The following is a 144,179-nucleotide window of genomic DNA, read 5'->3' on the forward strand; positions in this document are numbered from 1 at the left end:
TAGTATGTGCGTCGTCTTTCACACAAGTCATCGGAGAGTGAAAGCCTTTAAAACACTGAAATGTTCTTGGTATTGCTTTCCGATGAACGTGATAAAATAGACAAATAATCCATATTTACCAAGACTAAAAACACTTCCACCACGTATGGAAAATCTCTCCAAAAACACAAAATCTAATTCAAACATTATAAATAAAAAGAGAAATGTAAAAACAATTGCATACACAAACTTTGAAATGCCTATGGGTTGACATTACTGAAGCCATTACTCAAAAGAAACCTCTGTAAAATCGAGAGCGCACAATCAAAGCAATAAGATGCTGGAGAAAGCCAAACCAGAGGGGCCGCGCAGTCCCGCACTGCAAATTTCAACACATTCATTCCTAGACGAATACATCCAAGGTCACTCACTAAGAAGAAGAAAAGTGCGTGGCTCCATAGAGCACTCAAGTTTCGCCCCGTGCATCGGGAAGGGGGCTGCGCCGGCGCGAGGACTGGCCGGTGGGCGTTCCGGCAACCTACAGCTTGCAAGGACCACGGCCATCCCCCGGGCCTAGGAACGGTGGCCCGAGGGCAGGCCCGAGTCCCCGGGGTGACCCTACCCGCCCCTACCCCCGCCCCGGGATTCTGCAACGCTCCCCCTCCCCGCGCCCGACTGCACAGCGCCGCCGCCCCCCGCCCGCGGGCCTCCCAGCTCTGCTTCAAACAAAGCGCGCGCTAAGGGGCCGGCAGCGGCCAGGGAAGTGGGGACAGGAGGGTGGCGGCCATGTTGGCGGGGGGCGGCGGAGATCGGGAGATGGAGGAGTACGGGCCGGCGAAAAAGGAGCGCGCGCCCGCCCCGAGGCCCAGGCCCGCCCCGACCGGGTCCCCGCCACGGCCCGGCCGGCAGTGGGCGCGGTGCGGGCGCCGCCAGAAAAATAATGCTCCGCTGGGCCCCGCGCAAGCCGCACTCACCTGCGCCCCCGGCCAGGCCGACGCACCCCTGGCCCGCTCACAACCCGCACCCCCTCACGGGCCTGCACGACCCACGCTCGCCCCGCTCGGACCTTACCTGCTGGCCGCTGAGGCCGCCGTCCACAGGCCCGCGGTCGCCGCCGTCGCACGTTCGCGCTTCCGCCGGCCCCAGCCCTAGCCAAAAGGCGCCTCCTCGACCCCGCTCCCTCGCCGCGGACGCCGCCGGCTCCTCAGCCGGCGGCGTACCCGCGCACTGCGCCCAACCGACTGCAACGGCAGCCCCCGCGCCCGCTACACCGGGGCAGCGGAGCGGGGCGCAGGCGCAGTGGAGCGGGGCGGGGTGGTGGAGCAAGGCGCAGGCGCGTTGGAGTGGGGCGGGGCGGTGGAGCGAAGCGCAGGCGCAGTGGAGCGGGGCGGGGCGGTGGAGCGGGGCGCAGGCGCGGTGAAGCGGGGCGGGGCGATGGACGGGGCGGCTAAGGCGGGGCCTGAACCCCCGACTTCCAGGTGCGCGGCGGCAGGCGGCCGGAGCCCTGGAGCCTGAGGGGGCGCAGCTTCTCCCGGAGGGCAGGTAGCCAGAGAACGGCTTCGTTTTCGTTTTCAAACAGTAGGACTTTCTTTCTTTTTTTCTTTTTTTTTTTTTTTTTGGTATTAAGACGTGGTTTCACCATGTTGGTCAGGCTGGTCTTGAACTCCCGACCTCAGGTGATCCACCCGCCTTGGCCTCCAAAGTGCTTGGATTACAGGCGTGAGCCACCGCGCCCGGCCAAGACTTTCAAGAAACGACATGCCCCCTTTGTCCTGGGACGTAAGCCGCAAGTCATCCTGAGTGGTGCACACCGCGAATACTGAGGAAGCTGGATCACGGGGCTGGGCTGCGAGCCTTCCCCTGTGAGGAGGGCTCAGAGGCTGGCCCAAGCCCCACTGTGCGAGGGGCGCACCCAGAGACGGCCCTGCACAGCCAGGTCCTGAAGGTCACCCCCCAGGACGAGGCCAATAGCGATGTGGGTGAGGACCCTGACCCTGAGACCACACCCCAGAAGGCTGATGAGGACACCAGCCTGGCCCAGGTAGGCCTCCCCTTCTCTGTCCCAGCTGTGGGCCACAGGCCTTTCCTCGGGAGGGGTTTGGGGTTTTCAGTGGGCATCACCCCACACCTTGTTTCCGGGAATGTGGCACACTGGCTGGCTCCCTCCCCACCCACCATTGTCTCTCCCCTACACCCCCAACTGTCCCCTGTGTGTGATGCTCATCTCCCTGAGTCCACGTGTTCTCATTGTTCAACACCCACCTATGAGTGAGAACATACGGTGCTTGGCTTTCTGTTCTTGGGTCAGTTTGCTGAGAATGATGGTTTCCAGATTCATCCAAGTCCCTACAAAGGACACGAACTCATCGTTTTTTATGGCTGCTTAGTATTCCATGGTGTACATGTGCCACATTTTCTTTGTCCAGTCTATCATTGGTGGGCATTTGGGTTGGTTCCAGGTCTTTGCTATTGTATACAGGGCTGCAATGAACATACGTGTGCATGTGTCTTTATAGTAGAACGATTTGTAGTTCTTTAGGGTATATTCCCAATAGTGGGATTGTTGGGTCAGATGGAATTTCTATTTCTATATCCTTAAGAAATTGCCACACTGTCTTCCACAATGGTTGAACTAATTTACACTCCCACCAACGGTGTAAAAGTGTTCCTATTTCTCCACATCCTCTCCAGCATCTGTCTCCAGATTTTTTAATGATCGCCATTGTAACTGGCGTGAGATGGTATCTCAATGTAGTTTTGATTTGCATTTGTCTAATGACCAGTGATGAGCATTTTTTCATGTGTTTGTTGGCCTCATGTATGTCTTCTTTTGTAAAGTATCTGTTCATATCCTTCGCCCACTTTTGAATGGCTTGTTTGTTTTTTTTCTTGTAAATCTGTTTTAGTTTTTTGTAAATTCTGGCTATCAGCCCTTCGTCAGATGGGTAAGCTGCAAAAATTTTTTCCCATTCCGTTGGTTGCCGATTCACTCTAATGACTGTTTCTTTTGCCGTGAAGAAGCTGTGGAGTTTGACTAGGTCCCATTTGTCTATTTTGGCTTTTGTTGCCAATGCTTTTGGTGTTTTGGTCATGAAGTCCTTGCCCACGCCTATGTCCTGAATGGATTTGCCTAGCTTTTCTTCTAGGGTTTTTATGGTGTTTGGTCTTATGTTTAAGTCTTTAATCCATCTGGAGTTAATTTTAGTGTAAGGTGTCAGGAAGGGATCCAGTTTCTGCTTTCTGCATGTGGCTAGCCAGTTTTCCCAACACCACTTACTAAACGGGGAATCCTTTCCCCATTGCTTGTTTTTGTCAGGTTTGTCAAAGATCGGATGGTTGTAGATATGTTGTGTTGCCTCCGAGGCCTCTGTTCTGTTCCATTGGTCTATATCTCTGTTTTGGTACCAGTACCATGCTGTTTTGATTACTGTAGCCTTGTAGTACAATTTGATGTCCGATAGTGTGATGCCTCCCGCTTTGTTCTTTTTGCTTAGAATTGACTTGGCTATGTGGGCTCTCTTTTGATTCCATATGAAGTTTAAGGTGCTTTTTTCCAGTTCTGTGAAGAAGGTCTTTGGTAACTTGATGGGGATAGCGTTGAATCTGTAAATTACATTGGGCAGTATGGCCATTTTCACGATATTGATTCTTCCTAAGCATGAATATGGTATGTTTCTCCATCTGTTTGTGTCCTCTCTTATTTCGTTGAGCAGTGGTTTGTAGTTCTCCTTGAAGAGGTCCTTTGCGTTCGTTGTTAGTTGTATTCCTAGGTATCTTACTCTCTTTGTAGTAATTGTGAATGGCAGTTTGTTCTTGATTTGGCTCTCTTTAAGTCTGTTATTGGTGTGTAGCAATGCTTGTGATTTTTGCACATTGATTTTGTATCCTGAGACTTTGCTGAAGTTGCTTATCAGTTTCAGGAGATTTTGCGCTGAGACGAGGGGGTCTTCTAGATATACAATCACGTGATCTGCAAATAGAGACAATTTGACTTCCTCCTTTCCTATTTGAATACCCTTTATTTCTTTTTCTTGCCTGATTGCTCTGGCTAGAACTTCCGGTACTATATTGAATAGGAGTGGTGAGAGAGGGCATCCTTGTCTAGTGCCAGATTTCGAAGGGAATGCTTCCAGTTTTTGCCCATTCAGAATGATATTGGCTGTTGGTTTGTCCTAAATACCTTTTATTATTATGAGATATGTACCGTCAGTACCTAGTTTATTAAGGGTTTTTAGCATAAAGGGCTGTTGAATTTTGTCGAAGGCCTTCTCTGCATCAATTGAGATAAGCACGTGGCTTTTGTCTTTGGTTCTGTTTATGTGGTGAATTACATTTACAGACTTGCGTATGTTGAACGAGCCTTGCATCCCTGGGATGAATCCTACTTGATCATGGTGGATGAGCTTTTTGATGTGCTGTTGTAATCGGCTTGCCAGTATTTTACTGAAGATTTTTGCATCTATGTTCATCATGGATATTGGCCTGTAGTTCTCTTTTCTTGTTGAGTCTCTACCGGGTTTTGGTATCAGGATGATGTTGATCTCATAAAATGATTTGGGAAGGAGCCTTGGACACGGGGCTTGTCCTCCCTCTGTATCCTGGTGTGACGTGGACCCCTGGACATGGGGCCTGTCCTCCCTCTGTGTCCTGGTGTGATGTGGACATGTGGACACGGGGACCAGCCTACCTCCCTCTATGTCCTGGTGTGATGTGGACCCATGAACACCTGCCCTGTCCTCCGTCTGTGTCCTGGTGTGATGTGGACCCCTGGGCATGGGGCCTGTCCTCCCCCTGTGTCCTGGTGTGACGTGGACCCCTGGACATGGGGCCTGTCCTCCCTCTGTGTCGTGGTGTGATGTGGACCCCTGGACACGGAGCCTGTCCTCCCTCTATGTCCTGGTGTGACATGGACACCTGGACATCGGGCCTGTCCTCCCTCTGTGTCCTGGTGTGATGTGGACCCCTGGACACGGGGCCTGTCCTCCCTCTATGTCCTGGTGTGACATGGATCCCTGGACACATGGCCTGTCCTCCCTCTCTGTCCTTTTGTGACATGGACATGTGGATACATGGCCCAGCCTTCCTCCCTCTGTGTCTTGGTGTTACGTGCACCCTTGGACATGGGGCTTGGCCTCCCTCTGTGTCCTGGTGTGACGTGGACCCCTGGACGTGGGGCCTCTCCTCGCTCTGTGCCCTGGTGTGATGTGGACATGTGGACAGAGGGCCCACCCTTCCTCCCTCTATGTCCTGGTGTGACGTGGACTGCTGGACATGGGGCTTGTCCTCCCTCTGTGTCCTGGTGTGATGTGGACGTGTAGACACTGGACCCAGCCTTCCTCCCTCTATATCATGGTGTGACGTGGACCCCTGGACACGGGGCCTGTCATTCCTCTGTGTCCTGGTGTGACATAGATACCTGGACACATGGCCTGTCCTCCCTCTGTGTCCTGGTGTGATGTGGAAGTGTGAACACACGGCCCAGCCTTCTTCCCTTTCTGTCCTGCTGTGACCTGGATCCCTGGACACGAGGCTTCTCCTCCCTGTGTGTCCTAGTGTGATGTGGACCCATGGGCATGAGGCCTGTGCTACCTTTGTAACATGGTGTGATGTGGACGTGTGGACACACGGCTCAGCCTTCCTCCCTCTGTATCCTGGTGTGACATGGAGTCCTGGACACCTGGCCTCTCCTCCGTCTGTATCCTGGTGTGATGTGGACCCCTGGACACGGGGCCCGTCCTTCCTTTGTGTCCTGGTGTGATGTGGACCCCCGGACACGGGGCCTGTCCTTCCTCTGTCTCCTGGTGTAACAATCACCCCTGGACACAGGGCCTGTCCTCCCTCTGTGTCCTGGTGTGATGTGGACGTGTGGACACAGGGCCCAGCCTTCCTCCCTCTATGTCCTGGTGTGTCGTGAAAGCCTGGACATGGGGCGTGTCCTCCCTCTGTGTCCTGGTGTGATGTAGACCCCTGGAAACGGGGCCTGTTCTCCCTCTGTGTCCTGGTGTGATGTGGAACCCTGGACACCGGGTCTGTCCTCCCTCTATATCCTGGTGTGACGTGGACGCCTGGGCATTGGGCGTGTCGTCACTCTGTGTCCTGGTGTGATGTAGACATGTGAAAACTGGGCCCAGCCTTCCTCCCTCTATGTCCTGGTGTGACAAGGACTCCTGGACATGGGGCCTGTCCTCCCTCTGTGTCTTGGTTGATGTGGACCCCTACACATGGGGTATGTCCTCCCTCTATATCCTGGTGTGACGTGGACCCCTGGACATGGGGCCTGTCCTCCCTCTGTGTCCTGGTGTGATGTGGACGTGTGGACACAGGGCCCAGCCTTCCTCTGTCTATGTCATGGTGTGACGTGGACCTCTGGACATGGGGCCTGTCCTCCCTCTGTGTCCTGGTGTGATTTGGAAACCTGGACACGGGGCCTGTCCTCCCTCGGTGTCCCGGTGTGATGTGGAACCCTGGACACGGGGCCTGTCCTCCCGCTATGTCCTGGTGTGATTTGGACCCCTGGACACAGGGCCTGTTCTCCCTCTTTGTCCTGGTGTGATGTGGACCCCTGGACACGGGGCCTGTCCTCCCACTGTGTCCTGGTGTGATATGGACGTGTGTACACAGGGCCCAGCCTTCCTCCCCCTATTTTATGGTGTGATGAGGACCCCTGGACACCGGGCCTGTCCTCTCTCTATGTCCTGGTGTGACGTGGACACCTGAACACGGGGCCTGTCCTCTCTCTGTCTCCTGGTGTGACGTGGACGCCTGGACATGGGGCCTGTCCTCCCTCTGTGTCCTGATCTGATATGGACGTGTGGACACAGGGCCCAGCCTTCCTCCCTCTATGTCATGGTGTGACATGGACGCCTGAACATGGGGCCTGTCCTCCCTCTGTGTCCTGGTGTGATGTGGACGTGTGGACACAGGGCTCAGCCTTCCTCCCTCTATGTCCTGGTGTGACGAGGACCCCTGGGCATGAGGCTTGTCCTTCTTCTGTGTCCTGGTGCGATGTGGACCCCTGGACATGGGGCCTGTCCTCCCTCTGTATCCTGATGTGATGTGGACGTGTGGAGACAGGGCCCAGCCTCGCTCCCTCTATGTCCTGGAGTGACATGGACTCCTGGACACCTGGCCTGTCCTCCGTCTGTGTCTTGGTGTTATGTGGACCCCTGGACACGGGGCCAGTCCTCCCTGTGTGTCCTCGTGTGATGTGGACCCCTGGACATGGGGCCTGTCCTCACTCTGTGTCCTGGTGTGATGTCGACGTGTGGACACAGGGCCCAGCCTTCCTCCCTCTAAGTCCTGGTGTGACGTGGACCCCTGGACATGGGGCCAGTCCTCCCTCTGTGTCCTGGTGGGATGTGGACCCCTAGACACGGGGCCTGTTCTCCCTCTGTGTCCTGGTGTCATGCGAACCCCTGGACCCGGGGCCTGTCCTCTGACTGTGTCCTGGTATGATGTGGACGAGTGGACACAGGGACCACTTTCCTCCCACTATGTCCTGGTGTGACAAAGACCCTTGAACACGGGGCCTGTCCTCCCTCTGTGTCCTGGTGTGATGTGGACCCGAGGACACGGGGCCTGTCCTCCCTCTATTTCCCGGTGTCACGTGGGCCCCTTGACACGGGGCCTGTCCTCCCTCTGTGTCCTGGCCTGGTGTGGACATGTGGACACAGGGCCCTGCCTTCCTCCATCTCTGTCCTGGTGTGACATGGACTCCTGGACATGGGGCCTGTCCTCCCTCTGAGTCCTGGTGTGATATGGACGTTTGGACACAGGACCCGGCTTCCTCCCTTTATGTCATGGTGTGACGTGGACCCCTGGACACGGGGCGTGTCCTTCCTCTGTGTCCCGGTGTGACATGGATCCCTGGACAAATGGCCTGTCCTCCCTCAGTGTCCTGGTGTGATGTGGAACCCTGGACACGGGGCCTGTCCTCCCTCTGTGTCCTCGTGTGACGTGGACCCCTGGACATGGGGCCTGTCCTCCCTCTGTGTCCCAGTGTGATATGGACTTGTGGACAAAGAGCCCAGCCTTCCTCCCTCTATGTCCTGGTGTGACGTGGACCCCTGGACATGGGGCCTATCCTCCCTCTGTGTCCTGTTGTGATGTGGACTCCTGGACACGGGGCCTGTACTCCCTCTATATCCTGGTGTGACGTGGACCCTTGGACATGGGACCTGTCCTCCCTCTGTGTCCTGTTCTGATGTGGAGGTGTGGACACAGGGCGCAGCCTTCGTCCATCTCTGTCCTCGTGTGATGTGAACCACCGGACATGGAGCCTGTCCTCCCTCTGTGTCCTGGTGTGATGTGGAACCCTGGACACCGGGCCTGTCCTTCCTCATTGTACTGGTGTGATGGGGAACCCTGGACACAGGTCCTGTCCTTTCTCCGTATCCTGGCGTGACATTCCCACCTGGACACAGGGCCTGTCCTCCCTCTGTGTCCCGGTGTGATGTGGACGTGTGGACAGAGGGCCCAGCGTTCCTCCCTCTATGTCCTGGTGTGATGTGTACCCGTGGACATGGGGCCTCTCCTCCCTCTGTGTCCTGGTCTGATGTGGACATGTGGACACAGGGCCCCGCCTTCCTCCCTCTTTGTCCTGGTGTGACGAGGACCCCTGGACATGGGGCCTGTCCTCCCTCTGTGTCCTCGTGTGATGTGGACCCCTGGACATGGGGACTGTACTCCCTCTGTGTCCTGGTCTGATGTGGATGTGTGGACAAAAGGCCCAGCCTTCCTGCATCTCTGTTCTGGTGTGACGTGGACCACTGGACATGGGGCCTGTCCTCCCTCTGTGTCCTGGTGTGATGTGGACGTGTGGACACAGGACCCAGCCTTCCTCCCTCTATGTCCTGGTGTGACGTGGACCCCTAAACACGGGGCCTGTCCTTCCTCTGTGTCCTGTTGTGACATGGAACCCTGGACACACGGCTTGTCCTCCCTCTTGTCCTGGTGTAATGTGGCAGTGTGCACACACGACCCAGCCTTCCTCCCACTGTTTCCTGGTGTGATGTGGACCCCTGGTCACAGGGCTTGTCCTCCCTCTGAGCCCGGGTGTGATGTGGACCCCTGAACATGGGGCCTGTCCTCCCTCTGTGTCCTGGTGTGATGTGAACGTGTGGACACAGGGCCCAGCCTTCCTCCCTCTATGTCCTGGTGTGACGTGGACTCCGGGACACCTTACCTGTCCTCCGTCTGTGTCCTGTTGTGATGTGGAGCCCTGGACTCACGGCCTGTCCTCCCTCTGTGTCCTGGTGTGATGTCGACATGAGGACACATGGCCTGTCCTGGTGTGATGTGGAAGTGTGAACACACAGCCCAGCCTTCCTCCCTCTATGTCCTCGTGTGACGTGGACCCCTGGACAGGGGGCTTGTCCTCCCTCTGTATCTTGGTGTGATGTGGACGTGTGGACACAGGGCCCAGCCTTCCTCCTTCTATTTCCTGGTGTGACGTGGACTCCTGGACACCTGGCCTGTCCACCGTCTGTTTCCTGGTGTGATGTGGAACCCTGGACATGGGGCCAGTCCTCCCTCTGTGTCCTGGTGTGATGTGGACGTTTGAACACAGGGCCCAGACTTCCTCCCTCTATGTCCTGGTGTGACGTGAACCCATGGACATGGGACCTGTCCTCCCTCTGTGTCCCGGTGTGATGTGGACCCCTGGACACAGGGCCTGTCCTACTACTATGTCCTGGTGTGATGTGGACCCCTGGACATGGGGCCTGTTCTCCCTCTGTGTCCTGGTTTAATATGTACCCCTGGAAACGGGGCCTGTCCTCCTTCTATGTCCTGGTGTGACATCGACACCTTGACATGGGACTTGTCCCTCCTCTGTGTCCTGGTGTGATGTGGACCCCTGGACACGGGGCCTGTCCTCCTTCTAAGTACTGGTGTGATGTGGACCCCTGGACATGGGGCCTGTACTCCCTCTGTGTCCTGGTGTGATGTGGACATGTGGACACAGGGCCCACCCTTCCTCCCTCTATGTCCTGGTGTGATGTGCACCCCTGAACACTTTGCCTGTCCTCCGTCTGTGTCCTGGTGTGATATGGACCGCTGGACACGGGGCCTGTCCTCCCTCTGTGTCCTGGTGTGACATTCACCCCTGGACACAGGGCCTGTACTCCCTCTGTGTCCCAGTGTGATGTGCACATGTGGACACAGGTCCCAGCCTTCCTCCCCCTATGTTCTGGTATGACGTGTACCCATCGACATGCGGCCTGTCCTCCCTCTGTGTCCTGTTGTGATGTGGACCCCTGGACACCCGGGCACTCCTACATCTGTGTCCTGGTGTGATGTGGTCCCCTGGACACGGGGCCTGTTCTCCCTCCATGTCCTGGTGTGATATGTACCCATGGACACGAGGCCTGTCCTCCCTCTATGTCCTGGTGTGATGTGACCCCTGTACATGGGGCCTGTCCTACCTCTATGTCCTGGTGTGATGTGGACCCCTGGACATGTGGCCTGTCCTCCCTCTGTGTCCTGATGTGATGTGAACGTGTGGGCACAGGGTCCAGCCTTCCTCCCTCTATGTCCTGGTTTGACATGGACACCTGGACATGGGGCCTGTCCTCCCTCTGTGGCCTGGTGTATTGTGGACCTCTGGACACGGTGCCTGTCCTCCCTCTAAGTCCTGGTGTGACATGGAACCCTGGACATGGGGCCTGTCCTCCCTCTGTGTTCTGGTGTGATGTGGACCCCTGGACATGGGGCCTGTCCTCCCTCTATGTCCTGGTGTGATGTGGACCCCTGGACATGGAGCCTGTCCTCCCTCTGTGCCCTGGTGTGATGTGGACGTGTGGACACAGGGCCCTGCCTTCCTCCATCTGTGTCCTGGTGTGACGGGGACCCCTGGACCTGGGGCTTGTCCTCCCTCTGTGTTGTGGTGTGATGTGGACTTGTGGACACAGGACCTGGACTTCCTCCCTCTATGTCAGGGTGTGATGTGGACCCCTGGACACAGTGCCGGTCCTTCCTCTGTGTCCTGGTGTGACATGGACCCCTGGACACATGGCCTGTCCTACCTCTGTGTCCTGGTGTGATGTGGACCCCTGGACATGGGGCTTGTCCTCCCGCAGTGTCCTGGTGTGATGTAGACGTGTAGACACAGGGCCCAGCCTTCCTCCGTCTATGTCCTGGTGTGACGTGGACGCCTGGTCACCTGGCCTGTCTTTCATCTCTGTCCTGCTGTAACGTGGACACCTGGACATGGAGCCAGTCCTCCCTCTGTGTCCTCGTGTGATGTGGACCTTTGGACATGGGGCCTGTCCTGCCTATGTGTCCTGATGTGATGTGGACCCCTGGACATGGGGTCTGTCCTCACTCTGTGTCCTGATGTGATGTGAACGTGTGGAGACATGTCCCAGCCTTCTTCCCTCTATGTCATGGTGTGATGAGGATCCCTGGACATTGGGCCTATCCTCCCTCTGTGTCCTGGTGTGATGTGGACCCCTGGACACGGGGCCCGTCCTCCCTCTATTTCCTGATGTGACGTGGACCCCTGGACATGAGGCCTGTCCTCACTGTTTGTCCTGCTGTGATGTGGACGTGTGGACACAGGGCGCAGCCTTCCTCCCTCTATTTCCTGCTGTCACGTGGACCCCAGGCCATGTGGCCTGTCCTCCGTCTGTGTCCTGATGTGACATGGAACCCTGGACACGGGGCCTGTCCTTCCTCTGTGTCCTGGTGTGATGTGGACCCCTGGATATGGGGTCTGTCCTCCCTCTGTATCCTTGTGTGAGGTGGACCCCTGGACACGGGGCCAGTCCTCCCTCTGCCTCCCCATGTGATATGCACCCCCGGACTTGGGGCCTGTCCTTCCTCTGTCTCCTGGTGTAACAATCACCCCTGGACACACGGCATGTCCTCCCTCTGTGTCCTGGTGTGATGTTGACATGTGGACGCAGGACCCAGCCTTCCTCCCTCTATATCCTGGTGTGTCGTGAAACCCTGGACATGGGACCTGTCCTCCCTCTGTGTCCTGGTGTGATGTGGACCCCTGGACATGGGGCATGTTCTCCCTCTGTGTCCTGATGTGATGTGGACCCGTGGACACGGGGCCTGTCCTCTCTCTGTTTCCTGGTGTGATATGGTTTTGTGGACACAGGGCCCAGCCTACTTCCCTCTATGTCATGGTATGACGAGGACCCCTGGACATGGTGCCTGTCCTCTCTCTGTGTCCTGTTGTGATGTGGACCCCTGGACACGGGGCCTGTCCTCCCTCTAAGTCCTGGTTTGACGTTGATCCCTGGACATGAGGCCTGTCCTGCCTCTGTGTCCTGCTCAGATGTGGACGTGTGGGGACACGGCCGAGCCTTCCTCACTCTATGTCGTGGTGTGAGGTGCACCTCTGGACATTGGGCCTGTCCTCCCTCTGTGTCCTGGTGTCACGTGGACCCCTGTCCATGAGGCCTGTCGTCCCTCTGTGTCCTGGTGTGACGTGGTCCACTCGACATAGGGCCTCTCTGGTCTCTGTGTCTTGGTGTGATGTGGACCTGTGGACACGGGGCCCAGCCTTCCTATCTCTATGTCCTGCTGTGACATTGACCCCTGGACATGGGTCCTGCACTCCCTCTGTGGCCTGGTGTGACGTGAACCCCTAGACACGGGGCCTGTCCTCCGTCTGTGTCCTGGTGTGATGTGTACCGCTGGACACAGGGCCTTTACTCCCTCTGTGTCCTGATATGATGGGAACCCCTGGACACAGGGCCTGTCTTCTTACTGTGTCCTGGTGTGATGTGAACGAGTAGAAAGAAGGCCCAGCCTTCCTCCCTCTATGTCCTGGTGTCACGAGGACCCCTGGGCGTGGGTCCTATCCACCCTATGTGTCCTGGTGTGATGTGGACCCCTGGACCCGCGGCCTGTACTCCGTCTATGTCCTGGTGTCACGTGGACTCCTGGACACGGGGCCTGTCCTCCCTCTGTGCCCTGGTGTAATGTGGACCCCTGGACACGGGGTGTGTCCTTCCTCTGTGTCTTCGTGCGACATGGACCCCTGCACACGGGGCCTGTCCTCCGTCTGTGTCCTGGTGTGATGTGGACGTGTGGAGACAATGCCCAGCCTTCGTCCCTCTATGTCCTCTTGTGACATGGACCGTTGGACACTGGGCCTGTCCTCCCTCTGTGTCCTGGTGTGATGTGGACCCCTGGATACGGGGCCTGTCCTCCGTCTATGTCCTGGTGTTACGTGGAACCCTGGACATGGGGCCTGTCCTCCATCTGTGTCCTGGTGTGATGTGGACCTGTGGTCACGGTGCCCAGCCCCTACTCCCCCTCTGTGTCCTGGGCTGCCAGGTGTGGGCCGGACAGTGGGTGGGGACCTCCAGCGGGCTGAGGTATGTCTCGTCCATGCCTTGGGGCTGCCTCTCTTGTGTGAGCTGAGGGTTGTGAAAGGTGCTTGAGTTAAGTGGGCTGAGTGTGGTGCCCTGGAAATGCTGGGACTTCCCGGTTTACAGTGCCCTTGTGTGCTGCAAGGTGCGTTTGCCAACCCCTCCCGAAGCCTGGCATGGAAGCTCTTGGTCGGGGCGCTACCTGTGATGCAAAGCCTTCTTCTCCACTGGAACATTCCATCAGCCCATGATTGAGTTTCAAATACTGAGGACGGGGAGCAACCCCTCCAATAGCAAGGAGGGACACCAGGTGGAGATAAATGTTTATTTTATTTATTTATTTATTTATTTATTCATTTATTTATTTATTTTGATATGGAGTCTTGCTCTGTCACCCAGGCTGGAGGGCAGTGGTGTGATTTCGGCTCACTGCAGACTTTGCCTCCCAAGCTCAAGAGATTCTCCTGCCTCAGGCTCCCAAGTATCTGGGATCACAACACCCGCCACCACTCCTGTCTAAGTTTTTGTATTTTTAGTAGAGATGGGGTTTCACCATGTATTCCAGGCTGGTCTCAAACTCCTGTCCTCATGTGATCTGCCTGCCTCAGCCTCCCAAAGTGCTGGGATTGCAGGTATCAGCCACTGTGCCCGGCCTGAGCTGGCTTCTTTTAAACTATCACCAATTCCATTCCCCCTCTCCTTCCTGAGAAGCAAAAAGGACCTAGAAATAGAAATTCCATTTAACCCAGCAATCCCATTACTGGGTATATATCCAAAGGATTATAAATCGTTCTACTATAAGGACACATGCACACGAATGTTCATTGCAGCACAGTTTACAATAGCAAAGACCTGGAACCAACCCAAATGCCCATTGATGATAGAATGGACAGGAAAAATGTGGCACATATACACCATGGAATATTATGCAGCCATCAAAAACGATGAGTTCGTGTCCTTTGTAGGGACATGGATAAACCTGGAAACCGTCATTCTCAGTTAACTGACACAAGAACACAAAATCAAACATCGCATGTTCTCACTCATAGACAGGTGTTGAACAAAGGGAACACATGGACACAGGGAGGGGAGCACTATACACTGTGGTCTGTTGAGGGGGAGTCAGGGGGACAGTGGGGAGTGGGGAGTTGGGGAGAGATAGCATGGGGAGAAATGCCACACATAGGTGAAGGGGAGGAAGGCAGCAAATCACACTGCCATGTATGCACCTATGCAACAATCTTGCATGTTTTTCACATGTACCCCAAAACCTAAAATGCAATTAAAAAAAAAAGGAAAGGAAAAAAGGCCAAGCATGGTGGCTCACACCTGTAATTCCAGCACTTTGGGAGGCCGAGGTAGGCGGATCACATGAGGTCAGGAGTTCGAAACCAGCCTGACCAACATGGTGAAACCCCATCTCTACTGAAAACACAAAAATTAGCCGGGCGTGGTGGCGGGCACCTGTAATCCCAGCTTCTCGGGAGGCTGAGGCAGGAGAGTCGCTTGAACCCGGGAGGCGGAGGCTGCAGTGAGGTGAGGTCGCACCACTGCACTCCAGCCTGGGCAACGGAGCAAGATCCCATCTCAAAAAGAAAAAAACAAGAAACTTCTATCTCCAATATTTACGGTTCCTGAAATTGCCTCCTGACATATTTTCAGTTCGGCCTAAAGGTTTCTCTGTACACAGTGAACTGTGAGGTAACAGAAAGTGTAAACAGACCAGAACCTACTCTTCTGCCGACCGCTGAGTTTCAGCCAAAGGCAGCCAAATGTTGAAACCGGGTTCAAATAAGGTAAACGCCAAGCTGCCAACAATGCGGCTGTTTCTGTGCCTGGCTTCTGCCTCCCCTCCCTCCCTCCCTTTTTTCCTTTCTCCCTTCTTCCTTCTTCCATTTTCCTTTCCCTTCCCTTCCCTTCTTCCCTTCCCTCCCCTCCCATCCCCTCCCTTTCCCTCTCCCCCTTCCCTTCCCTTCTTCCCTTCCCTCCCCTCCCCTCCCCTCTTCTCTCTCCTCCCCTTCCTTCTCCCCTTTCCTCACCTCCCCTCTCCTCCACTCCCCTTCCCTCCACTTCCTTCCCCTTCCCTCCCCTCCCCTCCCCTCTCCTTCCCCCTTCCCTCCCCTCCCCTCTCCTTCCCCTTCCCTCCCATTCCCTCCCCTTCCCCCTTCCCTCCCCTTCCCCATTCCCTCCCCTTCCCCATTCCCTCCCCTTCCCCCTTCCCTCCGCTTCTCCCCTTCCCTCCCCTCCCCTTCCTTCCCCTTCCCCTTTCCCTCCCCTTCCCCTTCCCTTCCCTCTTCTTCTCCCATTCCCTCCCCTCCCCTTCCCTCCATTTCCCCCTTCCCACCCCTTCTCTCCCCTCCCCTTCCCTCCCCTCCCCTCCCTTCCCCGCTTCCACCTTCCCCTCCCATTTCCTTCCCCCTCCCTTTCCCTCCCCTCCCCCCTTCCCTCCCCTCCCCTCTACTCACCTTTCCTTTCACCCTTCCCTCCCCTGTTCCCTTCTTTCCTTCGCTTCTTTCCTTCCCTTCTTCCCCTCCCTTCCCTTCCCCCTTCCATTTCTCCCTTCCCCTCTTCCCTCCCCCCTCCCCTTCCCTTATCCCCTCATCTTCCTTTCCTTTCCTGAGATGGAGATTCTCTCTTGTCACCCAGGCTGGATTGCAGTGGCACAATGTCAGCTCACGGCCACCTCCACCTCACGGGTTCAAGGAATTCTCCTGCCTCAGCCTCCCGAGTAGCTGGGATCACAGGCACGTGCCACCACACCCGGCTAATTTTTGTATTTTTAGTTGAGACGCGGTTTCATGATATTGGTCAGTCTGGTCTCGCAGTCCTGACCTCAGGTGATCTGCCTACCTCGGCCTCCCAAAGTGCTGGGATGACAAGTGTGAGTCAGACCTTGCCCAGCCTCAGAGCAAGGTTTTATCCAGGTAGCCGGCTTCAGAGAGGATAGATGGGAAAAATTTCTTATCAGACTTCAGGTCTGTGTTGATGTGAGTGCTGTGTTTTTCATATAATGTGCTTGCTGGACCTACAGAATGACGCTCGGCCCCTACCCCACTTCCCACCATGGCGGGAACCAGTCTTTCAGGCTGTAGAGTGCCCTCTTCAAGGAGGCAGTCCATTCAGATGGTTGAGGAGCCTTTCAATTTTAATTTTGGTTTACAGGTTCTGTAGATTATGCAAAAGGTAGATTAAGGAGAGCAAAACAGGCCAGGTGTGGTGGCTCACGCCTGTAATCCCAGCACTTTGGGAGGCTGAGGCAGGCGGATCACCTGAGGTCAGCAGCTCAAGACCCATCTGACCAACATGGTGAAACCCCGTGTCTACTAAAAAATACAAAAATTGGGCCAGACGTGGTGGCTCACACCTGTAATCCAAGCACTTTGCAGGCCAAAGCGGGTGGATCACCTGAGGTTGTGAGTTCAAGATCAGCCTGACTGACATGGTGAAACCCTGTCTTCAAAAACAAAAAAAAAAATACAAAAATTGGCTGGGCGCGGTGGCTCACTCCTGTAATCCCATCACTTTGGGAGGTTGAGACAGGTGGATCACCTGAGGTCAGGAGTTTGAGACCAGCCTGGCCAAGATGACGAAACCCCGTCTCTATTGAAAACACAAAAATCAGCCGGGCATGGTGGCAGGCACCTGTAGTCCCAGCTACTCAGGAGGCTGAGGCAGGAGAATTGCTTGAACCTGGGAGGCAGAGGCTTTGGTGAGCCGAGACTGCGCCACTGCACTCCAGCCTGGGCGACAAGAGCGAAAGTCTGTCTCAAAAACAAAAAAAGAAAAAAAATGAGCAAGGTTTGGCACGGTGACTCACGCCTGTAATCCTAGCAATCTGGGAGGCCAAAGCGGGTGGATCACTTGAGGTCAGGAGTTTGAGACCAGCCTGGCCAATATGGCAAAACCCCGTCTCTATTAAAAATACAAAATAAGCCAGGCGTGGTGCTGGGCCCCTGTAGTCCCAGCTACTCAGGAGGCTGAGGCAGGAGAATCACTTGGACCCAGGAGCCGGAGGATGCAGTGAGCCAAGATCATGCCAATGCACTCCACCCTGGGCTACAGAGTAAAACTCTGTCTTAAAAAAACAAGAAACAAAAAACCCCAGCTCACAAGTTGGGCAAAGGAGCAGGCTTTTGTCAACCTGGTCTCTTGCCCTTACCCAGGAATAAGGTTACACAGTTTAGAAATGCGGTTTCTTTTTTTTTTTTTTGAGATGGAGTTTCAGTCTTGTCGCCCAGGCTGGAGTGCAATGCCGCAATCTCAGCTCACTGCATCCTCTGCCTCCCAGGTTTAAGCAATTCAGTTCTCCTGCCTCAGCCTCCCGAGTAGCTGGGATTACAGCCATGTGCCACCACACCCAACTAATTTTTTGTATTTTTGCCAGAGACGGGGTTTCACCATGTTGGTCAGGCTGGTCTCAAACTCCTGACCTCAGATGGTCTGCCTGCCTCAGCCTCCCAAGGTGCTGGGATGACAGGCATGAGCCACTGTGCCCGGCCTAGAAATAAGTCTTAAAAGCCACTGAGAGTACTTGGCCTTAACCTTCTGCTGACTTTGCTGTCTTCTGGTCTTGGAGTGAGCTCAACTGGCCAACACAGGGGCACAGGAACCTACCTACCCCTGGGGGAGCTCCTTCAAGCACAGCCTGCAGCCCCCTTCACCCTGCCCCCACAGAGATTCTGGCTCAGCATATCTACATGGACCCTCAAAGTTTGCATTTCTAATTATGCAGCAACCCCATTTTCACAATCACTGGTCAGTGTCAACACTCTCTATAAGCCTCATAACAAATGGCACAGACTTGTGCCGAACACAACAGCGTTCTTCTCTGTCTCCCACATGGGGATTCGGACATGGACATCTTTGGGGCCATTATTCTGTCTCCCACATGGGGATTAGGATGAGGACATCTTGGGGGCCATTATTCTCTCTCCTTCATGGGGATTAGGATGTGGACATCTTTGGGGACATTATTCTGTCTCCCACCTGGGGATTAGGACGTGGACATCTTTGGGGTCATTATTCTGTCTCCCACATGGGATTAGGACGTGGACATCTTTGGGGACATTATTCTGTCTCCCACATGGGATTAGGATGTGGACATCTTTGGGGACATTATTCTGTCTCCCACATGGGATTAGGACGTGGACATCTTTGGGGTCATTATTCTCTCTCCCACATGGGGATTAGGAGTTGGGCATCTTTGTGCCATTATTCTGTCTCCCACATGGGGATCAGGATGTGGACATCTTTGGGGCAATTATTCTGTCTCCCACATGGGGATTAGGACTTGGACATCTCTGGGGCCATTATTCTGTCCCCACATGGGGATTAGGATGTGGCTATCTTTGGGGCCATTATTCTGTCTTTCACTTGGGGATTAGGATGTGGACATCTTTGGGGCCATTATTCCTGAGATCTGAACCTCTAACCATGTGAATAAGAGGGGTAAATGGGCGGGTGGAGGCAGGTGGTTGTGTGACGTCTCCACCTACTCACTGTTCCAGGAGGGCTGTTTGTGGGCGGAATCAACCTCACCGAGAACCTGCAGTACATCCTGGTGCACCCATCGGAGTCTGGAGAAGATGATGATGCCCAACCTGCTGCACCTGCGGTTGTGGGTCCGGGAACAGTGCCTGAGGCCGGGGTCCTGCTGCACCAACCTCATCACGGGAGACTTCATCAGCAAGGACAGCTTTGTCAGCGATGTCATCACACTCAACCAGAAGCTGCTGTGGTGCTGACAGGGACCGTCTCTAAGTCTGGGACACAGCGGCTGCAGGTTCACCCCCCGACGTCCCAAGTATTGTGCCTTATGTGCAGGCCAGATATTGGTGATCAGGGGACTCATCCTATGCCTTGTTTTTCTTTTTGTTAAGAAATAGAGATGGGATCTTGCTGTGCTGGCCAGGCTGGTCTCTATGGGGTCTTGACCTCCTAGCCTAAAGTAATCCTCTCAGCTCAGCCTCCCAAAGTGATGGGATGACTTTTTTCTGTATTCTTCCTGCTGTGGTGACTGCAGCCCTCACAGACCCCGAGAAAGACGGCCCTCCCACAAGTCACTAATTGCTAAACCCAATAACAATGCCCTTGGGAGCTGGCCTCCCTCGTGCAAGCCAGCATCCCCCTAGGCTAGCTCCCACACACCAAGCCAGTATTTCCTTTTTTGAGAGAGAATCTCACTCTGTCGCCCACGCTGGAGTGCGGTGGCACGATCTCAGCTCACTGAAACCTCCGCCTCCTGGGTTCAAGCGATTCTCCTCCCTCAGCCTCCCAAGTAGCTGGGATTACAGGCACCTTCCACGACCACACCTGGCTAATTTTTGTATTTTTCACCACGTTGGCCAGGCTGGTTTTGAACTCCTCACGTCAGGTGATCTGCTCGCCTCAGCCTCCCAAATGTTAGGATTAGAGGCGTGAGCGACCGTGCCCAGCTTGATATTTCTGGCAATTATTTTTAGGGACAGGGTCTTGCTCTGTTGCCCAGGCTGGAGTGCAGTGGTGCAGTGATAGCTCACTTTGCCTCAACCTCCTGGGGTCAAGTGATCCTCTCCCCTCAGCCTCCCGAGTAGCTGGGACTACAGGTGCACACCCCCACACCCAGCAGATGTTTGTAATTTTGGTAGAGATGAGGTTTCACCATGTTGCAGAGTCTGGTTTCAAATTCCTGGGCTCCAGGGATCCTGCCGTCTTACCTTTCAGAGTTGCTAGGACCACAGGTGTGCACCACCACGCCCAGCTTATTTTATTTTTCTGTAGAGACATGGTCTGGCTATGTTGTCCAGGTTTGTCTCAAACTCCTAGGCTCAGGTAATCCTCCCACCTCAACCTCCCATGTAAGCTAGGACCTCAGGTGTCAGCCAGCAAGCCCAGCTAATTATATATTTTTTTGTAGAGACGGGGTCTGGCTCTGTTGCTCAGCCTGGAGTGCAGTGACACAATCACAGCTCCGTGTAACCTTCAACTCCTGAGCTAGCAATCCCCCAACCTCAGCTTCCCAAGTAGCTGGGACTGTAGGTGTAAACCACCATGCCCAGGTAATTATTACTATTACTATGTTTGAGATGGAGTCTCATCCTGTTGCCCAGGCTGGAGTGCAGTGGTGCAATCTCGGCTCACTGCAACCCCCGCCTCCTGGGTTCAAGCGATTCTGGTGCGTCAGCCTCCCAAGCAGCTGGGATTACAGGTGCCCACAACCATGCCCAGAGTACTTTTTGTGTTTTTAGTAGAGATGGCATTTCTTTTTAAAATTTATTTATTTTTCAGACGGAGTCTTGCTCTGTCACCCAGGCTGGAGTGCAATGGCGTGATTTCCACTCAACAACCTCCGCCTTCCGGGTTCAAGCAATTCTCCTGCCTCAGTTACTCCAGAGTAGCTGTAATCACAGGTGTGTACCACCATGCCCAGCTGATTTTTTTGTTTAGTAGAGATGAGATTTCACTATATTGGCCAGGCTGGTCTCTAACTCCTGACCTTGTGATCCACCCACCTCGGCCTCCCAAAGTGCTGGGATTACAGGTGTGAGCCACCGCACCCAGTGAAATGGGGTTTCACCATGTTGCGTCAGCTGGTCTTGAACTGCTGACCTCAGGGGATCCACCCACGTCAGCCTCCCAAAGTGATGGGTTCACAGACATGAGTCACCACACCTGGCCTCAACCCAATTATTTTCCTGGCCCAAAATCATTCCTTGCTGGGTATGAGGCTACTGAAGCCTACCCTATAGAGCAGAGTGCACAGAACTGTTCATAGGCACGAACCCCGAGCTGTGCCCCAGCCTTGCTTCCGCATCATGTGGAAATCCCTTGAAGGCTGTTCCTGTGCTGATTTCTGCCTCCCTGGCCAGACCCAGGCTCCCCTCATGCCCTGTGTGGGTGGCAGCCTCTTCTCGGGAATGGTCTGGAAGAATTTGTTCTTTTAATGGCCCCTCTGTGCTGGCCATAGTCACCTCTGTGAATTAAAGTCCTATGCAAACCCGCTTTCACACACAGATCCTGGAAACACCTCATTTTGTTTTCTTCTGTTTTTTCAGGTGGAGTTTCACTTTTGTTGCCCAGGCTGGAGTACAGTGGCACAATCTCAGCTCACCGCAGCCTCCGCCTCCCAAGTTCAAATGATTCTCCTGCCTCAGCCTCCCGAGTAGCTGAGATTACAGTCACACGTCACCATGCCTGGTTAACTTTTTATTTGTATTTTTATTTATGTTTCGAGATGGAATTTCACTCTTGTTGCCCAGGCTGGAGTGCCGTGGCATGATCTCGGCTAACTGCAACGTCCGCCTCCCAGGTTCTAGCAATTCTCCTGCCTCAGCCTCTGGAGTAGCTGGGATTGCAGGCATCTGTCACTGCACAGCTAATTTTTTAAATTTTTAATAGAGACGGGGTTTCACTATGTTGGCCGGGCTGGTCTCGAACTCCTGAGTTCAAGTGATCTGCCTGCCTCAGTCTCCCAAAGTGCTGGGATGATGGGCGTGAGCTTCTGCATCCTGCCTAGACCTCATTTTCTACCTGTCGCCTGTTGGAGCTGGTGGCTCAAGGTCTCGGGCAGTCAATGGGTACCCGCCGCCATTTTTATTCCCGCTTCCCGAGGAAGTGTGGTGTTTCTTTCACAGTATAACCACAGACATCAGAATTTGTCAGGATGGTCTTCACAATGGTGATTTAGTCCATGTTGGAATAGGTTCTCTTTGGGACCTGATGATTCATTTTCCAAAAGAAATCTCGCTTCTGTTTTTGCTACCTGGTCGCCATGGAGAAATGGTGTCCAAAATCTAGAAAGATACCCTTGTGGCCAGGTGTGGTGGCTCATGCCCGTCATCCCAGCACTTTTGGAGGCCGAGGCGGGTGGATCACCTGAGATCGGAAGTTTGAGATCAGCCTGACCAACGTGGAGAAACCCCATCTCTACTAAACATACAAAAAAATTAGTTGGGTGTGGTGGCAGGTGCCTGTAATCCCAGCTACTTGGGAGGCTGAAGCAGGAGAATCGCTTGAACCCGGGAGGCGGAGGTTGTGGTGGGCTGAGATTGCATCACTGGACTCCAGCCTGGACGACGAGAGTAAAACTCCTTTTAAAAAATAAAAACACACACAAAGAAAGACACACTCATCAGCTGTACCCATGGTTACCTCACCCCATGACTAGGCTGCACAGAGATGAACGAAGTTACAGGCAATTTCCCCGACTTCCATCGGCTCCGAATCCCTATCCTAAAACTCTGGGGTCTGTCTCAGCAGCTCTTCCACACAATTACAGAATTCATACAGATCATTTAAATAAATGAACGAGATTAAAGTCAAATGTGTGTATGAATTTTATTACCACGTATGCAGCCAAGGAATATTTGGTTTTCAGGACAGGACATGGGAGGCATCTTTAGAAAATGTTCATTCAGGCCAGTCGCAGTGGCTCATCCCTGTAATCCCAGCACTTTGGGAGGCTGAGGCGGGTGGATCATGAGGTCAGGAGTTCGAGGCCAGCCTGGCCAGCATGTTGAAACCCCATCTTTACTAAAAATACAAAAAAATGAGCTGGGCATGGTGGCAGGCACTTGTAATCCCAGCTACTTGGGAGGCAGAGGCAGGAGAATCACTTGAACCCGGGAGGCGGAGGTGACGGTGAGCTGAGATTGCACCACTGCACTCCAGCCTGGATGACAGAATGAGACTCTGTCTTTAAAAAAAAAAAAAAAAATCTAGACGTGGTGGCTCATGCTTGCAATCCCAGCACTTTGGGAGGCCGAGGTGGGTGGATCATCAGGTCCAGAGTTCAAGACCAGCCTGGCCAACATGGTGAAACCTGTCTCTACTGAAAATAACAAAAATCAGCCGGGCATGGTGGTGGGTGCCTGTAATCCCAGCTACTGGGGAGGCTGAGGCAAACAACTGCTTGAACCCAGTAGGTGCAGCTTACAGTGAGCCGAGATCGTACCACCACACTCCAGCCTGGGAGACAGAGCGAGACTCTGTCAAAAAAAAAAGTTAATTCATTGGGCATCTTTTTCAGGTCATACAGTTTTTTAAAAAATGAAGTTGTGAGGCTGGGCATGGTGGCTCATGCCTGTAATCCCAGCACTTTGGGAGGCTGAGGCAGGCGGATCACCTGAGGTCAGGAGTTCAAGACCAGCCTGGCCAACATGGTGAAACCCCATCTTTATTATAAATACAAAAATTAGATGGGTGTGGTGGTGGGCACCTGTCATCCCAGCTACTCGGGAAGCTGAGGTGGGAGAATTGAATTGTTCAAACCCCAGAGGCAGAGGTTGCAGTGAGCTGAGATTGAGCCATTGCACTCCAGTCTGGGAGACAAGAGTGAACCTCGGTCTGAAAAAAAAAAAAAAACTGGGTGGATGCAGTGGTTCACGCTTGTAATTGCAGTACTTTGGAAGGCTAAGGTGGGCAGATCACTTGATGTCAGGAGTTCAAGACCAGCCTGGCCAACATGATGAAACCCCATGTCTACTAAAAATACAAAAATTAGCTGGGTGTGGTGGTGGGTGCCTGTAATCCCAGCTACTTGGGAGGCTGAGGCAGGAGAATCACTTGAACACGGGAGGCAGAGGTTGCAGTGAGTCAAGATTGTGCCACTGCACTCCAGCCTGGGTGACAGAGCAAGACTCTGTCTTGAAAAAAAAAAAATCCCAGCACTCTGGGAGGCTGAGGTGGTAGGATCATGAGGTCGGGAGTTCGAGACCATCCTGACCAACATGGTGAAACACCGTCTCCACTAAAAATACAAAAATTAGCCAGGCATGGTGGCGGGCACCTGTAATCTCAGCTACTTGGGAGGCTGAGGCAGGAGAATCGCTTGAACCTGGGAGGCAGAGGTTGCAGTGAGCCAAGATCGCACCACTGCACTCCAGCCTGGGTGACAGAGCAAGCCTCTGTCTAAAAAAAAAATTAAGAAAAAGTTAGGTGTATCATGAATGTATATATGTGGATGCTAGTTTATTTTCTCACTATCTTAAAATTACAAAATAAAAAAAAAGCTTAGCATAAACCATTCATTGATCACAGCTGTTTTTGTTTATTGAGACAGTCTTGCCCCATGCTGGAATGCAGTGGTGCGATCTTGGCTCACTGCAACCTCCGCCTCCAGGACTCAAGCAATTCTCCCGCCTCAGCCTTCTGAGTAGCTGGGACTACAGGCACGAATCACCACACGTGGCTAATTTTTTGTATTTTAATAAAGATGAGGTTTCACGATATTGCCCAGGCTGGTCTAAAACTCCTGAGCTCAATCGATCCACCTGCCTCGGCCTCTCAAAATGCTGGGATTATATGTGTGAGCCACTGTGCCCGTGAGCCACAGCCCCTGGCCAGCTTTCTATCTTTCCTCCTGTTTTTTTTTTTTGTTTTGTTTTTTGTTTTTTGTTTTTTGTAGATAGGGTCTTGCTCTGTTGCCCAGGCTGGAATGCAATGACTCAATCTCAGCTCACTGTTACCTCCACCTCCCAGGTTCCAGGCATTCTCCTGGGTCAGCCTCCTGAGTAGCTGGGATTAAAGACACCCACCACCAGGCCTGGCTGATTTTTGTATTTGTCGTGGAGATGGAGTTTCACCATGTTGGCCAGGCTGGTCTCGAACCCCTGACCTCAAGTGATCCACCTGCCTCGGCCTCTCAAAATGTTGGATTACAGGCGTCAGCCATTGTGTGTGATGTAATTTTTTATTTTTTGTAGAGATGGGGATCCCACTCTGTTGCCCAGACTGGCCTCAAAGTCCTGAGCTCAGGTGATCCTCCTGCCTCGGCCTCCCTAATTCTCGGGGTTACAGGTGTGAGCCGCTGTGTCTGGCTGGAGAATCACTTGAACCCGGGAGGTGGAGGTTGCAGTGAGCTGAGATCGGTCACTGCACTCCAGCCTGGACAACAAAGTGAGACTCCACCTCAAAACAAAACAAAACAAAACAAAAAGCTTACCCCAAAGCATTCATTGATCAGAGCTTTGTGTCACTCAGGCTGGAGTACAGTTCTGTGACCTCAGCTCATTACAACCTCCGCCTCCCAGGTTCAAGCGATTCTCCTGCCTCAGCCTCCAGAGTAGCTGGGATTACAGGCATGCGTCGCCACACCTGGCAAATTTTTATATTGTTAGTAGAGATGGGGTTTCACTGTGTTGGCCAGGCTGGTCTCGAACTCCTGACCTCCGGTTTTCTGCCCACGTCGGGGTCCCAAAGTCTTGGGATGACAGGCGTGAGCCACTGTGTCCGGCTGGAGCCTGCTTTCTTATTAGTAGGGAGTCCTATAGCGTTTGAATGTCGGTGAGCACAGATTAGGTGCCTGTTGTATGCACACTGACTCCGCAGTACACATTTGCTGCGAACTCATTCAGAAATGTCTCACCTTGTCTCTGCATCCTAAAGCTCTCGGGGACCCCACAGGTCCTTCTACACCCTAAAGGAGCCCTTTCTGAGCCAGAGACAGGCCACCAGAACACCGTCCCCTCTCCCACCCCAGGAGGCTGCCGCTCACCTGAGCTGGGCCCCTGGCCAGCCGGACGCGGAGGGTGAGGACCTGTCTCCCCGTGGCCTTCGACACCGCCGCGTCGAGCTCAGCCTTCAGCTCCTGGAGTCCGTGCCCCAGCAGGGCAGACATGGGCATGATGTTCGGTTCCGTGAGGTGGTATCTGCAAGGGTGGGGAGGCCACAGAGCCTGCTAAGCCTCAGGGCCACAGGCTGGCAGAAAGCAGGGGTCCTGGAGTCAGCCACCCGTGGGGCACAGCCTGGGGAAGCTCCTGGTGTCCTGAGTGTTACTGCTGAGGTTCAGATGAGGAGAGGGGGCATCTCCCCATGTGGCTTGAGCACATGCAGGAAAAGGAGATGTTTGCGGAAAGCAGGGTCCCCAGGAGTCAGCTGCCCATGAGACACGGGCTGGGGCAGCAACCTCTGCCTCCTGGGTTCAGCCATTCTCCCTGCGTCAGCCTGCATGCCAAAGGTCAGCAGTTCACATGAGGGCAGGGTCTCTAGCGCCTGCAGGGGAAGGCGTGAGATGAGTGTGGGTGCCAGGGCCGGACTCACCCGGGCACCAGGTCCACCTTGTTGTGAACCTGCAGCATGGAGTCCAGAAGCGGGGTGGGCAGCCGCAGGCTGTGCAGCATGGACATGATGCTGGCTTTCTGGAGCTCCGCCTTGGGGTGGCTGACGTCCCTCATGTGCAGGGTCAGATCCTACAAGGGCCGGGCTCGAGATAGAGTTTTGCTCTTGTCACCCAGGCTGGAGTGCGACGGCACGATCTCAGCTCACTGCAACCTCCGCTTCCTGGGTTCAAGTGATTCTCCTGCCTCAGCCTTCCCAATAGGTGGTATTACAGGCGCCTGCCACCATGCCTGGCCAATTTTTGTATTTTTAGCAGAGACAAACCCCTGACCTCAAATGATCCACCCGCCTTGGCCTCCCAAAGTTCTGGGATGACAGGCGTGAGCTGCTGCTCCCGGCCATGACTGTGTATATGGGCTCATCACGGTGGCTGAGTGTGGGTGACACTGGGGCCACTGCTCAGCCTCTGCCCCAGGGACAAGAGATTCTTGCGGGACACTAAGTCTGAGGCCGAGGAGACAGTTGTTATTCTGCCCCGAGTGGTGCGGGTGTCCCAGAGCCTGGCCCCTGGTCGGAGTGGGCCTCCGAGGGCTTGACGTCTTGGCTGATGGGGTGTCTCAGAGATGGTCCCTGGTCTCAGTGGGTGTCTGAGAACCTGGCCAGTGGGCTGAGTGGGCGTCCGAGGGCTGGTCCTTGGTCCAAGTGGGGTCTGAGACCCCGGCCTCTCTCAGTGGGTGTCTGACATCCCGGCCCCTGGTCTGAGTGGGTGTGCGAGACCCCAGCCCCTGGTCCGAGTGAGGTCTGAGACCCCGGCCCCTGGTCCGAGTGGGTGTCTGAGACCCTAGCCCCTGTCTCAGTGGGTGTCTGAGTCCCCGGCTCCTGGTCTGAGTGGGTGTGCGAGACCCCGGCCCCTGGTCTGAGTGAGGTGTGAGACCCCGGCCCCTGGTCCGAGTCGGTGTCTGAGACCCCAGCCTGTCTCAGTGGGTGTCCAAGACCCCGGCCCGTGGTCCGAGTGGGTGTCTGAGACCCCAACCTCTGTCTCAGTGGGTGTCCACAGCCCCCCGCAGCACTGACTCACCGAGTGGGCCACATCTTCCAGGGTGGCAGAGAAGGACTTGATGAGGCCGTGTGGCAGCTGGGACAAGAACCCGATGGCGTCCACATATAGGATGGTCAGGCACGAGGGCAGCATGCCCACGTGGGCTGTAACATCTAGCGTGGCAAACAGCTGGTCCCACGGCTGCAAGTCAGTGTCTCCCGTCAGTGCCTTCATCAGCATGGTCTTCCCTCGGAGGGCATGGAGGTCAGGGTCCAGGGAGCCATGGGTTCCAACCCACAAAGCCACACCTGGGTCCTCAGAGTGGAGACCACAGCACCCTCTTGGGCGGCGGCACCCTGGGTGCCAGATCCCTGAGCTCCCCAGGCACCCCTGGGCCACACACAACATGCAGGACTAAGCCACTGCAGCTGCTTTCAGGCCAGATGCAGCAAGGCCGCTGTGTAGACACAGGGGAGCTGGTGGTGTAGACAGGTGAATGTGAGATGGTGTGGATGGGAAGATGGTGTAGATGGAGGGAGGTGGTGGTGTGGAAGGGTGGGTGTGTGGATGGGGTGGTGGTGCTGTGGATGGGAGGATGGAGTACATGGCATTGTCACCACAGCTGCTGTACCTACCATAGAGACCACGGGACCCCCTTTCCCTGGGTGAGTCCTCACCACAGCTGGTGTATGCAGCACGGGGAGCCCCCTCCGTGTGCAAGTCCTCACCACAGCTGGTGTACCCCACACAGAGACCATGGAACCCCTTCTCTGGGCACATGGTCACTTCAGCTGGTGTACCCCACCAAGAGACCACGGGACCCCCTCCCCTGGGTGCATGCTCACTGCAGTTGGTGTACCCCACCACAGAGACCATGGGGAACTCACGTCTTGCACGCTGCTGCCGCAGCAAGTGCCTCTTCTTCCGAAGCCCGTCCAGGGCCTTCCTGATCTTGGCCTCCTTCTCTTTCAGGAGACGCTGCTGCACCTGCATGAACGATTCCCCTAAAAACACACAAGACAGGGCAGTGAGCCAGGCGGGGAAAGGTGTGGGAGTGGGAGGTGCCACTGAGGGTCCATGGGGGCTGCACCGCCTGCTGCAGCATTTAGGGGCCCAGCCGCGTTCCCAGTAGTGGCCCCAACACTCCCTTTCCCTGAGAAAGGGCTGCGCTCAGCCGGGCGTGGTGGCTCACACCTGTCATCTGGCACTTTGGGAGGCCAAGGTGGGTGGATCATGAGGTCAGGAGTTCGAGAGCAGCCTGGCCAATATGGTGAAACCCCATCTTTGCTAAAAATACAAAAATTAGCCGGGTGTGGTGGTGGGCGCCTATAATCCCTGCTACTCGGGAGGCTGAGGCGGGAGAATCGCTTGAACCTGAGAGGTGGAAGTTTCAGTGAGCTGAGATCATGCCACTGCACTCCAGCCTGAGCCAGAGCCAGACTGCATCTCAAAAAGAAAAAGTCTTGAGCACTACGGAGGCTTCTAAGCAGGGCACAGCCGGGATGTCATCGTGAGGGGGCTCAATGGGGCTCCTTTGGCATCCTAAGTCCCAGAACCTGGGAATGGGACCTGATTTGTAAATACCATCTTTGTACAAACTCAAGACATCATCCTAGGTTAGGGATGGGCCTGAATGCAAAGATCCATGTCCTTCTTAAAAGGTAGAGACTGGAGTGATGTGGCTGCAAGCCAGGGATACCTGGCGCCCCCAGGAGCTGGGAGAGGCAGAAGGAGCCTCTGGAGGCTTTTGGTCTCCAGGATGGGCGTGCACAGATTTCTGCTGTTTCAATCCCCACTTTGTGGCTACTTACGTCAGCAAAACCTCACAGAACCACCACCATCTCCTGTCTCCACAGATGGGACCAGGAGACGGAGCCCCCAGCCGGCTCCCACCCTGTCGGAATCCTCCAGGGCAGCTGCTGACAACCACATTCTCAGGATGCCCTTGGGTGCCGCACCCAGCCAGAGTTACCTGACCTCATGATGTAGCAGGAGCTGGATCCTCCTCGGTGAAGGGGGGGTGATGTCCCTTTTCAGGTTCGACCTGGCATGGGAGCAGGAGGGGTTCACTCTCCAGGGAAGCTCTCTCCCTCCCAGCAGAGGTCGAGGTGAAGGTGAAGGAGGCCGCAAGCCCAGGACACCTGGAGACCCCAGGAGCTGAGAGAAGCAGGAAGGGTCCTCCCCGAGAGCTTCTGGAGGGAACTGGATGATTCCATTTGAATGGGTTAAATAGTGATGCCCAAAATAGAGGTTTATGTCTTGTTTCGCACAACCTGTGAATGGGACGTTATTTAGAAATAAGGTGTGTACAAATGTAATTAGTTAAGGATCTTGAGATGAGGTCTCCCTGGATTAGGGTAAGTCTTAAATCCAATGACAGGTGTCCTTCTAGGAGACAGAAGGGGAGGGCCAGGCACAGTGGCATGCACCTGTAATCCCAGCACCTTGGGAGGCCAAGGCAGGTGGATCATGAGGTCAGGAGATCAAAACATCCTGGCCAACATGATGAAACCTCGTCTCTACTTAAATATAAAAAAACTAGCTGGGCTTGGTGGTGGGCACCTGTAGTTCCAGCTACCTGGGAGGCTCAAGCAGGAGAATTGCTTGAATCTGGGAGGTGGAGGTTGTGCTGAGCTGAGATCCAGCCACTGCACTGCAGCCTGGGTGACTGGGCAAGACTCCGTCACAAAAAAAAAAAAAAAAAAAAAAAACGTAGACAGACACAGAGGAGAAGTCCACGTGGAGATGGAGGCAGAGACTGGAGTGATGTGGCCACAAGCCAGGGACACCTGGCACCCCCAGGAGCTGGGAGAGGCAGGAAGGATCCTCCCCGAGAGCTTCTGGAGGTAACTGGATGATTCCATTTTACTGGGTTAAATAGTGATGCCCCAAATAGATTTTTATGTCTTGTTCCCCAGGACCTGTGAATGGGACGTTATTTAGAAATAAGGTCTCTGCAAATGAAATTAGTTAAGGATCTTGAGATGAGGTTACTCTGGATTAGGGAAAGTCTTAAATCCAATGACAAGTGTCCTAGGAGACAGAAGGGGAGACTCAGACAAAGAGGAGGAGCCTACGTGGAGATGGAGGAGGACACTGGAGTGATGCGGCCACAAGCTAGGGACACCTGGCACCCCCAGGAGCTGGGAGAGGCAGGAAGGAGCCTCCAGAGGGAAGTGGATACAACTGTAGTGGATTGTCAACAGTAGCCCCCAGAAAGATCGGTCCACATCCTAAAGCCCAGAGCCTGTGAATTAGTGGGGCCTCTGGGCAGAAGGGAGGAGCTGGTGTTGGGGTCCCACTGGGCGTGTAGCTCATGCATTGTGAGTGAGGAGTATCCCAGGCCGAGGGGACCTACCTAGTGGGGAGTGGGGTGGCGTGGGGAGAGAGTGCTCCCACGGTGCTTTTCTTACTCTCATATACCCCCAGAACCACCAAACACGTGAGTACAGAACGGAGGGGCTGCGGGGTGGCTGTGATGGTTGGCCTGGGTGTCCCGAGGAACCTGAGGAGCGGGATCTCTGCCAGGGCCATCTGCAGCCGGGCCTCCTTCGTGCAGGCGTTGCAGCGGAAAATGTGCAGGATGATGGTAAAATGGTCAAACACCTCCACGCCCCAGGCGGCTTCCAGTTCTTTCTAGAGAAGGAGTGAGCTGGGCCCGGCGGCTCACACCTGCAATCCCAGCACTTTGGAAGGCCAAAGCGGGCGGATCACCTGAGGTCAGGACTTCGAGACCAGCCTGGCCAAAATACTGAAAGCCTGTCTCTACTAAAAATACAAAAATTAGCTGGGTGTGTTGGCGGGCACCTGTCATCCCAACTACTCAGGAGGCTGAGGCAGCTGAATTGCTTGAACCTGGGAGATAGAGGTTGCAGTGGGCCGAGATCATGGTGACACTGCCCTCCAGCTTGAGTGACAGAGTCAGATTCTGTCAAAAAAAAAAAAAAAGAAAGAAAAGAAAAGGAGAGAGCAAATGAGAAGCCAGAGGGGAAGGCCAGGCCCTAGTGGCCAGCCTCACAGGGAGGAGGACATTCCATCACGCCTTAAAGCCACTATCACCCCATCTGGCCCCTGCCTGGTGGGACGCTCTAGCATCCACTCATTCACCGCGTGGAGTGTGGAAGCAAACAAAGCAAAGCCACATTCTGGGATACCTTGGTCGGGGCAGCCATCTTCTCCACATTCAGGAAGATGCACGTGATGTCCAGAGATTGTCAGATCCTCTCTAAAGAAAGGGGGGTCCCATCAGTGGCCATCCGTCCAGACCTGTGGACTGCGGGATGAGCCACGAGGCCCTTTGTGGGGTGCGCCGTGGAGGGCACAGTTCACAGACGTCCCTGACCTCCTGAGCACCAGACCCAGGATCCAGGAAATCAGCATTGGAGGGATCTGTCTCTAGGGGTGTGTGTTTCATGTACACAGACGTGTACACGGTGAACACATCCCGGCGGAGACACACAAGGTAAACACATCCCAACAGGGACACACACATCTCACACACATACACGCATGCATGGTAAATGCATCCCAGTGGAGACACACACATACACACACACGGGGAACACATCGCAGTGGGGACACACACACACAGTGAACACATCGTGATATGGACAGACACAGACACATGGTGAACACATCCCAGTGTGGAGACACACACATGGGGAATACATTCCAGTTGGGACACACACACATACATGGGGAACATATCCCAGTGGGGACACACACACACCCCTCACACAGTGAACACATTGTGACATGGACAGAGACACATGGTGAACACATCCCAGTCGGGGGACACACACACACATGGTGAATGCATCGCAGTGGGGACACACACATACGGTGAACACATCCCAGTGGGGACACACACACAAGGTGAACACATCCCAGTTGGGACACACACACACACACGGTGAACACATCCCCATGGGGGAGACCCACACACACACACACAGTGGACACATTGCAGTGGGGACACACACCCACACACACAGGGTGAACACATCCCTGTGGGGAGACACACACACACGGAGGACACATTGCAGTGGGGACACACACACATGGTGAACACCTCCCTGTGGGGAGACACACACACACACGGTGAACACATCCTGACAGGGACAGACACATGTATACACACACACACACAGTGAACACGTCATGACAGGGACAGACACAGAGTCCCGGTGGACACATCCCAGTGGGGACACACATACACACACACTGAACACATGGTGGGCCAGACACACACAGAAACATGGTGAACACATCCCAGCCCCGATGAGATGCCTCTGAGTCAGGCAGGGAAGCAGACTCCCACCTCGGCTAGTTAGTAAGTTAGTTAGCAGTAGTAGTAGCAGTTAGTAGGGTCTTACCCACTCTGCACTGTAAGCCGGATGGTCAAAAACTTGGAAGCACAAGGGCCCCACACAGGACCCCACACTAAGAGAGTGCATAGAGGAGGGACACAGGTCCAGCCTCCCATCCCTCCAGCTCCTATTGATGTGGGCTCCCAGATCATCTGGACCACCCACTCATGGGGCCGCTTCCCCTCTGGCCCAGCGAGACCCCTGTCCTTCCATGCATCTGGGTTGAATGTTCTCGGGAGCAACAGATGGGAAAGGAGGTTTGGGGAGGGAGCAGGTGTGGAAGGACTCACCTGTCAGGTGCTCAAAGTTCCCTTTGCCAAAGACAAGCTTGTTGTCTGGCGTTCTGGTGTACACGACCATCATCTGCACTATGGACCAGCCGTCCAGCATGTGCACCAGTGCTGTGGCCTTTGCTACCTATCACTCAGCTGTGGGGACACAAGGGCCACCTTGAGGGACGCTTCCTTTTGGGGTAGATCCAGGGTCCCAACCACACCTGCCCGGCGTGTCCTCCTCCTGGCCTTGACCGTAGGGCCTCTAAGTAGGAATCTGGCCAGGGAAGGATGCTGGAGCCACCACGGGACATGAGGGCTCCCCACTCTGCCTTATATAGGATTTGGGGTCCAGGTGGACACAGCAGAGAGCTAGGAAGCTAGGGGTGCTCAGGGATAACTCAGGAACCACGGGCAGGGTTGGGGGGAGGAGATGCAGGAGGTCTGGGTGCTGTTCTGAGCAGTTTGGGGCTTCCACTGTCCCAAGAGTTGCCCGTTTTGGAAAACACCCTTGAAGGAGAACCGCTCATTGGCTACAGGGGCTTCCAAGGGAGATGTCAACAGTCTTGAGACTCTGGCACCTGCAGTGACTTAGGAATTTGGATTTCCTCCTGGGGAGTGGGGCGGGGGACTGGACACAGATGGTCTGCTAGACACCCTCCCTTCCCTGACCCCCAAAACACTGTGCCTACCTTGAACCCGGGGCAAGAAAAATGGGGTATCATTACCAAGACCCGGCCTGGCCCACCCCACCCCACCCCACCTCACCTCACCCCAACTCACCTCACCCCAGGGGCTTCTCCCCATAAGCTCCAACCCAGCCCTTTTCACCCCATAGGCTCCTCTCCCCAAAGCCCCGCCCATGCACCTCCACCTATGAAATCCTCCCCTCTGAGCCCCGCCCCTTCAGAGCCATGCTCTTGCATCTCCACCCATCAGATCCTCTCCTCAGAGCATCACCCCTTGAAGCCCCGCCCACTACACCACTTGCGATCTTCCCCTCAGAGCCCCCGCCCCTGCATCTCCACCTATGAGTGTCTTCCATCAGAGCCCCGCCCCTGAATCTCCACCTATGAGATCTTCCCCTCAGCGCCCAGCCCCTGAGTCTCCACCAATGAGACCCTCCCCGCAGAGGCCCGCCCGCAGATTGCCAGCTCCTGTTTCTCCCCTGCAACCCCTGCTGTGGTCACCTCACTTCATGTGCGGCTTCCCAGGGCCCCACTTGACATCGGGGTGGACCAGACACACGCGCTGGGTCCCCGCCGGCAGCAGAGGCTCCCTCTGCAGCAGCTCCTTCTCTGCGTCCTTGTCCGCGTCTTCCGGCTCCTCCTCGTCCTATCCCAGGCAGCTTCGGCCTCCGTCCGCCCACAGGCCCCGCCCTCGGCCCCATGGCCCCTCCAGATTCCGGGGGACCCCGCAGCCAAAAGCAGCGAGACCATGGATCAGAGCTCTATGCAGAGGGGAGGCGGGTGTCCTGCCCGGGTCTCACAGGCTGCATCCTGCTGTCTGTCAGGCTGTCCTCCCATCTGGACTCCAGGTCTGCTTTCAGGCTCACTCGAGAGTGTTGGTGGAAGTCAGTTACTGAGGTTGTAGGACTGAGGTCCCCCAGGACACCTCCGAAGACAATTAGCAACCAGGGTCCCTCCTTCTCTCCATGCCGGCTGGGAAGGCTCCCTCTCTGCACCACGGAGGGATCTTAAGTAACAATTTTATAGTCATGGGAGTGACTCCCACACCATTTGCCACAGAACAGAACCTATCCATCATCCACACTCGAGGCAAAGGATTATACCACAGAGTGAGGAGGGGAACTTGGAGGCCACCCTGAAATTCTGCCAACCACACTTCTCTTCTGCACTACCAGGACCTCCAGAGTGACCTGGCTTGGAGAGGCTGGTCATTCACTGTTTGCTCTGCTGTTTGCACCCTGAGAATCCTCACCATGGAGGGCCAGGTACAGCTGGCCTACGGAGGGTAAAGGACCCAGGCCGCACTCCTTCCCACAGAGGGTGAGGGACCCAGGCCACCCTCCTTCCCACAGAGGGTGAGGGACCCAGGCTGCCCTCCTTCTCTTGGAGGGTAAGGGACCCAGGCTGCCCTCCTTCCCACAGAGGGTAAGGAACCAGGCTGCCCTCCTTCCCGCAGAAGGTAAAGGACCCAGGTCACCCTCCTTCCCGCAGAGGGTGAGGGACCCAGGTCGCCCTCCTTCCCCTAGGACACATGCTACACATGGCCAGCCCTGGATCAAGTGACAGCCATTGGCTAGCATCCTCTAAACGCGGGAGGTAGGGGTGGTTTCTGTAATTCTAAATGAAGATCTCCACCAAAGGTCATGCAATTGCTCCAACCATCTTCTACAACCAAATCCCCAGCAGCAGCATTAGTGCTGTGGCCATAAACTTCTCTGACAAGGGCCTGAGACCTGATTCCCTCCCCTTCAGAGACACAATTTATCGTGACTGCACAGAACAACCCTTTCTCCTGTTCATGCATGTGACCAAGTGAGGGAAGAGGAGGTTGTTCCTGCAGCCACAGTGAACAGTGTAGAGACTTCTTACAAAGCTAGGCATGGTCTCACCTATTATCCAGCAATCATGCCATGGCTATTTACCCAACTGATGTGAAAATGTATGTCCATACAAAAAAACTGCATGCAGATGTTGTGAGCAGCTTTATTTACACTCACCCAAAACCAGAAGCGACGAAGATGCCCTTTAGTAGGTGAGTGGCTAAAGAAATGAACACTTCATGTGATGGAATATGATTCAGCAAGAAAAAGAATAGTTATCAAGCTGCACAAAGACATGGATACATCCTACATGCATAGCACTAAGTGAAAGAAGTCCCTCAAAAGAAACTGGAGAAGAGTTGCTTCCGGCAGGAGTGTGGCTTAACAAATAGGAAGCCCCTATTTGTATATTCTGGAACCGCACAGTTAAGTGAGTGGACACTGATGGTGGGAGCCTTTTTCTCAGTGCTAGAGAGGTAGTTCACAGATAAGCAAGAGGAGGAGGCTGGAAGGATCCCTGTGGGCATGGGTTAGTGGAGGAGACATTGGTAGGAACTCAGATCTAGTTTAATGCAAATGTAGATGGATACACATAGAGATGTTTACATGTATCCATACACGACTTCTTTGATGCACAGCCATTTCCTTGCTCTGTCGGCTGAGAGGGCCTAGAAGCAATGACACCCCAGTAGCCGTGAGCACACCTAGCACCCTGATCTTGGTTTCTGCCGTTCTTCAACTCTAAAGGAGCCAGAGCTCCTGGGAGAAATGGCTGAGTCTTGGGCTGGGGCAGGAAATAGGCTAGATGAGGCTGGAGCATCTCCTTGTGCTGGAAAGTAAGGACGTGCCCCACAAATCCCAATGACAGGCTGTGTCCCAGGGGCACAGAAGCCAACTGAAAGCACCCTGTGGCCAGAGTGTAAACATTTCAGCAAACTGTAATAAATAATGTAGTAGTAGATTATAACCGAAAGTACAAAATAAACATGCATGAGTCCACACCGATGTAAATAAATTGTTGAATAAATGAAGAACAACAGGCAAGCCTCCCATGTCCCTAAATTCTAAATAATTTACCTCAAGGAAATGAAGCATAACCCCCGACTCCTCAAGTGCTGGCTGCACATGGTATTTCCTTCCAAGGAATATAAAATGGGAATGGGGTGGGGCAGCTTATAGGCAGAAACAACACGCAAACACAACCTCATCCTGAGGACCAAATCCAACCTCAGTCAGCCATCCATCATGCGGATTGCTCACCCCTGCCACTGTCCCAGTGTTTGTGGCCCCCCTAATTCACATATGCAGCCCTAACCCCCAAGGTGCTGGTTTAGGAGTTGGGGACTTTGGAAGGCTTGAAGGTGATTCAGTCATGAGGGTGGAGCTCTTGTTAGTGGGATGAGGATGAGTGGCCTTGTAAAGGAGACCCCAGAAGGCCCCTCACCCCTCCACCCTGTGAGGACACAACTGGACGGCACCAGCTGAGACAGCGTGTCCTTGGTCTTGACCTTCCATCCTCCAAAACTCTGAGGAATAACTGTGGTTTATGAACCTTCCAGCCTGTGGTATTTTGTCCCAGCAGCCCGAGCTAAGACTTGGTTGCCCGTGGTATGATGTGAGCGGAGGGCATTTGCCTCTGTGATCTCCTCCCAAAACCCACAACCCCAAACACGTTCCAATCCAGGGAGACTCTACAAAATACCCGATCAGTACCCCTCAAACTGTCAAGGTTCTCAAAACTGAGGAAAGTCTGAGAAACTGCCAGAGCCATGGGGGCCTGGAAACACATGGCAGCTGAATGTGATGTGGCATCCGGGTGGGATTCTGGAACACAAAGGGACATTAGGGCAAAACCAGGGGAAATGTTAATAAAGCAGAGACTTCAGTTCATATGAGGGTATCCATATCAGTCCATTAACTGCGACAGATACTCGATGCTAATGGCAGATGTAGGTAATAGGATAGGCTAGTGTAAGGTGTGTGAGAACTCAGCAACCTTCTCCCAGCTTCTCTGTGTGTCTGATGGTATTCTAAGCATGAAGGTTTAGTGAGCGCACGCGCGCGCGCACACACACACACACACACACACACACACATATACCACCCCAAGACAGAGACAGAGTTGTGCTCTGTACCAGGCTGGTGTTTCCCTCAGTTGGTAATGACCCAGCTTCCCCCCACCCCCGGGGAAATTCTAGGAGCAGCAAGCAGGTAGGAATAAAGTGACTCACACACCTTCCCATGGCCCAGCAATCTCACCCACAGGTCACACCTGAGAGAAGAGAGGCCTGGAGGAGACCGCAGTATGAACTCATGTCCAGTTTAATGCAGTTTAATGCAGGTCCACAAAAAACACATAGGCAGGGACAATCCAAGGAGCTTTATCCTGCCTCCCTCCCTCACTCCCCGCCAGCACCCTTGGGTCCAGGGGTATTGCACCACAAGATGTCTACTTGCTCGTGTAAGGCAGGCCCTGAGATGAGCACACCGCCTAAACAGCAGGCCCTGCACGTGCCAGCCATGGTCTGCCAGGCGGCTCACTGTTAGCTGTATGAGAAGTGCAATGCACAGGAACCTTCGGCCTGCCCCTGCTTGGCCTAGCTCCACAGGGAAGCAGGCACAGAGCATCTGGCCACAGCACCTCACTGGCCAGGGCACTGCCACCAATCCCTGCATGTCCCTTTCTCATGAGCAACGCTGACTCCAGGGCAGCCTTGGCCTGTGAGGACAGAGGGAGGCAGAGGTAGGAAGGGGGCCCCACCTGTATCAGTAAGGCAGTCTTTCTTTTGTCATTTTAAGAAAAATTCAAAGGAATATGGCTAACTGCTAACACCTGTGTGTTTGGATAGTGTTTTTCTATGTGCCCATTTATATTTTGTACTTTCTGCATGTTGAAAATGTTTCACTTTAAAAACGATGATTTTAAAACAATGGTGATTGCTAAAGTAAAAAAGGAAAAATAATTATTTTGTTACCTCACCTATTCTCCAGAAAAGGTAACCTGTTCATACTCAATACTTATTTTTAATTATTCATTTGCAATTTAATTACTGAATTTTGCATTCAACTTGCATTTATTTATTTATTTTTTTTAAAGATGGGGTTTCACCATGATGGCCAGGCTGGTCTTGAACTCCTGACCTCAGGTGATCCACCCACCTCAGCCTCTCAAAGTGCTGGGATTACAGGCGTGAGCCACCATGCCCAGCAACATTTTTGTTTTTAATCATTAAATGTGAAATTATATAATGTCAGCTTGCCTTTTCAAAGTGTTCACTGCAGTGGTATTTACAGCAGTCACAGGTTGGCAAGATAGTTTTTTATTTTTTTATTTTTTGAGACCAAGTCTGGCTCCGTAGTTTTTGGAAGCATGAAAGAAAAAGAAGTTTCCAAACCCCCAAATCATGAAGCTAGAAGTAAAATTCAAGCTGGCAATTGATTAGGGCCAACCTGCCTCTTGTTCTGTTCAGAGTCACCCTCTGCTCACTGAGATAGATGCATATTTGATTGCCTCCTTTGGAAAGGCTCATCAGAAACTCAAAAGAGTTTCTCCCTCTGGCTTCCAGTCTTCTTCTGTTGTTCCAGCTGTCCCACATTTCCTGACCGAATCATGTTCACCTTGCATATTCATGTCTCCTGTCTCCCTAAAACATATAAAACTGAGATGCGCCCCGACCACTCTGGGCACCTGTGGTCAGGACCTTCTGAGGCTGGGTCACGGGTGTGAGTCATGACTCTTGGTGAAATAAAACTTTCTAGATTAACTGAGACCTGTCTCAGATTTTCGGGGCTCAGAGGGGTCACAGCGGGGGTTGCTGGGTCTGAGGACAATGTCCATAGGGTGAATTTTTAATTTTTTTTTTGAGACAGAGTCTTGCACTATTGGCCAGGCTGGAGTGCAGTGACAAGATCTCGGCTCACTGCAACCTCTTGGCTAATTTTTGTATTTTTAGTAGAGACGGGGTTTCACTATGTTGGCCAGGCTGGTCTCGAACTCCTGACCTCAGGTGATCTGGCCTCCTCGGCCTCCCAAGGTGCTGCGATTACAGGCAGGAGCCACCGTGCCTGGCTGGGTGGATTCTTTCAAACGCACCCAGAAGCCACTGCACGCATTCCTGGTCTCGGCAGACTTGAATTCATGGAGTCCGTGGTGAGCTCTCTGCTGTCCCTGTGACACTCTGCCCTCCTCTAAATGGCCACCAGGTGCCCCCGAGGCCCTTTGCGAGCAGACCTCAGCCTACACCAGCACAGAGCATTTCATCTCCACCTCCCTGCACCCGAGTAAAAGACGTAAACTATCATGTGCAGTGGCTCACACCTGTCATCCCAGCAGTTTGGGAGGCTGAAGCAGGCAGATCATGAGGTCAGGAGTTCCAGACCAGCCTGGCCAGCATGGTGAATCCCCGTCTCAACTAAAAATACAGACATTGCCCGTGCATGGTGTCAGGTGCCTGTCATCCCAGCTGAGGCATGGGAAACACTTGAACCTGGGAAGTGGAGGTTACAGTGAGCCGAGATCACACCACTGCACTCCCGCCTGGGCAACAAGAGTGAGACTCCATCTCAAAAACAAAAAAGGACGTGAAGCAACATGAACAGCTTCAGGTCAGGTCTTACTGCTGGGGTGGCCACAGGCCCCGTGGAAGTTCTTGCCAGAGACTTTCCAAAATAATTTCCTGTTTGTTCCAGCCAAGGCGAAGACACGACCTACCCCACCACCCTCTCCCAGAGCGTTTATGGAAAGGTGCTAAAGTCGAGTCCTCCCTCCAACCCTTTGAGACGTTTTTCAGCTGAGGCATGTCTGAAAGCCTCTCCTCTGAGTTGGGCCTCCTGGGAGCACAGCATGCTTTGATGTCTTGGGCTCCCAGATGCCTGCCTCTGGAATTACACCAAGAAAACCTTTAACTCCTTCTTTGCCAACTGTGCCAAGCGTCCTTCTTTGAAATTCCCACTCAGCCCTGCATGAATCCAGGGTGAGGCCAGGGCACACTAGATCCTCATTCCTCTTGCTGATTAAAATCTGTTCTTGGCCAGGCATGGTGGCCCATGCCTGTCATCCCAGCACTTTGGGAGGCTGAGGTATGTGGATCACCTGAGGTCAGGACTGTGAGACCAGAATGACCAATATCATGAAACCCCGTCTCTACTAAAAATACAAAAATTAGCCAGGTGTGGTGGCACGTGCCTGTGATCCCAGCTACTCGGTAGGCTGAGGCAGGAGAATTCCTTGAACCCAGGAGGTGGAGGTTGCCGTGAGCTGACATTGTGCCACTGCACTCCAGCCTGGGTGACAAGAGAGAATCTCCATCTCAGGAAAGGAAAGGAAGTTGGTGGGAGAAGGGAAGGGGAGGGGGGAGGGAAGGGGGGAAGGGAGAAATGGAAGAGGGAAGGGAAGGGAGGGGAAGAAGGGAAGGAAAGAAGCGAATGAAAGAAGGGAACAGGGAAGTGAATGGTGAAGGAAAGGGGAGCAGAGGGGAGGGGAGGGAAGGGAAGGGAAGGGGGAGGGGAGGGGAGGGAAGCAGGGAAGGAAAGAAGGGAACAGGGAAGGGTGGAAGGAAAGGTGAGTAGAGGGGAGGGGAGGGAAGGGGGAGGGGAGGGAAAGGGAGGGGGAAGGGAATGGAAGGGGAAGGGGAAGGGGGGAGGGGAGGGAAGGGGAGGGGAGAGGAGGGGAGGGAAGGGGAGAAGAGGAGGGAAGGGAAGGGGAAGGGGAGGGAAAGGGGGGAGGGGAGGGGAGGGAAGGGGAGAATGGGAGGGGAGGGAAGGGGAGAACGGGAGGGGAGGGAAGGGAGAAGGAGAGGGGAGGGTAGGGAAGGGTAGGGAAGTGGAGGGAAGGGGAGGGGAGGAGGGGGAAGGGAGGCGGGGTGAGGAAAGGGGAGGAGAAGGAAGGGGAGGGGAGGGAAGAGGGGAGGGGAGGGGATGGAAGGGGGAAGGGGAGGGGAGGGGAAGGAAGGGAAGCCGGGAAGGGAAGGGGGAGAGGGAAAGGGAGGGGATGGGAGGGGAGGGGAGGGAAGGGAAGAAGGGAAGGGAAGGGAAAGGAAAATGGAAGAAGGAAGAAGGGAGAAAGGAAAAAAGGGAGGGAGGGGAGGCAGAAGCCAGGCACAGAAACAGCCACATTGGTGGCAGTTTGGCGTTTACCTTATTTGAACCTGGTTTCAACATTTGGCTGCCTTTGGCTGAAACTCAGAGGTCGGCAGAAGAGTAGGTTCTGGTCTGTTTACACTTTCTGTTACCTCACAGTTCACTGTGTACAGAGAAACCTTTAGGCCGAACTGAAAATACACCAGGAGGCAATTTCAGGAACCGTAAATATTGGAGATAGAAGTTTCTTGTAACTTTTTGAGATGGGATCTTGCTCCGTCGCCCAAGCTGGAGTGCAGTGGTGCGATCTCACCTCACTGCAGCCTCCGCCTCCCGGGTTCAAGCGACTCTCCTGCCTCAGCCTCCTGAGAAGCTGGGATTACAGGTGCCTGTGTTTTTGTGTTTTCAGTAGAGATGGGGTTTCACCATGTTGGTCAGGCTGGTTTCGAACTCCTGACCTCATGTGATCCGCCTACCTCGGCCTCCCAAAGTGCTGGAATTACAGGTGTGAGCCACCATGCCTGGCCTTTTCTCCTTTCCTTTTTTTTTTTAATTGCATTTTAGGTTTTGGGGTACATGTGAAAAACATGCAAGATCGTTGCATAGGTGCATACGGGGCAGTGTGATTTGCTGCCTTCCTCCCCATCACCTACATGTAGCATTTCTCCCCATGCTATCTCTCCCCAACTCCCTACCCCCCGCTGTCCCCCCCACTCCCCCTCAACAGACCCCAGTATATAGTGCTCCCCTCCCTGGGTCCATGTGTTCCCTTTGTTCAACACCTGTCTATGAGTGAGAACATGTGGTGTTTGATTTTGTGTTCTTGTGTCAGTTTGCTGAGAATGATGGTTTCCAGGTTCATCCATGTCCCTACAAAGGACACGAACTCATCACTTTTGATGGCTGCATAATATTCCATGGTGTATATGTGCCACATTTTTCCTGTCCAGTCTATCATCGATGGGCATTTGGGTTGGTTCCAGGTCTTTGCTATTGTAAACTGTGCTGCAATGAACATTCGTGTGCATGTGTCCTTATAGTAGAATGATTTATAATCCTTTGAATATATAACCAGTAAAGGGATTGCTGGGTCAAATGGAATTTTTATTTCTAGGTCCTTGAGGAATCGCCACACTGTCTTCCACAATGGTTGAACTAATTTACACTCCCACCAATGGTGTAAAAGTGTTCCTATTTCTCCACATCCTCTCCAGCATCTGTTGTCTCCAGATTTTTGAATGATCGCCATTCTAACTGGCGTGAGATGGTATCTCAATGTAGTTTTGATTTTCCTGTTTTTTTTTTTTTTTACAGACAAGATGTCACTGTGTCGCCCAGGCTGGAGTGCAGTTGTGTGATCATAACTCACTGTAGCCTTGACCTCCCAGGCTCAAGTGATCCTCCCCCCTCAGCCTCCCGAGTAGCTGGGAGTACAAGAGGAGGTGTGACATCGCTGTAGCTGGTACTACAAGTGCACGCCACTATGCCCAGCTAATTTCTATCTTTTCTGTAGAGACAGGGGCTGGGTACACTGCCCAGGCTGGTCTGGAACTCCTGGGCTGAAGCGATCTGCCTGCCTAGGCCTCCCACAGTGCTGGTATTTCAATCTCTGCTTACTTGATCCGTGGAAAATGGTCATCTATTTTCATGTTCAATAGTGGTGTCTCCTCACATGCATGTGTTTTGAGAATGCCATACAAAGTCAAGTGAGTTTCCTGCCGTGTGTCTGATCAGAGGTGATTTTGGTATTCGAAGGCCTGTGTTACGATTTTGAGCATGGGGATTTGAAGCATAAATGATTAGCAGGTGGACAACTGCAGCTGGGATCGGGGTGAGGAGCCCTCATCCCTGACTCTTCCCTTCATCCCTGACTTCCTAACTCCAGCTCAGTGCTTTATTTTATTTTATTTATTTAGTTTTTGAGATGGAGTTTTGCTGTGTCTCCCAGGCTGGAGTGCAGTGGCACCATCTCGGCTCAGTGCAACCTCTGCCTCCTGGGTTCAAGTGATTGTCCTGCCTCAGCTCCCCAGTAGCTGAGATTATAGGTGCCTGCCACCATGCCTGGCTAATTTTTTATATATCTGATACAGATGGAGTTTCACCCTTTTGGCTAGGCTGGTCTTGAACCCGTGATCTGAAGTGATTTGCCTGCTTTGCCCTCCCAAATTGCTGGGATTACAGGACTGAGCCACTGTGCCTGTCCTATTTATTTATTTATTTTGAGACAGAGTCTCACTCTGTCACCCAGGCTGGAGTGCAATGCCATCACCTCGGCTCACTGCAACCTCCGCCTCCTGGGCTAAAGCGATTCTCCTGCCACAGCCTCCCGAGTAGCTGGGATTACAGGCACCTGCCAACACACCCAGCTAATTTTTTATGTTTTTAGTAGAGACGTGGTTTCACCATGTTGGTCAGGCTGGTCTTGAACCCCTGACCTTGTGAATCCAAAGTGTTGGCATTACAGGTGTAAGGCACCATGCCCAGCTTCATTTATTTATTTTTGAGATGGAGTCTCTCTGTCACCCATGCTGGAGTGCAGTGGCACGATCTCACCTCACTGCAGCCTCTGCCTCCCGGGTTGAAGCAATTCTCCTGCCTCAGCCTGCTGTCCGGACCACACCTGGTGGCCCAGGACACAGAGGGGGAGGAGGGGCTGGGCACCATGACCACAGGTCCACATCACACCAGGACACAGATGGAGGACAGGCCCCGTGTCCATGGTTCCACGTCACACCAGGACATAGATGGAGGAAGGCTGGGCCCTGTGTCCATATGTCCACATCACACCAGGACACAGAGGGAGGAGGGGCCCCGTGTCCAATGGTCCACGTAACATAAGGAGATAGAGGGACAAAGGCAGGGCCCTGTGTCCACACATCCACATCACATGAGGACACAGCAGGAGGACAGGCCCCGAGTCCAGTGGTCCATGTCACACCAAGACACAGAAGAAGGACAGGCCCCATATCCAGGGGTCCACATCACACTAGGACACAGAGGGAGGACAGGCCCCGTGTCCAGGGGTCCATATCACACCAGAACACAGGAAGGACAGGCCCCATGTAAAGAGGTCCATATCACACAAGAATACAGACAGAGGACAGGCCCCATGTCCAGGGGTCCACATCACACCAGGACACAGAGGGACGAAGGCTGGGCCCAGTATCCACATGTCCACATCACACCAAGACACAGAGGCCAGACAGGCCCCATGTCCAGTGCACGACGTCACACCAGGACATAGAGGGTGGACAGGCTCCATGTCAAGGGGTCCATATCACACCAGGACACAGAGGGAGGAAAGGTCCCATGTCCAGGGGTCCACGTCACACCAGGACACAGAGGTAGCACAGGCCCTGTGTCTAGGGGTCCATATCACACAAGAACACAGAGGGATGACAGGCCCCATGTACAGGGGTCCACGTGACACTAGGACACAGAGGGAGTACAGGCACCATGTCCAGGGGTCCACATCACACCAAGACACAGAGGGAGGACAGGCCCCATATCCAGGGGTCCACGTCACACCAGGAAATGGAGGAAGGCTCGGCCCTGTGTCTACACGTCCACATCACACCAGGAAACAGAGGAAGGACAGGCCCCATGTCCAGGTGTCCATGTCACACCAGGACATAGAGGGAGGACAGGCCCGGTGTCCAGCTGTACACATCATATCAGGACACAGAGGGAGAACAGGCCCCGCATCCAGGGGTCCATATCACATGAGAACACAGATGTAGAACAGGCCCCGTGTCCAGGGGTCCACATCACACCAGGACACAGAGAGAGGACAGGACCCATGTCCAGGGTTCCCCGTCACACCAGGACATAGAAGGAGGAAGGCTGGGCCCTGTGTCCACACGTCCACATCACACCAGAACACAGAGGGAGGACAGACCCTGTGTCCAGGGGTAATGTTACACCAGGACACAGAGGGAGGACAGGCCCCATGTCCACGGGTTCACGTCACACCAGGACATAGAGGGAGGAAAGCTGGACCCTGTGTCCACACGTCCACATCACACCGGGACACAAAGGGAGGACAGACCCTGTGTCCAGGTGTGAATGTTACACCAGGATACAGAGGGAGGACAGACCCCGTGTCCAGGGGTCTACATCACACCAGGACACAGACGGAGGACAGGACCCGTGTAAAGGGGTCCACATCACACCAGGACAGAGAGGGAGGACAGGCCTCATGTCGAGGGGTCCTTGTCACACTATGACATAGAGGGAGGAAGGCTGGGCCCTGTATCCACATGTCCACATCACGCCAAGAAACAGAGGGAGGACAGGCCCCATGTCCAGGCATCCACATCACACCAGGACATAGAGGGAGGACAGGCCCCGTGTCCAGGGGTCCACATCACAACAGGACACAGACGGAGAACAGGCCCCGTGTCCAGGGGTCCACATCACACCAGGACACCAAGGGAGGACAGGCCCCATGTGGAGGGGTCCACATCACACCAGGACATAGAAGGGGAAGGCTGAGCCTTGTTTCTACATGTCCACATCACACCAGGACACAGAGGGAGGACAGGCCCCATGACCAGGGGTCCACATCACACCAGGACATAGAAGCAGCACAGACCCGGTGTCCAGGGGTCCACATAACACAAGGACACAGAGGTAGGACAGGCCCCGTGTCCAGGGGTTCACATCACATCAGGACACAGAGAGAGAACAGGCCCTGTGTCCAGGGGTCTACATAACACCAGGACACAGAGGTATGACAGGCCCCGTGTCTAGGGGACCACTTCACACCAGGACACATAGGGAGGACAGGACCCGTGTCCAGGGGTCCACATCACACCAGGACACAGATGGAGGACAGGCCAGGTGTTCAGGGGTCCGCATCACACCAGGACATAGAGGGAGGAAGGGTGGGCCTTCTGTCCATATGTCCCCATCACAACAGGACACAGAGGGAGGAGAGGCTCCATGTCCAGGGGTCCATGTCACACCAGGTCCCAGAGGGAGGAAGGCTGGGCCGTGTGCCCACACGTCCACATCACGCTGGGACAGTGAGGGAGGACAGGACATGTGTCCAGGGGTCCACGTCACACCATGACATAGAGGGAGGAAGGCTGGGTCCTGTGTCTACACATCTGCATCACACCAGGACACAGAGGGAGGACAGGCCCCATGTCCAGGGGTGCACGTCACACCAGGACATAGAGAGCGGACTGGCCCTATGTCAAGGGGTCCACATCAAACCAGGACACATAGGGAGGAAAGGCCCCATGTCCAGGGGTCCACGTCACACCAGCATACAGAGGGAGGACGAGCCCCGTGTCCAAGGCTCCACGTGAAACCAGGATACAGAAGGAGGAAGGATGAGCCGTGTGTCCACACGTCCACATCACACCAGGACAGAGAGGGAGGACAGGCCATGTGTCCAGGGGTCCATGTCACACCAGGACACAGAGGAAGGGCAGGCTCCGTGTCCAGCGGTCCAGGTCACACCAGAATATAGAGGGAAAAAGGCTGGGGTGTGTGTCCACACGTCCACATCACACCAGGACAGAGAGGGAGGGCAGGCCCCATGTGGAGGGGTCCTTGTCACACTATGACATAGAGGGACGAAGACTGGGCCCTGTATCCACATGTCCACATCACGCCAGGAAACAGAGGGAGGACAGGCCCCATGTCCAGGCATCCACATCACACCAGGACATAGAGGCACGACAGGCCCAGTGTCCAGGGGTCCACATGACACCAGGACACAGAGGGAGAAATGGTCCCGTGTTGAGGGGTCCACATCACATCAGGACACATAGGTAGGACAGGCCCCGTGTCCAAGGGTCCACATCACACCAGGACACAGAGGGAGAAATGGTCCCATGTTGAGGGGTCCACATCATATCAGGACACATAGGTAGGACAGGCCCCATGTCCAGGGGTCCACATCACACAAGGACACCGAGGGAGGACAGGCCCCATGTGGAGGGGTCCACATCACACCAGGACATAGAAGGGGAAGGCTGAGCCCTGTTTCTACATGTCCACATCACACCAGGACACAGAAGGAGGACAGGTCCCATGTCCAGGGGTGCACGTCACACCATGACATAGAGAGCGGACTGGCCCCGTGTCAAGGGGTCCACATCAAACCAGGACACAGAAGGAGGAAAGGCCCCATGTCCAGGGGTCCACGTCACACCAGCATACAGAGGGAGGACAAGCCCCGTGTCCAAGGCTCCACGTGAAACCAGGATACAGAGGGAGGAAGGATGAGCCATGTGTCCACACGTCCACATCACACGAGGACAGAGAGAGAGGACAGGCCATGTGTCCAGGGGTCCATGTCACACCAGGACACAGAGGAAGGGTAGGCTCCGTGTCCAGCGGTCCAGGTCACACCAGAATATAGAGGGAAGAAGGCTGGGGCATGTGTCCACACATCCACATCACACCAGGACACAGCGGGAGGACAGGCCCCATGTTCAGGGATCCACGTCACAGCAGGAGATAGAGGGAGGACAGGCCCAGTGTCCAGGGGTCCACATGACACCAGGACACAGAGGCAGGACAAGCCCCATGTCCAGGGGTCCACGGCACACCAGGAGATAGAGGGAGGACAGGCCCCGTGTAAAGCTGTTCGCAACACACCAGGACATAGAGGGAGGACAGGCCCCATGTGGAGGGGTCCTTGTCACGCTATGACATGGAGAGAGGAAGGCTAGGCCCTGTATCCACATGTCCACATCACACCAGGAAACAGAGGGAGGACAGGCCCCATGTCCAGGTGTCCACATCACACCAGGACATAGAGGGAGGACAGGACCAGTGTCCAGGGGTACACATCACACCAGGACACAGAGGGAGAAATGGTCCCGTGTTGAGGGGTCCACATCACATCAGGACACATAGGTAGGACAGGCCCCGTGTCCAAAGGTCCACATTACACTAGGACACAGAGGGAGGACACGCCCTGTGTGCAGGGCTGATTGTTACACCAGGAGAGAGAGGAAGGACAGGCCCAGTGTCCAGAGGTCCACATCACACCAGAAAACAGACGGAGGACAGGACAGGTGTCCAGGAGTCCATGTCACACCAGGACATAGAAGAAGGAAGGCTGGGTCCTGTGTCTACACGTCCGCATCAAACCAGGACACAGAGGGAGGACAGGCCCCATGTCCAGGGGTGCACGTCACACCAGGACATAGAGAGCGGACTGGCCCTATGTCAAGGGGTCCACATCAAACCAGGTCACAGAGGGAGGACAGGCCCCGTGTACAGGGATCCATGTCACACCAGGACACAGAGATACGACAGGCCACGTGTCCAGCGGTCCACATCACACCAGGACACAGATGGACGACCGGCCCCATGTACAGGGATCCACATGACACTAGGATGCAGAGGGAGGACAGGCACTGTGTCCAGGGGTCCACCTCACACCAGGACACACAGGAAGCACAGGTCCCATGTCCAGGGGTCCACATCATATCAGGAAATAGAAGGAGGAAGGCTCGGCCCTGTGTCCACACGTCCACATCACACCAGGACACAGAGGGAGGACAGGCCCCATGTCCAGGGTTCCACATCACACCAGGACACAGAGGAAGGAAGCCTGGGCCCTGTGTCCACAAGTCCACATCACACAAGGACACAGAGGGAGGACAGGCCCCGTGTCCAGGGGTCCACATCAAACCAAGACACAGAGGCCAGACAGGCCCCATTTCCAGTGGACCACGTCACACCAGGATATAGAGGGCGGACAGGCCCCCTGTCAAGGGGTCCACATCACACCAGGACACAGGGGGAGGACAGGTCCCTTATCCAGGGGTCCACATCACACCAGGACAGAGAGGGAGAAGAGGCCCCGTGTCCAGGGGTCCATGTCACACCATGACATAGAGGGAGGAAGGCTGAGTCCTGTGTGCACACGTCCACATCACACCAGGACACAGAGGGAGGACAGGTCCCTTGTCCAGGGATCCACATCACACCAGAACATAGAGAGAGGACAGGCCCAGTGTCCAGGGGTCCATATCATAGCAGGACACAGAGGGAGGAAAGGCACTGTGTCCAGGGGTCCACATCACATCTGGACACAAATGTAGGACAGGCCCTGTGTCCAGGGGTCCATATCACACCAGGACACAGAGGGAGGACAGGCCCCATGTCCAGGATTTCACGACACACAGGGACATAGAGGGAGGAAGGCTGTGCCCTGTGTCTACACGTCCACATCACACCAGGACACACAGCGAGGACAGGCCCTGTGTCCAGGGGTGATTGCTACACCAGGAGACAGAGGAAGGACAGGCCCCGTATCCAGCAGTCCATATCACACCAGTACACAGAGGAAGGAAATGCCCCATGTCCAGGTGTCCACATCACAACAGGACATACACAGAGAACAGGCCAGGTGTCCCAGAGTCCACGTCACACCAGGACATAGAGGGAGGAAGGCTGGGCCCTGTGTCCACACGTTCACATCACACCAGGACACAGAGGGAGGACAGACCCCATGTCCAGGCATCCACGTCACACCAGAACATAGACAGAGGACAGGCCCGGTGTCCAGGGGTCCACATCATACCAGGACAAGGAGGGAGGAAAGTCCCTGTGTCCAGGGGTCCACATCACATCAGAACACATACGTAGGACAGGGCCTGTGTCTAGGGGACCACCTCACACCAGGACACATAGGGAGGACAGGCTCCGTGTCCAGGAGTCCACATCACACCAGGACACAGACAGAGGACAGGCCAGGTGTTCAGGGGTCCACATCACACCAGGACATAGAGGGAGGAAGGGTAGGCCTTCTGTCCACATGTCGCCATCACATCAGGACACAGAGGGAGGAGAGGCCCCATGTCCACGGGTCCAGGTCACACCAGGTCCCAGAGGGAGGAAGGCTGGGCCGTGTGCCCACACATCCACATCACACCAGGAAAGTGAGGGAGGACAGACCATGTGTCCAGGGGTCCATGTCACACCAGGACACAGAGGAAGGACAGGCCCTGTGTCTCGGTGTCCAGGTCACACGAGGGCATAGAGGGAGGAAGGCTGGGGCCTGTTTCCAGACGTCCACATCACACCAGGACACAGAGGGAGGACAGGCCCTATACCAGGGGTCCACGTCACACCACGACATAGGGGGAGGAAGGCTGGGCCCTGTGTCCACACGTCCATATCACACCGGGACACAGAGGGAGGACAGGCCGTGTGTCCAGGTGTAAATGTCACACCAGGACACAGAGGAAGGACAGGTCTCGTTTCTAGGGGTCCACCTCACACCAGGACACATAGGGAGGACAGGCCCCATGTCCAGGGGCCCACATCACACCAGAACACAGACAGAGGACAGGCGAGGTGTTCAGGGGTCCACATCACACCAGGACATAGAGGGAGGAAGGGAGGGCCCTCTGTCCACATGTCCACATCACAACAAGACACAGAGGTTGGAGAGGCCCCATGTTCAGGGGTCCATGTGACACCAGCAGACAGAGGGAGGACAAGTCCCGTGTCCAAGCGTCCACATAACACCAGGACACAGAGGGAGGAACGCTGGGCCGTGTGTCCACACGTCCACATCACACCGGGACAGCGAGGGAGGACCGGCCATGTCTCCAGGGGTCCATGTCACACCACGACATAGAGAGAGGACAGGCCCCGCGTCCATGCGTCCTCATCACACCAGGACACAGAGAGAGGACAGGCCTCATGTTCACGGGTCCACGTCACACCAGGACACAGAGGGAGAAAGGCTGGGCTCTGTGTCCACACGTCAACATCGCACCAGGACACAGAGGGACGATAGTCCCTGTATCCAGCGATCCACATCACACCAGGACACAGAGGGAGGACAGGCCCCATGTCCAGGGGTCCACATCACACCTGGACACAGAGGGAGGACAGGCCCCATGTCCAGGGGCCCTTGTCACAACATGACATAGAGGGAGGAAGGCTCGGCCCTGTGTCCACACGTCCACATCACACCAGGACACAGAGGGAGTACATGCCCCATGTTGAGGGGTCTATGTCACACGAGGATATAGAAGGAGGACAGGCCCCATGTCCAGGATTTCATGACACACTAGGATATAGAGGGAGGAAGGCTGGGCCCTGTGTCCACACGTCCACATGACACCAGGACACAGAGCAAGGACAGGCCCTGTGTCCAGGGGTGATTGTTACACCAGGAGACAGAGGAAGGACAGGCCCCAAGTCGAGGGGTCCTCATCACACCATGACATAGAGGGAGGAAGGCTGGGCCGTGTGTCCACACGTAAAGATCACACCAGAAAAAAGAGGGAGGACAGGCACCATGTCCAGGCATCCGCGTCACACCAGGACATAGAGGGAGGACAGGCCCGTTGTCCAGGGGTCCACATCACACCAGGACACAGAGGGAGGACAGGACCCATGTCCAGGGGTTCACAACACACCAGGACATAGAGGGAGGAAGGCTGGGCCCTGTGTCCACATGTCCACATCACACCAGGACACAGAGGAAGGACCAGCTCTCTGTCCAGAGGTGATTGTTACACCAGGAGAAAGAGGAAGGACAGGCCTCGTGTCCAGGGGTCCACATCACACCATGACACAGAGGGAGGACTGGCCCCATGTCCAGGGGTACACATCACACCAGGACTCAGATGGAGGAAGGCTGGGTCATGTGTCCACACTTCCACATCAAACCAGGACACAGAGGGAGGACAGGCCATGAGTCCAGGGTTGATTGTTACACCAGGAGACAGAGGAAAAACAGGCCTGATGTCCAGGGGTCCACATCACACAAGGACACATAGGGAGGACTGGCTCCTTGTCCAGGGGTCCACATCAGACCAGGATACAGATGGAGGACAGGCCAGGTGTCCAGGAGTCCATGTCACACCAGGACATAGAGGGAGGAAGGCTGGGCCCTGTGTCCACACATCCACATCACACCACGATACAGAGGGAGGACAAGCCCCATGTCCAGGGGTCCACATCACACCAGGACACAGCAGAAGGACAGGCCCCGTGTCCAGGGGTCCACGTCACACCATGACATAGAGGGAGGAAGGCTGGGTCCTGTGTGCACACGTCCACATCACACCAGACACAGAGGGAGGACAAGCCCCGTGTCCGAGGTCCACATCACACAAGGACACAGAGGGATGACAGTCCCTGTATCCAGCGGTCTACACCACACCAGGAAACAGAGGGAGGACAGGCCCCGTGTCCAGGGGTCCACATCACACCTGGACCCAGAGGGAGGACAGGCCACATGTCCAGGGTCCCTTGTCACACCATGACATAGAGGGAGGAAGGCTGGGCCCTGTGTCCACACGTCCACATCACACCAGGATACAGAGGGAGGACAAGCCCCATGTCCAGGGGTCCACATCACACCAGGACACAGAGGGAGGATAGGCCCCATGTCCAGGGTTTCATGACACAACAGGACATAGAGGGAGGAAGGCTGTGCCCTGTGTCTACATGTCCACATCACACCAGGACACACAGCGAGGACAGGCCCTGTGTCCAGGGGTGATTGCTACACCAGGAGACAGAGAAAGGACAGGCCCTGTGTCCAGGGGTCCATATCACACCAGGACACAGAGGAAGGAAATGCCCCATGTCCAGGGGTCCACATCACACGAGGACACACAGGGAGGACTGGCCCCATGTCCAGGGCTCCACATCACAACAGGACACAGACAGAGGTCAGGCCAGGTGTCCCGGAGTCCACGTCACACCAGGACATAGAGGGAGGAAGGCTGGGCCCTGTGTCCACATGTTCACATCACACCAGGACACAGAGGGAGGACAGGCCCCATGTCCAGGCATCCACTTCACACCAGGACATGGAGGACAGGCCCCGTGTCCAGGGGTCCACGTCACACCAGGACACAGAGGGAGAACAGGTCCCACGTTCAGGCGTCCACGTCACACCAGAACATAGAGAGAGGACAGGCCTGGTGTCCAGGGGTCCACATCATACCAGGACACAGAGGGAGGAAAGGCCCTGTGTCCAGGGGTCCATATCACACCAGGACACAGAGGGAGGACTGGCCCCACGTCCAGGGGTCCACATCACACTAGAACATAGAGGGAGGAAGTCTGGGTTCTGTGTCCACACGTCCACATCACACCAGGACACAGAGCGAGGACAGGCCCTGTGTCCAGGTGTGATTGTTACACCAGGAGACAGAGGAAGGACAGGCCCCATGTCCAGGGTTCCATATCACACGAGGACACTGGGGGAGGTCTGGCCTCACGTCCAGGGGTCAACATCATACCAGGACACAGACAGAGGACAGGCCAGGTGTCCAGGAGTCCACTTCAAACCTGGACATTGAGGGAGGCAGGCTGGGCCCTGTGTCCACACGTCCACGTCACACCAGGACACAGAGGGAGGATAGGCACCACGTCCAGGGGTCCACATCACACCAGGACACAGAGGGAGGAGAAGTCCCGTGTCCAGGGGTTTACATCACACCAGGACACAGAGGGAGGACAGGCCATGTGTCCAGGGGTCCATGTCACACCAGGACACAGAGGAAGGACAGGCCCTGTGTCCACATGTCTATGTCACACCATGACATAGAGAGAGGAAGGCTGGGTCCAATGTCCACATGTCCACATCACACCAGGACACAGAAGGAGGACAGGCCCCATGTCCAGGCGTCCACATCACACCAGGACATAGAAGCAGGACAGACCCGGTGTCTAGGGGTCCACATCACACCGGGACACATAGGGAGAACAGGCCCCGTGTCCAGGGGTCCACATCGCAGCAGGACACAGAGGTAGGACAGGCCCCATGTACAGGGGTCCACATAACACCAGGACACAGAAGTCGGACAGGCCCTGTGTCTAGGGGACCACCTCACACCAGGACACATAGGGAGGACCGGCCCCGTGTCCAGGGGTCCACATCACACCAGGACACAGACGGAGGACAGGCCCTGTGTCCAGGGGTGATTGTTATACCAGGAGACAGAGGAAGGACAGGCCCCGTGTCCAGGGGTCCACATCACACCGGGACACTGAGGAAGGACATGCCCCATGTCCATGGGTCCACATCACACAAGGACACAGAGGGAGGACTGGCCCCGTGTCCAGGGGTCCACATCACACCAGGATACATACGGAGGACAGGCCAGGTGTCCAGGAGTACATGTCACAGCAGGATATAGAGGGAGGAAGGCTGGGCCCTGTGTCCACACGTCCACAACACACCAGAATAGAAAGGGATGACAGGCCCCATGTCCAGGGTTCCACATCATACCAGGACACAGAGGGAGGACAAGCCCCGTGTCCAGGGGTCCACGTCACACTAGGACACAGTGGGAGGACAGCTGGGCCGTATGTGCACACTGCCACATCAAACGAGGACACAGACGGAGGACTAGCCATGTGTCCAGGGGTCCAGGTCACACCAGGATATAGAGGGAGGAAGGCTGGGACGTGTGTCCAAAAGTGCACATCACACCAGGACACAGAGGAAGGACAGGCCCCATGTCCAGGTGTCCACGTCTCACCAGGACATAGAGGTAGGACAGGCCCGGTGTCTAGGGGTCCAAATCACACCAGGACACAGAGGGAGGACAGGCACCATGTCCAGCGATCCACGTCACACCAGGACACAGAGAGAGGACAGGCCCCGTGTCCAGGGGTCCACATCCCACCAGGACACAGAGAAAGGACAGGCCCCATGTCGAGGGGTCCTCGTTACACCATGACATAGAGGGAGGAAGGATGGGCCCTGTATCCACACATAAAGATCACACCAGAAAACAGAGGGAGGACAGGCACCATGTCCAGGCGTCCGCGTCACACCAGGACATAGAGAGAGGACAGGCCCATTGTCCAGGGGTCCACATAACACCAGGACACAGAGGGAGAAAAGGCCCCGTGTCCAGGGGTCCACATCACACCAGGACACAGAGGGAGGACAGGACCCATGTCCAGGGGTTCACGACACACCAGGACATAGAGGGAGGAAGGCTGGGCCCTGTGTCCACACGTCCACATCACACCAGGACACAGAGGAAGGACCAGCTCTGTGTCGAGAGGTGATTGTTACACCAGGAGAAAGAGGAAGGACAGGTCTCGTGTCCAGGGGTCCACATCACACCAGGACTCAGAGGGAGTACAAGCCCCATGTCCAGGGGTCCACGTCACACCAGGACACAGAGGGAGGAAGGCTGGGCCATGTGTCCACATTTCCAAATCACACCAGGACACAGAGGAAGACAGGCCATGTGTCCACACGTCGACATCCCACCAGGACACAGAAGGAGGACAGGCCATGAGTCCAGGGTTGATTGTTACACCAGGAGACAGAGGAAGGACAGGCCCCATGTTCAGGCGTTCACGTCACACCAGGACATAGAGGGAGGAAGGCTGGGCCCTATGTCCAAACGTCCACATCACACCAGGATACAGAGGGAGGACAAGCCCCATGTCCAGGGGTCCACATCAAACCAGGACACAAAGGAAGGACAGGCCCCGTGTCCAGGGGTCCACGTCACACCATGACATAGAGGGAGAAAGGCTGGGTCCTATGTGCACACGTCCACATCACACCAGACACAGAGGGAGGACAGGCCCCATGTCCAGGGGTCCACGTCACACTAGGACAGAGAGGGAGGAAGCCTGGGCCCTGTGTCCACACGTCCATATCAGACCAGGACACAGAGGGAGGACAGGCCCCATGTTCAGGCGTCCACGTCACACCAGAACATAGAGAGAGGACAGGCCCAGTGTCCAGGGGTCCACATCATACCAGGACACAGAGGGAGGAAAGGCCCTGTGTCCAGGGGACCACAGCACATCAGGACACATACGTAGGACAGGCCCCGTGTCCAGGGGTCCACATCACACCAGGAGACACAGGCAGGACAGGCCCCATGTCCAGGGTTTCACGACACACCAGGACATAGAGGGAGGAAAGCTGTGCCCTGTGTCTACACGTCCACATCACACCAGGACACACAGCGAGGACAGGCCCTGTGTCCAGGGGTGATTGCTACACCAGGAGACAGAGGTAGGACAGGCCCCGTGTCCAGGGTTCCCTATGACACCAGGACACAGAGGAAGGAAATGCCCCATGTCCAGGGGTCCACATCACACGAGGACACAGAGGGAGGACTGGCCCCATGTCCAGGGGTCCACATCACAGCAGGATACAGACGGAGGACAGGCCAGGTGTCCCGGAGTCCACGTCACACCAGGACTTAGAGGGAGGAAGGCTGGGTCCTGTGTCCACACGTTCACATCACACCAGGACACAGAGGGAGGACAAGCTCCGTGACCAGGGGTCCACATCACACCAGGACACAGAGGGAGGACAAGCTCCATGACCAGGGGTCCACATCACATCAGGACACAGAGGTAGGACAGGCCCAGTGTTCAGGGGTCCTCATCACACCAGGACACAGAGGGAGTACAGGCCCCATGTCCAGGGTTTCACGACACACCAGGACATAGTGTGAGGAAGGATTGGCCCTGTGTCCGCACGTCCACATCATACCAGGACACGGAGGGAGGACAGGCCCTGTGTCCAGGGGTGATTGTTACACCAGGAGAAAGAGGAAGGACAGGCCCGGTGTCCAGGGGTCCACATCACACCGGGACACAGAGGAACGACAAGCCCCATGTCCAGGGGTCCACATCACACCAGGACACAGAGGGAGGACTGGCCCCATGTCCAGGGTTCCACATCACACCAGGAAACAGACGGTGGACAGGCCAGGTGTCCAGGAGTCCACGTCACACCAGGAAATAGAAGGAGGAAGGCTGGGCCCTGTGTCCACACGTCCACATCACACCAAGATACAGAGGGAGGACAAGCCCCCTGTCCAGGGGTCCACGTCACACGAGGACATAGAGGGAGGAAGGCTGGGCTGTGTGTTCACACTTCCACATCACACCAGGACAGGCCATGTGTCCTCATGTCGACATCACACCAGGACACAGAGGGAGGACAGGCCGTGAGTCCAGGGCTCCACATCACAACAGGACACAGACGGAGGACAGGTAAGGTGTCCCGGAGTCCACGTCACACCAGGACATAGAGGGAGGAAGGCTGGGCCCTGTGTCCACACGTTCACATCACACCAGGACACAGAGGGAGGACAGGCCCCATGTTCAGGGGTCCACATCACACCCGGGCTCAGAGGGAGGACAAGCCCTGTGACCAGGGGTCCACATCACACCAGGAAACAGTGGGAGGAAGGCTGGGTCGTGTGTGCACACTGCCACATTACACCAGGACAAGAGGGAGGACAAGCCGTGTGTCCAGGGTTCCATGTCACAACAGGACACAGAGGAAGGACAGGCCCCGTGTTTAGGGGTCCACGTCACACCAGGACATAGAGGGAGGAAGGCTGGGTCCTGTGTCCACACGTCCACATCACACCAGGACACAGAGGGAGGACAGGCCCCATGTCCAGTGGTCCACGTCACACCAGAACAGAGATGCAGGAAGGCTGGGCCTTTTGTCCACACATCCACATCAGACCAGGACACAGAGGGAGTACAGTCCCCATGTCCAGGGGTCCACATCACACGAGGACACAGAGGGAGGACAGGCCCCATGTCCAGGGGTCCTCGTCACACCAGGACAAAGAGGGAGGAAGGCGGGGCCCTGTGTCCACATGTCCACATCAGACCAGGACACAGAGGGAGGAGAGGCCCCATGTCCACGGGTACACATCACACCAGGACATAGAGGGAGGAACGCTGGGCCCTCTGTCCACACGTCCACATCACACCGGGACACAGAGGGAGGACAGGCCCTGTGTCCAGGTGGGAATGTCACGCCAGGATACGGAGAAAGGACAGGACCTGTGTCCAGGGTTCCCCATCACACCAGTACAATGAGGAAGGACAGGCCCGGTGTCCAGGGTTCCACATCACACCAGGACACAGAGGGAGGACAGGCTCCATGTCCGGTGGTTCACATCACACGAGGACAGAGATGGACGAAGGCTGCGCCCTGTGTCCACACCTCCACATCAGAACAGGACACAGAGGGAGGACAGGTCCCATGTCCAAGGGTCCACGTCACACCAGGATATAGAGGGAGTACAGGCCCCGTGTCCAGGAGTCCACATCACAACAGGACACAGAGGGAGGATAGGCCCCATGTCCAGGGGTCCACGTCACACCAGGACATAGAGGGAGGAAGGCTGGGCTCTTTGTCCACAAGTCCATATCACACTGGGACACAGAGGGAGGACAGGCCCCATGTCCAGGGGTCCACGTCACACGAGGACACAGAGGGAGGACAGGCCCCGTGTCCAGGGTTCCACATCACACCAGGACACTGAGGGAGGACAGGCCATTTGTCCAGGGATCCATGTCACACCGGGACACAGAGGAAGGACACGCCCCGTGTCCAGGGGTCCACGTCACACCATGACATAAAGGGAGGAAGCCGGGTCCTGTGTCCAAACGTCCATATCACACCAGGACTCAGAGGGAGGACAGGCCCCATGTCCAGGAGTCCATGTCACACCAGGACAGAGATGGAGGAAGGCAGGGCCCTGTGTCCACATGTCCACACCAGGCCAGGACACAGAGGGAGGACAGGCCCCGTGTCAAGGGGCCCACGTGACACCGGGAAATAGAGGGAGGACAGGCCCCGTGTCCTCGGGTCCACATCACACCAGGACACAGAGGGAGGACAGGCCCCGTGTTCAAGGGTCTTTGTCACACCAGGACATAGTGGGAGGAAAGTGGTCCCTGTGTCCACTCGTCCACATCATACCAGGACACAGTCAGAGGACAGGCCCCGGGTCCAGGGGTTCGCATGACACCAGGACACAGAGGGAGAACAGGCCCCGTGTCTAGGGGTCCACATCCCACCAGGACACAGAGGGAGGACTGGCCCCATGTCCAGGGGTCCACGTCACACCAGGACTTAGAGGGAGGAAGGCTGGGCCCTGTGTCCACACGTCGACATCACACCAGGACACAGAGTGAGGACAGGCCCCATGTCCAGGGGTCCACATCACACGAGGACACACAGGGAGGACTGGCCCCGTGTCCAGGGGTCCACATAACACCAAGACACAGACGGAGGACAGGCCAGGTGTCCAGGAGTCCATGTCACTCCAGGACATAGAGGGAGCGAGGCTGGGCCCTGTCTCCACACGTCCACATCACATCAGGATACAGAGGGAGGACAGGCCCCATGTCCAGGGGTCCACATCGCACCAGGACACAGAAGAAGGACAAGCCTCATGCCCAGGGGTCCTCGTCACACCAGGACATAGAGGGAGGAAGGCTGAGCCCTGTGTCCACACGTCCACATCACACCAGGACACAGAGGGAGGACAGGCCCCATGTTCAGGCGTCCATGTCACACCATGACATAGAGGGAGGAAGGCTGGGCCCTGTGTCCACACGTCCATATCAGATCAGGACACAGAGGGAGGACAGGCCCCATGTCCAGGCGTCCACGTCACACCAGGAGACAGAGAGAGGACAGGCCCCGTGTTCAGGTGTCCACGTCACACCAGGACATAGAGAGAGGACAGGCCCGGTGTCCAGGGGTCCTCATCACACCATAAAATAGGGGGAGGAAGGCTGGGCCCTGTGTACACACGTCCATATCACACCAGGACACAGTGGGAGGACAGGCCCCGTGTCCAGGGGTCCACATCACACCAGGACAAAGAGGGAGAACAGGCCCTGTGTCCAGGGGTCCAAATCACACCAGGACATAGCGGGAGGACAGGCCCCGTGTCCAGGGTTCCACATCACACCGGGACACCGAGGGAGGACAGGCCCCGTGTCCAGGTTTCCAAATCACACCAGGACACAGAGGGAGGACAGGCCCCATGTCCAGAGGTCCACGTCACACCATGACATAGACAGAGGAAGGCTGGGCCCTGTGTCCACACGTCCACATCACACCAGGACACAGAGGGAGGACAGGCCCCATGTCCAGGGGTCCACGTCACACCAGGATATAGAGGGAGGACATACCCCATGTGTAGGGGTCCACATCAACCAAGACACAGAGGGAGGACAGGCCCCATGTCCAGGAGTCCTTGTCACACCAGGACATAGAGGGAGGAAGGCTGGGCCCAGTTTTCACATGTCTACATCACACCAGGACACAGAGTGACGACACGCCCAATGCCCAGGCGTCCACGTCACACCAGGATATAGAGGGAGGACAGACCCGGTGTCCAGGGTTCCACATCACACCAGGACACAGAGGGAGAACAGGCCCCGTTTCCAGGGGTCTACATCACACCAGGACACAGAGGGAGGACACGCCCCATGTCCAGGCTTTCACGACACACCAGGACATAGAGGGAGGAAGGCTGGGCCCTGTGTCCACACGTCCACATCACACCAGGACACAGAGGGAGGACAGGCCCTGTGTCCAGGGGTGATTGTTACACCAGGAGACAGAGGAAGGACAGGCCCCGTGTCCGGGGGTCCACATCACACCAGGACACAAAGGAAGGACGGGCCCCGTGTCCAGGGGTCCACATCACACCAGGATACAGACGGAGGAGAGGCCAGGTGTCCAGGACTCCATGTCACACCAGGATACAGAGGGAGGAAGGCTGAGCCGTGTGTCCACACGTCCACATCACACCATGTTACAAAGGTAGCACAGGCCTCATGCCCATGGGTCCACATCACACTAGGACACACAGGGAGGAGAAGCCTCGTGTCCAGGGATCCAGGTCACAGCAGGACAGAAAGGGAAGAAGGCTGGGCCGTGTGTTCACACTTCCACATCACACCAGGACACAGAGGGAGGACAGGCCATGTGTCCAGGTATCTATGTCACACCAGGACACAGAGGAATGACAGGCCCCGTGTCCAGGGGTCCACGTCACACCATGATATAGAGGGAGGAAGGCTGGGTCCAGTGTCTACACGTCCACATCACACCAGGACACAGAGGGAGGACAAGCCCCATGTCCAGCAGTCCACGTCACACCAGGACATAGAGGGAGGAAGGGTGGGCCCTCTGTCCACATGTCCACATCACACCAGGGCACAGAGTGAGGAGAGGCCCCACGTCCAGGGGTCCACGTCACACCAGGACACAGAGGGAGGCCAAGCCCCATGTCCAAGGGTGCACGTAACACCAAGACACAGAGGGAGGAAGGCTGGGCCATGTATCCACATGTCCATGTCACAAAAGGACAGAGAGGGAGGACAGGCCATGTGTCCAGGGATCCATGTCACACCAGGACATAGAGGGAGGACAGGCCCCGTGTCCAGGGGTCCACATCACACCAGGACACAGAGGGAGGACAGGCCCGATGTCCAGGTGTCCATGTCACACCAGGACATAGAGGGAGGACAGGCTCCGTGTCCAGGGGTCCACATCACACCACGACACAGAGGGAGGACAGGCCCCATGTCCAGGGGTCCACGTCACACCAGGACACAGGGGGAGGACAGGCCCCATGCCCAGGGGTCCACATCACACCAGGACACAGACGGAGGACAGGGCAGGTGTTCATGGGTCCACATCACACCAGGACATAGAGGGAGGTAGGCTGGTCCCCGTGTCCACATGTCCACATCACACCAGGACACAGAGGGAGGACAGGCCCCATGTCCAGGGGTCCACGTCACACCAGGATACAGAGGGAGGACAAGCCCCGTGTCCAAGGCTCCTTCCCAAATCATTTTATGAGATCAACATCATCCTGATACCAAAACCCGGTAGAGACTCAACAAGAAAAGAGAACTACAGGCCAATATCCATGATGAACATAGATGCAAAAATCTTCAGTAAAATACTGGCAAGCCGATTACAACAGCACATCAAAAAGCTCATCCACCATGATCAAGTAGGATTCATCCCAGGGATGCAAGGCTCGTTCAACATACGCAAGTCTGTAAATGTAATTCACCACATAAACAGAACCAAAGACAAAAGCCACGTGCTTATCTCAATTGATGCAGAGAAGGCCTTCGACAAAATTCAACAGCCCTTTATGCTAAAAACCCTTAATAAACTAGGTACTGACGGTACATATCTCATAATAATAAAAGGTATTTAGGACAAACCAACAGCCAATATCATTCTGAATGGGCAAAAACTGGAAGCATTCCCTTCGAAATCTGGCACTAGACAAGGATGCCCTCTCTCACCACTCCTATTCAATATAGTACCGGAAGTTCTAGCCAGAGCAATCAGGCAAGAAAAAGAAATAAAGGGTATTCAAATAGGAAAGGAGGAAGTCAAATTGTCTCTATTTGCAGATCACGTGATTGTATATCTAGAAGACCCCCTCGTCTCAGCGCAAAATCTCCTGAAACTGATAAGCAACTTCAGCAAAGTCTCAGGATACAAAATCAATGTGCAAAAATCACAAGCATTGCTACACACCAATAACAGACTTAAAGAGAGCCAAATCAAGAACAAACTGCCATTCACAATTACTACAAAGAGAGTAAGATACCTAGGAATACAACTAACAACGAACGCAAAGGACCTCTTCAAGGAGAACTACAAACCACTGCTCAACGAAATAAGAGAGGACACAAACAGATGGAGAAACATACCATATTCATGCTTAGGAAGAATCAATATCGTGAAAATGGCCATACTGTCCAATGTAATTTACAGATTCAACGCTATCCCCATCAAGTTACCAAAGACCTTCTTCACAGAACTGGAAAAAAGCACCTTAAACTTCATATGGAATCAAAAGAGAGCCCACATAGCCAAGTCAATTCTAAGCAAAAAGAACAAAGCGGGAGGCATCACACTATCGGACATCAAATTGTACTACAAGGCTACAGTAATCAAAACAGCATGGTACTGGTACCAAAACAGAGATATAGACCAATGGAACAGAACAGAGGCCTCGGAGGCAACACAACATATCTACAACCATCCGATCTTTGACAAACCTGACAAAAACAAGCAATGGGGAAAGGATTCCCCGTTTAGTAAGTGGTGTTGGGAAAACTGGCTAGCCACATGCAGAAAGCAGAAACTGGATCCCTTCCTGACACCTTACACTAAAATTAACTCCAGATGGATTAAAGACTTAAACATAAGACCAAACACCATAAAAACCCTAGAAGAAAAGCTAGGCAAATCCATTCAGGACATAGGCGTGGGCAAGGACTTCATGACCAAAACACCAAAAGCATTGGCAACAAAAGCCAAAATAGACAAATGGGACCTAGTCAAACTCCACAGCTTCTTCACGGCAAAAGAAACAGTCATTAGAGTGAATCGGCAACCAACGGAATGGGAAAAAATTTTTGCAGCTTACCCATCTGACGAAGGGCTGATAGCCAGAATTTACAAAAAACTAAAACAGATTTACAAGAAAAAAAACAAACAAGCCATTCAAAAGTGGGCGAAGGATATGAACAGATACTTTACAAAAGAAGACATACATGAGGCCAACAAACACATGAAAAAATGCTCATCACTGGTCATTAGACAAATGCAAATCAAAACTACATTGAGATACCATCTCACGCCAGTTACAATGGCGATCATTAAAAAATCTGGAGACAGATGCTGGAGAGGATGTGGAGAAATAGGAACACTTTTACACCGTTGGTGGGAGTGTAAATTAGTTCAACCATTGTGGAAGACAGTGTGGCAATTTCTTAAGGATATAGAAATAGAAATTCCATCTGACCCAACAATCCCACTATTGGGAATATACCCTAAAGAACTACAAATCGTTCTACTATAAAGACACATGCACACGTATGTTCATTGCAGCCCTGTATACAATAGCAAAGACCTGGAACCAACCCAAATGCCCACCAATGATAGACTGGACAAAGAAAATGTGGCACATGTACACCATGGAATACTAAGCAGCCATAAAAAACGATGAGTTCGTGTCCTTTGTAGGGACTTGGATGAATCTGGAAACCATCATTCTCAGCAAACTGACCCAAGAACAGAAAGCCAAGCACCGTATGTTCTCACTCATAGGTGGGTGTTGAACAATGAGAACACGTGGACTCAGGGAGATGAGCATCACACACAGGGGACAGTTGGGGGTGTAGGGGAGAGACAATGGTGGGTGGGGAGGGAGCCAGCCAGTGTGCCACATTCCCGGAAACAAGGTGTGGGGTGATGCCCACTGAAAACCCCAAACCCCTCCCGAGGAAAGGCCTGTGGCCCACAGCTGGGACAGAGAAGGGGAGGCCTACCTGGGCCAGGCTGGTGTCCTCATCAGCCTTCTGGGGTGTGGTCTCAGGGTCAGGGTCCTCACCCACATCGCTATTGGCCTCGTCCTGGGGGGTGACCTTCAGGACCTGGCTGTGCAGGGCCGTCTCTGGGTGCGCCCCTCGCACAGTGGGGCTTGGGCCAGCCTCTGAGCCCTCCTCACAGGGGAAGGCTCGCAGCCCAGCCCCGTGATCCAGCTTCCTCAGTATTCGCGGTGTGCACCACTCAGGATGACTTGCGGCTTACGTCCCAGGACAAAGGGGGCATGTCGTTTCTTGAAAGTCTTGGCCGGGCGCGGTGGCTCACGCCTGTAATCCAAGCACTTTGGAGGCCAAGGCGGGTGGATCACCTGAGGTCGGGAGTTCAAGACCAGCCTGACCAACATGGTGAAACCACGTCTTAATACCAAAAAAAAAAAAAAAAAGAAAAAAAGAAAGAAAGTCCTACTGTTTGAAAACGAAAACGAAGCCGTTCTCTGGCTACCTGCCCTCCGGGAGAAGCTGCGCCCCCTCAGGCTCCAGGGCTCCGGCCGCCTGCCGCCGCGCACCTGGAAGTCGGGGGTTCAGGCCCCGCCTTAGCCGCCCCGTCCATCGCCCCGCCCCGCTTCACCGCGCCTGCGCCCCGCTCCACCGCCCCGCCCCGCTCCACTGCGCCTGCGCTTCGCTCCACCGCCCCGCCCCACTCCAACGCGCCTGCGCCTTGCTCCACCACCCCGCCCCGCTCCACTGCGCCTGCGCCCCGCTCCGCTGCCCCGGTGTAGCGGGCGCGGGGGCTGCCGTTGCAGTCGGTTGGGCGCAGTGCGCGGGTACGCCGCCGGCTGAGGAGCCGGCGGCGTCCGCGGCGAGGGAGCGGGGTCGAGGAGGCGCCTTTTGGCTAGGGCTGGGGCCGGCGGAAGCGCGAACGTGCGACGGCGGCGACCGCGGGCCTGTGGACGGCGGCCTCAGCGGCCAGCAGGTAAGGTCCGAGCGGGGCGAGCGTGGGTCGTGCAGGCCCGTGAGGGGGTGCGGGTTGTGAGCGGGCCAGGGGTGCGTCGGCCTGGCCGGGGGCGCAGGTGAGTGCGGCTTGCGCGGGGCCCAGCGGAGCATTATTTTTCTGGCGGCGCCCGCACCGCGCCCACTGCCGGCCGGGCCGTGGCGGGGACCCGGTCGGGGCGGGCCTGGGCCTCGGGGCGGGCGCGCGCTCCTTTTTCGCCGGCCCGTACTCCTCCATCTCCCGATCTCCGCCGCCCCCCGCCAACATGGCCGCCACCCTCCTGTCCCCACTTCCCTGGCCGCTGCCGGCCCCTTAGCGCGCGCTTTGTTTGAAGCAGAGCTGGGAGGCCCGCGGGCGGGGGGCGGCGGCGCTGTGCAGTCGGGCGCGGGGAGGGGGAGCGTTGCAGAATCCCGGGGCGGGGGTAGGGGCGGGTAGGGTCACCCCGGGGACTCGGGCCTGCCCTCGGGCCACCGTTCCTAGGCCCGGGGGATGGCCGTGGTCCTTGCAAGCTGTAGGTTGCCGGAACGCCCACCGGCCAGTCCTCGCGCCGGCGCAGCCCCCTTCCCGATGCACGGGGCGAAACTTGAGTGCTCTATGGAGCCACGCACTTTTCTTCTTCTTAGTGAGTGACCTTGGATGTATTCGTCTAGGAATGAATGTGTTGAAATTTGCAGTGCGGGACTGCGCGGCCCCTCTGGTTTGGCTTTCTCCAGCATCTTATTGCTTTGATTGTGCGCTCTCGATTTTACAGAGGTTTCTTTTGAGTAATGGCTTCAGTAATGTCAACCCATAGGCATTTCAAAGTTTGTGTATGCAATTGTTTTTACATTTCTCTTTTTATTTATAATGTTTGAATTAGATTTTGTGTTTTTGGAGAGATTTTCCATACGTGGTGGAAGTGTTTTTAGTCTTGGTAAATATGGATTATTTGTCTATTTTATCACGTTCATCGGAAAGCAATACCAAGAACATTTCAGTGTTTTAAAGGCTTTCACTCTCCGATGACTTGTGTGAAAGACGACGCACATACTAAAACGGGAATACCTGTGTTTTTTTCTATTGGAATTTTCAGGAGGGAATTCTGTGCAATCTGAAAAGATTGATGGAGGGTACAGTAATTGCTTTCTACATCGCTTTTGTTAAGCAGTGAAAATTAGACCCACTTGGAGATTTATACCTGGACACACTGAGTTTTTGAACACTCTCGAGGTGAAATTTTGGAAAGGGCAGGTTCTTCCAACCTCCCCCTTCACCCCTCAGCTTGGTTAACAGGCAAACACCAAAATATTGTAATAGCTGGTAATTTAGGGAACGTTGGTTATCAGATTTGATAATTATATGTTAAGGTTGTACAATATGTGTATGTCAGAGTTACGGGTAGTAGGTCGTAGAGTCTCATGAAAAATACAATTTCTTTATAATCTTCTGAGTAGTGAAATGGTAACTGTTACAATGGTTATGAATTGTCCAGGCAGTAGGGCCGGTATATGTCTTCAGTCATGTTTTTATGCCTGCAATCCAGGAAACAGAGTAAATGGATGTTTCCTCAAACAGCCATAGTCGCCTGCCAACATGCCCAGCTAATTTTTGTATTTTTAGTGGAGACAGGGTTTCACCATCTTGGCCAGGCTGATCTTGAACTCCTGACCTCGTGATCCACCTGCCTCAGTTTCCCAAAGTGCTGGGATTACAGGCGTGAGCTACCGTGCCTGGCCGAAATTTATCATCTCTGTGTGCTGGTAACATTTGTAGCCTTCTCTTTTAGCTACTTTGAAATAGACAATATGTATTTGCTAACATATTGCAAATACATCGCACCACTGCACTCCAAGCCTGAGCTAACTATGGTGACCGTACTCTGCTGTAGAACGTTAGAACTTACTGTTTCTAACTGTATGTTTGTACCCGTTAACCAAGCTCTCTTCCTCACCCCCATCCCTTCCCAGCCTCTGATACCTGTCATTGTATTCTTTGTTTCCATGAGGTCAACTTTTTTGTTGTTGTTGTCGTTGTTGTTTTTAGCTCCCACATGTTTGTGAGAATGTGTGATGTTTTTCTTCCTGTGGCTGGCCTGGCTTATTTCACTTAACATAATGACCTGCAGCTTCATCCATGTTGCTGCAAACAACGTGATTTCATGGTTTTTTCTGGCCGAATAGCATTCCATTGTGTATATATGCCACGCTTTCCTTGTCTGCTCATTGGTGGATACTTGGGTTGATTCCATATCTTTGCTGTTGTCAATAGCGCTGTGATAAACATGTGAGTGTATACTGATTTGATATACTGATTTCTTTTTTGTTGGTTAAATAGCCAGTAGTGGGATGGCTGGATGAAGTAGTAGTTTTGTTTTTAGTATTTTGAGAAATCTCCATACTGGTTTTCATAACGACGTTACTGATTTCCAGTCCCGCCTCAGTGTGTAAGAGTTCCCTTTCCTCTGCATCATGTCAGCATCTGCTGTTTGTATTTTTAAGAATAGTTATCCTAGCTGTGGTAAGGTGGTAGGTATCTCATTGTAGTTTTGATTGGCACTTACCTGGTGATTACTGATGTCATCATTTTTTCATGTATCAGTTGGCCATTTGTATGTTTTTTGATGTCCTTTGCCCATTTTTTAGTGGGATTATTTGTTGTTTTTCATCGTTGATTATTTGAGCTCGTTACATATTCTGGATTTTAGTCCTTTGTCGTGAACAGTTTGCACACGTCGTTTCCCATTCAGCAGGTTGTCTCTTTGCTCTGTCGTTTGCTTCCTTTGCTGTGCAGAAGATTATTGAAAGAGATGGATTGAGCATGGTGGCTCACGCCTGTAATCCCAGCACTTTGGGAGGCTGAAGCGGGTGGATTGCCCGAGATCGGGAGTTTGAGACCAGCCCGGCCAACGTAGTGAAACCCCATGTTTACAAATAATAGAGAAAAATTAGCTGGGTGGGATGGTGGGCGTCTCCCGGGTTCAAGCAATTCTCCTGCCTCAGCCTCCCAAGTAGCTGGGACTACAGGAGCATGCCACTATGCCTGGATAATTCTTTTTTTCTTTTTTTTTTTTTCTTGGTAGGGGTTTTGCTCTTGCCGCCCAGGCTGGAGTGCAATGGCGCCATCTTGGCTCGCTGCAACCTCTGCCTCCCAGGTTCAAGTGATTATCCTGCCTCAGCCTCTCGAGCAGCTGGGATTAGCCCAGCTAATTTATTTTTATTTTTATTTTTGAGGTGGAGTTTTGCTATTGTTGCCCAGGCTTGAGTACAATGGTGCTATCCCGGCTCACTGCAACATCCACCTCTTGGGTTCAAATCTGTGTCTGCATCAATTCCACACAAGAGTTCCGTCATCATATGGGAAGGGAATCATAGCTGTGGGGGGCTCCATGCAGGACCCCGAGTGCCCCTGAGGCCAATCCCTGTGGCCACAGCAAGGAGCGTCTGCTTCTGCTAGTTGGACAAGATTCTTTCCTGCCCGGGAACCGGCAGAAGGAGTTCCCCTGCTCCCCTCCCACCGTCATATCCCAAACACACCCATGTGGATGAATGCCTCGACATCTCTCCTCAGCCCAGGGTCCGAGCTCTTCCTGATGAAGGTTAAGCAGGAGTGACCGCCTCTCCCCGTGTCCATGTTGCAGGCAGCTGCCTTCTCCTCAGCTCCCACGGGGCAGAACAAGAGCCAGCCAGCTCTCAACATCCCAGGATTTTCCAGGGATGCTGATAACTAAAGCAGTCGGGGCCTTGTGAGTGGTTGGTGGGAGGGATCAGGGTCTCCTCAGCATCCGTCAGTTCCTGGAGCATCTGAAGGGGGCAGCCTACACCTGGAGGAACGAGTGGGGCTGGCCCCCGTGGGTACCCAGTGCCTGGCATCTCCCAGTCCCTCTGTACTCCTTCACAGACCCCCTCCACTGAGCAGCACAGCCCAGAGGACAGAGGCAGGAGCCCGGAGAGCATTTCCAACACAACTGTGTTTATTCAGATTTACACATGAGACCTCCAAGGTATTGCTCCCCACCCCCACCCCTAGGCCCTCCCTTCCAGTTCAGCCACCGTCTCCCTCCCCTCCCTCCCGCCCCTTCCCTCCCCCACCCTCCCCCATCATGCTAAGGCCCAGCAAGATCAGCCCTAGGGGAGAAGTCTTTGCTGTGAGGCACCTGATGCCCTGAGGGTCCGAGAGTTGAGAGCCCCACCCTTGGGGATTGGCACCAGAGAGCCTGCCCTGTCCCTCTACTGGCTATAATGCTGCATTTTCTTCCTCTTAGAAAGCAAGGCGTCACCCTTTCTCTTTTTAGACTGTGAGGGGCCACCCAGCCCCCAAGCCAGGGATTGCGTCCCAGAGACTCTGAGCCCAGGCCCTAGGTCGGGCGTCTGAACAGCAGGGGATAGGCCTCTGAAGAGAGCTCGCTTCTTGGACTTGGTGGCAGGAGCCGGTGCTGGGCTGAGGTCTCTTCTCTTTGCAGATTGGGACTGAAGAGCTCCCTGGGGTTCCCGCCCTTCTAGGCTGAGAAGGCCCAAGGCAGGGACAGGGCTCTGGGACAGCTTCCAGGGCCGCAGCGTGTAGTTGGTACCCACGGCAGAAACCATACCGGGGATTTCCCTCTCCTCCTCAATTGACCCCTTAGACAGCCTGCATGACTCCTTGACAGGAGAGGCTCCAGGGAGACCCCAGGTGTCCTTGGTCCCCACGCCTGGGCAGGTTGGTCTGTGGTCCTGGGGAGGATAGGGCGCTTCTGGGCTGAGAAGGCCCGAGGCAGGGACAGGGCTCTGGGACAGCTTCCAGGGCCGCAGCCTGTAGTTGGTACCCATGGCAGAAACCATACCGGAGATTTCCCTCTCCTTCTCACTTGACCTCTTAGCCTGCATGACTCCTTGACAGGAGAGGCACCAGGGAGACCCCAGGTATCCATGGTCCCCACGCCTGGGCAGGTGGGTCTATGGTCCTGGGGAGGAGAGTCTGGCCGGGCAGCCCTCAGCCAGCGGGAATCCAGTCTCTCCAAAACCACAATGGGATTTTTGGACCTGGCCGTCCCAGTGCACACCCTGCCTTGTCCCTGAGGGTCCCGGGAAGCCGTCTGGGGGATGGGTCTGTGATCCTGGGAAGGAGAGTTTGTCCAGGCAGCCCTCAGCCTGCGAGAATCCAGCCTCTCCAGAAGCACAACAGGGTTTTTGGACCTGGCCATCCCAGTGCACACTCTGCCTTGTCCCTGAGGGTCCTGGCAGCCGTCTGGGGTGGGCAGGTTTCCATGCTGACCCCTTGTTGGGGGCCAGGCACATCTCTCTCTGCTCCTTGGCCCACTGCAGACTTAGAAGAGATTGAGCCCAGCTGGGTGGTGCCATGACTAGGGACTGCCCTCTCACACCGTTCCTCCTTCAAGGATAGGAGGCGCTTCTCTGCTACCTGCGGGAGGAAAGGGGGAACTTACTGGCGCTGCCTCAAGTGTGAACAGGGCCCAGGGTGGTGGAGACCAAGGCAGTTGGGCAGCAGGCAGGGAAGCCTGAGGCAGCTGGGCTTCCTGTGAAAGACAGAGGGTGTGGCTCTGCTGGGCATCCCGCTGGGCCTCACTGCAGTTTGCATCCTGACTCCCCTCCCTGGCTCCTCTCCATCCTGCTCCATCGGAACCTGCACCTCCCCACCTCGGAGTGGCTCCCCAAGAAGCCGAGCATCCTCCGCAGGGTGGGGTGGACAATCAGGTGGGACTTCTGTGCCGGGTCCCTCCTGCCCCCAGGGTACCTGGGTTCCCCTCCCTCCCTGCTCTACCTGGGCAAGGGTGAGTCCTTCCTCCTGCTCCACCTCCTGGCTTAGGGCCAAGAAATCCATGTGTGTATCTGGGGAAAGCAGTTCTTCCAGGAATCGGGGGTGAATGACGGCCTCCACCTGGAAACAGAAGGAAGACAGTGTGAGCTTCCTGGGCAGGGAGTAACCTGGAGCCAAGGACACCTGGAGGAGATGGAGAAAGCAGTGAGCGCCCCATCCCCACCCTTCTGGAACTGTTTCATATCATGGCGACCACCAGCTCCACACACAGACCACAGACCTGGGAGCATACACACATGCAGACAGAGACACACAAACCACACACAGACACACAAAGAGACCCACATACGATACAGGAACATAGACACAAGTAACACACACACTCCACACTCACACCCACACCGACACAGAGTAACCAATCACAGATACAAAGACACAGACAGAATCACATACACAGACAGTCAAATCGACGGCAACACACACACCCATCTACTGCGGAGGAGCTAAGGAACAGAGCTTAATTCCAAGGACCTGTGAGTGCCACCCCCTCGAATTCTGCAGACTCCAGCACTTCAGGCTAGCCCACCTTGGTGATGAAGTCTCTCTGGGAACACAGATTGTCAATGTAGCTCAGGACACCTGGGTCTAGAAGCATCCTGTCCCCTTCCTGCTTCACTTCGCCCTCTTCCCATTCTCCGTTGAGCTCCCCCATGGCCCCAACGGGAGGCCCCAGCAGCTCCTGCACGATGTCCACATACTCCTGCACCACTTCGGGGGGATCTCCTCGGGGGCCTTGGTCTCCGCTGGCTGCTGCGGCCTGGGTGATGTCAGGTGGGCCTTGGTCTCCGCTGGCCTCTGGGGCCTGGGTGGTGGCAGGCAGGCAGGTGGGGCCTTGGGGCCGGCCTTGCTGGGAAGGTACACTGAGGCAGGGAGGGAGGAGGATGGGCGTGGTGAGGGCTGCTCCTCCTGCTTGCATCACACAGGGGAGGGCAGGGCTCAGGGACCTGAAGTGGGTCCCAGCTGGGTCAGGACCACCTGAACCACAGCGCCCCTGGAAGAGACGCCACAGGAGGGGCACATGTGAGACAGCATCCTTTTGGAGGAAGCTTGGAGTCACTGATATGCTGAGTACTCCACCCGCTCATCCCTGCTTCCTGGGCAGATTGTTGAGTTTTGGAATGGCGAGGGGAGAGAGTAGCTAGGAAACCTGACCAGGTGAATACCCACTGCATGAGCACGGGCCGCCCAGCCCCCCAGCTCCCCTGAGCTGTCTTGTTGGAAGGAACAAATCCCTCTCTTGAAGGGAGGCATGGGGTGTGGGGCCAGTGGCCTCCCTTGGCCCCTCTGGGCTTTGCCGTGGCTCCTGTGGGAATGTGGGAAGCCATACCTGGCTGCTTGACCACCTCAGGGGCCGATGGTCCCTGAGGTTCAAGCCTCGGCAGGGCTGGAGGAGGCAGGCACTGGGGCCCCTTCATCCACTGCGACTTCTGAATCTGCATCTCCTCCTCAGCCTCAAACTCCAGGAACCTGGGGTGAAGAAGGTGTAGGCCGTCCTGAGAGGGTCCAGGTCCTCTGCCCCCAGGACCAGGCAGCAGCCGATGGCAGGGATGAGAAGGCATGCCTCAGGCAGGCTGTCCGGGCCCTCCCTGGGGCCCGTCGCCCAGTCCCAGAGGGAACTTACTCCCAGAGTTCTGGGCTCTCCCTCCCTCACCCGGCCCCTGCAGAGCCCATGGCATCAACAGGGCTTTCTGACTTAAGTCGGGGCCACGAGGCCCAGGAGGGCACCAGGAGTGGGGTTTATGGCAGAAGGCGTCCATGATGTTGCCCAGTTGCATGAGTCCTGAGGTTGGGACTGTGGGTCCCTGAAGGATAACCCAGGAAGATGAAGCATGGGAGACCCCGGTCGGGAGGAAGCAAAAGCTGGGCACAAAAGACAGGGCCCCTTTCCCCTGAGGCTGCTGTCTTTCTGTCTTAAAGGAGGGGACTACGAGGAGCAAAGGCAGGCAGGCCAGAGATGGGTCTCATGGTGTCCTGGACGCAGGTCTCCCCTGACCCAGCGCAGGTTTCTCCAATCCTGGCCAGGCTGGGATGGGTGAAAACAGACTTCTGGCCACTGCTGTTAGGAGAGTGCACCCTGCTCTGTCTATAGTCCCCAGCGCCCCTTCTCCCCATCCTCACAGCTGGCGGTGATCTCCTTTGGGCTGTGATGCTGGCTCCTCCCTCCCTGACCCTTAGTGTCAGGCAGGGGTTGGCCCGAGGCCAAGCAGGGCGTGGCTTCCCACCAGGGCAGGATAGAGACCCCAGAGCACTCCAGGAGGGAGGAGCAGCTTCCTGAGGGAGCCAGGGGCCCAGGAGGGCCTGCGTTTGTCCACACCCTCCTCATGCTCCACACTGAGAAGCCACCATGGCCATCCGGCTTCTGTCATCCTCTCTCACCCTGCCATGTGGGCTCTGCCCCTGCACCCCAGACTCACTTTCCCGCCATCTCGTAGTAGATCATCCGGTCAAAGTTGCTCGTGTGCTGCCATTCCTGCACGGCCCGCCACAGTCCCTTCTCCAGGATCATGGTGGGCTTCCGCCGGGCCAGGGATCTGAGAACTGGGCTGTAAGGCAGTGCAGTCAGTCCCAGTCCATAAGCCCACCCTCCATCCCAAGCCCACTGGTCCCAACACCCGGCCCCTGTCCCCCCCCCCACACATGTCCTGCCATCTGTCCCTGTCCTGTTCTCCCCCACGTGGGCAGGATATGCCCCCAAGATCAGTCATCAACACAAGCCACCGGCTGGTCTCTCCAACTGCCCCTCGAGTCCTCAGTGTTACAGTGTTGACAGATGAACTCAGTACTATGGGTGGAACATGAGTGTCCCCAGCATTCCCGTGCTGAAGCCCTAATCCCTGGTGTGTCAGTTCTTGGAGTTAATCAGGATTAGAGCAGGTCATGAGGGTGGGTTCCCATCATGGCATCTGAGCCCCGATAAGGGCAGGAGGAGACACCAGGGCTCTCCCTCTCACCCGCAAGAGGACACAGCCAGAGGCAGCCCTCTCCACCCAGGACACCAATCTGCTGTTGCCTTGATCTGGGACTTCCGATCTCTGGAAGTGGGAGACGTGAATGTGTCCTGATAAAGCACCCAGTCTATAGGATTAGTTATGGCGGAGCCCGAGCTGACTGAGACAGCGCACACACAGAATGACCGGGGAGCGAGGGTTGACATGCAGGTTCCAAGGCCCCAGGACTGAGCATTTAGCCAGCTTCCTGGGGACTCTGGAGCAAGGCAGCCCCTGGGGATGCAGCCTCAGAGTCCTGGAGACGAGTAGAAACCAGAACCAAAGCAGAACGGCATCGAAGCCCACTCCACGCCAAGCCTGTGAGCCTGGGGCAACTCTACTTCGTGAATCCGGGTCCCCAGTGCACCGGGACTCAGCTCCAAGGGAGAATGCAACCAGTTCCAGGATGCAGGGGCAGCAAGATTTTTTGGGACAAAGATGGGGCCTCCTTACACCTACACCCTGGGCAGGGGACTTGCCTAGGGGAGTGGCCAGTGTGTTGCCCAGTGGATGTGCTCAAGCTCCCGTGGAGTACGGGTTTGCTCATCAGCGGGGGACACAGGGTCACAGAGGCACCGCAGGATGGAGAGAGGCAGGACTGGGACTGAATCGACAAACTCTCAGATGCTGGCATTGCTGCCTCAGTCACCACAGTCCATGGCCCTGGGCTGCTGGGCTCATGGTGCACTCAGAGCCATCACTGGAGCCCGTGGCTTTGGGGAACACTGTCCTAGATAGCCTAGTCCTGATAATGATAGCAGTAGGGACAGTAATCATTAACAGTTATCATGTAACGTGTCCCAGCATGTGCTGGGCACTGTGCTGTGTGCCTCATGTGTGACCTCAAGTCACCTCTTCACCATCCTCTGAATGAAGCATCGTCGTCCCTTTTTCTAGAAGGGATCGAGCACAAAGCTGCAAATACCTGCCCAGTAAGGATTGGCTGGACTCATGGGACAGTGAGGGGCAGGTGAGATGAGGCCCCTGAGAGTCTGTCCTGAGCGGCAGCCAGATGAATGTTCCTGAAAATGTGCCCTTCCATAGCTCAACCTGTCGCCTTCAAGACTACCCTGCAAGCTCCCCTGAACAGCGTGACCTCCCGTCCATCCAGCAGTCTCTTTATAAAAGGGTGAGCTGCAGGGTGAGCTCTGGTGCCCCGAGGACACTCACATGAAGAAACAGGAAAGCGCTTCCATGTCCGGACTCTGGGGAAGGTGCCTCTGGGCCAGGTGCTTGTAGTGCTGCCAGAGTCGGAAGTTCTCATACACGCTCTGGGGATTGCAGGAGTTGTCCGGCGGGGCCTTCACCTGGGAGGGAGCCAGGCTGCCCTCTCCATGAGCCCCTTGTGACCATGGACAAGCATTCCCTGGAGCCATGATGGGGCCCGGCTGGGGAGCAGGTGGTGGTGCTGGAGGAGGAAGGCCCTGGGACCAGCCTCTGTCACAGGCCTGGGTGCCCCCAACGACGTGGGCAGCTGCCAGGGTTCGGGGAAGTGGACATGCCACTCCCTCACAGATGGCACCTGGAGCCTGCCAGACGAGGGGGGTCTGAGGTAGGACCAAGGTCTGTGCCTGAGGGGCCTTCACAGGCCCCACTTCTGTCTTCATCTGGACAAGGACGTTGGAAGCCCCGGCCCAATTCAGGCCTTGGCCATCCTGTCCTGCCACCAGAGGGGTCCTGGGGAAGGCAGACAGCACCGGAGGGCCGCCTGGAGGAACCACTGCAGTCACGAGGGGCGGCCCATCTGCTGGGCCAGGAGCAGGTGTGGCGAAGGACAGAGCCGTGAACACTGGCATGGAGGTGCCAGGGTTCTTGGTGACACCCGGTTCCAGCTCTGGGCATGCTGTGGAGACGAAGGAAAGAGGTGAATGAGCTGGGGTCTCCAGGTCCGCCCTAGTCACTGGGGAATCAGAGGGGTGTCCTACAGCTGAGGGCATGTGACAGGGAAACTGCAGCTTGCAAGTGTCCCTGATTGTGCATCGCATGCTCTGTTCCTCCATAGGAGGGTCCCTTCACTAGAGAGCCTGGCAGTTAACCAAGATTGCACTACTGCATTCTAGCCTGGGTGACAGAGCAAGACTCCATGTTGAAAAAGAAACAATGAAAGAAAACCACTGGATGGAAATCTCTCCCAAGCCAGCACCCCGTGAACCCTGAAGATAACCCATACGCATCACACCCAGTGTGCAAGTGATTGTTCTGGCACCATGCCCCGCAAGTGCTAAACATGGGTCAGAGTCAGGCGACACTTTCCTCAGTGCTCGGTGGTCCTGGCTGCCACTCAGGAAGCTCTGTTCCCAGGGAGCAGGTCTGAGAAGCAGTGGTGGAGTTCCCTGAGATACTGTCACTGCGCAGCCAGCAAGAGCGGCACACGATCAGAACACAGCCAGCAAGCGGTGAGCAGTGGGGCTGTCGGGGGAGGTGTCTGGGGATTTTCACAGCTGCTGGTCATGTTACAGTAGGTCGTGGGACAACGAGCCCATCTCTGGTCCTTTTCCTTTGAGCTCCCAATAACTGAATATAGTGACCAACCAAGAACCAGAGGTTCTTGGGCCACAGGCCAGTTGTGGCAAAGTTGTCTGGAGCTCATCCCTGTTCGCTAGGACTTCATGCAGTCTCCAGTCAAGGGGAACAGGGATACAGCACATGCACCTCATCAGTCAGGACACACATCCTAACTTGAATAATAATAATAAGAGGACCATCTTCCTATTTGTGTGCTACTCTCCTTCCTCTACTGAAAAGGAAACCAGTCTTTCCAGACCTTTCCACTGAGAACCAGCAAGAGTCCACACCTGTCCCCTGTTCATGAGGTAGTAGACATGGAATAGAGGCAAATTGTTCATCTCCACTGAAACGCAAAGTGCAGAGGACAGGCCATGAGCTAGCAGACAAGAGGAAGTGGGTCTGAAGACCTGCGCTTCCACAAAAGGATGAACAATTCAGAACAACCTGGGAAGCCCGGGCCGTGTTGCCTGAACTTCCCCACTGACCCCACCGCTGTTAAAGCCAACAGCTACCTGAACTGACTGAGAAGCCACCTCTGGGGAGCGAGCTGAGAGGCTGCGGCAGTTACAGTAGCCCCAGGCTCGCCCACCCAGAGGCTGTCACTGCATGCTCTGTCACAGCCATCACACCCAACAGTCGTCTCTGGCTGAGACTTCTCCTCCTCACTCCTCCCTAAGATCTAGAAAAGTCCAGTCCAAATCCCTCTGAACACTATGGAAGGGCACCTTCCAGGTGCCCGAAGACATAACACAGGGCTCAGGCTTGCCCGCCATCTTCATTGGGCCACCAGCACAACACGATCCCACCACTCCCTACAAACACACGGTGACGTGACCTGTCCCCTTCTAGAAAGAATCAGTACATCCACTCCATCCTTTCCCCTACACGGGGTATTCTCCCAGGCATCTTGGTCCACCTCCAAGGAGCCGTCCTCCCTAACCACAGACTCAGCGTGCCATGGCCCTCTCCAGGTGTGATGTCTTTGGGGACATCCAGTGCTCCCTCCCTCCTCGACACTAGCCCTATCAACTGTCCCTGGGGCAGTGTCAAATTTGAATTCCCAAGGATTTGAAATGTGACAGAGACTTGGATAATACCCCTGTCCCTACAGACTCACCTCCATTTGAAGCCATCCCCTCAGGCTGGGTGCTGATCACCGCTGTCTGACAGTTTCCACAATGAGAAAAGTCAAGAGCAGGACCCAGAGAGTGACCTGCCTCAACAGATTCTCCTGAGTTCAGGTAGGTCCGGTAAAATTTGAAAGTCAAACAGTTTAGAACATAGGACCCCAGACATTCTGCAGAGGGGGAGGGGCAGTGCAGCAGGTACTGGAAGGGGTGGGGGACATTCTGTGAAGGGCTCCAGCCAATAGGAAAGAACTGAGGTTCCCTTCCAGCTGGAGGGCAGCAGCGCAGACTGTGTGCACCTCTTTAGGCAACTTTTTTTTGAGACGGAGTTTCTCTCTTGTTACCCAGGCTGGAGTGCAATGACGCAATCTCGGCTCACCGCAACCTCCTCCTCCTAGGTTCAGGCAATTATCCTGCCTCAGCCTCCTGAGTAGCTGGGATTACAGGCACGCGCCACTATGCCCAGCTAATTTTCTTTTTGTATTTTTAGTAGAGACGGGGTTTCACCATGTTGACCAGGATGGTCTCGATCTCTTGATCTCGTGATCCACCCTACTCGGCCTCCCAAAGTGCTGGGATTACTTTTTGACTGTCTTTCTGGCTCACAGCACAAAGCTTCAACCTGATGTCCCCTTTACTTCCATTCTTTGTCAACAGACCTACTTTTGTCCCCCTCAACCCATGCTCCTTCCCACTTGGGTTCTTTCCCACTCTTGATGAATCTGAACAGGGGCTGCACTTCCTAAACACAATTTAGAACACTTCCTAAGAACCCTTGTGTTTGTCAGACGATCCACGTCCGGATCCTCTGCCTGATTCAGGTGGAAAGCCTCAGTCTGGGAAAGAGTGGCTATGCGGCCAGAAAGCCTTTCATTTTGTTTCCCAGCATATTGCGCTGGTATTAAGCGTTTATTTTTTATCTTTTAAATGATTTTAATTTAACCAAGCAATACTTTTGCATGGTTCCAAATTCAAATTGTGCACAGTGGAATAGGCAGTGACCAGTCTAGACAATTTTACTGTCCTTCCTTCCTGAGGTTTAAAGTAACTAAACCCTGCACTTTCTGACGAGGTTTTAGAATATCTCTCAATTCTTAATTACTGTTTGGTGCAGAGAAGTAATGTTTTCCTAAACTCTCTTCGGTTCTCTCAAAAACATAATTGAGGACTTAATGTCCTACGTTGGTGCTTGTCTTGAAAATATTGCTGAAAATCAGAAATTCACATTGCCAGCAGTGTTTGGGATTCTTTTTGTTTGTTTAAGTGATTTTAAAAGTTTATCTCCTTATCGTACCTTACCCCAATGTGCAAGTGTTTTACTGATTGTTCATTCCTAGGAAGAAGAGATAGTATTTCTCTACAATGAGAACAGTTAGAAAAAGCCCCAACATTACAGACCAGTGGATCCTGTCCTTCATGCAGTCTCTCATTGGCTTCTTTGAGACTAAAATGGCAGGTGAGTCTCTCTTGGTCTGTCCTCCCAGATCTACTCTCTTTGTAACTGCCCTTTTGGTATGTATCTGTCTATAAACATAGTGGAAATATTGAGAGATACAGAAGATTAAATAATTGCTTCCTTTCACCTCTCAAATGTAGTTCTGTTAAGGCTTGTTAATTGTTGGGATGTCCTTGTTTCAAGGCCCTGGGGAATTCTGACCTGGCTTGGTGGCTCACACTTGTAATCCCCAGCATTTTGGGAGGCTGAGGCAGGCAGATCACCTGAGGTCAGGTGTTCCAGACCAGCCTGGCCAACATTGGTGAAACCCCGTCTCTACTAAAAATATATTAAAGAAAAAGTTAGCTTGCCATATAGGCGGGCACGTGTAATCCCCAGCTACTCAGGAGGCTGAGGCAGGAGAATCGCTTGAACCTGGGAGGCGGAGGCTGCAGTGAATCGAGATTGCACCACTGCCTGGGTAACAAGAGCAAAACTCCATCTCAAAAAAAAAAAAAAAAAAAAAAAAAGCACTGAGCAATTCTGTCTTTAGGGGGTGTCCTGGCGAGCTCAACCCTCCACAGAAGAGCTTTGGAGTTCGATAGCTGTGAGTTCAAAGCCCAGCTCTACCACTTGTTCCCAGTCCAGAGAGTTGCCTAAAGTCTGACCATCAGTTTCTTTTTTTTTCTTTCTTTCTTTTTTTTTTTTTTAATTTTTATGGGTACATAGATTTATATATTTATGGGGTATATGAGATATTTTTAGACAGGCATACAATGTGTAATAATCACATCAGGGTAAATGTGGTATCTGTCACCTCAAGCATTTATTGTATCTTTAAACATCCCAGTTATACCCTTTTAGTTGTTTATAAATGTGCAAGAAATTATTGTTGACTGTAATCACCCCATTGTGCCATCAGATGCTACTCATTCATTCTATCTTGACCTTCAGTGTCTTTACCTGCAAAATGCCCAGTACTGTTTGTAAGGCTTAAGTAGAGATGATTTACATAAAGTAGCTGGCAGATAATAGGTACTCGATAAATAATACTTGTTATTATTACATTTATAACTTATTTTTAGGTCTATTACTGAATACTTCCCATGTTTTCTAGAAAAATTAGAAAAGTCAGAAGAGCAGTAATGAAATGGACGTATTGCTATATTTCTATTAACTAACAACAGTAAGTTTGTTAGGTAATTTTATAGAGATTCAAAACTACATTATGTTGAGTTCCTCAGGGTTTCAGATAGTTACAACCATAGGTCCAGGTGAGACATCTGGGACACCTCAGACAATCAGTTAAAGTGGGCAGGCAGAGGCCCTGGGTCACAGTGAGGATGAAAGAGGGTAAGGCAAATCCATCCTCACAGGACCCTGTAGATCCTGCTTCTGTTGGGCAGAGCAGCGGCCACCACAGACCTGGGATTCACCGTTAACCTATATATTGGCACATGCCACTCCCTGGAAAAGGCAGTACTGCCCCACATAGCACTAAAGACTGTTAATCAGTCACCCTAAAGGATTTGTCCACCTTGTTAAACATGTAGAAGGATCGTGACAGTCCAGCTGTTGCCCAGATGGACATGGATGAAGATGGAAGTGAGTGTGAGGCTGATTCCTGCCCTGAGGAGGGCAGCACTGGGAGTCCAGTACACTCTGTGCAGACTGCTCACAACTGTGTCTACTTTTCCCTCCTGAGTGATATGAGTGGGTGGGAAATGGGATTGTTGCCCGGAGCAGCTGCCGTAACCTGGTGCAGCTGGGTCTGGAGAGTTTGCACCCTGACTGGGGCCTCATCTGCCTGGAAACTAGAGATCAGCAGCCACGTTGTGTGGGTCATATTTAAGTCCCAGCTCTGCCAGCCTGTCAGCTTCGTGCCCTCCACTCCCTCAGCAGCACTGTGGGTTTGAGAGGACTTGGCTCACAGGGTGGCGGTGGCCTGGGTAGTGGCTGCTGCTGCTGCCCCCGTATGTTGTATGTTCATCCATTGCATGTGGGGTTCATTATTCCCTCAGAGTTGAAACAAGAATATAGAAAACCTGAGCTCCCTAGAAGGTAAAAAGTGGTGTGAACCCTAGAAATCATTTAGACAGACCTCAGTCACTGAAATCACCTGTTGAGGAAAGTGTGATCAGCTAACGACTCTGGCCTGGGGCTCAGCCCACTGGCACCCGAGTTCTGGTCTTCGTGAACAGCAGCAGAGAGCAGCTCTGCCCCTTGCAACTTCTCATCTCTTTAGCTTAGACCAGAAGCCTCATTAAAACTCCCTGGATTCTTTTCATTATCATAAACTGTGTTTGTTTCTAAGTGTTGCTCGTTTGGTGTTTGTTTTTATGCAACAGAATATTAATTTAAAGGGGAGGTGAATGAGAATCCTTAAAATAAGCCTTGCCTCAGACACGACTGGCTAAACATCCTTTCTTTCCTGCTTGACCTCTGAGTTTCTCAGGGAACCCTTCAAATCCTCCTAATTCCTCAAGACCTTCACTACCTCTTGCTGTTTTTACTTGACTATTTTAATACTTAGAAAGCAAGTTATATTTTATTCCTATCCTATGCCAGTTTCTCAGCTGCAGCACTATGGACAGTTTGGGCCAGATCATCCTCTGTGGTGGGGCTGTGCTGTGCGTTATAAGATGTTGAGCACCATCTGTGGGGTCTACCCATTAGATTTCAATAGCACCACACTACCTGCCAAGTTGTAGCAAGCAAAATGTTTCTTAAAACACTGACACATGTTCCCCGCAGGGCAAAATTGCTTTTGTTTGAGAATCACTGGCCTATGCTATGCCTTTTAGCATCTGATTTGAGCTTTTTGTATGTCTTTTAGTTGCCGTACAATGTACTACAATAGAAAGGAGTTGGGCATTGTTGATGCTGCCAAATTGCACAACTCCCTGTAAACGGTATTTGCTACACTTGTGTTGTGGGCAGCCTTGGACTTTGATCCACACATACTGGAGTTTTTGGCTTTTTTCACTGACCAGTGGAAATTCACATGTGGCTCATAGTGTGGTTTTTATGTGTGCATCACAAAACACCTTGACTGCCATGTAGCACATCCTCAACAGATGGCCGTTATGTGATTGCTTCATTTTGGTTCTTTTCTCCTTGGTAAGTGGAGGCCCTTGGATAGAAGAGGCAGCCCATTCTTTGTTGTATCCAGCCCTCTCCCCACCCCAGGTGCCTGGTACTCACTCGCTGCCTCATTGACTTGTCTTACTTTTTGCTTATAGGCTTTACACTGTGGTGCCTCGCCTTGTCAAGTTTGTAGATACTCTTACCAATTGGTATGTTAGAATGAACCACAGAAGATTAAAGGTAAGCGCAGTCTGCTGTTGAGAAAAGCAAAAAGCACATGAAGTTTGAGAGTAGAAGAAATACGAGAATAGCCCAAAGGGAAAGGAACATTTTCAGATGCTCTCAGTTTTTGAAGCTATGTTTTTCTTCTCTTTTTACATTGCATTTTAACTATATTTGTCATTTGAGGCATAGGGATCTATAAGTTCTAAAAAATTTTTGGATTTTTTTTTCACAATACAATTATGTATATATATTGGAAGGGGAATGTCAGGGCACAAACAGGGCTAAACCGAGCAGACCTCTTAACATTTGAAATAAAATCATGCAAATATTTTATTAAAATATTGGCAGGTATGGCTTTAATATTGAGAGGGATACCGCCTTCCATTTACCACAAGGGAGTCGGTTATTTGGCTGTGGACAGAGCTCCTGTGTAGCTGTTGGGGGTTTGGGATGAGCAGAGCATAGGTCCTGGTCTCAGGACTTAAGCAGGGTACATAAATAACAGTGATGTGTAACAGGGAGAGCGAAGTCTCTACCGTAGGCCCAGTAAAGGCTCCCACCCCCCATTAGTCATGTCTTTTTTTTTTTTTTTTTTTGAAACAGAGTTTCACTCTTGTCTCCCAGGCTGGAGTACAGTGGCAGGATCTCAACTCACTGCAACTTCTACCTCCCGGGTTCAAGTGATTGTCCTGCCTCAGTCCCCTGAGGAGCTGAGATTACAAGTGTATGCCACCACACTCAGCTAATTTTTGTATTTTTAGTAGAGACAGGTTTCACCATGTTGGCTAGGCTGGCCTTGAACTCCTGACTTTAGGTGATCCACCTACCTCAGCCTCTCAAAGCACTGGTATTACAGGCATGAGCCACCGCACGCAGCCAGTCGTGGCTTAAAATGCATTAATATTCAAACCCTGCAACACAACTATAATTTCGTTTTTGTGCAGGTGTCTCTCACACACACATATCTAGGACATATGCTAAGATGTGTATAGTAGTTATCTCTGGATAACTTATTCATGGTAGAAATTTTTTCATTATCTTCGTTTTTGCTACAATGAATTAGTTTTTTTAAATACACAGTATATACTTTTTTAACATAAAATATCTTATTTAAAGGCACTTTAAAGTTTTCAGTTAGCAGCTGTTTCTGTCTGTTGTGGGTAGATCCATTCTGCCCTCAGCCTTTTGGTCCTACAGTCAGGCTTTACTTTCCTATCGGCTTGCCTCAGGTGGGGATAGTAGGACAGCAGCTGCACATCCTGGCCAGGCTTTCTGCACTGCTCTGCAGGGCCACCCTAGACAGCCTGTGGTCGTGGCCCTTTCTTCCTGCTCTGCCTCGTGTTCTGGCTGTGTACTGCATGCTCTTTGAGGGTTGCCTCTTTTTAATCAACTTATTTTTTTAATGATAAACACTTATTTTAGCAGTTCAAAGTTTATGTTTCCTTTTTATTCATTAGGGTGAAACTGGGATGGAAGATTGTGTCATTGTCCTAGAAACCTTGTTTAGTGTTCTGCTTTCTCTTTGCAGACTTGTAGTAAGATGGTTGACTTCTCTCTAGTACCCTTTGGCCTGTGTGCCGCCTTCGGTACCCACTTGCTGCAGCGTCCTCCTTTTATATCTATTCTCTATTATTCCACCAAAAGCAGAAATAGATGTTTTATAACAGCTTATAGCTGTAGTTTCTTTTCAGAAATCTTAACTAGCTTATACATGTTAAGTAAGGACTAAGAAATACTGGATTTTTTCCTTCCAATCTCTGGTAGTATAGTGTAGTCAGGGCCCTTGGCTCGGGAAGGAGGATCTACAGTGCGAAGTAAGACATACCTCATCTTAATGTGGATTGGCATAATTGCAAATAATGGGGAAGTTCTTTAGCTAATACCTGTCCTAGCAGATATATCACAAAAAATACTTTGACTTAGCATTGGGAGGAAAATGTGCAAGTAATTGTTTGATATATGTTCCTATCAGTTCAAATATTAGTTAAATAATGTAAAAGTGGAAAGCCTTCAACTTTCTTTTTATCCTGTTTCTGCTACTCTATATGTTATAAGGCTCCTATTTATTCCTTAACTGAAGGAAAATCTGCTTTGTACAAGGTCCTGTGCCTGATCCTCTCCATACCTCATCTCATCACCTTCATCCCGTGAAGCAGGGGGTGTGTTCCTCAGTTTGCAGATGAGGTTTCTGAGGTTTGGGACAGTCAGTCCTCTGTGCATATTGACTTGGCTGATATATCATTAGGTGCTCCTGTTTCTATTTTAGACATCCTTCAGAATTCTTGAGATGCTTTGGGTTTTTCTGGCTCCAGTCCTACAACTATGCTTCAGGGCTGTGAGGCCATTTCTCATTCATAGGGCATGTTTTGTAACCTCATGCCCATTTCAGTGCATATTACTGTGTCGCTAACATGTTTAGCTGTTTCTCAGTATAAATGAGGTCAGTTGTTGATGACTGCATATGACTGACATGACGTCCTGTGTCTTCATACAGGCTCCCTACACGCCTTTTCTCACTGAATTGATGTACCAGAATCTGAAGGTGCTGATTGACCCTGTTTCTGTTCAAGACAAGGACACACTCAGCATCTACTACCTCATGCTGCCCCGTGTTCGGTAGGAATCAAATAGAAATAAGTCTCACCTGTGCCAAGGAGGGAGAGTTGCTCAAGCATTTGGGGGAGAGGAGGCATTTCCCTGTTCCAGCTCCCTCTGTGCCCTGCCTCCCACCCTGGCCCCCAGCTGACATGAACCCCTCCTCAGGCTGCATGATGGGGCCCACGTTGGTACATGGTAGCAGGGATGCTTGGTATGGAACCCCGTTGTAGAGCTGCAGCATGTGGGGTGATGGGGGCCCTTTGGGGAGGTGCCGTGTGCTGAGGCAGGCTCAGGCTGCTGCCTCCTTCTCTGTCCCCCAGGTGGGCACTGCGCTGCCCTTCCCCCAGTGCCTCATCAGGAGGGCCTGGCCACACTTCTGTAGCCTGACCCTCTTCCTCACGTAAGCATGCCTGATGTCTTGAATTTTCCTTTTAAATCTAATCGCTTTCATATTCCTACCTCTACCACTCAGAGAAGAATTGATTGATAAGAAAACAGAGAGTGCAATATCTCAGATACAGTCTGTGATTGAACTTGAGCCAGTGATCAGAGACCGCAAAACTATTCCCATAAAGGTTTGAAATTTTACTTCTATTTTACATGGCACCGATCTAAATATTTAAGTCTTCGGGGTGTTTTCTTAATATAGAGAGCTTACAGCAATGGCCTTTTTTCTTTTCTACAGTGAGGGTGTGAATGACTTAGTACTAGTCCAGCCTGACTAGTCTAGAGCTTGAGGTTCAAATAAACATTTAATATTTTTCTGCAGTCTAGAGGACTGGCTGCTGAGTGACCTTCCCCCTCCCTTTTCCTCCTAGTATCCTTTGAAAGAAATTGTGGTTATCCATCAAGATCCAGAAGCTCTTAAAGATATCAAGTCTTTGGAGAAGTATGTCATTGAGGTGAGATGGATGATTTGTCTGTTTTGGGTACAAATAGACCTCCCTTGAGAACATTATTTTGATGAATAATCTTCAATAAAGTACATATTGACTGTATAATTTATTTTCATTAGTATATTCATAAAAAATTTAACAATCCATCATATTTTACACTGTGCTTGGAATCAGCACAAATTTTATATAATTCTTTTAAAAATATTTCAAGATCAATGAATTTTTTTTTTACCTATCAGCTATCATCTTTATTTGCATCTCTTCTGTGTTGAAGTACTTTTTTTTTTCCTTTCTTTTTTTTATGACAGAGTCTCACTGTCACCCAGGCTGGAGTGCAGTGGTGCATTACCACAACCTCCACCTCCCAAGTCCAAGCGATTCTCCTACCTCAGCCTCCTGAGTATCTGGGACTACAGGCACTGCTACCGTACCCGGCTGACGTTTGTATTTTTAGTAGAGGTGGAGTGTAATCATGTTGGCCAGTCTTAAAACTCCTGATCTCAAGTGATTTGCTCGCCTTGACCTCCCAAAGTGCTGGGATTACAGGCATGAGCCCCACTTTGCCAGGCCTTCTGAAGTACTTTTTGATAACTACCAAAGAAACTTTGTTCCTCCAAATTATACAAGTGACAGGTGCCCTCGCTTTGGTTATAAATAGTCAAGGCACTAGCGTAGTGAGCTTCTTTCCACTCCATCTCTCCTGGAGTCTCACTTCCTGACTGCTTCATAATTTATATAATTACTCTTCTGTTTGAAATTTAGGTTTCTGGTAACAAACAAAAGCTATATGTGTACATATATGCATATATCACTGTATGGATATTGGGTAGATACCAGAAGTGGAGTTTTGGGGTCAAAGTTTAAATTACAGTGTCAGTTGTCTTCCTAAACATCTTTATTCCATGGTTTTTACAAAATGAATAACATTTTACCTCATCTTCTTTATGATGATAGAAAACATGTTTTTTTTTAAATTTCATTGTTTATTCTTTTCACAGGTAATATTTAAAATCATTATTGTAGAAAATATCAATTTCTGTATTTGGTTTTCAGTTGCTTGAGAATCCCAGAGAAATACTAGAAACTAAAAGTTAGATTGTAAATTCTGAAATTAGTGCCTGTGGTTATGCATAAAATAGGATTTTTTTTTTTTTTTTTTTTTTGAGGCAGGGTCTCATTCTGTCACCCAGGCTGGAGTGCAGTGATGTGATCTTGGCTCACTACAACCTCCATCTCCTGGGCTCGGGCACTCCTCCCACCTCAGTCTCCCAGAGAGCTGAGATTAGGCATAGTAGTATAGGCTTTTGTACAGATGGGGTTTTACCATGTTACCCGGGCCAGTCTCCAACTCCTGAGCTCAAGCAGTCCTCCCACCTCGGCCTCCTGAGGTGCTGGGATTACAGGTGTGCGCCACTGGAAACATTTTAAATAAATTACTTCAGTCACTTAAAATGACATTAATGTAGCTACATATAATGGCAAAACTAAACATTCCATAGTATTTGCTTCAAACTATTGTTCTCATGAGATCTCATTTTCCCATCTACTGTGCCATCACCATCCCTGCTGCATCAGTAATCCTCAGTAGCATGACTGAAGCATGAAGTGTTCTGTTTAACTGATTCATCTGCTTGGTTGATAGTTAACCTTGCAGTACTCTGAAATTGCTTGCACAAAGGTTACCTCTGAGGGATGAAGTTTATATTTCTGGTTCTGGAGTCCTTTTTCTTTTATGCTCAACTGTCTTGGTCGATCTTCATAAGAAACATTTTTTTCTTACCGTACAAGTCACTGGCTTTTAAGCATATTTATAGAATTGTGCAACCATCACCACAGTTTTAGAACATTTTCATTCATCCCGGAAAGAAACCCAGTACTCATTAGCATTCACACACCGTTTTCCCCTCGATACCTGACCACTTCCCGGCATCCACGTACCTATTTGCTGTCTCTGGGTTTGCCTTCTCTGGACATTTCATATTAGTGGAATCGTACAATTTGTAATTTTTATGTCTGGCATATTTTGGCTAGCATAATGTTTTACATTAATTTATGTTGTAGTGTGTATGAGTGCTTCAGTCCTTCATATTGCTAAATATTTCATTGCGTGTGTCTACAGTATTATTTTATCCATTCATGGTTGATGGACACTTGAACTGTTCTTACTTTCTGGCTGATGGGAATAATGTTGCTGTGGACATAGGTTTTTGTGTGAACATATGTTTTCATTTCTCATTTTTGTTTCCTCTTGTGCACTAACTATAGGAATTGAATGTTCGAAAAGTTACACTGTCTGCAGATAAAAAGAAGTATGGCATTCGGCTAAGGGCAGAACCAGATCACATGGTCCTGGGGAAGCATCTGAAGGGAGCCTTTAAGGCAGTGATGACGTCCATCAAGCAGCTGAGCAATGAGGAGCTGGAGCAGTTCCAAAAGACTGGTAGGTGTCTACACAGACAAGGGCACACCGTTCATGTCCTCAGGCTGAGGGATATTTTGTATTTACGTTATTGTTTGACTTTAAAATTACATCCTTTGCTTATATTTTCTTTTTTTTGAGATGGAATCTCACTCTGTCACCCAGCCTGGAGTACAGTGGCACAATCTTAGCTCACTGCAACCTCTGCCTCCCAGGTTCAAGTGATTTTCCTGCCTCAGCCTCCCGAGTAGCTGGAATTACAGGCATGGGCCACCACACCTAGCTAATTTTTATATTTTTAGTAGAGATAGGATTTTGCCATGTTGACTAGGCTGGTCTTGAACTCCTGGTCTTAGGTGATCCGCCTGCCTCAGCCTCCCAAAGTGCTGGGATTACAGGTGTGAACCACCGCACCGAGCCATCCTTTTGTTAAATAAAACTTTTTTTCATGTGCATAAAAATATTTATTATTATTTTTTTATTTTTATTTTTTCCTTGAGATGGAGTCTCACACTGTTGCCAGGTGTGACAGTGTCATGATCTCTGCTTACTGCAACCTCTACCTCCCAGGTTCAAGCAAATCTCCTTGCCTCAGCCTCCCAAGTAGCTGGGATTACAGGCACCTGCCACCTTGCCCAGCTATTCTTTTTTTTTTTTTTTTTTTTTTTTTTCTATTTTTTTAGTAGAGGCAGGGTTTCACTGTGTTGGCCAGGCTGGTCTTGAACTCCTGATCTTGTGATCTGCCTGCCTCAGCCTTCCAAAGTGCTGGGATTACAGGTGTGAGCCACTGCACCTGGCCATAAATAATTTTTACAATTTAGAAAGAAAATAGCTGGGTACAGTGGCTCACACCTGTAATCCCAGCACTTTGGGAGGCCCAGGTGGGCAGATCACTTGAGATCACTACAAGCGCATATTACGACAGTTAGTCGGGTGTGGTCATATGCACCTGCTATCCCAGTTACTCTGAGAGGCTGAGGTGGGAGGATCCCTGCATCCTAGGATAATTTTTGTCCTTACTCTCATGGTGCTCGCTGACATTAAAGATTTGGGAAAATAATTATGGTTTTGATAAATGCTATAAAGGGAAAATATAGGGTAGTATAAAACATGTATCGGGGTACCTAACCAAATGATGGGATTAGGAAAGTGAAGTTAGCACCATCTCGCCACCCCTCTACAGAGCATTTCAGGGTGCCCAAAAATTTGCAGCTCTGCTATGATTAGAATCATAGGTGGTTTGAGTGTGGCTGTCTGACATCCTGTGGCTGTCTGGGGCACAAGCTGTTTATTATTAGGACTTCCTCTGAAGTTGAAAATCATAAGCTGCAAGATATCATTAGAAGAGAGATTTAAGGATTCATAAATCAGATGAGTGGCTAAGGAAATTGGGGGAAATGTCCCTAAGATTCCTCAAATATTTAGATATAATAAAAACATAAGACATTAGCAGCTAGAACTGAAGTTATTTCTAATTACTAATCAACTCAAAATGTTAAAATAGAAAACTTACAAACCTTGAAGTCACAAATATAAATTGTTTCACCAGATAGCCACAGCATCAAAAATTCCTGAAATCAACCTTATTTGAAATTAAAGGCCTAGTTTCTAAATTTTAGTTTCACATGTGGGGAGTGGTCGGGGGTACTTAGGGACAGGTGGGGATGCCCCTCAGTGCTCAGGGGAGCTGTGGTGTGTTGGAGAGGTCAGGGGTACATGGGGACAGTTGTGGGGACAGGAGGGGATGCCCCTCCATGGTCAGGGGGCCTGGGGTGTGATGGAGGAAGGGGGGGGATGTGGGGGGATGTGGGGACAGGTGTGGGGACGGGAGGTGATGCTCCTCAGTGCTCAGGGGACCTGGGGTGTGATGGAGGGATTGGGGGAATGTGGAGACAGGTGTGGGGACAGGACAGGATGCCCTTCCATGGTCAGGGAAGCTGGGGTGTGATGGAGGGGTTGTGGAGGACATAGGGACAGGTGTGGGGACAGGTGGGGATGCCCCTCATGGTTAGGGGAGCTGGGGTGTGATGGAGGAATTGGGGGGACATGGGGACAGATGTGGGGACAGGAGGGGATGACCCTCATGGTCAGGGGAGCTGGGGTGTGATGCAGGGGTCGGGGGGACATGGGGACAGGTGTGGGGACAGGTGGGAATGCCCCTAAGTGCTAAGGGGACCTGGGGTGTGATGGAGGGGTTGGGGGGGAATGTGGGAACAGGTGTCGGGACAGGAGCGGATGCCGTTCTTTGCTCAAGGGAGCTGGGGTGTGATGGAGGGGTCGGAGGGAAGTGGGGACAGGTGTGGGGACAGGAGGGGATGCCCCTTACGGTCAGGAGAGCTGGGTGTGATGGAGGGGTTGGGAGGATGTGTGGACAGGTGTGGGCACAGGAGGTGATGCCCCTCATGCTCAGGGGAGCTGGGGTGTGATGCAGGGGTCAGGGGGACATGGGGACAGGTGTGGGGACAGGTGGGAATGCCCCTCAGTGCTCAGGGGACCTGGGGTGTGATGGAGGGGTTTGGGGGGACATGGGGACAGCTGTGGGCACAGGAGGGGATGCCCCTCATGCTCAGGGGAGCTGGGGTGTGTTGGAGGCATCTCCAGCCAGAGGGGATGGACAGAGATGGGAGGGAGGGAGTATGGCAGCAGCCGTAGCTGATGGAATGCTCCAGAGGATGAGCCTCTGCCGCTCTGGGCCTGGCCTCTCCTTGGAGACACCGATTTCCTCGAGTCTTCTGACCCAAAAACTATATGAGAGTGCAGTGGCGTGATCTCAGCTCACTGCAACCTCCGCCTCCTGGGTTCCCATGTTTCTCCTGCCTCAGGCTCCAGAGGAGCTGGGCTGATGGGCACTTGCCACCGTTCCCAGCTAATTCCAGCTCGTAGGTAGATTTTAACATTTTCTAACTGGCAATTGGTTATTATTAGACTGGGTGCGGTGGCTTGTGGCCGTAAAGTTTCTGAGGCAGGTCTCAGACAGTTTGGAAAGTGTTTGTTTGTTTTGAGAGGGAGTTTTGCTCTTGTTGCCCAGGCTGGAGTGCAGTGGTGCCATCTCCACTCACCGCAACCTCCGCCTCCCAGGTTCAATCGATCCTCCTGCCTCAGGCTCCTCAGTAGCTGGTGTTACAGGAGTCTGCCACCACACCTGGCTTTTTTTTGTATTTTTTCTTTTAGTAGAGATGGGGTTTCGCCATGTTGGCCAGGCTGCTGTTGAACTACTGACCTCAGGTGATGTGCCCGCCTTGGCCTCCCAAAGTGCTGGGATTACAGGCATGAGCCACTACACCCAGCCTGGAAAGTGTGTTTTGCCAAAGTGGAGGAGTTCGAGGCCAGCCTGGCCAACATGGTGAGACACCAGCACTCCTAAAAATACAAAGAATTAGCTGGAAACAGTGGCATGTGCCTGTAATCCCAGCTACTCAGGAGGCTGAGCAGGAGAATCATCTGAAGGCAGGAGGCAGAGGTTGCAGTGAGCTGAGATCACATCAGCGCATTCAGCCTGGGTGACAGAGGGAGACTCTGTCTCAGAAAAGAAAGAAATGGGACGTCGAGGAAGGGAAGGAGCTCTCACCTCCTGGAGAAGAGGTTACTCACCTCAGCAGACTCCAGACTGCAAACCCACCTTGGGCCCCAAACACAGGGGGAGTTAGGAATTAGTTGCTCTTAGCCAGGTGCAGCTGCTCACGCCTGTAATCCCAGCACTTTGGGAGGCCGAGGCGGGTGGATCACCTGAGGTCAGGAGTTCAAGACCAGCCTGGCCAACACAGTGAAACCCCATCGCAACTAAAAATACAAAATTAGCTGGGCATGGTGGTATGCATCTGTAATCCCAGCTACTCTGGAGGCTGAGGCAGGAGAATCACTTGAACCCAGGAGGTGGAGATTAAAACGCAGGTCTGGCTGGGTGCGGGGGTCTCACGCCCTTAATCCCAACACTTTGGGAGGCTGAGGTGCGTGGATCACTTGAGGTCAGGAGTTTGAGACCAGCCTGGCCAACATGGGGAAACCCTGTCTATACTAAAAATACAAAAATTAGCCAGGCGTGGTGGCAGGCGCCTGTAATCCCAGCTACTCGGGAGTCTGAGGCAGGAGAATCACTTGAACCCGGGAGGCAGAGGTTGCAGTGAGCCGAGATAGCACCATTGCACTCCAGCCTGGGGAACAAGACCAAAACTCCCATCTAAAAACAAACAAACAAACAAAAACCCTTGGTCTCTATAGCCGTTATCTTAATGCAGATATTCCTTTGTACTAATAACAACTCTTTTTTTTGTTGTTAGAGACACTGGGTCCCGCTCTGCCACCCAGACTAATTTTTTGGATTTTTATTAGAAATGGGGGTTTCACTGTGTTGGCCAGGCTGGTCTCAAACTCCTGACCTCAGGTGATCCACCCGCCTCAGCCTCCCAAAGTGCTCGGATTACAGGCGTGAGCACCTGCACCCAGCTAAGAGCAACTAATTCCTAACTCCCCCTGTGTTTGGGGCCCAAGGTGGGTTTGCAGTTTGGAGTCTGCTGAGGTGAGCCTCTTCTCTAGGAGATGGGGGCTCCTTCCCTTCCTCCACGTCCCTTTTTTTTTTTTTTTTTTTTTTTTTGAGACAGAGTCTCCCTCTGTCACCCAGGCTGGAATGCGGTGATGTGATCTCAGCTCACTGCAACCTCTGCCTTCGGGCTTCAAATGATTCTCCTGCCTCAGCCTCCCAAGTAGCTGGGATCACAGGCATGTGCCATGATGCCCGGCTACATTTTGTATTTTTAGTAGAGACGGAGTTTCACCATGTTGGCCAGGCTTGTCTTGAACTCCTGACCTCAGGCCTCGGCCTCTGAAAGTGCTGGGATTACAGGCATGAGCCACTATGCCCTGCCCCTCTGGGTCCCATTTCTGAGAGGAGACCCCAGGTCCATCTGGAACATTCCTCAGATCTGAAACTGTCAACAGGCTAATTTAGTCCTTAAAAATCTTACAGAAAGCCAAGCACAGTGGCTCACGCCTGTAATCCCAGCACTATGGGAGGCCAAGATGGGTGGATCACCTGATGTCGGAAGTGGAAGACCAGCCTGACGAACATGGTGAAACCTCTGTCTACCAAACATACAAAAATTAGCTGGGCGTGGTTGCGTGTGCCTGTAATCTTAGCTACTTGGGAAGCTGAGGCAGGAGAATCGCCTGAACCTGAAGGCAGAGGTTGCAGTGAGCTGAGATTGCACCACTGCACTCCAGCCTGGGCAACAGAACAAGACTGTGTCTCAAAAAGAAAGAAAGAAAGAAAGAGGAAAAAAAAAAAAGTAGGAACAGAATGGCCATTCTCCTGCTGATGGGACAATATCCAGACTCAAATGTGGCTACAGAAGCCATCTTCCTCCTAACTGTTGAAAGCAGAGCTCTCCCATCAGAGAAGTAGCTTAGAGCCTGATTTATTTTAATTTAATTTAATTTAATTTAATTTTATAGAGACGGGTTTCTCCATGTTGGTTAGGTTGGTCTTGAACTCCCGACCTCAGGTGATCTGCCTACCTCGGCATCACAAAATGCTGGGATTACAGGTGTGCGCTACCACGCCTGGCCTTATTTTATTATTATTTTTTTAAATAAATTTTTTAGGGGCTTTCCGGCAAAACACGGAAAGGCTGCTAGACAAATTCTAAAAGAGCTGTAACACTTTTTGTTTTATTTTGAGACAGAATCTCACTCTGTCCCCCAGGCTGGAGTGCAGTGGTGCAATCTCGGCTCACTGCAACCTCCGCCTCCCAGGTTCAAGGCATTCTCCTGCCTCAGCTTCCCGAGTAGCAGGGTCTACAGGCGCCCACCACCACACCCGGCTAATTTTCCTACTTTTAGTAGAGACGGGGTTTCACCATGTTGGCCAGGCTGGTCTCGAACTCTTGACCTCGTGATCCACCCACCACGGCCTCCCAAGGTGCTGGGATGACAGGCGTGAGCCATGGCGTGGCCAGACCCTCCCGTTTAACGGTATGAGAGGGGAATGAAGAGGATGGCAGAGGACTGGCGATGTGTGTTATGAAGAGGATTTCTGTTTCCACTAGGTGGCGCTGTTGGCTTAGAAATACCACGCGCTGGTCAGAGCATGAACAAGTTTAGGTGAAATGACCGGGACGCAGGTGGAGTGGTTTTAAGGAGCAGAGTTTATTAGGCCAGAAAGAAGGAGGGGAGAAGAAAAGAGCTCCTGGCTACAGAGACATAGGGGGATGCTGATAACGAGAAACCCTGGCCAGGTGCGGTGCCTCATGCCTGTCATCCCAGCACTTTGGGAGGCTGAGGTGGGTAGATCACCTGAGGTCACGAGTTCAAGACCAGCCTGGACAACATGGTGCAAAACCTCATTTCTACTAAAAATACAAAAAAATGTAGCCTGGTGTGGTGGTGTGCGCCTGTAATCCCAGCTACTTGGGAGGGTGAGGCAGGAGGATCGCTCGAACCCAAGATCGCGCCACTGCACTCCAGCCTGGGCAGCACAGCGAGATGTCATCTCAAAACAGAACAAAACACAAAAACGTGTTTTCCATGTTGTTGTTTTTTTTCTTGAGACAGAGTCTCACTCCATCACCAGGCGCCAGACTGGAGTACAGTGTTGCGACCTTGGCTCACTGAAATTTCCGCCTCCCGGGTTCAAGCAGTTCTGCCTCAGCCTCCCGAGTAGCTGGGATAACAGGTGCCCACCACCAGGCCCAGCTAAGTTTTTTGTATTTTTAGTAGAGATGGGGTTTCACCATCTTGGCCAGGCTGGTCTCGATCTCTTGACCTCGTGATCTGCCCGCCTCGGCCTCCCAGAGTGCTGGGATGACAGGCGTGAGGCACCGTGCCTGGCCTTGTTTTCCTTGTTATATAAGCCTGGGAAACTTCATCAGATTTCCCACACCAGGGCTCAATACCCCAACAGATGGAGGCGGAGCCCCTGTGGGGGCCAGGCTGGGAGGTGCAGGACCTGGGCCCCTCCCAGGCAGTGCATTACGTGGCTCTGACACACCCAGAATTTAGGCCCCCATGCCTGGTAGACCCCACAGCTGGGAGACCCCACGGAATCACCTGTGGGGACCTTTTCACTGTCCTAGGCTGGAGGGTTTAACGTATGATCTCAGGGTGGGGGCTCCCCAGAAGGCAAGAGACATGCTGCAGTCACCCCAGGAAAGAGGCTTTGTGAACTCCTTGTTGGGGTGGGGTTTGCCCTGGGTGGCTCTGGACCTCTCTCTGTTTCTCTCTCTCTCTCTCTCTTTCAGTTCCATATGCATGGGAAAGAAAGAGAACTCTTCTGCTACACTGTTGGGTTCTGCAACCGGGGCCCTGCAAATTAAACTGTGGGAAGGAAAAAAAATTCCTCCTCAAAGTTTTGTTTCTTGTTTAAGAAAGATTCATAAATGTTAGGAATAATCGTTTTAAACACTTCCTTCAAAAGCCTTCTTGACTTTTTGCTAGAAGCCCTATCCTAAGCAGCTGTTAAGAGATGCCGTGCTCACAGGCACGTAGTACATTCTATGTCCTTGTATTTTAACAGAGATATCTGTGCTGGACGTGCTCACCGGCATGCCCCAGCTCTGCATGGCTTTCACCTGTTTAGAAAAGTTTTAAGTTATCAGCCAGTCGGGTTTTAGTTTAGATGTTGAGGTCTGGCTCCAGCCAACGGAGATGAGACACAGCAGTAAGGACGACCCCAAATGTGTCAGGGATAAATGTGTATGTTTTCCTTTGTTCGTTGTACTCTTCGTGCCACGATGGCTAGTGGGAGTACCCTTTCTGCAGGAACTTAGCTGATTTTTGCATTTTTAGTAGAGATGGGGTTTCAACATCTTGGCCAGGCTGGTCTTGAACTCCTAACTTCATGATCTGCCCACCTCGGCCTCCCAAAGTGCTAGGATAACAGACATGAGCCACTGTGCCTGCCAACAGCACAAATTTCACCACGGAAAACCTCTTTTCCTCTTCTTCTTCCTCAGGTTGCTTCCCGGGGTTCACCTCTGATGGTCGGGCAGGCGAGTGCTCCCAGCAGCTTCTGAGGCCTTCGCTTCAGAAATGAGAATGAGGACTGGATGTCGGCGCTGTGTCCCCAGCTCTGGGATGTGCCCCTCCACCACCTCTCCACCCCAGGTGAGGGTGGGAGGGGCAGGGGCTATTGCCCCTGTGTTCCCCAGTGGAGGTGCCCGCTGTAGGAGCAATCCTGGGTGTAGGGAAATCCCACAAAGCCTGCTGATGCGGACACATAATGTGCACAGTGCACACGTGTGTGTATACATACAAAGGCATGGGTGTGCACACGTGCACACCGGTACTCGTGTACACACAGGCATGCACACACATGCACAGGTGCACACATGTACATGCACACACGTATAAACGCACACAGGTATGTGCACACATGCACATAGGTACACATGCACACACACAGGTACATGTGCATAGAAGAATGCACACATATGAGCACACATGTATATACACAGTTGTGCACATATGCACACATATATACACGTACACATATGCACATAGGCATGAGTATCCACACATGCATGCAAGCACACATATGCATGCATGTGCTCATGTACATATGCACACATAAGTATGCACACGTGCACATAGGCACACATGGACATACGTATACACATGCACATAGGCATGAAACATGCACACATGCATACATATGTACATATACACAGGTACATGCACATGCACATAAGTACACAAGCACACACGTACATGTGCATACAATGAGCACATGTATGCACATGTATATATACACACATGCAGAGGCATGGATGTGCACACAAGCACACACATGCATGTATGTACTCATATGCACAGGTACACATGCACACATGTATACACACAGGCACATGTAAACAGGTATACACGTACATGTGCACACATACATAGCATGCACACACATAGGTATGCACAAACATGCATATGTGCACATAGGCACACACCCACACACACACATACACACATGCCCATGCATATACACACATACACATGTGTGTACTGTGTGGGTCTGTTCTCATGCTGCTAATAAAGGCATACCTGCAGCCAGGCATGGTGGATCCCAGCCTGTCATCCCAGCACTTTGGGAGGCTGAGGCGGGTGGATCACCTGAGGTCGGGAGTTCGAGACCAGCCTGATCAACATGGAGAAACCCTGTTTCTACTAAAAACACAAACTTAGCTAGGCGTGGTGGCCCATGCCTGTAATCCCAGCTACTCGGGAGACTGAGGCAGGAGAATCACTTGAACCCAGGACGCGGAGGTTGTGATGAGCCAAGATTGCCCCATTGCACTCCAGCCTGGTCAACAAGAGCAAAACTCCATCTCCAAATAATAATTCCTTATTCTCGCATTGCCACCCCAGTCTCAGTCAACCACAAATCCACATTGTGTCACTGTGTTTTTCTCTGTTCTCCACATTTTATGTTAATGTAATCTTAGGATATGTGGTCTTTCATATCTGGCTTCTTAACATCCTCAAGGTTCATCCACGTTGCAGCCTATGTCAGAGCCTCGTTCCTTTTTCATGGCTGAGTAATATTTCACAGCACGAGGGGACAACACTCTGTTTATCTACTCATCCGTCAACAGACACCTGGACTGTTTCCACGTTTTGGCTACAGCTGAAGGTGTGGTCCATCTGTGCAATGTTTAAGCTGGGGGCTTTAACCATAGGCATTGAGGGTCAGAAATTAGAAATACATTCAGGCCAGGCGCGGTGGCTGACACCTCTGATCCCAGCACTTTGGGAGGCCGAGGTGGGAGGATCACTTGAGCCCAGGAGTTTGAGACCAGCCTGGGCAACATAGTGAGACCCTATCTCTGCGAATATACTTGTATGTATTTATATATATATTTATATGTGTGTTTGTGTATATATATTTACATGTTATTTACATGTAGTTACATATGTATCTTCTTATTTATATATGTATATTTGCATATTATATGCATATATCATGCATATTTATATACACATACTTACATATTATGTGTATATATATTGCCATATTTACATACATATATTTATATGTGTATATAAATTCATATATATTTATATGCATGTATTTATATGTTATGAGTACATATATTCAAATATATTTATATACATATATTTAATATATTATATTTATATATATTTAAATATATACATATATTTAGGAACAGCTATGTTTCACAGGCAGGAAATGCTGGTGCCCAGCCCTTGATCAGACTGCACAAAGGTCCCCATAAAGGTCTGTGTTTCCTGTGGCCACCGTAATAAGTGACCACACGTTATGAGGCCACAAGCGACCGAAATTTACTCTCTCCCACCTCTGGATACAGGAGTCTGACATCAAGTTGTGGGCAGGGCCACACACCCTCCTGAGGCTCTGGTGGGAGGCTGCTCCCTCCGTCTCCCAGCTCCTAGGGGCTCCAGGTGTCCTGGGCTCGTGGCCCCATCACTCCAGCTCTGCGTCTATCTTCATGAGGTCTTCTCTGTGTCTCTGTTTCCTCCTGTTTTTTTTTTTGTTTTGAGACAGAGTCTTGCTCTGTCACCCAGGTTGCAGTGCAATGGTGTGATCTCAGCCCCCCGCAACCACCCCTTCCAGGGTTCAAGTGATTCTCCTGCCTCAGTCCCCTGAGTAGCTGGGACTGCAGGCACCCGCCACCACGTCCAGCGAATTTTTGTACTTTTAGTAGAGACGGAGTTTCACCATATTTGTCAGGATGGTCTCAATCTCTCGACCTTGTGATCCGCCTGCCTCGGTCTCCCAGAGTGCTGGGATTACAGGTGTGAGCCACTGCGCCCAGGCTATCTGTCTCTCAGATAGAGACCTGTGACTGGATTTGCGACGTGCTCTACTCAAGCATGACCTCACTTCAACTGAATGACATCCCAGGAGACCCTGTTTCCACACAGGTCTTGTCCTGAGGTTCCGGTGGACGTGAGTTTCTGGGGACAGCATCCGCCCAGCCCCGCCATGCCTGTGCCTGCGCTGTAAACATGATGCTGAGGGATGCACAGCGGGTGGCGGGGACGGGGCTGATGGGTGACGTGCCTGCGTGTGCTCTGCCCGCAGGGAGCTACGACACCGTGATGTACTGACTCAACAAGAAGTCACCCATTTCCCAGGAGGAGTCCCGGCTGCTGCAGCTGCTCAACAAGGCGTTCCGCTGCATCACGCGCACCGTGGTGCTGAAATGGTCCGTCACCCAGGTAGGCTCTGCACCGCATGATGCTGACGTGCTCCCTGTCCCAGGTAGGGACTGAGTGATGCTGAGGTGCTCACTCTCCCAGATAGGGTATGAGTGATGCTGACACAGTCCCTCTCCCAGTTAGGATGTGAGTGATGCTGAGATGCTCCCTCTCCCAGGTAGGGTGTCACTGATGCTGAGATACTCCCTGTCCCAGGTAGGGTGTCAGTGATGCTGAGATGCTCCCTGTCCCAGGTAGGGACTGAGTGATTCTGACACGGTCCCTCTCCCAGGTAGGGTGTGAATGATGGCTGACACAGTCCCTGTCCCAGGTAGGGTGTGAGTGATATTGAGATGCTCCCTGTTCCAGGTAGGGTGTGAGTGATGCTGAGATGCTCCCTCCCCCAGATAGGGTGTCACTGATGCTGAGATGCTCCCTGTCCCAAGTAGGGTGTGAGTGATGCTGACATGGTCCCTGTCCCAGGTAGGGTGTGAGTGATATTGAGATGCTCCCTGTTCCAGGTAGGGTGTCAGTGATGCTGAGATGCTCCCTGTCCCAGGTAGTGTCAGTGATGCTTAGATGCTCCCTGGCCCACGTAGGGTGTCAATGATGCTCAGATGCTCCCTGGCCCATGTAGGGTGTCAATGATGCTCAGATGCTCCCTGTTTCACGTAGGGTGTCAGTGATGCTGAGATGCTCCCTCTCCCATGTAGGGTGTCAGTGATGCTGACATGGTCCCTCTCCCATGTAGGGTGTCAATGATACTGAGGTGCTCCCTGTCCCAGGTAGGGACTGAGTGATGCTGACATGGTTCCTCTCCCAGGTAGGGTGCCAGTGATGCTGAGATGCTCCCTGTCACAGGTAGGGTGTCAGTGATGCTGAGATGCTCTCCATCCCAGGTAGAGTGTTAGCGATGCTCCCTGTCCCAGGTAGGTTGTTAGTGATGCTGACATAGTCCCTCTGCCAGGTAGGGTGTGAGTGGTGCTGACATTGTCCCTGTCCCAGGTAGGGACTGAGTGATGCTGAGGTGCTCACTCTCCCAGGTAGGGTGTCAGTGATGCTGAGATGCTCCCTCTCACAGGTAGGGTGTGAGTGATGCTGAGATGCTCCCTGACCCAGGTAGGGTGTCAGTGATGCTGACATGGTCCTTCTCCCAGGTAGGGTGTGAGTGATGCTGACATGATTTCTGTCCCAGGTATGGACTGAGTGATGCTGAGATGCTCACTCTCCCAGGAAGGGTGTTAGTGACGCTGACATGGGTAGGGTGTGAGTGATGCTGAGATGCTCCCTGTCCCGGGTAGGTTGTCAGCGATTCTGAGATGCTCCCTGTCACAGGTAGGGACTGAGTGATGCTGACATGGTCCCTCTTCCAGGTAGGGTGTGAGTCATGCTGACATGGTCCCTCTCCCAGGTAGGGTGTCAGTGATGCTGAGATGCTCCCTGTCCCAGGTAGGGTGTTAGTGATGCTGTGATGCTCCCTGTCCCAGGTCAAGACTGAGTGATGCTGACATGGTCCCTCTCCCAGGTAGGGTGTGAGTGATTCTGACATGGTCCCTCTCCCAGGTAGGATGTGAGTCATGCTGACATGGTCTCTCTTCCAGGGAGGGTGTCAGTGATGCTGACATGGTCCCTCTCCCAGGTAGGGTGTGAGTGTTGCCGATATTGTCATTACCCAGGTAGGGTCTGCACCCCGTGATGCTGAAATGCTCCGTCACTCAGGTAAGGTCTGAGTGAGTCCCCAGGAGCTCAAGAGGCAGAGTGTGGCCGCACATTTGCAGGGAGACAGGATTAAACACAGAACCTCTGCCTACCCAGAGCCCCCTCCCCGAAGGAAGAAGAGTGGGTCATCATGTTGCTACGTTGTATTACGTTAAGTTGTTTTTGAGATGGAGTTTCGCTGTGTGGCCCAGGCTGGAGTGTAGTGGCTCGATCTCAGCTCACTGCAACCTCTGCCTCCTGGGTTCAAGCAATTCTGTGCCTCAGCCTCCCAAGTAGCTGGGATTGCAGGCGTGTGCCACCACGCCCGGCTGATTTTTGTATTTTTTAGTAGAGACAGAGTTTCACCATCTTGCCCAGGCTGGTCTTGACATCCTGACCTCATGATCCACCAACCTCAGCCTCCCAAAGGTCCTTGGATTACAGACATGAGCCACGGCACCTGGCCTCTTTTCTTTCTTTCATTTATATTTGTTTATTTATTTTTCTTCTGAGATGGAGTATTGCTCCGTTCCCCAGGCGGGAGTGCAATGGCCCGATCTCAGCTCACTGTAACCTCCGCCTCCCAGGTTCAAGTGGTTCTCTCCTACGTCAGCCTCCTGAGTAGCTGGGACCACAGGTGCCCACCACCATGCCCACCTAGCATTCTTTTGGTATTTTTAGTAGAGATTGGGTTTTAGCATGTTGGCAAGGCTGATTTTGAACTCCTGACCTCAGGTGATCCACCCGCCTCGTCCTCCCAAAGTGCCAGGATTACAGATGTGAGCCACTGCACCCAGCCTGCGTTTATATTCTTGGGAATAGGGCCTTGTTCTGTTGTCCAGGCTGGAGTACTTGGTGCAATCAGAGCTCACTGCAGCCTCCACCTTCCCAGTTTACACGATCCTCCTGCCTCAGCCTCCTGAGTAGCTGGGATTATGGGCGTGTGCCATCATGCCTGGCTACCTTTCTTTAATTTTTAAATTTTTTTTTATACAGACAGAGTTTAGCTATGTTGCCCAGGCTGGTCTCGAACTCCTGACCTCAGGTGATCCTCCAACCTCGGCCTCCCAAAGTGCTAGGATTTACAGGCGTGAGTCATGGTACCCAGCCAGTTTTGGCTTTTTAAATTAATATTTTGTGTATAGGACATAGCACCACACTCTTTCAACTTTTTTGTCTCTTTTGGAGACGGAGTCTCTCTCTGTCAGCAGGCTGGAGTGCAATTGCTCACTACAACCTCCGCCTCCTGGGTTCAAGTGATTCTCCTGCCTCAGCCTCCCGAGTATCTGGAATTACAGGCATCCACCACCACACGTGATTGTTTTTTGTATTTTTGTAGAGACGGGGTTTCTTCATGTTGGCCAGGCTGGTCTTGAACTTCTGACCTCGTGATCCACCCACCTCAGCCTCCCAAAGTGCTGGGATTACAGGCCTGAGCCATCGCATCCAGCCCCTCTTTCACCTTTATATGTTAATAATTTTGCCACTCGTAGCCATGCATGGAGGTTCATGTCTGTAATCCCAGCACTTTGGGAGGCTGAGGCAGGTGGATCACCTGAGGTCAGAAGTTCGAGACCAGCCTGACCAACACGGCGAAACCCCGTCTCTATTAAAAATAGAAAAATTAGCCAGGCGTGGTGGCAGGTGCCTGTAATCCCAGCTACTCGGGAGGGTGAGGCAGGAGAATCGCTTGAACCTGGAGGGTGGAGGTTGCAGGGAGCCGAGATCATGCCACTGCAATCCAGCCTGGATGAGAGAGCGAGACTCCGTCTGAAGAAAATAAAAGAAACCAGCCTGTGCAATATGAGCTTTGAAGCCACGGCAACCAGCAGGGAGACGTGACAGCCCCTCTGCCCACAGGTGCTGGACATCACGGAGCAGCTGGATGCCGGCGTGCGGTACTTAGACCTGCAGATTGCCCTCATGCTGGACGGCTCTGAGAAGAACCTGCACTTTGTTCACATGGTATACACCATGGCACCGGTGGAGGTACGACCAGGCTGGGGGGATGCACGGGGAGCGCTCAGGAGGCGGCCGGCCTCCCACGGGGAACCAGACTGCCATAGGGACGGGAGGTTCCTGACCCTTAGTGGGATGACGATGTCAGCTTCAGGGCCAGACAAGAGACCAGGAGATGCTGACGCCTGCTGATCTGTTAGGAGCACTTATTTTTTTTTCTTTTGGAGATGGAGTCTGACTCTGTCACCCAGGGTGGAGTGCAGTGGCTCAATCTCGGCTCACGACAACCTCCGCCCACCAGGTTCAAGGGATTCTCCTGCCTCAGCCTACCAAGTACCCGGGATTACAGGCGCCCACCACCACACCCGGCTAATTTTCATATTTTCAGTGGAGACGGGGTTTCACCAGATTGGCCAGGCTGGTCTTGAACTCTTGACCTCAGGTGATCCACCCGCCTCAGCCTCTCAAAATGCTGGGATTACAGGCGTGAGCCACCACACCTGGGGTACGGGGGGTTCTCGACCAGTGTGAATTTCTTCATTTCTTTTTTTCTTTTTGTTTTCTTTCTATTTTGTTGAGACAGAGTCTTGCTCTGTCACCCAGGCTGGAGAGCAGTGGCGCAATCTCAGCTCACTGCAACGTCTTCCTTCCTGTTCAAGCAATTCTCCTGCCTCAGCCTCTGGAGTAGCTGGGATTATAAGCATGCACCGGGCTAATTTTTTGTATTTTTAGTAGAGATGGGTTTTTACAGTGTTAGCCAGGATGGTCTTGATCTCCTGATCTCGTGATCCATCCACCTCGGCCTCCCAAAGTCCTAGGATTATAGGCGTGAGCCACCGTACCTGGCTTACGGGGACTTCTGCACCAATGTGCGTTTCTGAGCTTGCATGGGTTCCTCCTGCATTTTTCACCAGTTACTTTGGCTAGCACTGGTCCCCCAGGCTTTGTCAGGCTGTCTGCACTTTTTTTTTTTTTTTTTTTTGAGACGGAGTCTTGCTCTGTCGCCCAGGCTGGAGAGCAATGGCGCCATCTCGGCTCACTGCAACCTCCGCCTCCCGGGTTCAAGCAATTCTTCTGCCTCAGCCTCCCGAGTAGCTGGGATTACAGGTGCCCGCCATCATGCCCAGCTAATTTTTGTATTTTTAATAGAGATGGGGTTTCACCAGCTTGGCCCAGCTGGTCTCGAACTGCTGAACTCAGAGGATCTGCCCGCCTCGGCCTCCCAAAGTGCCAGGATGACAGGTGTGAGCCTCCATGTCCAGCCCTCTTGGTCTTTTGCAGAATGGAGTCAGTTATCTCCCTGACCCCCGTCCAGGCTTTTTTCAGTGTGTTCTGTTCCTGGCTGCCAGAGGGACTTCTAAAATCTGAACATGAGAAGTCACTGTCCTAAGGCCTGCCTGTGGCTCCCTGTGACACCATGGCAGGCACCCAGAGGCCTCGGGGTGCAAAGGCATTGTCCCACACCATCCCCCTCACTTACTCTGCACCTGCGGTATCTGACTCATTCCCTGGAGTTTCCAGACGTCACAAGTCTGCATATGAAGTGGCTTCCAGTTGAGGTGTGCACAGACAAATGGACATGTGTGCAGAAACACAGACATGCCTGCATACACACACACACGTGCATATAGACAGGTGTCTGTGCAGAGACACGCTTGAAGACAGACACACATGTGCACACAGAATCAGGCAGAGAGACCAGGAGCTGAGGCTCACACCTGTGATCCCAGCACTTTGGGAGGCTGAGGCAGGTGGATCACCCCGGGGTGGGAGTTGAAGACCAGCCTGGCCAACATGGCGAAACCCCGTCTCTACTGAAAATACAAAAATTAGCCGGGCGGTGTGGCACGCACCTGTAGTCCCAGCTACTTGGGAGGCTGAGGCAAGAGAATAATTTGAACCTGGCTGGGGGAGGTTGCAGTGAGTGGAGATGGCGCCATTGCCCTCCAGCCTTGGCAACAGAGCAAGACTCCATCTCAAAAAAAAAAATGCAAAGACACCCACACAGACACACACATATTCATGTACACACACATGCATGCACACATGTACACACATCCACATGCTTGCTTTTTTTGAGACAGGGTCTTGCTCTGTCACCCAGGCTGGCATAGGGTGGTGTAATGGTAGCTCACTGCAGCCTCAGCCTCCTGGGCTGAAGCAATCTGCCTGCCTCAGCCTCCTGAGTAGCTGGGACTGCAGGCACACACCACCACACTGGGCTCGTTTTCCAGGTTTTTGTAGAGATGGGCTCTTGCCGTGTTACCCAGGTGGGTCTTGAGCTCCCGGGCTCATGCAGTCCTCCCACCTCTGGCCTCCCACAGTCCTCCCGCCTTGGCCTCCCACAGTGCTGGGATTGTAGGTGTGACCCCCAGCACCCAGACCAGCTCCCCCTTTCTCCACTTGCTCTGCCCCCTACGCTGGCCCCTTCCTGCCCTGCCCACCTCTTCCTTTCCCCGCCAGAGCTTGGTAGGGTTCCTGGACTTTTTGTTTTTTTGAGACAGTCTTTCTCTTTTGCCAGGCTGGGGTGCAATGGCGCCATCTCGGCTCACTGCAGCCTCTGCCTCCCATTTCAAGAGATTCTCCTGCCTCAGTCCCCCAAATAGCTGGGATTACAGGCACCAGCCACCACGCCCAGGTAATTTTTGTATTTTTATTAGAGAAGGTTTCACCATGTTGGCCAGGCTGGTCTCGAACTCCTGACCTCAGGTGATTCGCCTGCCTCGGCCTCCCAAAGTGCTGGGATGACAGGCATGAGCCACCGAGCCGGGCTGAGTTGGCTCACTGCAGCCTCCTGTTTGCAGGAGGATCCACCTGTCTAAGCTTACCAGCTACCTCTAGCTTGGACTAGAGGTGTGAACCACCACACCTAATTCTTTAATTCTTATTTTTTGTAGCCCTGTTGCCCAGGCTAATTTCAAACTCTTGGACTGAAGCCAATTCTCTGGGATCGGCCTCAGCCTCCTCGCAAAGCACTGGGATTGCCACTGTTCTGGCCTCATCTTTTCTCTTTTTTTGAGACAGAGTTTTGCTCTTTTGCCCAGGCTGGAGTGCAGTGGCTTGATCTCAGCTCACTGCAACCTCCGCCTCCTGGGTTCAAGCGATTCTCCTGCCTCGGCCTGCTGAGTAGCTGGAATTACAGGTGCATACCACCACGCCTGGCTAATTTTTGTATTTTTAGTAGAGACAGAGGTTTTGCCATGTTGGCCAGGATGGTCTTGAACTCCTGACCTTAGGTGATCTGTTCCCCCTCGGCCTTCTGAAGTGCTGGGATTACAGCTGTGAGCCAACGTGCCTGGCCGACATGGCTGGCTGCAGCCTCCACCTCCCAGGTTCAAGCAATTCTCTTGACTCAGCCTCCCAAGTAGCTGGGATTACAGGCGCCCACCCACCACACCCAGCTAATTTTTTTGAATGTTTTTAGTATAGACGGGGTTTCGCCATGTTGGCCAGGCTGGTCTTGAACTCCTGACCTCAGGTGATCCGCCCGCCTTGGCCTCCCAAAGCGCTGGAATGACAGGTGTGACCCATGGAGCCCAGCCTTCCCCGAGCTGTGGGACTCGTGAAGGACTCTGCCCCGCCCCCTCCCTCTCCCCAGGACACGCTCCCGGAGATCTCAGAGTGGCTGGAGCGGCACCCTCGTGAGGTGGTCATCCTGGCCTGCAGGAACTTCGAGGGGCTGAGTGAGGACCTGCACGAGTACCTGATCTCCTGCATCAAGACCATCTTTGGGGAGATGCTGTGTCCCCGCGGGGTGAGTGACGAGGGAGAAGGATGGCCACAGGTCTCTCCCAGGGCTGGGGGATCCTCATCCTCACCCTGCATTTGCTTACCTGGTACCCCCAGGTGTGGCTGCTGCCGTGATCCCTGCAGCAGGTGGAGTTTTGAACAACAGCAGCTCCCGGCTCTCCTGCAGGCCGACCTAGAGCTGGGGGTGGCTCCTAGTTGGAACTGCTTCCTGTGATGGGTTTAGAAATCTGCATAGCAGAGCCGGACATGGAGGCTCACACCTGTAATCCCAGCACTTTGGGAGGCTGAGGCGGGCGGAGTTCAAGACCAGACTGGTCAATACGGTGAAACCCTGTCTCTAAAAATACAAAAATTAGCCAGACATGGTGGCGGGTGCCTGTAATCCCAGCTACTTGGGAGGCTGAGGCAGAATTGCTTGAACCTGGGAGGTGGAGGTTGCAGTAAGCCTAGATCACACCACTGCACTCCAGCCTGGGTGACAGAGGGATACTCTGTCTCAAAAAAAAAGAAAGAAAGAAATTTCTTTCTATGTTGTAACTGTCACAGGGCTTTTTTTTCTCTAGTAGCCGTATAAGCACTGGTCTTGAGATAAGCAATATTAAAACATTTGCAGCTCATGGAACTCGAGACACAGGGTAACTCTGCCCCTGTTCCACAGCCATAAATAGAGCTTCGACTGGACAAGAGACTGATTTCAGTACATTTCTCCTGAGAAGAGACCACTGACCATGACCTTGTCCTGCCAATTTACGGAGGCTGTGCACTGTGTCTTTCTGCCCCTGCAGAAAGCCCTTTCAATGTACAGGGCCCAATTGTAATTCGCTTAGTTCTTAAGTCCTCGTCCTAAAACAAACATGAAATGCATGTGACAGGTGTGTTTGCCTATTACACATGAGAGCCTGCCCACCACTTGAATATCCATAGCTCCTTCTATAGGCTGCTGAGTGTGTACACTGGTCAATCCATTCACATGAGTTCATTTCTCCTCTTCCCCTCTCTTGAAGTGCCTGCTCACAGGCTCTGTGGGAGGCTTTGCTCCCCAGCCTGTTAAGATGGCCCTCCTGCAGCTTCAACCCTTTATCAGAAATAAAGTTTCCTTTCTAAGTTTATGAATTGGGTGATTCTTCAGTTGAAAGCACAAGTTGGTGGCAATATTACATATTAATTCTGTAAATGTCTGGAAGACAGGGGTGGACAGGGATAGGGTAAGAAATCCTGAGGTGGGGTGCACACCCCACACTTCCATGGAATTTCCCTCTGGATACTTTCGGGTTCACAAGACTCCAAACAGATTCCCTCATGGCTCTGTCACCAGAACTTTTCTCTGAAAAGCCCAGAACTTTATCCAGACAGATCCTACAGAGAAAAAATACTTTTCAAGATCTCTCTTCTATGTGAGCGGAAGGGATTCTCCTCCATCACAGACAGTTTCATCTTAGCCTTCCTGTGTCATGAGAAGGGGTACAATTAATAAAACAACTGGGGTGAGATTCAACAGAATAATCTGTGGATGCTGCAGCCAGGAGGGGGAGTAGAGGACGGAGGAGAATCAGCTGAACCACTGGAGACCCCTCATAAAGGGCGCAGCACAGAGAAGAAACAGCATGGAATTCAATTTCAAGAACATATCCTGCTCCCCTGCCCGTCATATCACCTCCTCACCAATACAATTAATCTGGATTAAAGAGAAAAGTGTGGCAATGAAGACTCTGCCTGAGTACTAGAACTTAGGGAAACCCAAGGCAGTGGGAGACAACGAGTCAAGGACAGTGAAGGGATCTAAAGCCTCTGAGACCAACAGCTTCAGGACCAAGGTCACGGCCCCTCCCTCAATGGCCTTAAATCTACCTCTCATGGGGCATCTGCAGGGTTCCCGAGTGAGAAGGGGCAAAAACAAGGTGAAGACACTTTCCAAATCTCCAGTAGTACTGAGCTTGCCTTAGCTCTGTTTGGAAAAACAAGACAACGACAACCACAAATATAACCAGGACTAAGCTCAGTTTTGGAAGCACTTTTTTTTTTTTTTTTTTTTTTTTTTTTTTTTTTTTTTTTTTTTTTTTTGAGACAGGGTCTTGCTCTGTCACCCAGGCTTGAGTGCAGTGGTGCGATCTCAGCTCACTGCAACCTCCGCATCCCATGTTAAAGCAATTCTTGTGCCTCAGCCTCCTGAGTACCTGGGACTACAAGCATGTGCCACCACCCCTAGCTAATTTTTGTGTTTTTAGTAGAAACGGGATTTCACCATGTTAGCCAGGATGGTCGTGACCTCCTGACCTCACGATCCACCTGCTTCAGCCTCCCAAAGTACCAGAATTACAGGTGTGAGCCACCACACCTGGCCAGAAGCACATTTCATTGGCAGCACACTAGAAAGGATGGAAAATTTGAGGCTCATTACTGTGCAAATATGCCACTGTGAGTGTGTGTGAGGTGAGCTTTGAAACATAGGGTCCCCGATTAAAGTTAAAATCTGATGTGATTTTCTATCAAAGAATCCTAAAAAAAAAGTGGCTTCCTCCAAAATCCCCAACAGTTCCTGGACTCGCCATATGTCTGGACCGTATCGGTGCATCTGCAGCTCCAGCAAAGCTGTTTCCCTAATTCTAGTCCTCAGGCAGAGTCTGTGCATTGCCACACTTTTCTCTTTAATCCAGATTAATCGTACTGGTGAGGAGGTGATGTGTTGGGCAGGGGAGCAGTGTATTTTCTGGAAATTGAATTCCTTGCTTGCTGTGCTAAGGTGACCCTGTAGATTATGTTGGGTTTTCTAAAGTGGGTGTCCTATTTTAAGATGGGTGTGAGAAGCAATTGTTGTTACAGAAAGAGCATTCTGAGCCAGGGCACAGCCGCTTCATACTGGGCTTGAGATGCTGGGAGGAGAATTCTAGGGGAACCCAGACAGGAACTTCCCTGCAGGGCAGGAGCTGAGCTGCAGGGGGCGCTCAGCACACACCCAGCCCTGGGGCAGGTGCACAGTAGGAGAGGAGGGTTTTTTCCCTCTGGGATTGAATATTCCTTCTTTCAAAGCAATAATGATATAAAATTTCAATAAGAATTTAGCAAGTACTGATCTGTCTTTAGGTATTACCTTGTATATGCAGCCTATACCTAACCTAATAATTTAGTGCAAACCACACTTAAAAGGAGAAATGTGTAAGCCTCTCAAAGGTAATTATAGTTAGAAATTGAGGATGGTTTTATTCAATGGGTGGTACTATCGGGAGACACACTCATCCCAGAAGTCAGATGTGCAGAGGGCAAGGCCCAGGAAATGCTCAGGTTGTCAGTGTGGAACAAGGAATCACACTGAGGTGATTGTCCAACCTGATTGCTCAGGTTGTCCATAGGAACAAGGAATCACACTGAGGACCATGCCCTGTGAGACCCTGGGTTTCTGTGAGAGGGATTCTGTCTTCCTGGACTTCTGAGCATGCCAGAGGACAAATATCACGAAACAAAGTTCAGGGCAGGGAGCTCAGCATCCCACTGTGGCATGGTCCAGGTGCCACCTCTCTTCCTCAGGTTGGGGTGGCTTGAGCTATGAAATACCTGCCTCATGAATATGCAAATTCACTGGTGTCTACCGAGGTAAATACAGATCTGTCCTTGCCCGGAGAGAATCACACACCAACCACATCCCTCCCCTACAGAAACTCCACAGCACAGCACCTCACCATGGACTGGGCTGGAGGATCCTCCTCTTGGTGGCAGCAGCTACAGGTAAGAGAATCCTCAGTTCCAGGGCTGACATGGGAACTGGGTCCAGTCCAGAGAGATCTCATCCACTCCTGTGTCCTCTCCACAGGAGTCCACTCTGAAGTGCAGCTGGTGCAGTCTGGGGCTGAGGTGAAGAAGCCTGGGTCATCAGTGAGAGTCTCCTGCAAGGCTTCTGGATACAACTTCACTAACTACTACATGAGCTGGGTGCAACAGGCTCCTGGAAAAGGGCTTGAGTGGATGGGACATATTGATCCTGAAAATGGTGATACAATGTACACACAGAAGTTCCAGGGCAGAGTCACCATGACTGCAGACACGTCCACGAACACAGCCTACATGGAGCTGAGCAGCCTGTGATCTGAGGACACGGCCGTGTATTACTGTGCAAGATACATAGTGTGAAAACCACATCCTGAGAGTGTCAGAAACCCTGAGGGAGGAGGCAGCTATGCTGGGGCTGAAGAGTTGACAGGACGTGTGAGGTTTAAATGTGTTTAGAAAATGGGTTAAGTAATCGAGGGAAAGAAACAATAGAAAGATGCATATGTTCTAATTATATAGCAAACAGTATTTCAACTGTCACCCTATAAGTAACACTCACAGAGTGGGGAAAGGCAGCAATCAATCAAGGTGATGCAAACATCCCCCTGGAGGCTTCGTGGGGCATAGGTTTTAAAATCAAACGTATAAATCATTAGGAACAGGATTGCTGCATCACACGGTAAGACTAAATATAATTTATAAGAAGTGGCCAAATTTTCCCAGAGTGACATGACTTAGCCCCTCCTTTTACATTGAATTCATTTTATAGCAGTTTTAGGATCACAGCAGATCTGAGAAGCAGCAAATTTCCCGTGCACTCCTGCCCCACACATGCTCAGCCTTCCCTGCTATCAACACCCTGTGCCAGAGTCATAAAGCAGTTACAGCGGATGAATCTACACAGACACATTGGTTGTGTCCTTTTCTGGTGCTCCCTGGTACAGCAAGCCCCAGTTATCTTGAAGTACCCCAGATTCTTCATCTGGGTTACTGGGAATGATGCTAGGCAGAGGGACGGTGGGTGGGCCAATCCCCTTCACACTCTTTCCTCAAGGGTCCAAAAAATGCACATCGACTTGGGGATCCTCTTTCTCCTGGTTTTCTATGTCCCTTTCTGGAGGGTAAAGTCTCCAAGCATTTACAGTAGGGTTTCCCAACTCCCCAGCTGTGGATGCTTTAAGGTGTGCAGTGTGTTAGGGACTGGGCCGCACAGCAGGAGGTAAGTGGGGGTGGGGGAGCATCACTGACTGAGCTCTGCCTGCTGTCAGATCAGCTTTGAATTAGATTCTCCTAGGAGCCGTACTCTATTGTGAACTGTGCATGCAAGGGATCTAGGTTGAGCACTCCCTACCAGAATTTAATGCCTGATGAATGCAGGTGGAACAGGTTCATCCCGTAACCACCCACCATCATCATCCATGGAAAAATTGTCTTCGATGAAACTGTTCCCTGGTGCCACAAATGTTAGGAACCAATGGTGTAGAGGCAGGTCTGTGCGACTGAAAGGCCAGCAGCTTCTAGTGAATCCCATAATTAATGTCATTTAATGAGCAGTGGAGACTTTGTGAATAATTCCCTTCAGTTGGAGTCCAAACACTATAAGCTCCTGAGGGTGTTCCTGGATAAAGCCCTTTGTGCAGAAAATGCAAACACATGCATGGGATCCAGGCAGGAACAAAGCTTCCCTTACAAAGTGCTTTGACACCTGGAAGGAGCCTTCAGGTTTGGGCACTGGACCCCTTCCTTGCTGGTTGCACTTCAGCCAGAAGCCTCAGCCCGATTGGTCTTGCAGTGGGAGAGCCTGAGTGGGGTCACGGGTTACAAAAATGCCTGTCATCCTCCAGCTGAGCAAGGCCATCTGCCTGCTTGTCAGTGTCAAACCCATGAGGGGTGCCCTCTGGAAGATGACAAGATGCAAACAACTAATCAGAATCATTGAGTCCCTCAAGTTTAATTATTTTCCCAATGGGTGGTGATTTTGAACACAGAAGAATATTAACATTTGTTTTTGGTAAGATTTGTTGTTCTAGTGTCTAGAGAAAAGGTTTCCAAGGAGGAATCTGATATCGTCTTTCAAGTCTCAACCTCCATGTGATTACCTCAGTAAATATTCTCCCACACCCCTGACGAGGATAAGTCTCATATATGTCCTATAAACTACAAGTAGAATTCTAAGCACCCCCACTGACTGGATGGACTCTTTCTCTTCACCAAGGAGTTCCAGAGACACTTGAAAAACTAGCTCAGGCCATGTTAAAAACAGAGGATCAGAAATGCCTCATTATACACTCCTCCCTTTGGAATTCAAGCACAACTAACCAGCATTTTCATTAAAATGGAAGCACGAGGCTGAGAAAACAGATTATTTGTAGCAGTAACAGGCCAAATTCTAACCTGACTCAAGATTAGCCTCACATGACAGACAACAGGCCTTGAAATGTCTTTTAACCTAAAATGTATTTCTCTGACATATTTTAAAATCACCCTGCAGAGTTATTTTTTGTGAGAGAAATTTACATTCTGTAGAGAATCTCCTTTCGTTTGCAGGACCTTTTGTTACACTGAGATTAGCTGAGAGTCTAGCATCTTTTAAAGGTCTTAATAGAAATTATTTGCTGTTTATTGCCTCTAAGGGTGGCCACATAAGAGATTTCATCTACGTAATAAGAATCTTGTTCTCCAAAACTTGTTATCTTAACCCAGACCCTTTTTTTCCTACTGATTTCAGGTCTTTAGATAAAAACTTAATTCTTTGAATCAATCGCCAATCAGAAAGTATTTTAATTCACCTGAAGCTGTCATCCCCTCCCCACACTGCCTCACTTGTAGCTGTTTCCTCTTTATGGACCAAATCAACACATAACTCACATGTATTGGTTGATGTTTAAAGTCTCTCCAAGACATTAAATTGAAGCTGCAATGAAACCACTTTGGGCACGTGTTCTCAAGATCTTCTGGGGCTGTGTCCCAGGGCATGGTCCTCACATTTGACTCAAAATAAATCTCTCTAAATACTCTGCAAATGTGGCATTTTTATCAATAGTTCTCATAGAACCTACTCTGTGGTCTGTGTTACATTCACAAGCATGATATCAATAAAGTATTAGTTATTAAAAATAAACACATATTGGCACTATCTTGTGAAGTTACACGTAGACTAACTACAGGATCAAGTGTAAATGTTTCAAAAGTATTTACACAAGTTATTTTAAAATTTACGTTCCACAGATGTTTCTCTCAGATTCCTTATGTCAGCTAATTGTTTTATAATTTTTGTAGATGATTATACCCTACTTCTTCTAGGCATTTATTGTAGAAAGCTGTGTGAAACTAGTCAGCCCTACATTTGAAAGTCATTTCTGCGGTGGCTGCCAGAATTGAACTGCATTTCCTCTGGAGCCACCAGACATTCATATTCCTCCAGTGACACCTTAGTTTTGTTTCCTGCTTGGCTTTGGGCCTTTCTCTTGTGCTATCCAGAGAAACTCTGTCTTTCAGATCCCCCAGGTCATGCCAGAGCCACGTGGACCTGACAGTTGTCAGTGAGGTGGGAAGCGTTGCACTGAATGGGCACTCTCTGTCCTTCGGAGGGGGCCATACTCCAGGCAGACATCACAGTCCCAGCTCAGGGTGTGTCCTTCCAAGTATCCCTGCCCCTCCTGCAGGAGCAATGCTGATCCATGCGTCTTCCTCCCTTTCCTGGATAGAGGGTCTCCTTGTTTTTTCCCAGATTTTCTTCCAGCAGCCACTAAGTCTTCCCACTGATGTCTTCAGCTGCCTCCTTTCTGCCCTTGCCAGCAGATGAGGCTGCTATTCCTGAGGAAATGAGAGGAGGCGGGAGAGGAGGCTGTCATTCCTAAGAGAATGGACAGAGCTTTGGAGTTTTTCTTTCTTCTATCCCAGTTTCTATGAGTTCCTCCAGTGCCAGCAACACAGAGGTGTTAGCATCTTTGCCCCTGCATGTGGATTCTTTGGTAATGTAGTGGTGGCAAGGGAGGTGGGTCTGGATGCATTTCAGCCACAGCTGCTGTCCATTTTCCCACACAGAAGCATCTCAGGAGGTAGAGGGTGGAGATTTTTGTGAGGTATCCTCAATCCTGGGAGAAAAGCTTTCTTTATTATACTGAGTTTTAAGTAATCCAGTACATATGTCTAATTTAATCTTGCATTAGCTTATATGACATTTGCTGGCCTCTGCCCTAGATAAGGTCATATTCTCCTCCTGTTTCTTCCTGCAAGTCACTGACTTTGGGAAGATGTAAGGTCATTTGTTTCTCCTATAACACCAACAATCTAATGTATTAAAGAAAAGGTGCTACTTTGCAGCTCAATGATGTCAGTTGTTGTAAAAATAACATAGTTTTATTGGATACCTATGTCTCCATGGGTAAAAAATTATATGTAATATTCAGAAACTAGAAATAACAAAAATATTAGAGAGCTCTACAATAGTAGGAGTATACTCATTAACTGGAATCCTGTTCCTCATTAGAATCAACACATTTTTTTATACACAACCAAAGTACAGACTCACGAGTAATTACACTGAGGAAGAAGCCACACAAATGAAATTGAAGCTTCAAGATTTCACCTTAACAAAATCTTGAAAAATAGATCTAAAGTAACAAAGATGAAAGATTGACTCAGTATGGTGAGAGGAAAACCACTGAGATGCAGGAATTAGAGGAACAGACGGAAGCTTTTAAGTGTAATTCATTGGTATCTTGATTGTTATATTGGATGCACAGGTGAGCACATGTGAAATGACTGTTTCCTTTGGAGACATGGTCTTGATCTGTCATCCAAGCTGGAGCCCAGTGGTGAGATCATAGCTCTCTGCACCCTCAGACCCTGGGTCTGCAGCAATCCTCCTCCCTCTTCCCTGCATAGCTGGGACCACAGGTGTGTGCCACCATGCTCAGCTTCAGTGCTTATTCAACTGCATACATTAATTATGCAATATTTATCATAATGCAATAATGCCTCAATAACGGTATTACCAATAAGTGGATGGGTAATTTGTTAAAGATTGATAGAAAGATGGACACCAGTATAAGAAATGTATGACACTCAAGAAAATGAAACTGTAGGAAACGTGCTTTTCTTTACATTTGTTAGGTAATCACAACAGTGAATACACATCACACCATGTTCTCATTACAAAGAAAAGGTTCTGCAAACCTCACTAGGTGCCACCCACTGTGTGCTGGGCTTGGTTCAGGGAGAAGTCAGGTCCAGTGGTGAGAAGCACAGGCCCAGACACCCAGGCTCACTCTGAACAAATGTGAGCTCTGGGGACATTGTACAACCCATCTGTGCTTTTCCTGGTAATTTTTCATCTTTAACATGGAAATAACAGTGACACTACACGTCATGATTTCTCTGCATATGTAAAAATAAATGATGATTGGTGCTAACTTTAAATATATGTGGGGTACCTCAAAACTGTTTTAAAATAAAAATTACAAAATTATAACTTTTATAGGTTTTCAGGCTTTATCACAGAGCAAAGTTACAATAAGAAACCACAATTTCCAAATGCATATCACAAATCAGTATCACAGATCTCCCCCAGGATACTGTCCTGTGCTCTGAGCCCCACTCTGTCCTCAGGCCTCTCAGCCCACAGCTTGCTATATAGCAGGAGACATGCAAATAGAGCCCTCCCTCTGCTGATGAAAACCAGCCCAGCCCTGGCCCTGCAGCTCTGGGAGAGGAGCCCAGCCCTGGGATTTTCAAGTGTTTCCATTTGGTGATCAGGACTAAACACGGAAGATTCACCATGGAGTTTGGGCAGAGCTGGGTTTCCCTTGTTGCTACTGTAAAAGATAATTCATGAAGAATGAGTGAGATAAACAGTAAATGTGTGTAACAGTTTCTGACAAAGGTTTCTTTTTGTTTGCAGGTGTCCAGTGTGAGGTGCAGCTGGTGGAGTCTGGGGGCGGTTTGGTACAGCCTTGGTGGGGGGGTCTCTAAAACTCTCCTGTGCAGCCTCTGGATTCACCTTTAGTAGCTATTCCATAGGCTGGGTCCACCAGGCTCCGGAGAAGGGACTGGAGTGGGTCTCAACTATTGGTACTGATGGTAGCACATACTATGCAGACTCTATCAAGGGCCAATTCACCATCTCCAGAGACAACGCCAAGAACACACTGTATCTGCAAATGAACAGCCTGAGAGCCGAGGACACGGCTGTGTATTACTGTGCGAGAGACACAGTGAGGGGAAGTCAGTGTGAGCCCAGGCACAAACCTCCTGCAGGAACACTGTGGGGAAATCAGCTGCAGGGGGCGCTCAGGACCCACTGATCAGAGTCAATCCCAGAGGCAGGTGCAGATGGAGGCTGATTTCCTGTCACGATGTGGACTTCATCTTCTGACAGTTTCTCTACTGAACCTCTCTAAGTTTAGAATTCTGTGTTTCCTAAAGTCATCTCTACATATTTTTAAAAAGATCATTTCAACATGTGGACCTATTTTCACATGCAGCAAATGCAGATGGCGCTTACAGAGATGAAAAGTCCTCAGCTGTGGTCACCAGCATCAGAGTCCTGAGGAAGCTCAGCAGCACCTGGTGAGTCTTCTCCAATCAGACCCAGGACAGAAACCTCAGGGAGATTCCCGGACTAGAATAGTCTCAGAATTTTGGCCTCAGACAATAGAGAGGCTGGGCCAGGTTCGGTGTCGTGTAGAACCTCACAGGTTTCACGTCTGACCCTTCTCCTGACACTAAAGCCAATCGCATCAGCAGTGACCTGGGGCTCCTTTTGCTCCCACTCCATATCCTTCCTTTGCAGTGTTTGTTCTCCCTTTTTTATTTGCTTTTCCTGCTTCCTGAAAAAGAAACAGATGGTCTCCATGGTCTACATTCCAGGCCTCAAGGCATTTTCTTGGAGCGCAGGTGGGGCTCAGGCTGTGGCTCCTGCAGCCACGTGGGAGAGGCTGATGGGGCTTCCTTCTCTCCCCATTTGCTCAGGACACTCCACTGTGTTGTGTGTAGACTCATCTGTGAAAGAAATTGGCTGTTAATAGTGAAGGGGATGAACTTATTTGATCAAAATGGGGTGTGGATGTGGAATTAACCCTGTTCTACGCAAACTGTCAGAGTCATCTGCTTCAAAAGTAGTGTTAGAAAGAGCTTGTGAAATGTATTAGAATCAAAATGGAGCCACTTGTGTTAAAACTCTAATGAATGAAGTTGGGGAAGGCCATGAAGGAGGGTCTAACACACATATTCCTGATAGCAAGAACTGTCATAAGTAGACTCTGCACAGCCACAACCTTGCACAGAGGCCACCACAGACTTCAAATAATTACTTCTCCAAGTGTATCTGCCCAGCAACTGCCTGTTCAAACTCACACCAATGTCAACCCTGTGACTGATCCTTCCTGCCCAGGATAATTGCCTCAAAACAGCGGATATAACCCTCCTCATTTTTCCTTAATTATGTATCTTTCTTTTACCAACCTGAATGCACCCATACATATTTCAATTTCAATACCAATCCTTAAATAAATTTTATTGTATTTTAGAGTCACTCTCTGTTTATTATTCAGGGTTGACAAGCTACAGATGGACAGGCCACATTTCTGAGATACGTAGAGGATGACAGTTTGTGGAGGTGGCTAGGAACATCCAGTGTCCATAGGATCATCCATCAGTAAGCACATGCTGGGAGTCCCAGAGGGAGGTGAAGCTGCTGAATCACCATGGAATTTCATTTTCTCCAGTTCTGCTCTGATGGAATCAGGCCCACAAATTTTATCAATGGCAAACTACCTAACCTAGAGTCAGCTGATGACAGTTTTAATAACATCTATTAAATAAATTCACAACATCATATATAACATGTATATATAATACATATGCAGTATATATATATATATATATGGAGAGAGAGAGAGAGACGGAGTGTCACTCTGTCACCCAGGCTAGAGTGCAATGGTGTGATTGATCTTGGCTCACTGCAACCTCTACCTCCCAGGTTAAATCAATTCTCCTGTCTCAGCTTCCTGAGTAGCTGGAACTACAGGTGGATGCCACCACATTCAGCTAATTTTTATATTTTTAATAGAGACAGGGTTTCACCATATTGGTCAGGCTGATGTCAAATTGCTGACCTCGTGTGATCCACCTGCCTCAGCCTCCCAAAGTGCTGGAATTACAGGCGTGAGACACCTTGCCTGGCTAACACCACCTATATTAGTGTTGGATTGAATAATTACAAAGTCTACCATTACCAAGTGTACCATAACACCATTACCCAGAGGGAAAAATCTTTAACATGAGATCTATGTTCTTAAGTTTGTTAAGGTGTAAAACTGACCACTTCACAATCAGGCAATTATGATTTTGCTAATGAGTTGTTTTTGGATTTTGACACATTTTCAGATTCATGGCATGCAATTACATTCTCCCATTCTGTAGGCTGGAATTGTTTCCGTGGTTTGCGGAATCTTTCTGTTGTGATGCAATTCCACCCATTCACTTCTGCTTTTGTTGTCTGTGCCTTCAATTTGAAATATAGGAAATCATTCTTAATATTATTTTCTGGGTGGGGGAAATTTTACAATTACAAGCCATATGTTCAACTATTTATCCCATTTAGGTGTGATTTTTGTGTTCATTCTAAACTAAAATTCTTAATTCTTTGCATGTGTAGATCCAGTTTTTCTAACACCCTCTTAGGGAGAGACCTTGATTTGTACATTTTACATTGTTGGCTCACACACTGAAAATCAGTTTGCCATTGACATATCCTTTTATTTCTGAGCTCTCTCTATATGTTAATGCCAATGCCCTCCTGTTTTCATTTATGCATTAAAACGTGCATATTGTGAGTTTTGGCGTGTTTTTCAGAACCGCTACATGCCAACAGCCATGTTTCTCAGTGCACTCTTGGCCTGGTGAAGCCCTCACAGACCCTCCCCTCACCTGTGCCGTCTCTGCATCCCCATCACAGCCAGTGCTTCCTACAGGCTGTGATGCAACATAGCATTATTCTAGTTTCCATACTGGATTTTTGTTTTTTTCTTTGTTTGTATTTCGTTTCAAATTTCTATGTCAGGTCTCTAGAATACAGGAATTACTTCCAAGTGTGTTTTCTTGTTGTTCATTTTCATGGAGCTTCCTGAAGATTTAAAATCCTCCTTTGCCTGAAGCATATTTTACAGTTATGCACCACTGTAGAACATCTGTATTTAATTTAATTAAGTGCAATAACTTCTGCCTTTTGGGCTGATTTTACATCAGGTAGAGGAATATATCTTAAATGAAAGTTTGTACTAGTAACATAAATTATTAGTTAATAACTACCACTTTATTATTTACATGTTACTCATCAAGAATTAATGTTAAGTCAAGGGTCAAAATGGGAATATTATGTAAGGGATATAGAAAATATTTTGCTAATCTAGAAGAAATTGACATGAGCACACTCTTATTATCCAGTCATGTCTCCTGCCTATCACGTTATTAACCACATGGTAACTTTGACTTCACTTGGGACTTGTTCTAATTTTAAAATTAGTTACTTATTTCTCTTAATGCCTCTAGATTATTATGTGTGACTATTTCAGCAGAGAGGGAAGAGAGACAACCTAGGCTGACCAAGCAATGAGGAAAATCACAACCTAATGAAACAAGAAGCCTGGATGTGAGAGCCTCCACGATTGAATAGTTTGACAGCTCATGTGCCCAGGCAGTTTCTTTTCTCAATTTTCCACACTGATGCATCCAGAAATTCAGCTTCACCCATCAGGTGACTCCCATCATGCCATGACATGGAGACAACATTCCCAAGAGTAACACATGTATTAAATATTACCTGGAAGTGGGGGAAGAGACATTTTTGCAATTCTCCTCTGAAGGACCAGGAACACCTCAACAGACCATCTCCCCTGCCCCCATGACTAGAACTTCACCACATGCCCAATGGACACTCATCCCTGAAGGGGATAATAAGATTCCGTTGCTGAGGCTGGCAATTTCATCATATAAATTACTACCAACAGATATAAAGGTTTTAAAAACTAACTGAAGTCTGTTCTTCTATGCCCACCACAGATTACAAATCTTCCAATGATACTTTCTTTGTCTTGTCTCTTCACTGTGTTCTGTCTTCCCAAGAATCTCTTTCTGCTCCATCAGGTGCATTCAAGTGTTTTATTTAACTGATGCTTTTTTAAATGGTAAAAGGCATTAGACTAAACAGTTAATATTCCTAGGTCCATAGTCCTAAAAAGACATTGTGACCCTGAGTCTGGGCGTGACCTTGCAAGTGTTCCTGACCCTTCCCCAGATGAGATGCTGGTCTGTGTGCTCTTGCCCCTTCCCCTGGGGTAGAGTCCTCCTGTTTTCCCCAGATGTTTCCTCCCACAGCTCCAGTGTCCTCCATTGGTGTCATCACCCTCCAGATCTGCTGCCCTGCACTGTAGGCTAAGGGTCTGATTTCATAAGAAAGAGAGGGGAGCTGCTTCTCAACAGATCTTTGGTGGGGACCGTGGTTCCCATGACAAAACCTGAGGAGTTGAACCAGTGCCCCTAGGACTCTGGTTTCAGTGGCTTGCCCCTGCAGAGTAGATTCCTAGTTCTGTAGTGGCAATAAGGGAGTTGGGTCTGAATACATTTTAGAAGTGGGAGTTCTTGTTCTCTTCCAGACAGACGTTCAGGAAAGGAAGATTTTTGTGACTGTCCTGTTTCTTGAGAAAAGGGATTCAAGAGGATAGGAAAGCTTTTCAGTATATGGTTCCTCAAAATTTCACACTACAATACATTTACCATACTCGATTTCAAGCAATCCAAAATATATTTCTATTTTTTCTTAGAATAGCCCATGTTTCATATTCCAGACCTGCCTTACGCAGTTTCAAACTCTGGCTTTCCTCCGCTCTACAAGCACTTGCTTCTCCCTAAAAGTCAGATTTCTTGTTTGTTTTCAAACTTTAATTATTGGAAATATTAAGAAAATTTGCAAAATTCCATATTCTATGTTTATCTGCTGTTGTTGATGCAGTTGTAAAAAATAAGAAAAATATTCCTTTCCTATGTACGTTTCCTAGTTTAATAGCAGATTTTTAGTAAGACCCAAAATAATTTTTAAAAAGTCAAATTTTTAAGGTGCTTACTAGAAAAACAATTTATGGTAAATTTTTGCTACAATACTACCCAACATTTATAATAAATAAATGTCCGATATACCCAACTACAAGGTAAAATATCTAATTATTTATGTTAAGTAAAATAAGCCAGACAATTAAGAATGTATACTATGTTATTTGATTTTTATAAATTCTGATAAATTAAAATGACTGTGCAGCAAGGTAAAAATCAGTAGTCACCAGGGGAATGGTAGAAGAAACGAGGAAAAAGGAGAAAGAACACAGAAGAACAAAAGGAAATGCTGAGAATTCTCTTGTCCACCTTGACAATGATGGTTAAATCATGTTTACAACTGTTCACTTTATATATGTGGAAGTTTACTATCTGTAAACCAAAACTTACACAATTTATTACAAGTAAACAGATTGAAACTTAGACAAGGAAGGAATGAGAGAAACATAGGAAAAGGATATATTGAATTCAGAAATTCTTAAGAATGTATCTGCCTGAACCATGGTTCCCATCATAGTTTTAGTGAATTCTAGAATGGAGCACACGTTTTCACTACAGAAAGTGGGTTCCCCAAACCACGCTCTGTCCTGAAGTTGGCTCAGGGAGTAATTGGGGCCAGTGCTGAGGAGCACAGGCCCAGATACCAGGGCTTACTCATCCAGACATGAGCTCTTAGACAGACACACAGCCCCTTTCCCATGTGTGGTGTACTTCCACATCTGTACATGGAGAAACACTGACTCCCAGAAAACGTAATATACATGAAGAAACTGAGGCCAGCACAAGAAGATCCAATACGAATTTATTCCGCTCCCAGGAGAGAGTCTACGGTCCGACAGGAGGCGCCTGAGAAGTCGCACGGACTCCTCTCAGATGTGGGGTTTTATAGGGAGTGGAGACGTTTGATTGCTTGATCCCAAGGGGAGTGGGGCCGGGATGGAACAAAATGCTAGGCGCAGAGTGGGGCCCGGCGGGACCGAAAGCGCCGGGCGGGGAGCGGGGCCCGGGCGGGACGGAAAGCGCCGGGCGGGGAGCGGGGCCCGGGCGGGACGGAAAGCGCCGGGCGGGGAGCGGGGCCCGGGCGGGACGGAAAGCGCCGGGCGGGGAGCGGGGCCCGGGCGGGACGGAAAGCGCCGGGCGGGGAGCGGGGCCCGGGCGGGACGGAATGCGCCGGGCGGGGAGCGGGGCCCGGGCGGGGAGCGGGGCCCGGGCGGGACGGAATGCGCCGGGCGGGGAGCGGGGCCCGGGCGGGGAGTGGGGCCCGGGCAGGACCGAATGCGCCGGGCGGGGAGCGGGGCCCGGGCGGGACGGAATGCGCCGGGCGGGGAGCGGGGGCCGGGAGGGACGGAAAGCGCCTGTCGGGGAGCGGGGCCCGGGCGGGACGGAAAGCGCCTGTCGGGGAGCGGGGCCCGGGCGGGACGGAAAGCGCCTGTCGGGGAGCGGGGCCCGGGCGGGACGGAAAGCGCCGGGCGGGGAGCGGGGCCCGGGCGGGACGGAAAGCGCCGGGCGGGGAGTGCGGGACCGAAAGCGCCTGTCCGGGAGCGGGGCCCGGGCGGGGAGTGGGGCCCGGGCGGGACCGAAAGCGCCGGGCGGGGAGTGGGGCCTGGGAGGGACCGAAAGCGCCGGGCGGGGAGTGGGGCCCGGGCGGGACCGAAAGCGCCGGGTGGGGAGTGGGGCCCGGGTGGGACGGAATGCGCCGGGCGGGAGTGGGGCCCGGGAGGGATTGAATGAGCTGGGCGGGGAGTGGGGCCCGGATAGGACAAAATGCTATCGGGTAGGTCCTGGCGGGGCTTCTTTTCCGGGCTCCCGGCGAGGGAGGGGGTCTGTCCGAGCTCCCAGAGAGGGGGGGGGTGTCCGAGCTCCCAGCGAGCGAGGGAGGGTGTGTGTCAGAGCTCCCAGCGAGAGAGGGGGGTTTGTCCGAGCTCCCTGAGAGAGAGGGTGTGTGTCCGAGCTCCTGGCGAGGGAGGGTGTGTGTCAGAGCTCCCGGCGCGAGGGAGGGGGCTTGTGCGCGAGCTCCCGGAGAGGGAGGGGTGTGTGCGCGAGCTCCCGGAGAGGGAGGGGGTGTGCCCGAGCTCCCGGAGAGGGAGGGGTGTGTGCCCGAGCTCCCGGAGAGAGAGGGGGTGTGTTTGAGCTCCCAGCAAGGGAGGGGGTTGTGTCCGAGCTCCCGGAGAGAGAGGGGGTTTGTTCAAGCTCCCGGCGAGGCGACCGGCCTTACAGTGTGCACAAATAAAGAATTACTTACTTTTTAGTGTGTACCCAGTAGTGAAACTGCTGTGTAAAATAGCTCTGTCTTAAGTTCTTTGAGAACTTTCCAGTCTGCTTTCCAAAGTGGCAGGACTAATTTATATTCCTATCATCAGTGTATAAGTGTTCTCTTTTCTCCACAGCCCCACCAGCATCCGTTGTTTTCTGACTTTTTAGTGATAACTATTCTGAATGGGGTGAAGCTGCACACCTACGGTCATCTCATCTTTGATAAGGCTGACAAAAACAAGCAATGAGGAAAGGACTGACTCCCTGTTCAATAAATACTGCCGGCACAACGGGCTAGCTATATGACGAAGATTTAAACTGGACGTCTACTTTCAACATGTATAAAATTACCTCAAAATTGATTAACGATTTAAACGTTAGACCTCAAACCGTAAAAATCCTTGAAGACAACCTAGAAATACTCTTCTCAACACTAGTTTTGACAAAGAATTTTTGGCTTAGTATCCAAAAGTAATTGCAACAAAAACCAAAATAGACAACTGGGACCTAATTAACTAAGGAGTTTCTGCTGAGCAAAACAAACAAACAAGCAAACAAAACTATCAGCAGAGCAATCAGACAACCTACAGACCATGAGAAGATATTCACAAACATTGCATCCACCGAAGTCCTAACATCACATTCAGAATCTATTGGAAATTTAACAAATTAAGAAGCAAAAAACATAACCTCATTAAAAACTGGCTAATTTATCTGTGTGCCCACCGAAATTGAAACTCGAATTTTATCTCTCAGAATTCCCAAGTGTTGTAGGAGGAACCCACAGGGAGGCAACTGAATCACTGGGGCCCATCTTTCCCATGCCGTTCTTGTGATAGTGACTAAGTCTCCTGAGATCTCAGGGATTTATCAATAGTTCCCGCTTTTGCTTCCTCCTCATTTTCTCTTGCCACCAACATGTAAGGAGTGCCTTTCACCTCCCATCATGATTCTGAGGCCTCCCCAGCCATGTGGAACTGTGAGTCCAACTAAAACTCTTTTTCGTCTCAGTTTCAGGTATGTCTTTATCAGCAGTTTGAAAATGGAATAATACATGGGCAAGTGACACAAACAGACACTTCTCAAAAGAATACACACAAGTGGCCAGTAAATATATTTTTAAAATGTTTAGCATCACTAATCATCAGAGAAATGCAAATAAAGTTTCTGATTTCTGTCACTCTATGTCCATTTTTCTTGTTTTGAACTTCATAAAAATGGAATCAAATATCACAGATCATGTTTTTTGTAAGGGACTACTTTTGCTATTTGTGAGCTTCATTCATGTAATTGCATCTATCAAGTTTTTGTCATATATGTACATATGTATGTACTCATACACATATAGGTATTTCATATCTGAATCAGTCCATTACATTAATAAATGACAGTTTACTAAGTAAATAAATCAGTTCATTAAGTTAATAACTGACAGTAGCCGGGCGCGGTGGCTCACGCCTGTAATCCCAGCACTTTGGGAGGCCGAGGCGGGTGGATCACGAGGTCAAGAGATCGAGACCAGCCTAGTCAACATGGTGAAACCCTGTCTCTACAAAAATACAAAAAATTAGCTGGGCATGGTGGCGCGTGCCTGTAATCCCAGCTACTCAGGAGACTGAGGCAGGAGAATTGCCTGAACCCAGGAGGCGGAGGTTGCGGTGAGCCGAGATCGCGCCATTGCACTCCAGCCTGGGTAACAAGAGCGAAACTCCATCTCCAAAAAAAATAAAAAGTAAAAAAATAACTGACAATATGTATATCTATTTTTCCATTGATGGAATTTAAATGTTTCCATTATAAATATGTTAAACGAATCTGTTATAAATATCTTTGTACAAGTTCTTCTGCTTATATTCTCACAATTTTATTGATAAAATATGTAGAAATATAAGTATGCATCACCTTTTTAGCTTTATGGAGCTATAGCTGAGTAATAACATTTTATGTATTTAATGTACAACATTTGATGTATTGATGTATTTGGGAAAATGCTCATCATGATCAAGGTAATTGGTATGCTTATCATCTCAGAGAGTTATTTTATGCCTTTAATTTATTGTGTGTGTGTGATAGGAACACCTAAGATCTACTCTTCTGGCAAAAGATAAATTTGTAATGTCATATTCATTAGCATTGTCACATTAGTGTGCATTTCATCTCCAGAACTTCTTCAACCTGTGTATCAGTCTGTTCTCAATCTACTATAAAGAACTACCTGAGACTGGGAAATTTTGAATGAAAATGGGTTAGTGACTCACAGTTCTGCAGCCTTAACAGGAAGCGTTACTGGGAGGCATCAGGAAACTTTTGTGGAAAGTGAAGGGGAAGCACGGACCTTCTTCACATGCTGGCAAGAGAGACAGAGAGAAAGAGCAAGAGGAGGTATGCCACACTTTTAAACCATGAGTTCTTCAAAGAACTGTATCGCAACAACATCAAAGGGGAGGGTCGCCCCCATGATCCAGTCGGTCCCCATCAGACGTTTCCTACAACGCTTGGGGATTAAAATTTGACATGAGATTTGGGTGGAAATACAGAGTCAAACCATATCATTCCACCCCTGGCCCCTCACAAATCTCAAGTCCTTCTCACATGGTAAAATATAATTATCTCTTCTCAACAGTCACCCATTCTTAACTCATTTCATCATTAACACAAAAATCTACAATCTAACATCTCCTCTGAGACAAGGTAAGTTTCTTCTGCCTATAAACATGTAAAATCAAAAACATGTAATATCCATATGGGAGATATTGGCCATAACAAAAGGGGTACGGGCCCCATGCAAGTCCAAACCCCAGCAGGGCAGTCGTTAAATTGTAAAGCTCCTTGTCTCACATCTAGGACACACTGATGCGAGAGGTGGTCTCCCAAGGCCTGGGAGACTCCACCCTTGTGGCTCTGCAGGGTACAGTCCCCATGGCTGCTTTCACAGGCTGGCATTGAGTTTCTATGGCTTTTCCAGGCACACTGTGCAAGCTGTTGGTGGATCTACCATTTCAGGATCTGAAGGATTGTGGCCCTCTTCACACAGATCCACTAGGCAGTGCCCCAGTGGGAACTCTGTGATAGACCTAACACCACAATGTCCTTCTACACTGGCCCAGTAGAGGCACTTCATTAGGGCTCAGCCCCTGCATCAGACTTCTGCCTGAATATCCAGGCATTTTCATACATCATCTGAAATCTAGGAAGAGGTTCCTAAACCTCACCTCTTGCCTTATGTGCACCAGCAGGCTCAACACCACATGGAGGCAACCAAAGCTTAGGGCTTGCAGCCTCAGAAGCACTGGCCAGAGTTTACCTTGACCCCTTTTGGCCATGGCTGGAACAGGAGAGTCAAGGATGCAAGGTGCCATGTCCCAGGGTTGCACAGAACAGTGGCATTCTGGGCCTCGACCATGAAACCATTTTTCTCTCCTGGGCTTCAGGATCTGTGATGGGAGGGGCTGCCACAAAGATCTGTGAAATGCCCTGGAGACATTTTTTTCCCATTGGGCTCATTACTTATGCAAATTTCTGCAGTGAACTTGGATTTCTACCCAGAAAATGAGTTTTTCTTGCATACCACATGGCCAGGCTGCAATTCTTTATCAAACTTTTATGCTCTGCTTTCCTTTTAAATATAAGTTCCAATTTCCTACCACCACTTTGTGAATGCACACGACTTAACATTCACAGAAACAGCCAGGTCAAATCTTGAATGCTTTGGTGCTTAGAAATTTCTTCTGCCAGATACCTTAAATCATCTCTCTCTAGTTTGACATTTCACAGATCACTAGGGCAGGGGCAAAATGCCACTAGTCTTTCTGCTAAAGCGTAGCAAGTGTGACCTTTACTCCATTTCATAATAAGTTCTGCATCTCTCTGTGATACCACCTTGGCCTGGACTTTATTGTCCATATTGCTACCAGCATTTTGGTCAAAACCATTCAACATGCCTCTAGGAAGTTTTGAAATTTTTCCACATCTTCCTGTCTTCCTGTGATCCCTCCATGCTTTTCCAACCTCTGCCCATTCCCCAATTACAAAGCCACTTCCACATTTTCAGGTATCTTAATAGCAGTACCCCATTCCTGGTGCAAATGTTTGGTATTAGTCCATTTTCAGGCTGCTATAAAGAACTACCTGAGACTGAGTAGTTTATGAAGAAAATAGTTTTAATAAACTCAGTTCTGCAGGCTAAACTGGAAGCGTTACTGGGAGGCATCAGGACACACAATCATGCCGGAAGGGGAAGGGGAAGCAAGAACCATCTTCACATGGTGGCAGGAGAGAGAGAGAGAGAGCAAGTGAGCGGGAAGGGGCCACACCTTTAAACCAACATATCTCTTGAGAACTTTATCATGAGAACAGCAAAGAGGAAGGCCACCCCATGACCCAATGTCTTTATATTAGGGCTTTCCTTCGACATGTAGGGATTTCAGTTTGACGTGAAATTTGAGTGGGAACACAGAGACAAACCATAACAACCTGCATAACTGAAAGATTTTATCCTTTGACTGACATCACCCAATTTTTTCCTCCTCCAGCCGCTGGGAACTACCATTCTATTCTGCTTCCAATAGCGAATATTTTGGATTGTACATATAAATGAGATTATGTAACATCTGTCTTTCTGTGTCTGGCTTATTCGACTTAGCATAATGTTCTCATATGTTGTAAATGTAAGAATTTCCATGTTTTTAAAGGCTGAAAATATTCAATTTTGTGTAGGTATAAGCTACATTTTATCTGTTCATTCATAGGTGGACATTGACTTATTTTACAAATCTAGGTTATTCTGAATAATCTCACAATGAACACACATTTGTCACACTCACTGTATTTTCTCTAGATGTATTCTCAGAAATGGGTATACTCTATGTTCAAGTCACTGAGTAATCTTCATGTTGGTTTTCATAATGAGTGTACTAATTTATACTTTGTTCAAAACCATACATGGACACCTTTGAACCAAATTTTCAGCTCTATGTTTATGTCTTGAATCCATTTTTACCTGATTTGTGTGTATCGTGTGAGGTGAGGTCCACCTTTTTTCTTCTGCATACGAATGTGCAGTTTTCACTCCACTTGTTGAAGGACTGTCCTTTCTCTATTGTGAGTTCTTGGCAACTTGTCAAAGATCAGTTTCTTGCGGAGAAATGTGTTGATTTCCAGGTTGCTTGTAACTTTATATTGGATTATGTGTCTGTCTTAATGTCAGCATTATACTGTTTTAATTTATGTAGATTTTATTTTGAAATTATAGAATATGATATATTCATCTTTGTTATTTTTGCCCAAATTTACTTTGGCTCTTTGAAGGCTTTTGTATTTTTATATAAACTGGAGCTTTTAAAAATATTTTTGTAAAACACGCCATTGAGATTATTTATTTGTTGCATTGGCATATATCTGATATGCCTATTTTATGGGAACATGTAATATATTGATACATTTATAAATGTGTAAAGATGAGTTCAGGATTGGTTTATCTATCACATTTAACATGAATCTTTTCTTTATGCTAAGTACATTTGAATGACTCTCTTCTAGCTATTAATGTGCACATTAGATTATTGTTACCTATAGTCACCTTACTGATCTATCAAACATTGAGGTCTTATTTCTTCTATATTACTATATGATTGTATTCAGTAATCAGCCTCTCTTCATCTCCTTCTCTCTTCCATCCATCCAGGATTCTGGTAACCACAGTCTACTCTCTGTCTTCAGGAGAGCCAATTTTTTAGTTTTCATGTAAAAGTAAGAAGATGCAATATTTGCCTTTCTTTCTTGGCTGATTTTACTTAACATAAACACTTCCAATTCCATTCATATTGTTGCAAATGACAAGATATCATTTTGATGGCTAAATAATATTCTATTGCATACATGGATTCCATTTTCTCTATCCATTTGGTCACCTATAGACACTGAGGTTGCTTTTATATCTGGATTATTGTGAATAGTGCTGCAAAGAACATGGGAATGCAAATGTGTTTATGAGGTGGTGATTTATCTTCTTTAGCACATACCGAGAAGAGGATTTGCCGATTCGTATAGTATTTCCATTTTTAATTGATTTTGCAGTCTTCATACTACTTTGCACATAATGGAAATACAAATACAGTAAACATTATAAAAAGCAGTTTCAGTTTTGAGGTATGATCCAAAAATAAATAGTATTTGATCATGATTCTCATGGGGTGTCTCTTATGGATCTGGTGGAGATGCAGAAAGTGTTCTATCCTTGTTCAGAAAATCATGAGTTTGCACCTTTTTCTTTTTGAGGCTGAAAACTGGCATGGTTCAAGATGCATGCTGTTGTCAGGTTTAAGAACAATACAGCAAAACTCTGATTGAGATGGGAAGGGAGAGAACGAGAGAGAAATGCCAAGAAGGAGAAAAAATAAATTTTACAAAAGGAGAAAACTGCTGAATATCAGTGTTGGGTTTTTGGTCATAGATGCATCTAAACCGAGTGAGAAACCATGAAGTCAAGGGAAGAGACTAGAACTTGTTCATTTAAAGCATCAGCATATTTTTCAGAGACACCTATTGCCACCACATCACAAGGGTAATGAACTTTTGATTGCCATTAATTATGAGTTCTCAGTAAGTAATAATGTTTTCATGAAATGCAGTAAAACGCCAATATGTGTCCATATCACTCATGCACTAATAAACGAAATTTGCTTTTGCATTTATGGCTATCTAAAGACAAAGTGCATTGAGGAGACTTCAGCAGGCTACAGAGATCAGTTTAAGTTTGGGATCACATGGGACAGTGCCTCTTAGAGAAGGCTGGTGTATAAATTATGATCAAAATTCCTTCTATGGGAGTAGCATTCCAATTGTGAAGAATTTTTAATTCCTTATTGAGTTGTAAAACACAATCTTGACAACTGAGTCCATGGATTTTTTACTGCCATGTTGATAAAAAAAATATCTAATAAGCTTCCTTCCAGTGCTTAGGGAAGTTTTTCTCTAAACTTTTTTCCAATATATACTTTTTTCTGGCTAAAGATAATAAAAGACTGTTGAAAAGATACACTGGAGTGGCAGCTTTAATCTATTGATGATAGGAGTAAACATAATACATGAATCCCTTTGAGTGTTCTGCCTCATCCAAATGCAATATGGCAAAGGCAAGTACTGGAGGCAAAATCTCTGAATTTGTTTTTTTCCAGCTACCAAGTTGTAGGGCAATAACAGATACATCCTTAACATTGTGATAACTTTAATGTATGAATGCCATTCTGTTAAACTTACGTGGAAGACTGTGGGAGGTTATAACAATGTGGTACTTAAAGTCAGCCATGTCTCACAGAATCTTTTTATAATAGTTCCTTTCCTGGATGTGCTTCACTCAGTTCATGCAAAACCTGGTTGGTAACAGGCTAAAAACACAAAATTACAGAAGCTTTTAATCAACTAAAACAGCTGTAGCCTTTTGTCAAGAAATTATTTCAAGACATGGAGAACACAGACAGATGATAAATAAAATACATTCACATCCCCTCAAGGGTGGAAAATGAAGAAAGTCTACATAAATGTATCCAAAGGGCTGTATGGCTTGGTGTAAGTGTAGGCCTCCATATTAGAGTATTCCCAGGATCTTGTGGTGAGCTGGTCACACTTCATCAAGAATTAACCTCTGCTGTCTTTTCTAAGTTTCCTCAAAGTGTTTATTTAATCTGGTAACCATTTTGTCTATAAATTGTAGAGTTGAAATGCAACAAATATTAATTTGAAATAATCTGGCATAAATTATCGAAGTAAAATCAATAACTAGATGTATTTCATTCATTTTTATTTAAGATCGGGGCTAAGCATTGATATATTTTGATAACATCTGTGACTCTCTCTCAGCAGCTTTATCTTTTGAGGATATGATCTGGTATGGCAGTTTTCTTTGCTTCAGTGTTACCTCTTTTTACACTGACTTTCGCATTTATATTTGCCAGGAATCTGGGATAAAGGAGTGTTTCTAAGGGTTCCCTAACTTGCCCATTTTGGTGGGTGTTCCAGAATATGTGAGATGCTTTTTCACTTACAAAGCACCCCAAAGCCATGCACTGCCTTACAACGTGTTTGTTTCCTAGTTTGACAAGTTAGAAAGTTCTAACAAATACAATCACTTCTGCCAAATGGGCTGATTTTACATCAGATAGAGGATTATGTTCTAAAGAAAGGCTTTTTGTTAGCAACAGCAATTTTAGTCATTAACCTAGAGTTTTATTATTGAAGTGTGATTCATAACAAATAATAGTAAGTCAAGGTTCTCAGTGGGAGTGTCTAAATCTCTTGGGTGTACAGGGTCTCCCCTATTAACATGAAGAATTCAAGAGCATAGTCAGTTTCCAGCCATGCTTCTCCCTGTCTCACTATCACCACAAACTGTGACCTCACCTGGAACTTGGGTTAATATCCAAATAAGTTATTTTTAAATTTTTATGCCCCTAGATTATTATGTGGAGCTATTTCAGTAGAAAGTTAAAAAGAATATTTGTACTGACTAAACAACATGGAAAATCATAAATATAATGCAAAGCCTAAACATGAGAGGCTCCAGGCCTGGATAATGAAAGAGTATACAGGTAATTTCCTTGGCCAATTCTACAATGACACACCCAGCATGTCAGCTTCATTCCCCATTTAACTCCTATTATGCAGGGACATGGCAATGACATTTTCAAGGGTCACATACAGATGTGAAATCTGATGTGAATAGGGGAGGAGATGATTCTGCAATTTTCCTCTGATAGACCAGGAAAGCCTGGACAGACCATCTCCCTAATCTCCATGACTGCACCACATGTCCACATGGACACTAATCCCTAATAGGATAAGAGAACTCCATTGATGTAGCTGAGCATTTTATAATATAAATTACTAGATACTGACATTGAAGTTTCAATAACTAACTTTTATAACCTAAATTTAATTACGCCTGAATTGTTACCTCTTTCTTCAGTGAAAATTTGCTTGCTGTGATTGAGTTTTAGGAAGATTCCCAATATTCACAACTGAGCTTCCAAGAGTGTATTGAGAGCAAAATCTGGATGAGGGCAGAGAAACCCACCTTTACTGTGTTCACCACTAAACTGAAGTGAACTCAGCAAGATCCATGATCACTGCTGCTTCTCTGCAGAGATCAGGTTTCTGCTTCTCACAATCCAACACAGACTCCCCCTCTCCTCAAATGTTTGGCCTCCACTTGCTATAAGGTCACTCTCTGTTCTTAGCTTGTTGTCTGAACCACTTTATGAGGGTGGAGTGAGTCATTAAATGAAAATTACGTATCTACTAAAATTGAATCCTATGGTTGATCATGCATTATTTTTCTGATTATGGGAATTGACTTTTCTTGGCATGTTCATTACTAGTAATATTCAAAGCCATTTCATTTACATGTTTGATGCTTCATTTTTTGTTGCTACGACACTTTTTCTTCTATCGAGTCTTCCCACTAGCATTATAACATGATCTGGTATCCAGGCTCAGTTGTCATTAATAAACACATATGTTAAAAGCTATGCATTGTTTTTACAGCAGACATAATTTTCTCTTTTATGGGGATGAACACACACAGCTGAGCTACCCCCACTCATGAGAACATGTGCATAAGTATGATATTTTCATTTATTTGACTAATACATTCTATCATTCTCCCTTCACAATGTTTACCCCGAGAAGGCCCGAACAAACTCTTCTGCATCTGTTCAAACCATAAACTCAGAAACCACACGGTGAGTAAAAGATCACCAGGTTCTGTATATTGGGTCCAGCTCTTCCCCTCCAGTGTCCCACAGCACCTCAGCCCACCTGTCCAGGTTCTATCAAGAAAGTTCAGCTCCTGCACAGTAAAGGAAACCTGCAGATGATAGACCCGTATCTGAAAAGTATTCATATGACAGGGGATTACTATCAAGCACATAAAATCAACTCAACTGAACTGCAAATAATAATATGATTAATAACAGGTGAAGAATATGAATATCCTTCTCTCCAAAGAATAAATGAAAAAGGGTAGACCGATGGATAAGTATATATACATACATATATTGCTAGAAATCACTAATATTCAAAAAATGCAAATTCACAATAAGAGGTCTTTCATCTTTCATTTTTGCTTGAAACCCAGAAAAGCAATAAAATAAAATAAAATAAACAACAGAAGCTGGCCAGGATGCATAGAAAGATAAACTCTTATAGACCACTGGTGGAAGTGTAAATTAGTCCAGCCATCACGAGAGAAATAGAACTACCATGATGTAATTCAGCAATCCAACTGCTGAGTATATGTCTATCTAAATAATTAAAGTAAAAATCGAACATTGAAGAGACGCCTGCACACTCGTGTTTATTGCAGCATTATTCACAATAGCTAACATATGAAATCAACATATGTGTCCATCAACAGATGAATAGATAAATAAAATGTGGTATATTTACACAATGGAATATTACTCAGCCTTAGAAATGGAATTCTGTTGTTTGAAGCAACATGGATGGAACTGGACACAATTAGGTTGAGTGATACCAGCCAGACACAGAAAATTAAATACCGCATTTTCTCAATGTTTCGTGGAAGTTGAAGAAAGCTGATTATCTGGCAGTATATAACAGAGTAGTGGTTATGAGATGCCAGGAATGAGAAGAGACTGAGAGACAAGAAGAGGTTTGTTAACAAATGCACAATTACAGGTAGACATGAGGGATGTGCTTTTGTGTCCGACCACACAGTAGGCCAACTCCAGTTAACAATATATGGTACATTTTATGTCTACACATAGCCAGAGAGAGAATTTTGTATGCTACGTACACAAAGAAATGCTAGTGTCTAATCAGGTGAATTTGCTCATTGCTCTGATTTGGTCATACTACCTGGCACACATGTATAGAAATGTCACGTTGTACCCCATAAATATAAACAGTTATTGTGTGCCAACTCTAAAAAATTTTTGATTAAAAAGAATTCTATTGGCATATATTACAAATGATTCCACCCACAGCCAGGAATAATAACATTTTTCTTTGAAATAGTGAATTTTCTAACAATGTAGTTACATTCATCTGAACCAAAGCATGTATTTGATCATGGTAAGAATAGACAGACTTATGTGTATAATAATATATTTTAATTTTAGGCTTCTACTTAATACTATCAGTGCAAATACTTTTAAAACAAGTAAGTAAAAAAAATAAAGTTGAGGAAATGTGTGTGTGGTGTGTGATGTGTGAGTTTTTTCTTGTACACTGCTCTGTCCATGGTGGATGTGTGGTGTGTGTGTCTGTGTCTGTGTGTGTTTAATCTGCTTGGGGTTCACTGTGATTCTAGGATCTGTAGTCCTGTGTATTTCACAAAACTGGGAACATTCTTAGCCATCATTTTTTTAAGTACTGTCTGTATCTACAGTTTCTACTTTTCAGATTTAAAAAGTATATATACTATACCTTTTGTTATTAATGTTTACTTTCTTCACTCTCTTTTCCTTTGCCATTTACTTTGTGAAATTTCTAGTGACATTTTAAGGGCATGGTTGCATTTAAAAGCTGAGCCAGCTCTACTGAGGGGTGTGCCCAAAGCTTGCTCGAGGTTTATACTGCATTGCTTTTGATTTCTTGTGCATTTCCATTTGATTCCTTCTTAGTATTTTTATCCCTCAGTTTCCTGTCTAGTCCTGCATCATGTCCACAGTTTCTGTAAGAGATTTTTACATATGAATTATAGTTGCTTTACATACCTTATTTAATTAGACAGTTCTAATATTTGTATCATTTATGAATCTCATTCCAATTATTTGTTTGTTGAGAATTTGATATTTCTCAATAATATATGTAATAATTGTTGTTGATAACCAGACCTGTTGGGTTGGACAGTTAATGTTGGCTTATTATTTCATTTTATGCATTTTATGCCTGTATTTCAGCACACTCTATCTTTGCTGGGCCTTTATTGTGGAAGTGTCTGTGAATCTTCTCAGAGCTACATTTGACATTTACTTTTGCAGCTGACATCAGAGTTGAAGTCTGTTCTTTCAGGTCCACCAGAGACTTCAGATCCTCCCGTGACACCTTGTTTTTCTTTCCTGCTTGGCTTTGCCTCTTCACCTTGTCCCCTCCAGAGAATCACTCTCAGCTCCTTCAGGTGGATTAAAATGTTATATTTAACTGACAATTGTGAAATTGGTGGAAGGCGGTAGAATAATAAAAGATGTTCTGAACTTTTACGGGTCCACATTTCCACGAAGGCACTCTGATCCTTGGTCTGGGTGTGAGCTTCGAGTGTTTCTCCAGGTGACATGTTGGTCTGTGTGTTCTTGTTCCTTTTTCCCGGGGTGGAGTCCTCTTTTTTTCCCCAGTTGTTCCCTCCCACAGCTCCAACGTTCTCTTTTTGTGTTATCGCCTTCCAGATTTGCTGACCTGACTTTCCGATTAAGGCTCCGGTTAAATAAGAAAGAGAGGAGAGATACTTCTCAATGGAACTTAGGTGAAGACCTCTTTTCCCATCTCAGTTCCTAAGGGGTTTCCCCAGTGCCTCTAAGATGCTGGTTTTGGTGGTTTGCCCCTGCTGAGTAATTTCTTAGTTCTGTAGTGGGGATAAAGGAGGTGGGTCTAAATGCATTTCAGAGCGTGGGCTCCTTTTCTCTCCCAGACAGACACATTGGGACAGAAATATGTTTCTGAGGGTCCTGATTTTGGGGAAAAAGGATTCAGGAGGATAGGAAAGCTCTTCAGTGTGTTGTCCCTGAGAAATTCACACTACAACATGTTTACTACACTTGACATTGAGTAATCTAATACATATGTGTGTTTTTATCTTGTAATAGCTACATTTTATATTCCAGACTCTGCCCCAGTTCAGCTCTCTACAGGAACTTGCCTCTCCCTAGATTTCAGACTTGATGTTTATCTTAAAACTTCCAGTATTTAAAGTATTTTTTTAATTAGGAAAATTCCCTTTTCTGTATTTATCTATTATTGTTGATGTTATTGTTGTAAAAATAAAGTAAAATATATTCCTCATCTATGTACATTTCGAAGGTGAGTTGCAGATTTTTTTTTTGTCAAGTGCCAGAGTAATAAAAGAATGCTAATATTGTTAAGCTGCTTAGTCGAAAAACAAATTACGGTAAATTTGTTTGCTGGAATACTACCCATCATTTCTAATAAACAAATGCCAGACAAATAAGGATATATAGTATGTTCTTTCATTTTTATACATTTTGGTAAATGAAAATATGTCTAGAGTAATATAATAAAGATTAGTAGTTGCCTGGGGAAAATGGTGGAGGAAGGGAAGGGGAAAGGAGCAGGAATATAGCAGAACAAGAGGAAATGTTGAGAAGAATTCACTTGTCCACTTTCTTGATAATGCTGGCAGTTACATCATGTTTATTCATTGTACATTTTAAATATGTAAAATTTATTATCTTTCAATTAAGCCTCATAAAATGTATTACAAGAAAACAAATGGAAACTTAGACAAGGAAGGAGTAATAGAAAGATAGAAAAAATATGTTAAATGTCAGAGCTACTTGAAAATTAATGTACCTGGACCCTAGTTCTCCTCTTGTTTTCAGGTGAGTGCTGGAGGGCAGCAACATCACACATGCTCTTATTACAGAAACTGGGTTCTGAAAACCACACTAGAAGCATCCAGCTTTGTCCTGGAGTTGGTTTAGGGAGCGGCAGACCCAGTGATGAGGAGCACAGGGCCAGATACCAGGGTCCACTCATCCCAGACATGAGGTTTTAGATGCATACAGAGCCCCTCCAAGTGTGGGTTCACTTTCACATGTGTAAATGGAGAAAATATCGAATCCTACCGACCATAATTTATGGAAATATTTAAACATTAGATAGGGTGATCAGGGCAAAGCATTTATCACAGCACAATTTCATAATGAAACAGCATATGTTCCAAATACCATCACTGTCAGCAAACTGCTGCAGGACACTGTCATCTTCTCTGGGCACAGCCACCTCCTCAAGTGTCCCACCCTAGAGCTTGCTATATAGTAGGAGACATGCAAATAGGGCCCCTTCCTGTACTGATGAAAACCAGCCCAGCCCTGAACCTGCAGCTCTGAGAGAGGAGCCTTAGCCCTGGGGTTCCAAGGCATTTCAATCTGCAGATCAGCACTGAACGCAGTGGACTCACCATGGAGTTGGGGCTGAGCTGGATTTTTCTTGTTGCTCTTTTAGAAGGTAATTCATGGAAAGGTAGAGAGGCTGAGCATGTGTGGACATGAGTGAGAGAAACAGCGGATGTGTGTGGCAGCTTCTGACCAGAATGTCTCTGTGTTTGCAGGTGTCCAGTGTGAGGTGCAGCTGGTGGAGTCTGGGGGAGGCTTGCTTCAGTCTGGAGGGTCCCTGAGACTCTCCTGTGTAGCCTCTGGATTCACCTTCAGCAGCTATGGCATGGATTGGGTCCGCCAGGCTCCAGGGAAGGGGCTGGAGTGGGTCTCATACATTAGTAGCAGTGGTGGTACCATATACTACGCAGACTCCGTGAAGGGCCGATTCACCATCTCCAGGGACAACGCCAAGAACTCGCTGTATCTGCAAATGAACAGCCTGAGAGCTGAGGGCACGACTGTGTATTACTGCGCGGGACACAGTGAGGGGAGGGAAGTCAGTGTGAGCCCAGACACAAACCTCCTGCAGGGGTCCCCGAGGCCACCAGGTGGCGCCCGGACGCTGTGCACGGGGCTGTCTCCGGGGCAGGTGCATCTGCTGCTGGCTTCCTGTCATGGTCTGGGGCTGCCTGGTTGTCACATTTCCCCAGGGAACATCTCCAGATTTACAATTCTGTGCTAACATTTGATGTCTCTAAATGCAAAACTTCTTTTCCTTTCTCTTTCTTTGTTTTTGTAACAGGAGGACACATTCTCTCCTCTCCAGAAGCCAGAGTGTCGCGTTGGGGGTAGAAATAATCCTTTCGTGGTCAACAGGATGAGAGTCCTGAGGAATCCTACGGAAACGTGGGGAGTGTTTTCCAGTTAGACTCGGGACAGAGACCTTCATGGGAATCTCTGATTAGAACAGGCTTTGACGCATGAACCCTCAAGTCAAAGAGCCTCCCTGAGGAATAACAGCTTCATCCCCATCTAGTTCAGGAATAGTTTCTATAGTAACCTATGACATGGCCCCCTTCCCAAAAAAACAAGACAGAAAACAAAGACGATGAATCCCTGAGAACAGTGAGAAGGAGAAAAAAAAAAAAGAACAGGCTTTGAGTTCTGACAGGAGCCAAGTGAGAGGCTCACCCAGGGTCAGGACTTAAAAACTAACGTTTTTCACAGCTATCCCCCCTTGTCTTGTAAAACTGTGCACAGTCTGACTCAGACTGATTCAGTTGACCCTCTTTCTGGTAATCCATTTTCCTTCTCTGTAGACTTGATTCTCATAGTTCTCTTTCTTCTTCTCTTCCCTGAAAACAGAGGATGTGTTTTCTGTAGTCAAAATCCCAGGGCTCAGGTCTGCGGACCTGGGTAGGCTGAGGGACTTTCTCACTCCCCATTGCCTGGATGCTCCTGTTGTCTTCTGTGTATGGAGGTATTTGGGAAGTGAAGTGGACATTAGCCATGAAGGGAATAGTACTAGTTTTCTCTAATGGGATATTGATGTAGAGCTGATCTTGGCCTTTTCACACAAGTCACAGAGTTTTCACTCTCACCTGTGACTTTGAGGAGAGCTGAGGATGGTCACTCCATTTTGCTGTGAGCTCTGGGAGGCAGTAGCTGTAGGGTCTGGCTAGGATGCCTAAGGTCAATACTGCTGGCCATTGGGAATGACAGGTTAGAATTCCCAATCGAGAAATAACCTTAAAAATGGACAACCAGCATCCCATGCCACTGCTCTGCCTATGGAGTAGCCAGTCTTTATTCTCTTACTTTACTATAAAGTGGCTTTCATTTTACTCTTTGGATTGGCCCAGAATTAGGACCCCTTTCTGGTAACATTTGTGTTATCATTGATTTTCTAAGCTAAAAACTCCAAGACGGAATGAAGTTTCCCTGAATTTTTGTAAGAAGTGCATTCATCCCTTTGAGAGAAAATGCACAGGGGGTGGGATGAGGCTTTGAAGCTGATGGCATATGAGGGAAGCCTGCCCCTGAGTGAGGGAGAGAGGGAGGGAGGATTGGGTGGAAGGTTCCTGTATTTCTGTGCTGTGCAAGGAAGGTGCAAAATATAATTGAGCTTTGTGCAAGTCAGTGCTACCTCTCAGGGGACTCCCATGACTCCCAGAAATGGCTCTGCTTATGAATCACTGAGGAGTCAGTCCTTTCATTGGAGTGGACCAAAGGACATGGGCCTCAGCACACGCCATGACACAGGTGTCAGAAAGCAGCTGCTGGGAACCGGATCCACGTGCATTTTGCTGCCTGTAGGAGGAGGCAGGGAGGTGCATTTCAGGGTCAACACACTGTTTGTGGATTTTTATAGTGAACACCTGCTTTTACTGTGTTTTATTAGAAAGTACATGAACAAATGTGGATCTGCAAACAATTGTGATTTTCACATTTGCTTCAATTGCATCATTTCTTAATTTTGCAAGGTGTCCTAGCACAGAGTTGAATTTTTCATAGTGATTGTTCAAAGGACAGAGAACATGCATTTTCCGCTCTCACTGTTTTTTCTCCGTGTTCAGAGACCTTGAGTAGAGCATGTCGGGCCCTTATCCTCGCTGTCTCTATCTCCAGTGTCCCCCCAGAAAACAGCAGAGACTTGCCTGACTGCAGAATCTGGGGTAGGAGTCTGCACACCTCAGAGCCTGCAGAGAAGCCCAGTGAAGTCTTAGGGAGTCAGAGAAATATCCCATGTGGGGGAACCTCTATCTTCCCCACTGCCAGAGATTGCTGCTCTGTTGTAATTGTAGGGTTTATCATTGGAGCACCTGGTAGCCTATCTCAACACAGTCCCTTTATGTAACTTACCACCATTAGACTGCAGATAATTACTCAATCTTGATTTTTCTGACCCTATTTTCTCATCTTATTTATTTGTAAGTTTGGTTATAGAAAATATCTTTTAGTTTATACTTAATACCTCAGAATTTTCTGAACTTATTAGGAATAATACAAAACGTGTCCAGTTTGGGGGAAATGTAAATGAATGTCCGTGCAGTGTGTGTGCATGTGTGTGCTCACATGTGTGTGTACGTGCATGCACACATGTGTGAATATGAGTAACTTACAACTTACAACCCAATGAACATTACTGCTGAATTATATAGTCAACGTACAATTAGATTTGCTGAAAATTGCCTACAGTAATGTCTGTGAAGCTGATGCTGTCACCTTGCTGTGAGGATGCTCAGTACACAGGTGAGGTCTCACAGGAGAGATCCAAGGTGCAGCCCCCAGCACTGGCAGAGCTCCTGGCCTGGATCCAGACATAGAACTGGGCATCTCAGAAGCAGATCCTCCAGCCTTCCCTTAGCTGGGCTGCATGGGCAGAAGAGGGCCAGCAGGAGATGCTCAGAACCCACCCAAGGCAGAGCCCCAGTGAGGAGCCGATGCAGACAGGAACCATCTAGGGAACATATGACCACAATCCAGGGTTGTCTTCTTTTGCTTAACAGCATCCAACCCTAAGGAGACCACCCACTATGTCATGTTACTCATAACTGTCTTGTTCCAAACAAAACAAGTAAATGTTACTCTGCATTAAACTCATTGAACTTTGGTTATTTTTCTGAGAATGCCATCATCTTAAATATGATGGTTGTCAGGTCAAAATCAACACACATATTTTGTCACCATGAAGATTGTTTTATCTCATGGTAAAAATGTTTATTTAATTAAAATCACATTTAATGGGAAAAGGTCTATATTAGTTTGTCCTCACACTGCTGTAAAGATACCACCTGAGACTGGGTAATTCGTAAAGGAAAGAGATTTAATTGACTCACACTTCTGCATGACTGTGGAGCCTCAGGAAACTTACAATCATGGTAGAAGGCAAAGGGGAAGCAAGTACCTTCTCTACAAGGCACCAGGACAGAGAGAGGAGAGAGAGTGAGGAGAAGAAGGAGAAAGAGGCAAAAACTTATCAAACAACCAGATCTCCTGAGAACTCTGTCAGGAGAACAGCCTGGAGGAAACCACTCCCACGATCTAATCACCTCCCACCAGACCCCTCACCTGACACTTGGGGTTTAAAATTCCAGATGAGCTTTGGATGAAAACACAGATCCAAAGCATATCAGAATTTCTAGGTGAGAATTGATCAATTAATAATTTATTAGTGAAGTATCAGAAGAATAAATGGCACCAGTGTGGTAGTTATCCAGTTAATCTATAAAACATCTCAATATTCATTTTATGAGAGGTCTAGGACAAGTATTAGATGGATAGATAGATAGATAGATAGATAGATAGACAGACAATTCTACCAAATACTATCACATATATATAGTATAGAAATATAATTTTATATACTATTTGATAGAATTAATATCATACCTAATATTTTATATATATACATATTAAAGTATTTGGTAGAATTTGGATGTGTGTGTGTGTATATATATGTATATATATGTGTGTGTATATATATGTATATATGTATGTATATATATAGACACACACATATATATATGTATATATTCATATGTACTTTATAATGTTTATAAAAATGTCTCCTGGAATTTTTATTATACTTTAAGTTCTGGGGTACATGTGCAGAATGTGCAGGTTTGTTACATGGGTATACATGTACCATGGTTATTTGCTGCATTCGTCACCCCGTCATCTACATTAGGTATTTCTCCTAACGCTATCCCTCCCCTATCCCCCACCCCCTTCTATCCTTCCCCTAATACCCCACTCCCCAACAGGCCCAGGTGTGTGATGTTCCCTTCCCTGTGTCCATGTGTTTTTATTGTTCAACACCCACTTATGAGTGAGAACATGTGGTGTTTCGTTTTCTGTTCTTGTGTCAGTTGCTGAGAATGACGGTTTCCAGCTTTATCCATATCCCTGCAAAGGACAAGAACTCATTCTTTTTATGGCTGCATAGTACTCCATGGTGTATACGTGCCACATTTTCTTTATGCAGTCTATCATTGATGGGCATGTGGGTTGGTTCCAAGTCTTTGCTATTGTGAACAGTGCCACAATAAACATAGATGTGCATATGTCTTTATAATAGAATGATTTATAATCCTTTTGGCATATACCCAGTAATTGGATTGCTGGGTCAAATGATATTTCTATTTGTAGATCTTTGGGGATTTGTCACACTGTCTTCCACGATGGCTGAACTAATTTACACTCCCACCAACAGTGTAAAAGCGTTCCTATTTCTCCACATCCTCTCCAGTATTTGTTGTCTTCTGATTTTTTAATGATCACCATTCTAACTAGCATGAGATGCTATCTCAATGTGGCTTTAATTTGCATTTCTCTGATGACCAGTGATGATGAGCTTTTTTTTCATATGTTCGTTGGCTGCATAAATAAATGTCTTCTTTTGAAAAGTATCTGTTCATATCCTCTGCCCACTTTTTGATGGGGTTGTTTGTGTTTTTCTTATAAATTTGTTTAAATTCTTTGTACATTCTGGATATTAGATCTTTGTCAGATGGGTAGATTGCAAAAGGTTTTCCCTTCTGTTGGTTGCCATTGATGCTAATGATAGTTTCTTTTACTCTGTAGAAGCTCTTTAGTTTAATTA

The 144,179-nt window shown here is 50.5% G+C and overlaps 1 protein-coding gene, 1 non-coding gene and 3 pseudogenes across 2 annotated transcripts; 2 read left to right on the top strand and 3 right to left on the bottom strand.

Annotated features, from left to right (window-relative positions):
- Positions 1 to 25,701: 25,701 nt before the first annotated feature.
- Positions 25,702 to 65,997, bottom strand: LOC110567020 (putative GTP-binding protein 6; annotated as a pseudogene).
- Positions 65,998 to 69,884: 3,887 nt separating this feature from the next.
- On the bottom strand, positions 69,885 to 78,166 carry LOC135272569 (NUT family member 2G-like; annotated as a pseudogene).
- Positions 75,916 to 91,557, top strand: LOC135272568 (isoleucine--tRNA ligase, cytoplasmic-like). The gene is made up of 10 exons (XM_064370993.1): positions 75,916 to 76,906; positions 78,130 to 78,259; positions 79,483 to 79,601; positions 82,823 to 82,907; positions 85,387 to 85,508; positions 85,963 to 86,065; positions 86,309 to 86,392; positions 86,695 to 86,826; positions 88,652 to 88,826; positions 91,517 to 91,557. Exons 4-10 carry the CDS (start codon positions 82,887 to 82,889, stop codon positions 91,555 to 91,557), a joined length of 678 nt encoding a protein of 225 aa, XP_064227063.1. The 5' UTR covers positions 75,916 to 76,906; positions 78,130 to 78,259; positions 79,483 to 79,601; positions 82,823 to 82,886.
- A 2,844-nt stretch (positions 91,558 to 94,401) lies between these two features.
- LOC135272594 (U7 small nuclear RNA) lies at positions 94,402 to 94,463 on the bottom strand. Its single transcript, XR_010340615.1, has one exon. It is a non-coding gene; the product is annotated as a U7 small nuclear RNA (small nuclear RNA).
- A 2,312-nt stretch (positions 94,464 to 96,775) lies between these two features.
- LOC105709340 (PI-PLC X domain-containing protein 1-like) lies at positions 96,776 to 112,213 on the top strand (annotated as a pseudogene).
- Positions 112,214 to 144,179: the final 31,966 nt, after the last annotated feature.

Source organism: Aotus nancymaae, unplaced genomic scaffold (assembly GCF_030222135.1).
Source record: "Aotus nancymaae isolate 86718 unplaced genomic scaffold, 86718_ANA_hifiasm-v0.15.2.pri h1tg000115l, whole genome shotgun sequence".
Classification (NCBI taxonomy): Eukaryota; Metazoa; Chordata; class Mammalia; order Primates; family Aotidae; genus Aotus; species Aotus nancymaae.

What these genes read in the sequence shown, in the direction of transcription:
- LOC135272568 (XM_064370993.1), top strand. Translation starts at nt 82,887, where the DNA reads ATGAACCACAGAAGATTAAAG. An exon ending in CTCATGCTGCCCCGTGTTCG is followed by an intron (nt 85,509 to 85,962) that starts GTAGGAATCAAA and finishes TCTACCACTCAG; the next exon opens with AGAAGAATTGATTGATAAGA. An exon ending in TGGAGAAGTATGTCATTGAG is followed by an intron (nt 86,393 to 86,694) that starts GTGAGATGGATG and finishes TTTTTATGACAG; the next exon opens with AGTCTCACTGTCACCCAGGC.